At 39.0% G+C, this 144179-nt stretch overlaps 1 protein-coding gene across 3 annotated transcripts; it reads right to left on the bottom strand.

Moving 5' to 3' along the window:
- Positions 1 to 6767: 6767 nt before the first annotated feature.
- Positions 6768 to 112555, bottom strand: FLRT2 (fibronectin leucine rich transmembrane protein 2). Of its 3 annotated transcripts, none has more exons than XM_012518603.4 (2): positions 110915 to 112555; positions 6768 to 19121 (listed from the first exon to the last, which is right to left on the bottom strand). In XM_012518603.4, exon 2 carries the CDS (start codon positions 18770 to 18772, stop codon positions 16790 to 16792), a length of 1983 nt encoding a protein of 660 aa, XP_012374057.1. In that variant the 5' UTR covers positions 18773 to 19121; positions 110915 to 112555; the 3' UTR covers positions 6768 to 16789. The 3 variants fall into 3 exon arrangements, with proteins under 3 accessions (XP_012374057.1, XP_012374056.1, XP_004476064.1); XM_012518602.4 differs by lacking the exon at positions 110915 to 112555 and adding an exon at positions 108262 to 108346 and having other exon boundaries at positions 12340 to 19121; XM_004476007.5 differs by lacking the exon at positions 110915 to 112555 and adding an exon at positions 107539 to 108332 and having other exon boundaries at positions 12340 to 19121.
- Between the last annotated feature and the right edge of the window lie 31624 nt (positions 112556 to 144179).

A 144179-nucleotide genomic window follows, 5' to 3' on the forward strand; every position in this document is an offset into this window, starting at 1 on the left:
TAAACAACACTTTGCCTACTAGGATAAAAATGTAAGAAATTGAAATGTTCCGAGTTATTTGAAGCAGAAACAGATTGAATCCAGATATTTGGTGTGCACAAAATCAGTGAAAGGAATGGAGGAGGAGAATTTTACTCTTGAACTCTTGAGTTCAAGGTTATACTGCTGTAACCTTAATTCAGAGATCAGGTCTTTTATGCAATCATATCTTGCCACTATCAAAGCTAATAGCTAGTTACAGGGACATTGATGATGACAACCCAAACTTACTGCTTCTGGTACCCAAATCCAAACATTAATAGGAAGATAGCCTCCACTGCACTTCTGCCTTGAACAGTCTGCACACGTGTATGTGATTGGCAGTACCTATTTCACATATAGAACCCCAGACACAAAGAAGCCTGGCAAGCATGGTTGCTTCATTTCCAGCTTCCTGCCATAAATGGAAGGTATACAGAAGGAGTTTGGAAAAAATACTGAATACCAATCAGCCATATCTAGGACGTTGCCTAAAGGTGAATACTCAGAGCTTGCCACAGCACTAAACATTTTGTTCTCTTCATTTATCCTTGAAGACTGCTGTGTTTTAAAAAGCCCTCTCTATTGTTAGTTTCGCTGTAGTCGGTTTTAGCATACTGAATACATTGGAAGAGGGATTAGAATAATTACCATCCACATTATGGAGAAATGCTCTGGATGTGGTATATGCTTTATATGCATTTAAACTTATTTAAAGCTTATACCAAATTGAGAAAGAAACTATGGTTATAGGTTAAGCAACTTGCCCAAGGTCACATGACAAGTAGAAAGCCAGGTCGCGATTGTCACACAGGCATCTCAGCTGTGCTGAAGACTAGCCTAAGGCAGGTTACGCACTTCAGAAATGTTTGCTTATACCAATTCTCTCAAGCCACCCGTTAGAGTGAATAGGAGGTGGTTTATAATGATGTGTTTGCCAGGTTGCTGAGCAGTTTGCCATGCTCTAGTCAAGGGGATTAAACTTTTCTGCAGAGTTCCTAGATTCTAATAAAAATATTGAGCCAGATCAGAGAGAATCTGTGGGAAGCTGCCTCTATCCAGCAAATGCATATAGGCATGGTAATATTGACAAGGCACGTTTATTAAAAAGTAGGAAACATGGTGGCAAATAGATCCATAATGGCAGAGACCTCACTGAGAGAACTTAGTCTTTACTGTTATTATTAATGATAATTAATAATATTAATGATAATTTGCTTCAGAAGGAAAATGATTCTAAATATAGTCAGGAGTTGGTTGGGTCATTATTCCCTTGAGTGCCTTGTGTTCCTTATAAAATAGACAGTTTGGGGAAGAAAATGTTCAAGTTGGTCATTTCCAGATTTCCTTGCTTTTATCTGAAGAATGGTATGGCTCACCCAAGCTCACAGCAGAGTCAACATTAATTGCTTGTTAATAATAATAAATATGAGAAAAACTACTTGTGAAGCAGGATGGTACAGTGAGGGAGAGCTGCTGATCTGGAATCCAAACTCGTTTTTCAAAATTTAACTCTCTCACTCATTGTCATATCTTTACCAGTCCTTTCTGGGGGTTTCAGTTTTCCCACATGTAAAATGGGCGATGCACTTCATGATAACAAAAGAGTCTATAAATATACATTTCTCTTATCAGATATTCTAATACTAGCAAAAACACAGGAGAAATTTCAGCAGCTATCCAACAGGTCTTACAACAAAATGGCATTGCTACCATTGTTTGTACTCATCAAATCGTAAGTAGCAGAAAGTGGAAACGGAAGTCTCAGAATTACTCATAGGGTCCCTTATTCATTCTGCATTTTAGAAAATAAATGTGGCACCTTCAATGCCTGGTGGTCTTTAATGCTCATCCTCTTTATGTCCATGTGGGTAATGCTTTCAAGAAAAGCTGCTTAGTATAAAACCATAAACCACTTCAGAAAAATAATCCAATTCCCTTTACACCTGTCAAGCTTTTGTAGACTTAGCAAGAAGGCACACTTATAAACAACTTGCCTTCTGGTTAAATGAATTGTCAAGGATTGTTACAACCAGAAGAAGGAAGCAGGGCACAAGAGAATGAGTCACCCATTTTCCCAGCTTCCAGCCAATGACTGAGAAAATTGGTGAGGGCCTACAAGTATGGTTCAAATAATTGGATCATGAAAGAAAATTGCTACAGCATAGGGACTGCCTGCTCTGAAAATTCTTTTGGTTTTACGTTAGCTTTTAAGTATCCATAGGACACACTTGATCTAACACACCAATCAGTTTGATTTTCCATTTTACTCACTTATTTTTATTTCCATATTAATTTGGTAAAGTTGATTTCACTTGATTTCATTCAAAGAATTGAATGGTAGTTAATTTTTGTTTGATTTTTTGCATTTTGTGTTTTTTTCATTTTTATTTTTAAGGTATATTAAAAATAAACTTGACAATAGTCAAAGAAGTGGAAAGGTGAAATATTTATAAAATAAAATAAATTGGCCACCATCATGTAGCAAAGTAAGTACATTCATGTACACCGTTCAAATTCCAAGAATTAAAAGAGTCAGAGATTAGAATACCTCATTTTAATTAAATAAGTGGGGTAACCCTGTGGGCTGTCTTAGACCTACCTACAAGTGTAATCATATCTCTGGCAAATTTAGGGCAGCCTTGAGCAGAATTGTGAAATAGGTGTGACAGGTTGGATTCCCAGGGAAGCAGACTCAGACAGAGATTAACATTCAAGAGGTTTATTAGGGAGGGTCTTGCAATCCACATCTGTGAAAGGGAAGCAGAACAGGGCAAAGGGAGAAGCAAAGCCATGATAAAATACCACAGGAAGCCTAAACTGACCCTCTGTCATGTTCTGAAGATGGTATGACCTTTCAGAGATGTTCCAAGTTGGCATAAAAGATGTAGACCTTCACACTCTATGTCCATTAGTATTTGGGGAGTGTGGCCTGGGGAAGAGGAAGGAATCTTAGTGAAGAGTTCTTTCTTTAGGTTCAACAATATCTAAGGGGGCTGGAGGCAGACAGCTTTCTACCAACAGGACTTCCAGGTATGCCCATATGCAGGAACTATCTCCAAATTTGGAGTCCTTTAACTAGTGTTGACTTATCTTAGTGGCCTATGCTCCAAACACTTCCTTTTCTCCTTTCTCTATCCAAGCTCAAATCCTTTCTCCCATCCTCTACTGGAAATTGTTCTTTTTTGGATAAATAGCATATTCCCAGCTCCCATCACAGTGAGTACACATGCCACCAATAAAAATCTAAGCAGCATGCATACATTTGATAAAGATGCCTGAGATCAAAGGAAAGAGGATAATGGTGGATATTTCAAATACGTGGAGAATGACAGAGCAAACAATAAGGACAATGGGGAATTTAATTTCCTTAATTTCCTTGATTAATTGACACTATTAGACAGGTACATACCCCTGACACTGCTGTTGGGAGATTGCGTCATTTAAAAATTGTCAAAATGTGTGCCCCACCAGGAATTCCAGAGACTTCCAGAGAAGTTCAAAAGGAAACTAATATGTTTTAAATTCTACATTAAGTCAAGCAATAGGTGAGCATGCCCAATGCACAGCAGTAATGTTAGCAAACCCACGCTCAAAGCTTTGTCACTCCTGGTCACAAGAGATGGCACTCCTCATCTTTTGAGGATCATATGGAAGAGAAGACTGTAAGAGCTTTGCTCTTGTTACTGTGAGCAGTGGAAAGCATTTCGTTCTATCAAGAGTGAGGGAAAAGGAAAAGAAAAAGGTAGAAATGGCAGGAAAAGAGTGAGAAAGAATTAACATAACTGACTGCTATGTACTAGGCACTCTGCTAGTAATTTTAAATGAATTCTCACAGCAACACTTTCATAGGTATTTTAATTATACCATTTTAAAGATATGAAACCAAATATTAAAGGGTAAAGTTATTTGACCAGGAAACACAGTTGGTAAATGAAAGAGCCAAAATTTGAACTCCAAAGCCTATGCTGTTGGCACTGTGGTGTATGTCATGGAGAGTCTTGAAGAACTTAGTGACGCCAGTTGAATGTTCTTATACTTGAAAGGTTACTATTTAAATTTTGATAACTTCTTTGCTTAGGTGTGAATTTCTTCGTATTTCCTAAATTGACCTGATTATTTTAACTCATATACTCATGCCACAAATGGCATGAATGCTTAAAATGTGTTCATTAACATGTCTACAAAACATGTTTCCTATTTTCCCTAAAAATAGCATGGCACTATGTCACACCACAATTTACTCATCCATACTTCGATCACTGATCTGTAAAACCTAAGTTCTTTTCTGCTTTTAAATTTGTTTCTTGTTGTTTGGTTTCGTTTTGTCCATTAAAATGTTGGTAATTTTGGATAAATGTTCACATTTTTCTTTCTCTTTTCCTTCCTTCTGCTTGTTGTTACTGCTTTATAAAACAGAATTGCTTGATAGTTAATTAATTCATTATTGAAAGCTATCTTTATTAAAATAAACTTTCAAAATCTGTTTTCTTGAAAATTTGTCTTCCTCATTATGGAAAATTAGTAGAGATTAATAAGAATGTTACTTTTTCACAGTGACTCCAGTTTTGATTTGTCTGTAAACATTATTTGTAATATTCATGAATGGCCAGGTATAATTTTAACATTTCAATAAAAATGCCATTAAATAATTTAATATTTACTTTGATAAATTCCTTTTAATATGTTACTTTAATCCTCTCTAGAGATAACAGTATCTAACATTAAGAAAATAATTATTTTACTAATTTGGTTATATTTTATTAAATTCCCTTTACAGAATTAATGAACCTTTAAAAATTTCATACCAAAACTAATGATTGAGAAACAGAAATAACACGTATAAAAGAGGTCTCCAGATAATGATAATTCAACTTGTGTTCCAAAGATCAACTTCCAACTACACAATTAAAAGCCTTTCATTGGAAATAGCAATCATTAGACTATTATAAATTATTGGAAAGTCTGCATTATATAACCATCTTTAATAAAACATTTCATTATTATATTCAGGTATTTGATATAAGCAAATAAAGCTAATTTATAGCCTGGGTTAACTAGGCAAATGCCTTAAAGATTAAACATTTTGAAACTAACGACACATTTTTGTATGTTCAGTAGCGATTATATAAATGTATGGAGGTTTCTAGAAAGAAGTGTTCTGTAATCGTTCTAAAAACTTATCCTCAAATTTTGTAGACCACAATTGTTAATTTTTTCTGAGTCCGGAGATCAGAAGTGGCAGTAAGTGTTAAAATCTGTTCCATACCATTCAAAATAAACCACGGTTATCATTTAGTATTTTACTGAGTATAATTCTCACATTTCCTTCTCTGTTGATTATTTAAAGTTTAATAGCTATTATATAAAAGGCCTGCAAAGATAGAAGATACACTCAATATTTTAAAAAACAATCTTGCTGTATAATACTTTCATTGTAGAGAAATCTATGTTTGATCATTTTTATTGAAATAAAGGGTTTTATAAATGTTTACTAGACATAGTAAAATAGCTTGAACTTCCCTGTTTTAAGGAAAAGATAACTGAATCATTAAGTATCCAATTTGAATTCTACTTACTTCTCTTTCTGTTTGGAATTTTTCAGCTGTAAATGGGTTTAACGAACACCAGTCACTGCATCGAACACTTGACATAAGTTATCTTAAGTCCTTAAAAGTATTGGTAACCTATTTTACGTATATGGAAACTGAGGCTCAGAAACATTAATATCACACAGGTGCAGAGTGCAGTTCTTTGTAACTGTACAACTCATGACTTTAACCATTTTGCATGCTGCTTCCCAAATATACCAACTTTACTGTTTCTGTAACTAATGGAGAACATATCGGTCTTTAAAATAAAGTCAGTGAAACTGCATTTTTGAAATGCTCTCTGTATCTGTCTCCATGCATGTCACTCTGAATTTTACAAGTGCATAGGTCATAAATCAACCCAATTAAGTAAAGCTAAACTTCATGGAAAATTAGCAAGGGTGAAACAAAATTTAAAGTAAAAAAGGAAAACAACTTAATGCTATCAACCAGGAAACTCATGGTTTCTATTAGAAGAAGAACCCAGGGAGATGAATGGTCTCATCCAGCATCCAAAGGAGACTGAACTATGAAGCCCAGGGTTTTGACATCACCTCCATATATTTTCAGAAAGGAGCTGTGATTTGATTTATTGAGCACTTGGTATGTGTCAGGCACTATGCTAACAGCATGGGACGAAACGTTTTATTTAATCCCCGTAATCACCCTATGAGGTGAGTATTGGTATATGTACCCTGGGTATATATGAGGCAGCTGAAGCTTAAACAGGTCCAAAGCACAAGGCTAGTGAGGATTGGAATAGGGATATGCATCCACCTCTACAATGCTTTGAACTCAGAATTAAAGGAAATCATCCTGCTTTAATAATTTAGCTTCCTATCTAGTAGACTGTAGTCCCAAAGATGTTGCTGTTCTCAACATCGTATATGGTGGGGTCCATTACAAAGTAACTCAATTCTTAGTTTCTCCATATCTCAGAAACCCTAGTGGAGCATATTGCATTTCAGTTAGTAAGGACTGGTTTGAAAAATATTTAACAATAAAAATAGTAATGGGCCAACCTATCAAAACAGACACTGGCCCAAACACAACAAAAATTGTTTCTAGATCATAGGAACACTGATATAGATTTATACCTACTGAATAACTTCCCTAGAATCAATTGAACTATGTAGTCAAGGACTAGAAGAGAAGGTATTTGTTTCAGCATACAAATATCTGATCTGTTACCTTTATTGAGCAAAGAAAGAAGGAAAATATTGGTAATATAGACCCAGTAAGTGAGCTGCTGTGAGATTACTTTAACTAAATAAACAGAAGTGTACAGAAATTTTTAAAAAAACAAACAACACACAACTCAGCTGAAAGGATACATGCCTCTTAATTACAATCAGATTACGAAGTTAAGATTAGTATTGATTGCAAAGAGTAGCTGTGTAACAGCTGGCAGACTATCACATCTACATTATAGAGCCTCTAAAATAGTCTCCCATTTGGTTGCTACTGACCTACAATCTGTCAACCTAGATGGAATATAGATGCCATAGTTGTTGATAGACTAGAATGAAATAAAATTGTCATTTAAAATGATGTATTTTGGAAATAGAAATTTATTCCCTTAATTTTTAAAATGTTTTCATTTCCCAATGTCTTCTGAGCACTCATTCTCCGGACACATTTAATGCTTTTTCCTGAATTAATTTTCAGCAATAACCACAATTAAATGATGTTAGACCATTACAAAGAAGTCTATTCTTTTTCCACTCAACAGTGTTGCTTGATGTTCCCACTCACCATGAGACAAAGGATCTTGTACTGTTCTGGGTTATCCTATAACACCTCACTTCCCCAACTTATCCAGAAAAAGATAAGAAAGTAAAATTCCTTCAGATCTGTACTGATAATGAGTATAAAGTTATGTAAAATTTTGTATGCTAATTATCTTTAAGTAGATGATCCCTACAATTAATTCTGATCATAATATTTGGGAAGTTTTGTTTTTGCACTTGGTCAAATAAAGTTGGAAATATGTCACCATGTGTTTATGAATTGTTTACAAAAAAAAAATAACGTAGTGCTTGATGTCATTTATTTGGTGTTTTTTCTGCACCAGACAATATGTGAGCTGCTCTACATGCCTTCAATTCTGACAATCATCATATGTGTTGACATTATTGCCCCATTAAAAAAGAAAAGAAACTGATCACAGTAAAGTTTAAGTTATTGCCAGGCCAATTGGCAGGTTAGTGGCACAGGCAGGTTTTTAAACAAGTCAGTCTGATTTCAAGTCTGACTCCTTAATAACTATCACTGTAGACTAATTCCTAATTTATCAGCATGCCATTTACAGGCTAGATGTTGTATTCTCATGGAAATAATCAAGATAATACAATCTGAATCTTTAAATGACCTATGCCATATTTCTGTGTTTTTGATACAGGATATGACAGAATGAATAATTCTTTTTCCTTCTGCTATTGCTGATGATAGAAACAAACATAATAATCTACTTCTGCTTTTTCCAAGTGAAGAATCCATTTTGACTAGCAAGGAGTCAAAATGTTTGACTTTGTGTCTACCAGTACTCTGTGGATGTTTCACGATGGTGATATTTTGTTGCAAGGCAAGTGTGGAACCTATCTCCTGATATGCTTTACTACAGGCTGCCTCAGAGTTTTGAGGTTGTCTGTAAAATATTTTTAAAAAAGATGTTCTTCCTGTGAAATGCATATTGTGGCTTTATAGTCAGATTTATGTCTCATTATTCAGAATTCTACAACTCTTGCTAAGGTTTTTTTTTAAAGGCTTTGACTTAAAGAAACTGACAGGGTGGTTGCTGTGTGTGGGACTTGATCCCACAGGGAGCCTGATATAACTGCAGAGACCTGTGCAGTACAATCACTTTCTCCACAAGCGTCTTCTGTGCAGCATCTGCCAGGGGCTGAGCACCGTACTCAGCAGGGGAAGAAGTTCAACAATTAATAGAATATGTTCTCTGTCTTCAGGGGACCCAGAGTATAAGCATGAAACAGACCCATGAAAAATTGTGATGTACAGCACTATAAATAAAAGTATTTTCAAGTTCTACTAATTAATTGCAAATAATTGGCAACTGGAATTCAAGAAGCATTCCATGAAGGCATTTGAGTTGCATCTTGAAGGATGACGAACACCTTACCATACTAAGGTGACAGGGAACTTTCCTATGGTGAAATACCTTGGGTAAGAGTATAGCAGGATGAAGGATCCTGACATCTCTGGGAGAAAGAAGGCAAGTTTGTTGTTTTTTAAAAACTTATGTCTGATCACAGATAATGAATGAGGAGGCAATATCGGTAAGCAATGCCAGCAACATTTGGTCCCATGTATAAGTAACACAAGGAGTTTGAATTCTATCTTGTAAGTAATGGTAACAGAGTTACTGGAAAGCAAGTAAGTGTCATTATCAGAAATTCTTAATGGATTATCCTCTGGTTCTGTGTAGGAGAGACTAACGTGAGAAAACATGAGAAGAAATATCTGAACTCTATCAGGGTCATGGTAATAGGATGAATAAACAGATTTGAGGAAGCACATAGGTGCTGGAACTGTCAAGATAGCTGGTTGATGATTTAAATGTAGGGGTGGGTAGTAAAACCCTCAAAGAAAGGGACAAAGAGGCAGGAAGAGCCAAGGCCAGGTGTTGGACACCAGCAGCTCCCAGGAAAGTTTCGATGATGCAAAGTTTAATTCTCCTGGAAAAGTTTTATTCAGCTCCAAAATGTACCAGGCCTCAATAAATATTTGCTGAATGAAAACAAAACAAAACCAACAAAGGCCCTACATCTAGGGAGCTTGGCAGACTCTCTAGGCCAGCAGGTTTAGAAAAAGATTGACCCAATATTGAAGTTTCTTACGTCATTGAAATGATTAGTATCCTCCTGAGAGTATACTGAAATTTTCATCTAGTTTAGACTTCATAGGAAGAAAACTGACAATCGGGATGATCAGTTGCTGTATGTGCTAAAATGGCATCTGGTTTGAGGTATATCGTTAAAAATTCTTTAACTTTGAGTACACTTCATGAAAAAAAGCTTGTTTAGTATCACTTAAAGGCATGCATTCTTTACTTACACCCCCCAAAACGGAGGTTATAAACTCAAAAGCCAGTTTGCTAATGCCCTCGTAGATTTTGACATGTATGCATCTTCATGGGCTCTATAAAATACTTATAGCAACTTCTCAAGTATGAAACAAATGCAAAACTAAAAATAACCTGACTTAAGTCCTTTAAATAGTCTGTCAGCTCACCCTGTGGGTGTAAACACATCCTGATTCCATCTAAATCTTTCAAATCAGCTTAATATACAGTCATCAGATAATCACAAAAACAGAATTTTTATAGAAAATAAGAATGGATGACCAAAGGATTTTTTAAAATATATACATATTTTGAGGTTTTTAAAATGTTCATTTGACTTATAACAAAGAGCAATTAAAATATGCATCTATTGGGAGAGATTACAGTGTCTTCATCATCAAAAGACACTAAACATTGACTAAGAATTTGTCCTGAAGGCTGGTCAGGCTTAAGGCTAGTTGATTTATTAAGAGACAGAACAGATAAGGGCCCTTAGAGTTAAATTCTGACTCTGCCATTTTCATATTTTGGGGATCATGGACTAATCACTTATTTAACTTCTCTTGAGGCTGAGTTTTAAAATCTGAAGGGAAAAAAAGAGAGAATGTACCTTATAGGATTATTTCAAAGACAAAATGATATTATGCATATCAAAGCATTTTGAACAGGGCCTTACAAATAGATCAATGCTCAATAAATGTTAAGTGCCATTATTCATGTTTGAGACTGATTTCCATTCTGTTGCTCAGTGGAGATTTAAGAGGTCATATGTGTAATTACCAAATACAATTCTCAAACTTTCACTTACTTGGAATACATTTGAAAATTTAAGTCAAATTGAGTACTGATTTTACTAATGCAGTAACACTTAATATAATCTATTAAAATCCAAGATGATCCAATATTATAAGGTGGATGCATCAACCTTACCAACAGGTAAGTAATTTCTCTTTAGTGACCTTAGATAACCTGCTTAGTGTAACTAAACTATATAAAATTATTGCATGGGCTCTGGGACAATGGAATATATGGGAAAAAGTTTAGTGTACAATTTATGAGCTCCTTAACAGCAGAGTCTTATTTTGCTCTGACTCCCCAGTAGATTCTAACATGTTACTCTGTAGAAAATAAATGAAGAGTAAATGCACTGGATGAATATTTATTTAGGGACCTAGTGGGATAGAGGATATCCTTGAATTGACTAAGACTCCATTTTAGTCTTCTGTGAGGTCTCTGAACTTAGCCCAATGCTTGAAATATAGAAGGGGCTTAATAAATCATTTTAAATGAATGATAATCCTTGACAAAGAGTCTGATCTCCAAAGGGCAAGGTTTGTAACTCTTGGCAAAAGGAACCAAGAATAGCATGGACATTATTTTCCATAAAATCCCCAAATGTAATATGAATCACCTGTTACTCCTACATTTCATGGTTAATTTTCCAGCAGATTCTAAAAATAATCAATAGTATTTAAACTGAAATGTCATAATTTTGTTTCCTGATTTAATCTTTGTTGACTGCATTACTGGTGAAGTGACCAAGAAGGTTAAAGAAAGAGGTTCTACTGTAGACTTATTGTCATTCTAGCAATGGAAGGACTTTTATCAATGATGTGGAGGCAGTGGCCAATGGAGGTTCTGAGGGGACGGAAAGGGAAAAATAGGAGTAATATTGGAAGCATTTTCAGGACATTGGAATTGTCCTGAATGATGTTGCAATGACAGACACAGGCCATTATATATCTTGTCATAATTTACAACATGGGGCAGGAGAGAGTTCAAACTATAATGGAAACTATAATCCACACTTACGTGGTCACCCATTATAACAAATGTACCACACTAATGAAGGATGTTGTTAATGTGGGAAAGTGTGGGAGGGGTAGGGAATGGAGCATATGGGAATGCCCTACATTTTTTATGTAACATTTATGTAATCTAAGTATCTTGGAAAAAAAAAATTAAAGTTTAGTTTTCATAAAAAAATGTTAAGGTATCAAAACAAAACAAACAAACAAAACAACAACAATAACAAAAACTCCCACAAAGTATGCTACATACACAGGAATAAAAGCAGTCATTACAAACTGTCAAAAAATACAGATAAAAAGGAAATCATCTGTGACTAATCCAGAGTCAAACTTTAGCATATGAACAGGAACATTTTCATGAGTAGAAATTAGGACCCTTGAAACTATGAATGGATTAGGTATAAACAATTCTGAAGTAGAAAAATATCAAAAGAATGCTTAAGGAAATTTGATATTTAAAGTCAAAAGTGTATATTTTGAAATGGGGAAAAGACAATTGTGATTGGATAACTACATTGGTATTTGTCCATTATCCAAACAACATAGTTTTCCTAAATCCAAAACTTTGCTCTGTGTATATGTGCATATTTAAAAGATACTTATAGGAGGACATGCAAGTTAGTCAGGAAATGGCAAAGAACATGATGACTGCAGATGAGCCCTACATACAAAAAGTGTCAAGTGGACTTAACAGATGTCTTCATGGTAGAAGAAAATGAAAATCTTACTACCTCCTTCACTCATGCCATCTTCCTGATTCATTGTATCCTTCCTTTGTCCTTTGTATTAAGAACACAAACTGTATCCCGATGAACTTACTCAGATAAACACAATGTAGTTTTCTTTTAAAATAAGCCTTTACTTAATATATCAGCAAGGTACGGTATAGCGGAGAAAGTTGTGACATGGTAGTTTTCGGAGGATGTGTGACGCAGAATCTTCCAGCCCCTTGCAGTCCCTTTTAGGAGGAAAAACACTAAATGCAAGGCAGAAGCAAATCATCATGGTTCAAACAATGACAAGACATCAGGATTAACTTTCAGTGAATATACACTGGGCCTTTGGGAGGGACACAGTGACAGAGTGCTGATGCCTTCACCTTGCCTCAAAATGGCTATACATCTTACACACCACAGATACCTTTCCAAATGCCCATTTGTGTGTGTGATACTAGTTTTAAAAAAGGCCTGCTGCAATTGTCTTTTTGTTCCCCTTCTGGAGGGTGAACTGTTAAGGAAAAAAAAAAAGAAAAAACAATCGACAAAAAAATCTGATTTAGTGGCAATATTAAATGTGAACCCCAAAATCACTAACAAGCATCCCTTGTAGTCAGCAATGATCTTTCTACCCTGCCAAAGAAATTAGGTAGGGATGTATAGCTACAGGTTTCTAACATTAGTGTTTTGACTTAAGAAATAAAAGCATCAAGCATAAGACTTAGTAGTTTTTGCTTTGTGTACGGATCATTTTTTTCTCCTTTTGGACACTTAAACCTGCTTTGCTTTCCTATGTAGCTGGAAAGGTTAGTTGTGAATAAAACTGTTGTCATGTTCTAAAGCAAAACTATAATTCCTCCTTGTAATATGTTAGAGAATAAATGTTATAAACAAAGAATTTCATGAAAATTAACCACTTCACTGTCAAAAGCTGCAATGGACACTGCCCCCCAGGCTGGCTGATTAAGTGAATCAGGTGTTTCCTGTGGATTGCAACAACATTGCCTTGTGTTTTAATGGATGTTGGCTCTCCCACCATGAAAAGGTTGCCCTCCTCAATGGGGAAGGACATTCTAACTCCTGTGAAATAACCAAGACTGTTATGATCTACCTGCCCCAGTAGGAAATGAGCCTGTATGTTAGTTTCTTCATTAATACGTTTGACCAGACCGGTCACATTACACTTTTTATTTTTAACCTCGGGGAAAAGATCAAACATATTTTCAGCAAACATCCAGGTAATTATAAATTGCATTGTTTTTGGGAGAATGTTTTCCACTGGTAGAGCTATCATCATAAATGTCAGGAAAATAGGCAGGGGAACACAGTCCTTGTGTCTGCCTGTGATTGTCCTGTGTAATGAGCTGTTAACGCATCTGACAGTGTTTGGAGGGAACCCAGGGTCTCTCCATGATCAAATGTATCTCCCCACACAGACAGGCAATAACAATAACCCTGAGTATGAATAACAACTGTTATTAATATCTTTCTGATCATGGTTATGTCTTTTCCAATTTCCTCAGTGCAGCGATAGTTGTCTAGCTCTAAAAGTGAAGGAATACTGTTTGAAATCACTTCACCTGTTCAGACAGCATGAAGCTCTCTATAAGCCAGTGACTATGGCTTTATTCCATGGTGTCAGCCTGCAGTTCAACCTTGACTTAACAGATTACCTCAAACTTGCCTAATAATGATAGCAAGAGAAGCCCACACACAGTGCAGACGTGTCAACAAACCCATCACCTCAACTAAAAATGCCAAAGACCAATTCCCCACTGATGGTCTGACAGCAGCCTTCATGAGTCACGTATAAGACATTACAGATTCCATAATGTGCTTTCTATCCTGGTGTAGGTGAGAGTCCAGGTATGTTAATATAATGGGGGAGACTGATGTTAATTTGAGCAGTGTCTGTGTCATGTTGTGCACAAGATAAAGGCTGTAACCAGAGCAGATCTCTTTGGGAACACTGTCTAGCAAAGGAACCCTTGCAGATCATTTTAACCATTTCACATGACTAGGTTTCCATTGCATCACTTAAGCTCCAAATATGTCAATGAACCCTGCAAGACATTAAAGGAAACTATCTGTCCTTGGTCTTCTTGGCCCAAAGCAAAAGTTTTAGCAGCCAAAAATCCCACTGGGGGTTAAATACACAAAACAAATAAATGAGAACAATTTTTTTGTGGGAAATGAAAAAAAAGCTCTCAAAAGTCAAAGTACCATCCTTTGATCATGTAGTTTTATCTATGCAGTCAAGGGGAAGAGGACAGTGGAAGGAAATTATCCAGCTAAATACACAAAACCCCATGTCGTTCTGAATGTTGGATCACTTACTTTTTTACACTGATCACCTTCACAGATTGTCTCATCCCTTCACTGTGTGGACCGTGCTTTTAAAAAGCAGCAGCCAAAACCCTCTAGCTAATAGACTAAAATAGAAACTAGAGTTACTTTAGAATTAATTGAAATTAAGTCGTGACTAATTTCAGCTTGACTGACTGCACAGTTTCAATTCTTGTGTCTACAACATTACAGCATCAGTTATATTTTCTGCTGATCATGAAGGATAAGGGGAGTAAAACATATACGTTGGGGGTGGTACATTATTAAGGAAAATAAAGCTCTTACTATAAAGAAAAACTTGCATAGCATTTTATACCTATACTCTTAAAAAGAAGACACATCACAGTTTTATTTTGTTTATAAAAAAATGAGGGGATAGAGAGAAAGCAAGAAGACTGTGACATTTAATTCATAGGTACGTAAAATAACAGCCAGAAGAAAAGAAAATATGCAGCGCAGAATGAAATGTCTAAATTTGGTTTTAAAAAAAAGTATTCAAGGATGCATCTTGTAGATAATGCATATGATCTATAGCCCTTCTACATCTAAGGGATGAAAAGGAGTAAATTATACACGTTTTCTTAAAATGGATGTTGCTTCAGAAATTTCTAGAATTAAGCATGAATATTCCTCTCTTCTCTGTAACCTCTACTCTATGCCCAGCTCTGTCCTGCCAAGATCAGGGAAACAAAGCCTTCACTCTCAGGCGTGTCCATTTTTCACCTGTTGTCCTATTAATATAAGATCAGCTATCCCTTCACAATTCCCAAGCATGAGGAACATCCAAGATTAAAAAGAAACAAACGGATTTTCAAAAGAGGAACTAGAGCAATGTCAGTTCAAGGTGGAAACTCAGTATTGCTTTAAAAAATGCATTATTTCAGCCAGGTTTGATGTGTCCTTACAGAATTATTATTAGCAGTGAAAATTAGTATGAAATTCAAAATGTATAAGTGCATATGGGTATTCAGTAAAACCAAAATCCATAATTTTCTTTGAAATATTGAACAGGAGAGCAAAAAACATATATAGCATAGACAACTAATGATGGAAAATGCTGTATGATTGGAAGACAAGAATTTGAAAGAGATACAAAGGTATTAATTCAAGCTATTTCAACATGATACTAACAGAATCACCTGATATCGTATGACAAACCACTGTTTAGCTGGCCTGGTCTAAATGATATCAATATGTTTTAAATAGCAAGTTGTTTTTAGCAAATTCCAAATACTGATTGCTTATTGGTCTAAATATCATATTGACATAGCAAATGAATCTACCCAAATAATTTTCATTATCAAAAATAATTCCATTCAATATAATTCTTCCCATTATTTTATTAGCCTCTTCTAAAAAAGTATTCTAGAATATAGCTCTGTTGAATTAGATTCAACCTGACATATGAGTTGAATAGTAACACTTTTAAAGGGATTTTTCTTACTAGGACATCATATCTGTTCCTGCGTATGATGAAAATCAGACGCAAGTTTCTAACTCTGTTACCACACAGGGACAGGGAAGCATAAGGAGTGATTTTTAAGTTCCCAACCAGAAAAGCAACCTCCAGGTTTAAAGGTCTTTTAAAATCACATCTCATCTTCTTGATTCTTCCAAATTGGGTTAATTTATTTATAGGAACTGTTTGCCTTGTGATACTTTCTGTATTTCCTGCACTGGGTCAAGTCAGGGTACTATCACTTTTCTTATATTTGGGAATTTTTTTCCTATCCTCCTAGAGCAGGCATAGATGTAGCATGAAGATATCTAGGCCATTTCTTGCTTTACTTATATTACTTATTCTACCCCATGAATCCATTTTAATCTGCCTTTTTATCTGACCACCGTCTTTAGGAAAGGAATTTAATCTGACGGCTTTGACAGTTAATGTGCATCATAAGGAAGAATCACTCCATCTTTTGCCTTAGTGTTGGGTTCTCTGTGTACAACCCTGTACAGTACTTCAGCAACTACATTTTTGTTTTTTTTTTTAAGATTTAAAAAGCAAAGAGTTACAAAACTGTTTGTAATTAACTTGAAATAGAAAAGATAGCACTTTTTTTTAAATCCCATTATATAGTACACCGTATAAATTACAGAGTATTCAAATGCACAACTGCATCTGCGTAACATTTATCAAATGTAATTTGCGTGTCTTTATGTGCACACACATGTGTGTTCTCAAGAGTGTCACTGTCTGCCTTTCCAATGCTGGAGCTCTGGCTGTCACGTCGGGCAGTGTTCCAGGTCTGACACACTACTGTTGCAGTATCGCATGTTGTTGGGGATATGGCAGTCTGTGTAATTAATGCCCCCATTTGGGGTGTAAATGGGCTGCAGTCTGAAATCTCCTTTAAGGAGCTGATCGTTATTTAAGGAGACGATCTGAAAACTGGTTTCTGTCATCTCCAAGATGGAGTTGTCTTTCTTGGTGCCTGCCTCGCAATAGTCGTCTTTCCGCCGGCCCCGGTTATATTTCCACTTCTGGGAGGTGTAGCGCCCCTTTTTGTGCATGTGCCAGCAAAAGATGCTGAGCAAGACCACGAGCACAAATATCACTGCGCCCCCAATCAAGCCAGCCAGCAGAAAAGGGGAACCCATGCTGTGGGACGTGGTCTGCTCGTGGCTGGAAGCAGTGTTGCTGCCATTGTTCAAATAGGAGGCAAGGGTGGTGGCCTCAGAACAAATGGTATCTTCTACGGCTCGGTAGTTAAAAGCATCCAGAGGCACTAAACAAATCCGATAGGTGGATTTGGGCTCTAAATTCACCAGGCTCAGATGCTGCTTCTCACCACTCACTATGCGTTCCTGAACAATGCCCCCTACTAAACTGTGGCCCATTTTCACCCAAGTGAGTTTGTATGCCATCACCGTAAAGAGAGAGAGCCAGGTGACTTGAATGGAAGTGTCATTCACAAAATGGATAGAGAGTTGGATCCGTTCGGAAAGAGGTGGGGTCACTCTCTCTCTGCCATCCCAGTCGGGTATAGTGGGGAGATTCAGTGTGGTGGGAGTTACAGGCGTATAGCTTCTGCTAGGGGTTGGAACTGAGAGCATGGGGATCTGAGTTGTTGCAGAAACTGGACTTGGGGCTGGGGCGAAGAGAGGAAGGCCAGGCGTAGTGGTAGGACATGACAAAAGATTCATATTCAACTCTCTGACAGCCATCCCCCGGACTTGTTCGGGACCCTGGCACATGAAACCCCTCACGTTGAGAGATGAAGGGATGTATTTGAGCCATTCCGTGACCCACTTAATACTGCAGTCACAAAACCAAGGATTATTCCGAGCAGTGAGCTGCTTCAGGTTGGAGAGGTTATCAAAGACCCCTTGAGTCAACATTCGCAGTTGGTTGTTGGATATATCAAGCCTTTCCAGCTTGCGCAGATTTGAGAAGGCTGTCAAAGGTATGTGGTTTATCTGGTTGTCCTGCAAATAGAGCCTGATCAGATGCGTACCTGGAAGGTCAGGAGGGGGGCGAGAGAGTGAATTTCGCACAATGGAAAATTCCTTGAGCTTGGTGAGATGACTGAAGGTGCCCTCAGTGATGCCCTTGTTGGTCAGGAGATTCCCATCCACAATCAGACGCTCCAAGCTGGTGAGATTCTGAAAGGCCATGTCTGATATGACAGCGATGCGATTCTCATCCACTCTCAGCTCTTGCAGGTCCATGGGAAGGCCAACAGGCACACTGCTAAGGTGATTTTTGGACAAAAACAACAATTTGAGGCTGATTGCCTCCCGGAAGGCCCCATCTTCCACTCCTACTGTGGATATTGAGTTGTCATCCAAGTGTAGTTCTTCTAGCTTCAAGAGTTGGGCAAGGGCAGCCCGAGAAATGGTCTGAATATTGTTTTCCTGCAAATGGAGAACTCTGACATTCTTGGGAAGGTTCATGGGAAATTCATCCAGTTGGTTGCCATACAGGTAGACTGTGTGCACCGACTGTACGTTGTGAAGTTCTGCAGGAAATCCAGCATTATTAATTTGGTTGTTGTGGAGGTAGAGTACGGTTACACCCTCCGGGATCCCAAGAGGCACTGAGGTCAAGCTTCGCTCGTTACAGTAGACAAAGTTCCTGTCACAGCGGCACACATTAGGGCATGCCAGGAGTTTTGACACCTGTGAATAGAGCCCCAGGGAAATGATAAGCCAAGATTTCAGGAAAAAAGCCCCATGGGTGGGCCACCTTGTGGTCTGTAGGCCCATTTCTGAAGTAAAGAAATAAAATACAACGTGGCAGGGGAAAAAAACAAAAGCAAAATGAGGGGACCAAGTTCTGTATAAGTCCAGAGCTCCAGCTACAAGAGAAGTCCTGAAACAATCTAGTAAAGTAATCTTCACGTTGTCTCTGGTCTTGTCAGCCTGTGCTGCCCTCTTTGCTGTTGTCCTCCATGTGCAAAAAATTTCAATATAAAGAATTTTCCACACAGTCAACAGGTGATTCCAAGTTATCAGTGATCAATAGGCCTAACTGGGCAGGCAGAACTCCCTTCTCTTGTAAAGCAAATCAACTTTGATCAGCTTGTGAACTTCTTGGTTTAGTTCAATTAACAATCTGTTGAAGGAAAGAAAGAAAAGAGTCAGTTGTGGATAGTAATGTAAGATGTGCTGATCTTTTCAAAAACAACATGATTAGGACAAAATGATTAAGAGTCAGGGGTTGGCATTGTGATAATTTAAATAAGAATAATTTTCTTGAAAAGATACTCAAGAGAGCCTCCATGTTGCTCAAATGTGACCATACTCTAAGCCAAACTCAGCATGTAAATGCATAACCTTCCCCCCAGCATGGGACAAGACTCCCAGGGATGAGCCTCCCTGGCACCGAGGGATTACTACCAAGTACCAGCTAATGATGTAACTAGAAAAAGACCTTGAATAAAAGGGTCAACTTAGACCAGCACAGCCTACATGTAATACCAGGTGTTAAAAAAATGCTTTTTGATCTTGAATAAAAGGGGGAAATGGAAAGGACAAAAGAGTTTATATGGCTTTGAGTCTCCAAAAAAGAGTTGGGAGGTCATCAGGGGGGTAATGCTTACACACACCTCAGCAGGGTCCCAGAGACAGCCAAAGTAGATACAACCCCAGGTACTAGTTCTCTTAAGGGCTACAGAGAACCACAGGTTCTATGGTTATGGCAGATGGCTCTGGAGTCCAGTGCCATGTCAGTTGGCCTTACTTTGGAGTTTGCGTTCATGAGCATGGTGGAGTTGAACTCAGATGTGACCTTTCTACACATGCCTCTTCTGTCACTTTTACTGGACCTGTGGTTAGTGCTGGGGTTGGAGTATACTCAGGAGACCTGAATCTCTGGACTATCCATGTGACAGCCAAGCCCTGAGCCTCAGCAGACTTGCAACTCCTATCCTCTGGATTATTGGACTTAACCTGGCCAGCTAACAGGGAGGTGAAGAAGGTCAACCACAACACCAGGGAGCCAAAAGTGCCTGCAACTGCAAGCAGGAGAATTGCATCCATCATCCATGTGGAATCTAAGCCCCCTCTTGATATAAAGGTGGAGTGGACATAACCATCCCAGGATCCACAGGAAGGAGAAATAGAGTATGGATTAGAGTGGACTTACTGATATTCTATTCTGGAACTATTGTGATTAGTAATGGAAGAAACTGTAGCATTGATGTGGAGAAAGTGGCCACAGTAGCTGGGTAGGGAGAGGGAAGAAGAGATATGATATGGCGGCATTTTTCCAGGACTTGGAGTTGTCCTGGGTGGTACTGCAGGGACAGATGCTGGACACTGTATGTCCTGCCATGGCCCACTGGGTGGACTGGGGAAGAGTGTAAACTACAATGTAAACCACTATCCATGTGGTGCAGCAGTGCTCCAAAATGTATTCACCAAATGCAATGAATATGCCACGATGATGAAAGAGGTTGTTCATGTGAGAGGAGTGGGGTGAGGGGGGTGGGGGGTATATGGGGACCTCTTATATTTTTTTAATGTAACATTTGAAAAAATAAAGAGAAAAAAATTAAATTAAATTAAAAAAAAAAAAAAGAAAAGATACTCAAGAAATGACAGACTGAAGACTCTTCAAAAGAACACCATATTGTCACCTCTGGACTATCAATACTCTTACTTTGAATTTTATATCCCAATCAGCATCTTCTCTTAAGCATCAATTTGCATATCCAGAAGTCACTGCATCCTACAATGCTGATCATCTCCAAATCCTACTGGTCATCACCTGATTTCAAGATGGTAATAGTGACTGAACAACTAATAAAATGCCAAGGAATAATGTGAAACTCTTTACAGTTATAAATAAGCAACTGCAAAATGAATCTATCCTTTAGATTTGGCATTATCACGAGGAACATAATATACAACAGGCTTCTCTTGTCATCTTCCCCCCAGCTTGTCTCCCATCCTCCTGTCTTCCTCCAAAACAACTTTCACTAGAGTTCCCAAGTAGAATTACCCAACTCTAGCCTACAACACATCTCCACTTATCCCCTCTTTTGGGACTTCAAGGTCAGATGAAATGTACTATGTGATATCTTTAAGGGTTGCCAAGCTTGTGACTGGGAATGAATGATTTTTCAACAACCCTAGCTTCCTCCCATCTGTGAGTGTTTTCCTCTTCTTACAGGACTTCTAGCAAATTATGAAATGATAGAACACGTGGGCAGGGTAGTAAAAGCAATCCACATATAGCAATCATGCCTTCTTGCTCCAGAATGTGTTGCATCTCTTTTTAGATTGGAGAGGTAAATAAGTTAATTGAAAGGTGCCAGATTTGATTCCCCTACAAAACAAGCTAACATGACAGGACACGGCAAGCTGTGAGTCTCTTAATTCTCACCAAAACACAGAAATTGAAATAACTTACATCTAAACGCACAGAGGAAATATTCGAAATTGTTCCCTTAGCTATCTTTAGAAACCTAATTTTGAAAAAAGCCAAAAACACTGTAAATGTTATTTAAGTGTCAAGGACATTGTGAATTTGTTCTACAATTTACAAAATTAAGTAAGCTATTTAAAAATGCCTCTGATACTCAGGAATGGTAAAATTCATTTTCTATTGTTCAAAACTTCAGGGAAAAATTCTTCTTCCAGCCAAAAAGCAGATGGATGTGATACTTGATTAAAGAACAACCATTACGTAAAACAAAAAAACAAACAACTTCTAAATATGTTTTGCCACTGAATAGGATCTGTCCTCTACAGAAGAAATCCCTCTATATGTTTAGAGAATGGTTTATAGTGCAACTAAGGACAGTACAGGAAAAAATGAGTTTTATGCTACTGTTAGGTCAGATTTCAAATGTTCCAATATTCCCTAATATCTTGCTGCCAAATGTGTTCCTTGGCCCAGCAGCATTAGTCTGAAATTGAGAACTTGTTAGAAATGCAGAGCCTCAGGCCACATGAAAGTATGAGAAGCACTGCCCTAAACACAATGACATCTCATTTAATCATTTACAGGTTTTAAATTATTATATGTAAAATAGATGCAAGAATAAGTCAAGTGACACTTTGAGAAGAGTAAAGACATAGGGTATGCTAATCTCTTTTGCCCCTGGGAGATAATCCCAAATGGCACCTTACTGAGTAAATGACATCTTAATAGTTTAGGAGCAGTAAAATGACTAGATACTTCATTTGGCCTCAACGGATCTTTGAAAATGTTTGAATGATAACCACTGACATCTAGTGGGAGCTTAAAGGGTTATTCATAATCAGAGGAGCTTGCTTTTATAAAGCACCACAAATTACGAACAAAAAAATATTTGCTTGGTGCCATTAGCATTTACTCTTTAGAAGGGGTAAGGCAAGGAGACTAAAAGAACAGCATTTAATATGCTTTTGAATATTCCACAGGAATCCTCAAAGTGTGATAGTAGCAGAATATATGAGCAGAACGTGATAACGGGAAAAACAGCTGTTTCAGGGTCTCTAAAGTTCCCCTGTTCAAAGGAATAGAATCTTCATGGCTGTGTACATTAACAAATTTATAGGGCCAAAAGACTAGCAAAGCAATACTTGAAGATGACAGAATTTACTTATAATGTTCACCAAGTATCAACCTGAAAGCAGTAATATCTGGGAGCCACAAAATACTGGGGAATGGACTTGAAGACTATTATTATGCATATAAACTGGAAATTTTCCACTTCCTAAACTGTGTCCTCTTCAGAGAAAAAGCCCCATCAGCCAACCCTTTTCCGAAGGCTTTGCTCTCTTGCAGCCATGTCTTATCCCAGTGGTTCTTTTATAATTAAGTAGGATGATGTGGCCCTTAAAAAAAGCCCCTAATAGGATTACATGGGGAAAACTGTCCCTGTTTATACACCTTAAGAGAGGAAAAGTACCATCCAGATCTCATTGTGTTGCTGGGCTCTGACAAGTTCAAGTTTGAATTAAAACAGGCTCTCTAAGCTTCCTACGAGATTCTCGGGAATACTACAAAATAACAGTGTACAGCAGATTTGTTCTGATCCTTGGATTGACAACAGCCTACAGGTCAGCCACCATATACTATCTTTCTTCACATTAATGCAAGTGTAAAATTATAAGCACCTAGGTTATTATAATCTTTATGTTTTTTATATTTAAGTGGGTCACTTTTCCTCTGTATCTTCAGTTGTGGTTCCTACTGAATACCAGGAATATTCTCCTTTTAGATTTTAAGCTTAGGACCATATTTATGGAGGAAGGCAGTATAGTCTAATGGTTAAAAGCCTAAGTCCTGAGTTCTCATTCCATCTCTGGCACCTGATCTTGGGTAAATCACTTTGCCTACTTAAGACTTGGTCTCCTCATGTGAAAAATTAACATAATAATGGTTTCTAACTCAGGACACTGTTGAAAGGATTAAATAAGATAATGCAGGTGAAAAGCTTAATATGGTGTCTGAAACACAGCAAGAATATAAAATATATAAACTATTTTTTCTATGTTATTTGTATTACTAATGGTGTTCAAAGAGGTGAGCTCTAATATGTTGAGCAATATAAAATTACCTTTGTCTGGTCAAGTTCATACCCTTTCATCTACAACAGGGTTTCTCAACACTAGCACTATAGATCATTTGGGCAGCATAATTCTGCATTGTGGGGGAGCTATCACATCATCCAAAAATGTCTCCATGCATAGCTGAATATCTACTGAGGGCAACATCACCTCCAGTTGAGAACCACTAACTTGCACCTTCTTGTAAGTACCTAAGAAATTTGGAATTACATTTCCAGTTTTTCTAGCAATTGAAGGTACATATCTATAAAGTTAACTTTAAAAGGTTTCCTATTTTAGGCACTGGAAGTGTGAAAATGCAGCTGGTTTTTGTTGCTGTTTTTCCATAAATGTATTCAAGTATTTACTGGGCCCTAGAATATGGGCACAACCCCTTTTCAAAGTTGATGTGGTTTTGGTCTCAGGAAACTCAGTTTAGTGAAAGGAGAGAAATGAGTAAGTAGGGAATCAACAGTTCTGCATAAAGTTGTGGGGAATTAACCCAGTCCCTGGGGTATCAGGAAAGGCATTCAAGGGGAAGTCATGTCTATCTAAATATCTTCAGGGTAAAAGAAGGTTCCATCCAGGGAAGAGAGTCAAGAAGTTCTTGTTGACCACTGGATGGAGACCAGCATAGCACTTTTTCCTGACTCTCCGTCTTCCTCTCACTGAGGATAGTTATGTTTCCAGAAGATAATAAGTAAATCCATATTCCAAAATCATTAGTCATTTTCATTCACAAGTCCCTAAATGCTGGGGATAAAAAGACTTTCCATTGTAGGATGAATTTCAAAAATTGAGAGCAAAGGTTTTTTTTTTTTTTTCCTGTTTGACTCCTCCACTGAATATGTTTCCCCTCCAGGAAACTAGAGATTATGAAGAAAGGCTTAATGGAAGGTGTTAGGTAAAAGCAGAAATTTTCATTTAAAGTAGAAAACACGGTTTCAAAACCCTGAGTGTAAATCAACATGCAACAAATGCTCTTTGGAGACAGCAAGAACTTGGCCTTGCCAGTCTCTAAAAGATTACTGTAACCAGCAGCAGTTATTCCAGGCTGCTTCACTTTAACTCTTCTTGTAGGAACTGAGACTCGAAGTACATAAATCATGTAACAGCTTTCTGCAAAGTGTTTCTTTCCTAGTGCTAAGAAGTTGCTTTAAAAAAAAAAATTTAATTCCAAGATCCCGTGTTCCAAAAGCACTTAATAAACTATGACCATAAAAACCATAGTACAGAAAATAGGAATTGTCAATAAGCACTGCCAATTGCATACTATAACGACACTAGGACAAACCTAATAAAATCTTAATAACTTCAACATTGGGTGGATGTGACAAGACAGCACAGTGCATGAAGTGATACAAACAAGAAGACAAAACTGAAGAGAAATTATGTTAGAAAAGTTTCCCAGGGTCACTTTGGATTTAGAGCTTCTGAAATTAGGTAACTTCTGGTTAAAATAAGGCACATGCAGGCGCAGAATCCATAGACCTAGTCACTACAAAGGTCTTTGTCACAATGTTCAAGCACTAAAGTAACTTATGTATCTTGTGCACATACCACATTTTTGAATATAGGTTATAAATACCGTTCATAGGACAATAGAATTCTTTAGTTAGCTAGCCAAGATGTGGGGATTAGCAAAGGAATTTGGGGGAAAATATATTAATAGTTACCCCTAACTTGAAACCATTTTACCATCTCATTCACTGAATATCAACCAAGCCCTTTTAAGTTCCTTGTTAAGACAAAGAGAAAGAGGGGGAGAGAGAAAGGAGAGAAGGCAGAAAGGAGGGAAGGAAAGAAGGTAAACACTTCATTTAAACAATAGATAATTTCTTGGATCCAGTCGGTGTAGAATTGAAAACATTAAAATTAGACCAAAAAAAAAAGAGAAAAAGAAAAAAAAACTACTCCACTGGCAAGCACATTTCAAGAGTTCTTCTCACACAGTTTCTAATGTAGATTGGTTCAAATAATAGGTATGAGTTTAGAACAAGAAGCACTGTTCAAACTCGAATGCATAAACTTTGAGAACATATTCTTTACTACCACATCTTGCTTTAAATCTACCACAGAGCTTCCATGAACACCCCTTGATCCTGGAAAAGTATGTGCATAACCTGAGACTGTAAGGATGGGCCTTAAGGGTGTGTCATTCCAATGATGACCAGAAACTAGTAGAGCATTATTTTAGGGGGAAAAAATGAGTTGATAGAGTACCAAAAGGATTAATAGAAAAGTTTATGGTCCATAAAGGATGGATCACCAAAAGGGTACATCTATATTTTTCAGTTCAATTCAAAGGAAGGTAGTTCATCCATTTATACATTCATTCATTTGCTCAAACAGATTCTGAGCACCTCATGTTTTAGGCACAGAAAATAACAAACTTCTTAGGTTCTTACCTTAGGGAGGGATTTTCCCCATCATTTGGTCAAGTAGCTCCTAAACCCTGAACATCACTGGAAAAAACTATGGTGAGCTTATGAAAAGTGAAGATTTCTGGGTTGCATCCCTGGAGTTTGTGGTTGAATAGGTCTATAATGGAGCCTGGAGATGCATGTTCTGTGTAGGTGGGTTTGATGATCAGCCACTTTAGAAAACATTTCCACCCAACCAATCACTATTAAGAATTGTTTTCATCAAGATAAAGTGGATCATAAAAAATGTGAGCAGTGACTTGGCAGAAAAAAGTGGAGTAAGGAGTCAGAATTTGGTTCTTACCTCAGCTCACGTATAACATGATGATGAGCACCTTGTTTAACCTGAGCCTCACTTTCTTCATCTGAAAATGGGGATAATTAATGCTAATGGAATTGCTAGGAAGATTTGATATGATGCATATGAAAGGACTGTGGTTCAAGAGAGGGAGAGAGAAGATGCAACGAGGAAGAGTTGGGCTCTGCTGCAGATGTCCTGAACAGCTCTCTCTCTTCTCAGCTGTGTTACATTGGACAAACTGTTTTCACCTTTCTGTGCTCCATATTTAACTTACATGTAAAATGGAGAAAATAATAGTATGCATCTATCAGGAGTGCTGTAGATTAGAATATTACCTAACACATGGAAAACTCAATGTGTGTTGCCCATTCTTATTATTAGCATTTATAATAACCAAAAACAAACACACTCTCCACAACAGGGAACCTTGTCCCTAATTTAATAGAGAGTTGGTTCTGTAACTTTCCCTTATGTTAGATACATCTTCTCCTCTGTTAACCTGGAAAGTGTGTGGAGACATATAGTATGTCTCTGATATCTTCTCTTTCCCTGCATAAAGGTCCCATTCCTTTCTCTTGACTCAGAATCTTAACAAGGCAGAACACACTCTGTATTAGTCAGCCAAAGGCATGCTGCCGCAAAATACCAGAAATTGGTCGACTTTTATAAAGGGTATTTATTTGGGGTAAGAGTTTACAGATACCAGTCCATAAATCATTCGTTACTTCCCTCACCAAAGTCTATTTGGAGCAAGATGGCTGATGACATCTGCGAGGTTTCAGGCTTCCTAGGTTCCTATATTCCTGGGGCTTGCTTTTCTCTGGGTTCAAGGTTCCTTCCTTCCTGGTGCTGGCTTCTCTTTCCTCTGCGTGCTGACTTCCCAGATCTTCAGCAACAAACTCTAACATCAGAAATCCCCAGCTCTGCTCTTCGTCATGCCTTTTACACCCACCAAGGGGTGGGGATGCAACACCCTAATCAAAACTCAATCATGCCCAGGTACAGATCAGATTACAAGCATAATCCAATAGTTCTTTCTGGAATTCATCAAATATATCAAACTGCTATACCTTCCAATTGGAAATGCCTCTTTTGATATGTATGTATTGCCCAAAAAGGAAAAGAGAATTCACAATTTGCTCTAACAAGCACAAAGCACAGCCCAGCAAAAATTGGGGGATGCCCACTAGATGCCCAATACTGAGTTGGTTACTAGAAAGATAAATATGACACAGCCCTTGTGTTTAGGTAAAAGTTCATGTCCAATCAAATAAGTCTTTGTATAAAGCTCTTTACAATTCCAAATGCTTTTAATATGTTTTCTTTCATTTAATCTCAGAATAACCTATAGGAGATATGGGTATCAATCTCAAAGGGGGAGTAAATAATCTTCCTTAAGACTTTCCTAAATCTTCCACATAGCTGATAGTGGATAAACAGAGGTAGTATTTGAACACAAGCCTTCTGACTAAATTTTTGAGTAAGAAAATACTAGCCCCTGATTTGGTTTTAATGATAATAATCCTGCCTGATATCCCTTTCTTTTCAAAAAATGAAATAAAATAAAGCCTCTCCCCACTGATAAAAGATCACAAAACTAGTAGCAGTCCTGAATTTGAACTGGGTAACACTGCCAAACGGGGTTGGTCCATAGGTAAAGGATAATTAGCCAATGAGCCCATTATTCACTCTTCTCTTATGACGCAGGGTACGGTGATGGACAGCTGATGGACAGCATCAGGACACCAAGCCCGGGGGTGTTTAAACAACCTGTTGGCTACTGGCAAAATGAAACAAAGACTGTCACTGGAGTCCCATGTTTGCTGCTTCCATGCACTATGGCTTGGGAAGATCTTTATGTGGGCCACTCTTTGAGGAGAGGTATTGGTAGGGTGAGACTAATCTCCAACTTCTCAACCTTATATTTGCCTACCCCTGAGTAACAGGACAGAGTAGGTCTACCAGAAATAAGAAATCATTAACCTAAAGTGAGACTTGTTCCTGTCTAGCAATCCTATTTCACTTCTCTGGAAAACTCACTAACTTTCCTCAAAGATGATGTTAATCTTTACTCTCCTCAGATCTCAACCTTCTCCCCTCACTCTCAGTAGACACCCTGACTTTTATCTGATGATAAAATAGACACTAGACAAGATTATCCACATCTTCCTGCTAACAAACATATGAATCCCTCAGCATCTTCACATACTCTCTTTCCTAACTTTTCTGATAAAAGGCCCATCACATAACCTCTTCCTTGGAGTTCTTATTCTAGAACTTCAATTCTCTGTCTTCTCCTTCCCTGTGATGCAATCTCTCTCTCTCTCAAACTGGATCTGTTTTTAAATATTTTCCACTTAAAAAAAAAATCCCTTGACCCCATATTCTCCCTCATGTTATTGCTGCATGTTTATCCTCCCTTTTCAAACAAATTTATAAAAGGATTGTCCATCATCACTATCTCCATTTTCTTACCTCCTCTCCTCCCTTCCTATCACACTCCCTAGTGGTTTCTGCCCTCAGGGTCACACAAGCAACTCTCACAGATGTTACCAATTAGCTCCAGCTTCCTAAATCCAAAAATCCAAAGGATTTTGGTTTGTCTTCCTATTACCAGATCTCACAGCACCATTTCAACTTGATTTACCTACTCTTCTTGAAACACTCTCTTTCCTTGGTTGCTATGACATCATAGTCTTCTGATTTTCTTCCCATTCCTCCTGCTACTTCTTATCAGTTCATTTTGCAGGCTCTACTTCCTCAATCTAGCCATTCTGTGTGAATCTAGTAAACTTGAGTCTGGGCACTCTCTTCTTTAACTTCTGTAGTCTCTCCACAGGAGATAGCATCAAGCCCTGAGCTCGAATTATATGCAGATAAATCTCAAACTCAAATCTCCACCCTCGACTCTTTCATGAATTCCTTCCTGTACTTCCAAACATGCACTTAATGTATTCACTTTGGTGTTTAAAGAGCACTTCCAACTTAGCATTTACTGTTTCAGATATTTCTTAAGAAATTTACATGAAACAATCAATTTAATTCTCACAATAAAGCAATATATTTTATGGTTTAATTATCCTACCCCCCCCAACCCCGAAATAGAGGCTCCAAAATAAAGTCAATCAGAAGATAAGTGAGAGCACTGGGATTTGAATCCAGGCAGTGGGCTGCAGAATCTTGCTTTTAACTGCTCTCCTGCCTCCTTATAAGCTCCATGAAGGCAGAGGCTATGTAGGATTTTGCTCACCATTGTTTCTCCAGAGCTTAGAGCAGCACAGGGAAAGCATTCAGGAAGTCTTTATAGAAACACATGAACACATCAAAGAACCTTAGCTCACTACTTTCTCTGAAGAGGTAGTCTCTAAAAATTCTTTGACAGCTTCAACTTGAGGTTCCATAAGGAATAACTGAGTTGATATTTCAGAGCAGGTTTCAAGGGTTTTAAGTTACATTGGCATATCCTGAGAGGTAGATGGGTGGATAGCTTCTCAAAATAAAGAAATCAAATGACCTTGATAAAAGGCAGGCAATAGCCACCTAGAAAATAACTGCAAACATTACAGTCCGATAACTATTTCACAAAAATAAGATCAAATTCTATGCTCTTTTTGATGTAAAAAGAGTTAATACTGGGCCATTATTCCTGGCTTGATGAGAGGCATGTCTGAGCCAACAGAATATCTAAGACTTCAGTTGTACAATGGTTTTGAACCAAGTGCAGGTGAGTCTTTATGGTTTACAAAAGGACTATGCTTTTGATCATATGATATTGATAGCTTCCAAATATTTACATCAATTCCAGGTGACCTTTCAACTCAGCTTTAATTACATACCACTTTACCATTCTACATAGTTAGAATCAACATAAAATAGGCCACTATCTTTGGAGAGTTATAAAAAAGATTGTGAAAAATAAGTCATTGAATCTGAAAATATAAACATGGCCTATTTTCCCATCAAAATATTGCACCACATATGTAATACACATAATGAAACAGAAAATCTTGTGTCTCCTTCACAAGGATAATAAAGATTCCAGTTGGTGATACTGGTTAGGTGCATGAAATGAAATTACATAGTGTATATTTCCAGGTGAGTTATCTGGTTTGGAGTCTAAAAAACGAAAAATTCATTGCTTAAGTCTATTTTGGTATCATAGAGCTGGCTCTGAATGTAAATGGTATAAAATTTCCTCACTGAGTAAAGAGCGTTTACAATGTACCTTCTCATCTTCAGAACACCTGTCATACTGAGATGTCAGGCTACGTTCAGGGGACTATTTCTGGATTTGGGGAACAAGAAGGGGCAAGAAATAGAAGAAAGATTACTTCCTATTCCTGACCCTCTCCTTTTCTCAAGGATATTCCCTCCCTCACCCCCGAAAATGACTAGATACGGGTGAAGAGAACATCAAAGCATTTCCAAAACTTAAAACCCTAGATGAGCCACATCATGATCACATTCAGTGTAGTCACACATTGCAGATAAGGGATAATCCAAAGGAAAATATTAAACATGCAGAGCAGATTTAAAAAGCTATATTTTAAAAATCTACACTGGTGGCCCTTGATTTGAAAGATTTTTTGGATTTGTTCTCCAAACACAGAAGAATTTCAACATATGAGCAGATCGCTTTATGGGATTACACACAGAGAACTCGCCCACCCTTATGATGGACACTGAATTTGAAAAGCAACCCAAATTTAAAAAGCTTCTATTTTTAAATACATACGCTGTCAATTGAAAGTGCTCTTAAAAAATATTGGAACATGACAACCTTTATTTTCCCTTCTTTAAAGAAAACAAGCTACATTCTGACTCCATCCATGCCAACCAGGCCCATGTACATAAAACTGCCACCAGAGGGAGGCAACACAACTGGTCCCAGTGACACACACACACTGACACAATTCATTTGAAAAGAAAAAAAAAACAAAACAGTTGTAATCCATTTTTATCTCTGTCTTAGCCACTTGATGGTAATCAAGAAGTGAGTTTGAACTTGGGCAGAATCTTCACTGGAAAAAGAAACACCTCAAGTATAAGAGCGTAATGTAAAGTTTGGTATGATAAAGCAGATTTAAAATACCAAGAGTGACTAGGGGTCCATTATATGCTTGAATTCAAATTGGACTACTCATTCCTCCCTTAGCTATACTTTCACACTTGATTGAAATGCAAGTCCTTACTCTTGGGCATATCACTATTGGTCTAACAAGGTTTATCTTAAAAAGTATTGCACCTCAATGACAGGTCTGCTTTCTGAGACAAAACATGCATGAAAAAGGTCAAGGAAAAAGACACGTGAGTTGGCAACAGCATATGTGATATAATTACAGAATGGGTCTCTCGGTTTCCTCAAAAATCTTTCCATACTAGTTCCCTGATGCTTAATATTTTGTAATTATAGATAAATTTATTTGGATAAGAATGCCATCTTCTCTAGAACTGCAAATATTTTTTGGTCTTTCTAGAGGGTCAAATCAAGGGAAGAGCATTGGATCTTTTCCTAAAAACAATATTTCACATTCACTCAGCAAACCATTGTTGCGCGGCTACTTTGTGATGCAGAAGTGGATAAGATAAAGTTCTTAAAAAGAGGGAGATGATAGTTTTAAAAGCAAGATAGGAAAAAAAAAACCTCAATCAAATAAAAACTAAAAACCTGAGGTTTGAAACGATAAACTGTTATCAATGCTAAGAAGAAGAAAAAATTGAGATAGAGAATAATGAGGAATTGCAGAGGTAGATTTAGATACGGAGGTCATGGACGGCATTCTGGAGAAGCTGATGTTCAAACCCAAAGAATGAGGAGTTGTTATGGGTGGGGGGGAGGGACAGAGGGAGCCTTGTGGAGGAGAGGGCATAAGGAAGGCTCAGGCCCTAGTAAAAGCAGGAAGAAAGGTAGGGCGGAATGAAGAGCCTGACCTCTCCCAGGAACTGAAAGGCCAGTATGGCTGGTTCGTTTTGTGTGGAATGGGGAGAGCACAGGGAGCAGAAACAGGGTCAAGATTCTTATACACACAACTGAAGATCTTCCGAGGCAATGGAAAGGCACAGAAGGATCAAATTAAAGAAATTTGGAGGTAAATATACGGGAGCGGGGGAAAGTGGTGGTGAGAGAAGTTAGGGATCAAAAGAGACTATCAGTACCTGTACAGCAAAGAACTGAAAGAAGTTGTTGGGGAGGAGAGAGGATGAAGTAGAACAGGAAATCATATCAAGAAATAAAGAGCATGGGTAAGTAAAGCAAGCTCTGAACTTCAACCTTTCAGAATTTTACCTTCAAATCCTGTTTCAAAGAGCCTTCCAAACACTTCCACACATCTGTTTCAGCTGCCTCCAATTCTCTTTGGAAATAGATGGAAGTATAAATAATAAATAAGAGAAATACAGCTCTGACTAAAACACGCTCTTTGATGACAAAGTGAGGTCCCCATGCTGGGTAAAGACAACCATGTAACTAATGAGAAGGGGCCTCTCCCTTCTCTCCTGAGCACTGAAGCTTGCTGCCCTGTTTAGCATAATGTCCCTTCCACTGGGAAAGGAGCAGACCGCCTGCTATTCCTTAGGAAGTAAATTGGTCCCTACCTATAAATTATTCTATGTGGTGAAGAAAAGCATTGGCTTTTTTTTTTCTTTGTCTAAAGCTATGTGAGCAGCTTGGCAAACAACCAGAGATAATTTGAAAAAGTGGCTTTTAGTGACCCGAGTGACACCCGCGTTGCTTGGGCAGTCCACGGTTTGTGAGGCTGCTTGAGGTCTGGCTGGGCTCCATCACTCATGAGGAGTGGAGCTGCCTCACCTTGTCTAGAGGGTGGGGCTCCCACTCCAGTTCACCACAGGTGAGGGCAGGCCCCACTCGAGGGGTGCAGGAGCCTGCTCATTCCCTGCTTCTCCCTGCCATCTGCTCACACACATCTAGAATCAAATCTCCAGAGAAGGGGCTTAGTTGGTCTTTTGGAGGACTCCCAGGTACAAAACTGTGGGTATGTAGCATCAGGGCTTAATGAAGCACATTCCCCGATGCAGCAGCCACCTCCATTCATTACCTTCGGATGTGGCTAGGCTCTGACCCTGGGTATTTTCTCATAATGTTCTTTCCCAGAATATTCTTTCCCCTGACTCTCTTGCCTGCTCTTCAGAGTATGGGAATAATCTCAAAACTTAAACCTCTTGACCAACCGGAATGGAAGTCAGAACCACCCTGAGACCTGCGCCCAGGTCTTTAAAAGGGCCCATGTTCCTCCTATCAGGGCAAGGGATGCAAAGGGCCAAGGGGGCGTGATTGTCTGAAGCTTGCACCTGCCCCTTCACGGCTGATCTGAGGACCCAGATTCCAGAATTCCCTGTGCCAACCCCCCTCCCAGGGCCTGGGTGGCCTCTTTGTGGGGTCTGTCCTCTTGAGATTACAACACCTCTAGGCTTGTTTAGCAGTGCTGGGAGAGTGCAGAGCTGGCACGTCTGTGCAAAGCCCCCTGGGGTGTAGGATCCCACCTGGGCAGGAAAAGAAAAGACTTGGAACTAGTTTTCCCTGCACTGCCACTTTCCATGCAGAACTGAAGTTTGAGATTTCTAAATTCAAACCTGCCTGGCCTGCCCAGACATTCCTAAAGCCAGATTGGTCACAGTACAAGAACTGAGCACATTTTAGCAAGCTGTTAATCTAATTTATAACTTTGGAAATTTAGCTCAATGATTGGCCTCTCTTTATATACTTGCCCAGGGCACTGAAAATGTTTGGTGTTGATGGTTGTGGCACCTTACATGATGAAGGGCTCTGCCTCCACAGAGAGAGAATGCATGCCTAGTTAGCGAGTAATGGAAATAGCGCAGGGAATTTTATCCCCTAAGCATGTCTTCAGGGTGGAAGAAGTATAAAAACTTTAAGAAAGTTTGTATTAATAACTCACAGGTCTGCTGAATTGTTAACTTCACAAGCTTAACAAAAAAGCTAAAAAAATAATAATAATTCCACTTATCCATTCTTCATCCTTTCATTTATCCGTACATCCAGGATTCATTTACATGATGCCCACTAAATGGCAGGTGTTGAGGATACACGTGACTTCAATACTTCCTAGCACAGCAGGATAGAAGACATGCCATCACTAATGACAGGTGATTAAAAACAGCCTGCCTTCACCCAGCTCTCCGATCAGAACTGTTTGTAAAATGATGGCAAGTCTTCCTTCTAGTCATTTTCTTCAAACTTAATCTCAGCTGCCAGGCCTTGCCGTAAACACGTCTCATTCTTGGAGCCGGAAACTTACTTTTCCCACGTGCTATGGTCACACCCCGAAGAGTTCCAAGAATTTAATCACCCCCTACTTCTCAGACCAATGAATAATGGACTTCATATCTTCAATGACAATCCATTTTTAAAAAACTGCTAAGTAGTTATTAAGAAAAGTAATATAGCCTGAACTCTAATTGCTTTCTCAGACTCTAAAAACATTGATGTACTTCAGTACATTGCTGGATTCCCTGCATCAATAGCTCCCAAAGCTAAGTGTCTATCTCAGGAGAGAAACATCCATCAGAGAAGGGAACGTTACTTCCAAGTCAAAAATTGCTCATTCTCACATTCTAATGAGTCAATACCATTCTAGCATAGTGCTCTGGTGTCTGGGGTTGAAGGAGAATGCAATCATCAGAAATATGAAAGATCATGCTTTCCCCATGGAGATGATATCATCCTATGGTGGTAAAATTGGTTCTTGGGGGCAAAATTATCTTAGATATGACTACGCTTTTTAGCCCTACAAATGGTCATAGTACATAAATGGTCATCCAGCATGCTCTAGTATTAAAATGTCAGGATATGGTGGCAATGATTAGGGAAAAAATGTCTAAAAAGGCTACTAAAGAGGGGGTGATAATGAAGAAAAGAAAGGTTGCCAAATCCTGCTATAAACAAGCATGGAAGTAACAACAACAACAACAACAAACATGCTGAGTGCCATGTGAAACTTTTTGAAATGTGCTACACTACTCACTTGAGAAGGCTCCAATCATTTACTTTTTATGGTAACCCGCAGATGTAAGAACTGTATTAAATCCATTTCAGTGATGAGGACACTAAAGAGACAGTGTTCAAACAACTCTCCCAAGATTATAAAGCTTAGAAGTGTTAGCTGGGATACACATAGCAGAAATTTTCTTTCCAAAATTCTGCTTTAACAATATCCTGGAGAAGAGTATACTCTCCTTCCCTCATGAAACATGCAGTTACTCATGGCATACTAGGCATTCTTCTAGAACTTCCACATATGCTTTTGAGCTCTACACTTACCGTAAGTCCCAAAGCATTTTAGGTCAGGTATACTTTTTATTATAATTACATATCATGCTACATATTTTGTAAAGCAATAAAATAGGGGTGCAAAAAGGGAGTTATACTTTCTATAATAACCTAGTTGAATGGATTGGAAAAATTCAGTAATAAAAAGTCAACTAATAGTGCTGATAAATTAGGAATGTGTCTAGGAGGGGCAGGGTAAGAATCTGAAAGGTTTTACCCTCAGATTATCCCCCAAGTGCCCCAAATTGTTCATTTCAGTATAAAGAAACCAAACTGAAAATTAGAATTGATTCATTATGGAAGTGATTTAAATAAGAAAACAATATTAATTCAATCAGTGCTTCCCTATGCAGACAACAAAAGACCTAGGCTCGACATCAAATAATTGGCAAATTAATGACCATTTAAATGTTTTTTTGCTTCTAAGTCATTATTAAATACTTTTATGATTTCTTAATTTAACTGAAGTAATTATCCAATTTATGTCTGATATTAGAGAGCTTGTAGACCATATACATTTTCAAATGCATATCATGGTTCTACCAACCCTGAAACCTAGAAAATCTGTGCCTTATTAGTGAGACAAAACTTAGCAAATGGCAAGAATCAGCCAATAGAGAGTGCTATCACTGCTCCCACGCACACCCCCAAAATTGTGTTCCCCATCTTCAATGATATTTGTGAGTTACTTGAAGCAAAATGGAGCTGAGAGAAAACACAGTTCTGGGCTCCCTAAGTGGTATTTCCTGATAATAGAAAGAAGAGAGCAAGAGAGAGTGAGGTTTTAATAGAATCAGAGGGAAAAGCCTGGGAATATCAAAGTTAAAAATGAAAAAGGTTCAGCTAAGTTCTGCCATACCCACATACTTCAGACCACCTGAAATATTTATCAGGAGCACAGCAGCAGGCCCCGAATTCTTAATGGAATGTTCCCTGTAACCTGTGATGATTCTGAACAATCCATGTCAAAGAGTCACATCTGCGCTAACCAGCAATGACAGCCAAACTAGGCTGGGAGGGCCACTGTTATCTTCCAATTTTCTTTCCTAATCCTCCATTCCACCCTCTGCACACACACACGGGGAAAGACTTATTTCTTCCTATTTTCTATACCCTCTTTGAAGGTATTTCTTTGGCAGGGCTCTGAACTGAAGCTATTTAGAGCAATTTGGTTTATCTACATCCTTGTATTCCCTCTACCATCAGTCCAATTTTAAAAACAGTAAGTACAAAAAATTTTTCAGTTTTAAAAACAATCTTTAGGTTTATTTATCTTGCTTCTAGTTTTTTTTTTTTTTTAATTGGTGGAGTATTTCAACTGTCTCTGAATTTCTTCACCCACAACAACTTGTGAAAACAAATGTTGCCCACAGCAGTCATTAATCCTGAAAGTGTGACCTACAGTGAACAATAATGTTCGAGGTTTGAATGAGATTGTGAAAGGTCAAATAAGATGCTGGGTAAATAAAAAGTACACATTAGAGAATATTACTAGGCAACATATAAACACGTGAAAAACACACAAAATAAGGTTTATATAAAAGACCTGGGTAAGAATTAGAAAATCATGATTTTACAGGAATGTTTGAACCCTGGGCATCATATTTCTCGTTATGGAAGGAGATGGTTTTGATTATATCTAAATTCCTTTTCAACTTTAAAATATGTGCCCATTTTTTCCACCAAACCCCTCCCCCCAATACCTAAAAGAATCCACAATAATAGTATTAAAAATGAATAAAATGTAGAGGGATTAATTTAGATAGGATGGCTTCTTGATGTTACTAATTTAAGGAAATGATATTGAAGAAAGCAGTAAACATAGATTTTAATTAAATCTGTATGTTTTAACACACCAAAACTGTCTCATCAAGTCACTAGTTTTGTTACCCAGAAATATGTACAATTTTAATACTTGACTTTATCTCCATTTCTAATCCAGGAATTACCTGCTATGATCTGAAAAAAAGAAAAGAAGAGAGAAGAGAGGAGGGGAGACAGAAAATAGAGTGAACCCCTTCATCTTTTATCAGTTTTCTACTTGTCCTTATCAGAAAGCCTTACTCATCAATGAGCAATAAAGCATGACCATTCTTTATATGCTTGTTTTGAGCTTATCAGTTATTCAGTCAATTCCATTATTCAAGTAAAGTTAGATGACACAAGTCATTTTTCCCCTTAATAATCAATGTATAGAACTTGAATTATCTCTCTATTGCTTCAAACTTCCTCTACCTTATAGTACGAGTAAAAGGAACTCTCTTTACTGTTCTATGTAGCCTACTTCAGTGCAAGTTCAGCAGGGAGTGGGTACACAGTGAGGGGCTCTGTCCTAAGTAGCTTCAGGGAATTTGGAAATAAACCAGATCAAAGCCTTCTCTGCATGTAACTTAGGAAAGTGGAAGACAAGAAAGACAGATAAATGAATAATTTAAGGCAGAAGGTCATAAATGTCATATATAAGTGGTGACAAAATTATATCCTGGCACAAGAAAAGCAAGGGCTTATTCAACTGGGAATATCTGAAAATCTTGGAAGGGAAGTAGCATTTGAAATGAGCTTCATTTGCACCTTCCATTATCCCCAAGTTATAAAGTAGGCAACTGTCTCCAGAGGCCTCCCATACTGCAGCCCTCCTACCTCCCACCCCTGCAAAAACAAACACACACACACACAAACTGGGAACAGAGGTGATTATTACTCTGGGGTTATGACAGATTTTCTTCTGAAATATCTCTACCAATTGGTCATTAGTTTCATTTTAAACAGGAATGAAGGGTTCCCACACAGAACTCACATGTATCAAAAGATACGTTACCCATTAGCAACATTCTAGTAACTTGGTTCATAATAAATTGCCAGATCTATTCAGCTACAGGGCAAATAAAGTCACTGATCCTATGGCAAAATTACACCTGCCCTTTTCATTTCCCTCTTCATAATAATTGGAACTTTTGCCAAATCATAATTCTCTGGACTGAGTGTAGAAAACCCCATTAAGTGAATCTCGCTTAGAAAACTCTAACTTGGCTTTGAACAAACTCCGACGAAGACAAAGAGAGCATAAAACATATCAATCCAGATTTCTCTAATTTGTTCTCTGAGCTACAGGGTGCTTTAATGAAATTGGAAGTACCATCTCACCTTGCAATCAAGAAGTTGGGTAGAGAGAAAAGCCAGGAGTTAGTTATCAGGGATGATTCTGCAAAGGCAACTCCAAGTTGGAGGCAAGGGACTATCCTAAGACTATTTTAGCAAGATGGTTACCAGGGAAAACTGGAATAAATGTATCACCATTTCCAAAGACAGATTTGTTGGAAGGAGAGCACAAAGAAAATATGCATTTTTGTGCAATATTCAAAATATTCAATATTTTTATATCTGCACTTACAGAGTATATGTGTGTGTGTGTGCAAATTTATTTATATCCACAAAATTCCTGAACATATACATTACTGCCCTTTACTTTAAATAGGATCTAATTACATAAATTTTATTCACACGTTTAGATGTAGTTAGAAAAGCAAGTGTATATTGTGAAGAGGACCTATCCTCCATACAGAACAAGATGCACTATTTGTGGTCAGCACTCCATACTACTCTATCTTCAGGAGAGACCATGTGTACAGTCCAGTACATTCTCTATGTCTGGCTCAAGGAACAATCTCATATTTCTGAGTACTGAATGCTAGAAACAGAGCAATCCTTCTGCTAGTACTGTTTGCTAGGCGATCTTTCTGGAAGTACTGAATGCTAGAAACAGGGCAATCTTTCTGCTAGTACTGTTTCTTAGCCAGCCACAACTCTGCTGCTTTACCAATTATAATGAAAATTATTAAAGCGCTATTAATAACATTTGCATAGAAGGTCCATTTTACAAAGCACTTTCACATACATCTTTTTTCAAGCCCCACAACATGTCTATGAGGCAAGCATTGCCATTGGTCACATCTTATGCATGTATGAAACAGAGGCTCTGAGTTTCAGGGTTGTGTTGGTATCAGGCAGCAGAGTTGAAGTTTAAATCCAGGTGTTCTGACTCCAAGGCTGTGTTCTTTCCTTTGGAGTGGGAAGGTCTTTAAGGTTTTTGTCCCCAGGCTGTTAATCCACTGCAGCTCCCATTCAGCAGCTATTAGGGCAGCCTGCTGCCTTCCATAATCCCCAGGCCTGCATTCTCCCCAGGAACCTTGTGATGCTAGGCAGAATTTCGGTCCAGGCAGCCTGGCTGTGCTCCAGAACCTCTTCATTGGGATCAGACTGTGTCATTTGAAATTCAGACTGGCTCAGAAACAATGCTGACAAAATGGCTCAACAATAGACTGTAAGCCTATGAAAAAGTGGATCCAGCTCCAAGAGGCTTGGGCAGCCTCTTACACACTGTGCTCCCTGCTCCCCTTCAATCTCAACCCACACTCCCTTTAGCCAGTTAGCCTCTGCCCCTGATTCCTTGCTCTCTTCCTGTGCCTTAGCACCTGCCTGGCCATCCAGCTGAATCTTCTCCTTTCTGAGGTTAACCTTGTGCTCTTCATCCATCTCCTCTTCCCATCATCCTGCCTACCACAGGTCATGGGCATTGTTTATTTGATTGCATATTTTGTTCTTTATGAAATGGGGGTAATATCTATCTTTCAGACCTGATAAAAGGCTAAATGAGTCATTTAACAAGCATCTACTCAACACATAGTGTGAATAAGATACTGTACTCAGCATGACGAATAAGGCAACATCTTGACTTCAAACTAGGTCTTCTCTGACAAAGACCATCAGTATTTCACTCTTCAAAAAAAATCTTTCCCAGCACTGGAAGTCCATCAAGCACCCATCCCATCTCCTTGCATTCATGTAAATTATACTGTCTCTATTTATTGTCCTCCAACTCACTGTCTCCTAATAACCCAGTGTACACTATCCAGAAATACTTTTTTAACTATTCTCTGAAAGTTCAAAAATAATTTCATCATGCAAAACCTAATGACTGTTCAGTTTTCCTTCACCTTGACCTCACTTCAAGGACTGATACTCCTGACATCTTTTCCTTTCTCTGACCTTGCCCCTCCCCTCTACCATGAGCTTCTCTGATGTCCTGTCATGGTCTTCCTCCTATCATTTTTATCACACCAGTCTTCTTTCTAAGCCCTAAATATGCACAGTCTTACAAGTTTTGTCCCCAAGCCCTTCCTACTTTTACATAATTAAAGGTTATAGCTTTAATTCTATACAATTAGATCTCGAATATTTCTTCAACCTGATTCCAACATCTGATCAGAAATTCAATTCTAACATTTTCAAAACCACTGGACAGTCACAGCTATCCACGTGTCTGAAACTTCACATAAAATCTCTTAAGCTCTTCTGACATCTCCATTTATATATGTTATGTATGTATTTTTGTGCAATATACACACATTTTTGTATCTGCACATACAGAGTATATGCATTTGTATCTGTACTTACAGAGTATATGCATGTGACATTAGCACTGACATCTTCTCAATTACCAACAGTGACTATTTCTTCCTAACCTACCAGCCCAAATGAGACATTAGGTCAATTCGTCCTTGACAACTTCACTCATGTGCTTCTCCCTTTTCAAATACTTACCACTACCCCATAAATGAGCTAAACTCCACCTGCCTCTTACTTATCTCCTTGTCTCCAGTTCCTATTTTCTTTTTTTTTTAAGCTAAGGAATGACTTTTTTTTTTAAGATTTATTTTATTTATTTCTCTCCCCTTCCCCTCCCCACCCCCCTGCCCCAGTTGTCTGTTCTCTGTGTCCATTTGCTGCGTATTCTTCTTTTATCTGCTTCTGTTGTTGTCAGTGGCACGGGAATCTGTGTTTCTTTTTGTTGCATCATCTTGCTGTGTCAGCTCTTCATGTGTGTGGCACCATTCCTGGGCAGGCTGCACTTTCTTTTGTGCTGGACACAGATGGGGCTCCCCTACACAGGGGACATCCCTGCGTGGCATGGCACTCCTTGAGTGCATCAGCACTGTGCATGGGCCAGCTCCACATGGGTCAAGGCGGCCCGGGGTTTGAACCGCAGACCTCCCATGTGGTAGACAGACGCCTGATCCACTGGGCCAAGTCCGCTTCCCCAGTTTCTATTTTCTAATTGCCCTTAATTACTCTCACATGAATTTCTGAAAGCATCATCTTCATCACAGTTTTTTCCTATTCTATTTCTATTGCCTGTGAGGATAAATTTTTATTCTTCATTTGAGCTTTTCCATAGCTGGATACAATCTTTCTTTTGATTTGGACCTTGGATTTAAATCCCAGATCTACCATTTAGTAGCTGTGTGGCCTTGGGGAAATTACTTAACCTTCCTATGATGTTGTTTCCTCATCTATAAAGCAAACATAAGAGTTTGTTCATTGACTGTGGATAAAGGAAGGAAGGAGGAAACAAGGAAGGGAGGAAGGGAAGAAGGGAGGGAGGGAGGGAGAAAGAGAAGGAGTGAAGAAGGAAGAAAAAGAATGAATGGTTAAGATGCAACTTGAGAAATTCATTTAGTTGTGCATGGCACCATTAAACCAACTAAATTTTTCTTCAACCTTACAATCAGTCCAGTGTGTTACCTAGAGAAACTTGCAAGCTTTACTGTTGAACCAGTGTTCAATTCCTACACGTTCTAATGAGTAGCTATGTGACACTGTGAAAGCAACTTAATTTCACTGAGTCACAATCTTCCTAGGGGTCTAAGGGGCTAATGGTATCTATTTTACAGGGATACTTTAATGATTACTAATAGCAACAGGAGTGTCTACAGTAGGCACCTAGTAGATGTTAGTTATCAAGACTGCTCTTGAGAATGTCTTAGGGAAGTAGATACTCTCTGACACAGGAAAATATTTTTAGTCCATTGAGTAAAGAGTGTTTCATAGGGTCCAAAATTATTTGCTATCTTAAGAAAACAATTCCTTTATTTCATCCTCATGCATAGGTGAAATAAATATAGCATATCTGACTGAAATCTTCACTCAATACTGATTTTTTTTAAGATTTATTTTATTTATTTCTCTCCCCTTCCCCCCCCCCCACCCCTCATTGTCTGCTCTCTGTGTCCATTCACTGTGTGTTGTTCTGTGTCCACTTGCATTCTTGTCAGGTGGCACCAGGAATTTTTATCTCTTTTTGCTGTGTCATCTTGCTCTCTGTGTGGGCAGCACCACTCCTGGGTGGGTTGTGCTTTCCATGCGGAGCAGCTCTCCTTGCGAGGCACACTCCTTGCACCCCTATGTGGGGGACACTCCTGTGTGGCATGGCACTCCTTGTGCATGGCAGCACTGTATTTGGGCCAGTTCACCACATGGGCCAGGAGGCCCTGGGTTTGAACCCTGGACCTCCTATATGGTAGGCAGATGCTCTATCAGTTGTGCCACATCTGCTTCCCACAACACTGATTTTTAAGGCGAGGCAGTCTGAATAGCAGAAAGGTGAAACTTTGAATTCCAGACACTGGGTCTCTGTCTTAGTTTTGTCACTAACTAGATGTGTGGCCTTGAGGAAAGTTACTTCACTTCTCTGGGTTTCAGTAATAAAACCATAACAGAAGAAGATGGTTCATAAAAGCCCAATGCCACTTTTGGCCTGAAAATCCCATGAATCCTAGGGATAGAGTGCCATAGGTTGGGCCCAAATGGCAAATAGCTCTGTGATCTGAGAAGCTTCTCATGGTATCTGAAGGTCACTATCAGAAGCCAAAACCTGGGATGAGTCAAGTGAATTCTAAGCATTGATGAAGAAGACAGAGAAGACCTGGTTTCTAAATATGCTCCCAGTACCTGGCTGCTACTGAGTACAACAAGCGCACTGCAACCTAAGATCATTTGCAGATCTAAAAAATTTTAGAATCCAAGTATCATTCCATTAATCTGTTAAGAACACTGTCCACATTCCAGCATTAATATAATGCAGCTTAAAAAACTTGTGTCCAAACACTTCTTCAGCCATTAATGAGCTATGGCAAATATTCAGCAAATCATTTAATTCTTCTAAAACAAAATTTCTTTACAAAATTGTTTTCAAGACTAAATGAGACCAGTTATATGCAGCCTGGACATAGAAAATGCTTAATAAATGGCAATCATGATTTCCATCATTAGATTTAGGCCATGTCTATATAAAGTGACAAGATGAACAGTTTGAATGAAAGAACTAAAGCGAAAAAAGCCAATAAGATGAGGAAAGTAAGAGTTTATTGCCAATTGCACACAATTATATTTATGACTGTAAATAAGTCAATTTTCCTCTGCAATCCCACTTTGCTCAAACATACAATCAGTATATAATTTTAAGTCAACACATGTTATTGCACAATTTACTAACCCCATTAAATTTCTGCAGAAGAAGAAACAATTAAATGGTAGAGTAACACGGTATCCTTGAGAGCTAACTGGACTTCTCACAAATTGCTTAAACACCATGAATATCTTAAAGTTGGCTGCATTTTGTTATTTCTAGCATCAAACTTTTTAAAAAGATAATTGGCAGGAGGTTTTAAAATAAAAACCTCACAGCTTTCCTGAGGTTAGCTGGAATAGCAACTGGCAAAACATAGAAAATAAAAAAAGAAATGAGGCTTATGATGCCACCTCTATAATGTCTTTTTGCATAAACAAATCAAAGATTTCCAAGTGGCTCATCTCAATTACTCACATATTTCTCTTGGTTAATAAGGGAATAAGTACCAAGTATGTAAATATAAATGTAGCTCATGCCTACATGACTAATATTTAAATCTCTTCATATTTCTCTCACGTCCTGAAATATTTTTCCTCATTTTCCAACTCCTTGAACTACATTTTTTCTTACTATATTTTATTTAACTTTTTCATATGATATTTCGATTAAAAGAATCTTTTGAGCTCAAAATCACCAAAGTAGTTGTACCTTTGGAGCAAAACTTTATGTCGAATTTAATTTGATCCAAACTTGGATAACAAATTATATTCTCTTCGTTATTTTTTTCATATCAACACAATAAAAAATAATAAAGGCATAGCTTAAAATAGTAAAGAGAGAAGAAATTGTTTCTGTCATTCAAAGATCCTCATTTCACCCTGACTTTCACTATCATGAACCTCTATCATTTTTAAATGTTTGCTTGCTTTCTGAGAATCAAATTGTTAAAGCTGTATGCTAGCTTGGAATTCTCATTACCATCTAGAGTGTGCTTAAAATCAGTTGAGAGTCAACACATCATGAAACAAGGCACAGCTAGCATGTTTTGATCTATGCAGTTGCATGGTAACTGTTTGCCTATGAAACATCTGAATTCTCTCAGGTACCATGATGCTAGGCAAAAAGAGTTTAAACAGTGAAAATCTTTTTTAAAAGGAAGTCTTTAAGAGGATGATGGGTTCAGTTACTTTAGAATTCTTAAATCTGAAATTCTTTTATCTACTTGCACACTGGGGGAATTCAGAGAATATATTCTGACATTGAAATACACTTTCCACATTAAAAAAAAAAAGATCACAAAAACCATCTGTCTTGTGTTAGCTGGCAATCTCTGATTTGGTCCACAAGTCTGAAAGGCATAAGCATGAACACACAGCAAACAAATGTGCCAGAGCTTCTCAACAAAGTAAACAAAAAGTACATGAAGAGCCACGTGGCTGACTGCTTTAATATTTACAGAAATGTTTGGCTCATTTTAAGTTTCTTTGTGAAGCTGAGGGCTAGTGCTTATTTAATTGACCCCACCTAAATCCATGAGGACAGGTTATATGACAATCTCCAGACCTGGAATCAAAGATAACGTGTGAAAACAAACATCTGCAAAGGTTGAGATGAGCTCATTTCCTGGCCCACCGGGCGAGACGCAGTCCCCTTGCCCTATGCCGGGAGACAACTGTTTGTTTGTTGGACACTAGCATTTGAAAAGGCCCTTCCTGGATGGGCAAAAAGTGAACTGTAATTTCCTGAGCAATGAAGCCATATATCTGACCAAATCGCATGAAAATGAGCCCAACCCCACATGTGCAGCCATCTCAAAGACCTCTGACCTTCCCTGGGGACTTGAGCTTGAAATCAAGCAGCAGATGAAGAAGCATGCTCAGCTGAACCATTCTAAACCCTCTCTGTGGAACCAACAAAATACATAACAAAGACAGGAAAATAGATCAAACTAGAACAGAAATGCCCTACTTTTCCCACCAGGTCTAATACTTGATATTTAGAACTTATGCCCCTACAGAAATAGCTATGGGTCTTACTTTGGCCCTTCTGTATTAGTACTTCAAAGAAAATTTTGAATAGGAATCCTCTTGATGTCACTGAACATGGTAGTCAATTACACTTGGGATAATTTGAGATGATGAATGTACAACATTATGATTATACTAAAAGCCATTGATTATACACTTTGGATAGATCATATGGTATGTGAATATATCTCAATAAAACTGCTCAATAAATAAGCAAATAATTGTGCAAGAATAGCCAGAAATAGCAGCTATGTACAGCAGGGGAAAGACAGAGATTGAGGGTTGAGGAATTTTCTTGTTTGTCTGTTTTGTGTTTATTATTATTATTGAAATAATGAAAACGCTTTAATGATTGAAGTGATGAACACACAATTATATGATTATACAAAATACCATTGATTGTACACACTGGATAAATTGTACCCTTTATCAATATATATCATTAAAATTGATTTGTTCAAAAAAACCAACATTGATACAACTGATGAACACATATTGAAGCATCGCTCCTAACCATGGTCTATAGCTTACATTATGTTTTAACAAATATACCACACTAATGAAAAATGTTGTTAATGGGCGAGAGTGTGGGAGGGGGAAAGGGTGAGATATATGGGAGTCCCCTATATTTTCGATGTAATATTTTTATAATCTAAAGCTCCTTTAAAAATAAAAATCACTAAAAAAAAAAAAGCAGGGCATTAGTTTCTAAGCTCTTTTCAGTTAGTCTTGAAAAGGTGCTTTCTTCCATATCTTTGAAAGAGACCCATGTTTTCACAAAATTATGTGCATATACCCATGTGTAACTAAACACATAATCATATTTATTCACAAATGTGTGCATATTAACAATTGAGCACCTGTCCACATATCTTGCTGAGCATTTTTTAATCTCATCACTAATACAAAAATTCTGTAGGCCATTATTATCAACCCATTTTAGATATTAAAAAAAGATAAATATTCAGAAATTGAATTGGGGGAAGGATTTAGAATTCCCAGTGCCAGAACATAAAAGTATTGTGTATGTTTATCAACCAAAAATGACTGAGATGGGAACAACTCCTAAAGTCCTAACTTTTTTTCAGAGTTCAGGCAAGAAAGTTCCCATTAAATAACAAATGCTTGCTAAGAGTCAATTAAGGTTACAGAAATTTGAAGTGTGAGGTGAGGGTGAGGTGGAAGGCTAAGCGGGTGAATTTTAAATTGCAGCAGGTCAGGCTAAGCCTCACCTAGGGGACATTTGAGTATAGATCTGCAGGGGTAAAGGAGCTAGGCACACAGATAACTTGGGCAAGCTGTTTAGTGCAGCTCTGCTCACATGCACATCGCCACATTCAAAGACACACATGCATACACGTTCCAGATAAAGCATAAAACCCCAGACTGCCCTGCCCCCCCCACCCCCCGGGCTTTGTGATCACAACCTGCAATTCTCAACTCCCTTAACTAAGGGCAAACCTGAAATACAAAGATCTGCTCAAGATCCTGGTGCTCACTTACAGTCACTTAATTACAACCTGCATTTCCAATCTCCTGCTTTGGCTTTGCTTCCTTGGACAGACTGGTTCTTTCCCTTTGGATCAAGCCCTTGCCTGGTCCAGAACAGAGGATGTGGAACTTCCTCTCACATCATTCCTTTGCTGTCCTCACCTTTATTTAATGCTATTTAGTATATATTTAGCAGTCAGCAAAGCCCCACTTAAGGGCTCATCAATATTGAGAGATTCCCTTCAATCAAGATGCATCCTATTTTAAAACACATTCTTCTCTGCAGAAAAGTCCTGGGAGCCCAAAGGTAGAAAGCCACACAGATGGGGGGCAGGCAGTGTGGCTGGTGTGTGGGGAGACGCCCCAATCCCCCTGTGTACCTCCAACACTGCAGGGAGGGAGCCGGCTCTTTTCAACCAGCCCGCTGCGTCGCCCTGTCCTCAACCACCGAAAGAGGCTCATCTTCGTGAGGCGAAGATCCATCTCATTCCATTTTTCACATGGCTAGTGAGTTACCTGGATCTAACAAACTCAGTTTGAATTTTCTATGGAAAGCTAGATTGAGGCCCATGATCAGAAGTCCATAGTTTGAGTGGACTTCAAAATCTCATTACTATTGGAAATAAAAATTTTAGCTCTGGTAAGAGTTCATTGTGCTCATTCACTGACTTCCAGTATCATTAATAGTTTGCTTAATATTATGTAAATAATATTTAAATAATGCTTAATATATACTAAATACCATTAAATAATATTCTTAAAAACAAATTTGGGGACAAATTAGTCATACATACTTACGGCTTGAATATTCTAAATAAGGAGACAAATGACGGGATCAGTAGTATCAATGCATGAGAATGTTAAAAATACATATTTTAAAATATCAGATACTAAATACCTTTAATGCTCAGAACCAGGGATAAAATAACTTCAATTTGAGATAACCAAAACAAAACCAAAAACAGAACACCAAGGGCCATTTAAACAATGCTCAATAACCAAAAGAGGCAGTGAAAGATTAGCAATTATTTAAAGAGTTTAGGATCTGTAAAACATCATTACTTGGTTCCCAGGTAGATCATAAATACCCAACCAATATTCCTTGGTTCTTATCTCAGAAAGTCTATGACATATTTAAAATCCTACTGATACTTACTGATTTTGGTTCAACATATTTTCAATTTGACAGAATCAACAGAGTTTCAATATTATTTAAGGAGGAACCATATAAAATATTTGACAAGCCTTAAATTAACCAACTAGCCATGCAGCCAGGAAATGAGGCATGGAAAAGAGTTTGAACACTATGAAAAAGAAGCAGTGGTTAACTTCATGGTATTTAAGAGCAACAGAGAGCAGAGCAGAGATATCACAGAAAAATCTTTTAATCTTAAGAAGAGTCTAATAACTCATTGATTAATCATCTGAAAGACATGCTCAAAGAAATAAAGTTAACCTGAGATATAAAGTAGATATCAAACAGACACTCAGTTAAATAACCTTTGCTCTTTTATTCTAAAGTTAACCTAAATGTGGTGCAATTGACAGGGAATCTCTCTCCACATCAGGGGTCTCCAGGTTCAAATCCTGGTAAATCCTAGAGCAGAGAAAATGAGAAGAGAAGACAACAGAGACAGCAAAAACAGCAGGGTGGAAGGAGGGGAAGGGGGAAAAATAAATAAATAAAATAAATCTTAAAAAAAATAAAGTTAACCTAAATATTCTTAAAGGAACATACTATAACCCAGTGGCAACAAGTCTGCATAAGAGGAAAACAAAATATTACCTATAGAAAGATGTGAATTGAAGTATAGATGAAGTATAGATGAAGGTGTATTTTCTAGATTTTTCCATCTACTGATATGGAAATATTTATGTAATGAAAATAAGGAAAGCCCTGTGATCAGGCACCTGACAATGTAGTTCGTTTTTCTCCACTTTTGAATACCCCATAGGCAGTTTTTGATTGAGCAAGTAATGTCCATACGTCTTTCACAGGCTAGACCCTATTTATTGTTAGAGTTGATGCATCTTTATCACCAAAAGTAAAGGGGGTACCAATTTTTCTTAACTGATAAAGAAGGGAAGGGAGGGCAGAGGTCTACATTTACTGTGTAGTCCCACAATTTGTAGCCAACTGCTATAAATTTGGGACAGAAACCAGGGATCTGATTATTGAGATGAAAAGAACAGGAAAAGGAAAAGCTACCTCCTTGGTTTTCTAGACACATTTCCTTCTTTTTCTATTTTCTCTTCAATAATCACAAAGTATACTTATTAGCATGAAGAAACAGGAATGCCATCTTTATCCAATGGAATGCTCTACAACACAATCTCATGAAAGATTTTTTGTTTTCTTTATGTCACATCTATTTTAATGACCCATTCAGACAAGGTGAAATCAACTACTTATATAAAGAAACATTTAATTTGACACTTCTTAAATCAACTTGTTATTGCCTTTGTTATTTCCATTACGTGGAATGAGTCATTCATTTCTTGACTGTTATGTGTATTTAAAACAGTAACACGGAGGCATATTAAAATTATATAGCATTCTAAGTCAGCACAATGCTCCTTCATTCCCCACATCCATAAGAGTCACGGCTTAGCTCACGAAACATTTATTAAGCAATAAAAATGCTATATATTCACCAGACAATACTCCACCTCATCTATAAATTAAGTAGCCATGTACTCCTGTCAATCAATGAATTAAGAGCAATTAAGAAGAATCATGCAGTTGCCTACTACCCTGGATATATAAAGGTTTTTTTTTTCTACTCTCAGCTAACTATTTAATGCACTAATTGGCAAAAACACCTCATGACTCTTTTGCAGGCCTGAGGCAATGGTATTCCTGATCACATCACTTAAATTCTCTTTCAAGAGCTTAATAAGAACCTTATCTGTAACTTCCCCAAGTAAGGGACAGATTTCTGGTCTGACCCCTGCCTGTGCATCTCCAGAATCCAAGCTCTTGTCCTCACTGCAGACCTCCTAATCTGGAGAACGAATTCTCAGGGGACAATGCACTTCCAACACACCTATGCTGGAAAAGGACGAAATGTATTCTCAGGTTCTGCGAAAGGAATAGACAACAACATCAAGACACCACTAATGTGTCCTTTTATTCAGGTTACCTAACATGTTTTTTTACCCAAATGTTCAGGGCCTAGAAAGCCTAAGGGGATGTCGACTCCTAAGAAAAGTGAAACGAGCCCGTAGCTGGCTGGGGAAAGAGCCCTGTGTTGCTACCTCCTTGCTTTCTTACGGTATTGGTATTGACAACTGACAGATGGGCCATTTCACCTTGAAAATTAACTCCAAAGAATATAGTTTATTCCAAAAATCATATCTACTTTTCGATGGATTGGATGTTTTAGAATTCATTTCAAAGCATTCTGCAGTTAACATCACAAGCATGTTCCAAAGTCAAAGGGAAGACAAAGAGATGGTAGAACAATGATTCTCACTTTCATAAAAGGGAAAAAGAAGAAAGGCAAATGATTCAATGACTTGTTCAAGGCCACTTGGCAATTCAGAGGAAACTGTGATTACAAGTCTGACTCAGTGAAAGTGCGCCTATTGCCTATACCGACCACATGCTCAATAAGGGAAGGAAGGTGAGCAATTCAGAAAATGCTTACTGTGGCTCTTCATGTATGATGCTATGCTTCTGCTCTTTCCTTCACAATACGTAGAAACCCCTACACCATTTTTAAATGACTACCTCCACAAAGAGTATAAGAAAATGTTTAACAATGAATTTGGCCTACAATCTGAATGAACAAGCAAAAATTAGTGATTCACTTCCTAAGGGCTCAAGCTCTATTTTGAGAAGGAAGGAAAGGGTCAAGAAGGATTAAGACTTGTAGACATGTAGTATAAACAGGGAGAGGCAATACAGGATAGGAGATAAGAGGCAGAAATTGAGTGTGAAAACATTTAAAACATGGCTTTGAGTGAACTTACTGGTATTCTACTATAGAACTATTGTGACTAGTAATGGAAGAAACTGTAGCACTGACCTGGAGAAAGTAGCCCAGGTAGTTGCTGAGGGCAGGGAGAGGGAAGCAGAGATGAGATGTGGAGGCATATTCGGGACTTGGAGTTGTCCCTAAACGATATTGCAGGGACAGATGCTGGATATTATCTATCCTGCCATAATCTACTGAATGGAATGGGACACTGTGTAAACTACAATGTAAACTACAATCCATGTGGTGCAGCAGTGCTCCAAAATGTATTCATCAAATGCAATGAAGTACCATAATGTTGAGGGAGATTGTTGATGTGGGAGGAGTGGGGGGAGGGGGTGAGCGGTGGGGTATGTGGGAACATCTTACATTTTTTAATGTAACATTATTTGTGATTTATGTATCTTAAAAGAAAAAGATGATTTATTTTTTAAAAATATATTAAAAACAAAACAAAAGAAAACTGGTGACAGTTCTTCCCCCCTAGGGGACATTTGGCAATGTCTGGAGGCATTGTGAATAGTCAAGACTGGGAGATGCAACTGGCATCTAGTGGGTAGATACCATGGGTACTGGTAAGCCTCCTACAATACACAGGATAGCCCCACAACAAAGACTTACCTAGTTCAAAATACCAAGAGTTCTAGTGATATGACCTTGCGCTTCTGGGAGCCCAGGTCTTCTTATCTGTATACTATTAAGAGTAATACAGTGGTAGCTACCTTGAAGGGTTCCTGTGAGGACTGCAAGGGATCATTCAAGCAACACACTTCATCCAGTTACTGGAATATACCTTAATGAATCGCAAGTTTTTTTATTATTATTAATAATAATCCTGTCAATATCTTTCCCTCATCAGCACACAAAGCAAGAAAAGGAGAATATGAGAGGCCACAAGAATAAGCACTCTTTTTTAAGTTTACAAGAATATCAAGAAAATAAAATTCGGTCCTCAAAGTTCTAGAGTCCTTGGTTCGGTTCTAGAATATTTTAATCCACCACCACCAATAAGAGAGGAAACTCAAATGAAAGCAAACCCCAAGAAGACCCCTTCATCACCCACCATGCCAGTGGGCCAGATAGCTCACTAAAAGGGTGATTAAGACAACACAGCATTGAGGGGGGTGTTTAATCAAGAGAAATGTATGCTAAAGGGGGGTGTTAAAAATTATCAAAATTTTATGTCATTTTTGAAATATGACGTCTTTTATTCCAAGGTTGAGTTCTTATTTCAGATCTTACGGGCTGCAATTCCACTCTTTTGAACTGTCGCCTGTGACCACATCTAAAGAGAAAGTTTGCATCTGTCTGCTGAACCTGGGTAACAGCAAAGTGTTTACTTAAAAAAAAATCCAGCTCTTAAATTAGTCCAAGTAGTTGGAATCTGGAGAGCAAACAAGTTCCAGTTAAAATGACCTAAGAATCGAATATGTTTTTCTGCTTTATGTGATGAAGACGGCCAGAAACCACAAGATTATACATCAAGTGTGCAAACAAAACAAATTGGGAGAATCTCAGACAGCTGAAGTAGCTCTTCTGCAGGAATTTCTTAGGAACTACTGGCACATTGGTGTCTGTTGCCAGTGCCAATTAGAGTGACCAAGATGAGCTCTGCCTTTTTTTCCCCTTCATTCCTCAGCCAAGTACAAAGTAGTTGACAAAGGAGTTTCAAGGCTAAAATTTACTTGTGCCCAATTCCTGAAATGCTGAAAGAATATATAAACTTGTTTTTTTCAATATCAGTTTGAAAAATAAAGTAAAAGTGTTCTTCCCCCTTTGTTAGTAAAAATTAGCACATATCATGAAACAGATTACAACTCCCTTACTTATGATATAACCAAGGGCCAAATATCAAGTAACATATGGGTTATGTAAAATAATGCAGGGTTTCCTAAAACCAAATCTGACAAAACTGATCGACAAAGAAAATGAAATCCAAAACTCATTTTTAACATTCACATGCTACCTAGGAATTTCTTTGGCTTACCTAACATCCATGAGAATTAGCTAACATTCCTGTCTCAACCTTTGAAATATGTGAAAGGTTTTGAATATGAATTTCATTCTCCCCACTTTGAAAAATGACCCTGTTGTGCAAATGAAGAGATCATTACCAAATTTATTCCACAACTGCCATGGCCAAGAGAATTTGCCTACTGGTGTTCTAACTTCGACTGTTCAAAAAAAGAAAGTTAAACAAGGTGATTTTTTCTTTTTTTTTTTTTACTTTGATTATATATAATTAAGAAAACACTATATTTTCAATACCTAAACTACGAAGAATTGGCGCAGAAACAGAGGTGAGTTAGGTTAGGATTACAAAGCTCCAATTTTGAGTATAATTTCTCACACCAGTGTATCAGTGCGGTAAATGAGTAGACAAAAGCTCAATGTCCACAGTCAGCCTCCTGGGATCGAACCCAGGCTATGCTGTTCATTGGCTGTGTGACTTTCGGGAAAGTTACTTAACCTCTCTGTGTCTCATTTTCCACATCTGTAAAATGGGGATAAAATAATTACATATAAAGGTTGCTCCATGTGTGTGTATTTTTTAAGCATATAGAATGATGTTCAGCAGATATTAATTGATACCAAAACATTTGTTGGCATTAACACCAACTGCCATTAAAGTGGAGGTGTCTCGACTCCTGAAAAACAGTGTGAAGAGATAAAATGCAATTGCCTATCTTTAGATTCTTGGCTCTTCACTTAGATACTGGGACAGTTTCCAGGACTAGGAGAAATCCAAGGGACTCTTGTAGTTCTAAATCTCTCTTCACCTAATCCCTTGGGATTTAGATATATATTTAAATATGTAGAAAATAAATTCATCAGTCCTCATTCTTGAAATACCTGTTTTTGCAGAATCAAGAACTCTTAACTTTCATTATATTAATAATTATACCACATGATGATAAAATATTCTGCCTGCATATGCACTTGCATGTATATATAATGCCCCCCCCCCGCCAATAAATGAAATGATCCTTTCTGCATACTGAGATTACAAGTGGTGGTTATTTTACTCTTTACATTCCTCTGGGGTTTCCAAATTATCTGCAGTAAGCTTGCCTTATATTTGTGATAAGAAATAAAAAACACTGCATTGTAAAAATCTGGGTACTTTTGGAATTCTTTAACACCATGGAACCCCCTTTCAATAGAGCTGCCAGGAAAAGCAATGCAATAGTGTAAATACTTCCCTGAAAAATGAAAGTTTAGGATGAATCAAATCTGAAAGAGATTAGGAACAGGAATAAAACATTTGAGCAAACAATCCTGTTTCTCCAACCCAGAGGGCGGACCGTCAACTCAGTCAATCCTGAGGAGAGATGGTTTTGGCAGGCTTAGGGACTTGAGGTTTAATGAGGGTCGATGACAGATGACCTGACAAGCATTACCTCCCTTCATCTCACTCCCACCCTCACTTTAGGGAGCTATTTTGACCACCGGTTTACAAATAAGGGAACCAGGGCTCAAGGTTCCGTGGTCAGTCAGGGGCAGTTTTAGAATGCCAGCCTGTGCTAAATTGAGTATCTTTCACCAAGCCCCGGAGGGCCTCCCTGCCTCTCGCCTTTCCTCACCACTCTTAAATCTTTATTCACTGCTCCTACCAACTCTACTTCAGCCTCGCCCCCCTTCCCGTGCTCCTGGTTGCTGCTCCATTTGCAGTGAGAAGTAAGCACAAAAGCCTCCTATAGCTCCACAGAAAAGGCCTGGCTAAGGTAGGGCCAGCGTTGCCTGAACCCACCAGTATTTTCGCAGATGTGCAGCTGCAGACATGGACACCAACTCTGCAAGATTCATAAAGCAGCTTTCAGCGCCACTTAGAATCCTGTGTGCGCGGGCATCTGCGGCGGCGGCCAGCTCCTGCACAGTAAGTAATTCTCTGCTCAGCGCAGGCAGGGCTGCTGTGGGAGCAGAAAAGCGGGCACTGGAGCCTGGAGAAGAATGCCTGGCCTCTGGGGCTCCGGGGAGCATATTGTCTTGTACAGGAAGGGGAGCAAGAGCTGCAGAATGTCTAAGGAAGAACCTTCAAGCCTGACTGTACCGAGTCACCCCAATCTAGGCACTCCACGTCTACCGAATTAAGACACAGCACAGAAAGGCCTTTCACGGCTCTAACTGGCCCCTGCATTTTTCTCATTTATACCTTCCAACATCTTTTCCGTGTAATTTCTTCTGCTAATTATTTAAACAAGGAAATTAGTGCAGGGCCCTGAGTCCACACTAGGCAGCTTTGCACATGCACATCCCATTCATAAAAGGCATTACCTAGTCCTCTGCAAATATTAATCAACTCGTGAGTGTTCCGAGTCAAGTAGCTAATGTGCCCTAGTTCACCAGTGGTTAAATAGGGAGGTTAAGGTATTAGAGCAATTTAATCGTGGAGCTGGAAAGATTTCCACATGCCGAATCCCCAGTATCCATCAGTTAGTTACCAGGCCTTCAGAGCCTCAAAATTCACTGGGGAGCCAGTGGGTGGGGAAGTCCATTTTCCCTGAGGGATAAATAAATAAATCCTATTGCAGGAATAAAGACAGTCCAGTGCACCACAGGTGCCAATCAATAAAAAAAACTAACACCAATCATCACCTATTCTTAAATTCTCCATATAGCCACTGTCAGATTCTGATTAGCCTAAGAGAGGCCCATTTTCTCTCCCATCTCCCTGATTTTAAGGAGGTTCCCGCGTTTGCTCTCTCCAGGGCATTACAATCAGCATGTAGCACTCATTTCCTTCCACCCCTCCTATTGTCAAAGGAAGTTACATTTCCTTCCGTGCACAATGCCTTGAAGAAATATCCTTTAAGCCGACCAGGAGCTCTGACCCTGACTTCATCCTTAGGTGTCCCGGGATGTGCTTGGAGCTTCACTCCATGGCATCGGATTCCGGGAGTACTCGAGTTCTCTGGGTTTCAAGCAACTGTGGCCAAACTGGGCATGTTCTACTGCCAAATTCACTGCTGTAACCCAGGACAGAACTTGAATTCTGTCCTTTGAATTCTGTGCTTCTTTAATTTCTGATTTAACAAAATGGATGAACTTTATGTACTCTTTCTTGTTACCTGCGCTTCTTTAAGCATTATGAGTTAGCATGAAACATTCTGGTAGACATCAGGCATAAAGAAACATCCCTTCAGTACTTACTGTTATAGCAATAGAGGTTTGGGGAGGCACGGTCTAACCTTCTCAACTGATCCCTCCCAGTGATTTTCAGCATCCTACAGAGATTATTTTTCAATGATTTTCTGCCCACAGCTTCTAGAGCCCTAAGCCTTCACAAGGACAATTTCATTTCTCACATGGGAGTTTTCCCTAGGTTTTTTGCTTTCAGATGGCTTTCTGTTTTAGAGAAAAAGGGGAGAGAAAACATAGCTTTAATCTCCAAAGTTGTGTAGTGAAACAGTGGGGTAGAAAATAATAGAAATATACAGTTTAAAATTAATCTAACGTACACTGATCCTATAATACGATGTCCTTTTTCATGACCATTATTTAAGTGCTCTCAAAATCAGTTGCTTTCATTCTGAGTCAATATCCAAAAAAGACTTTACTAAGCACTTCCTTTACAGGGAAAAATCTATACATGATTATCTTGTGTAATACAGCAACGTTATAAGATAAGACTAATTATTATCCCCATTATATATATGATAATATAAAAAGCAGTGATGATTTACTGAGTGCCCAACTATGTGCCATGTACCTTATTTAATATGACTTTATATAATACTTACATAGAAAAGCATTATAAATTAATCCCATTTTACAGATAAACAAACTGAGCACAGAGAGGTTAAATATTTAACTAAGGTAAGTGTTTTTAAATTCTCAGATTTAGACCAGACTGGCCTATTTCTACACTTGTTAAACTACTTGGCTATAATGCCTCAAGCAAACAATAAGTACAAATGAAAATCAAAGAACGGGGTTGAAAAAGTTCTTGAAGAGTTAGTGAACAAATGATTTTTACCTCTTAAGTTCCCAACTCAATCTTTCCATCTCTTTCACAGATCTTCTCAAAATTACCATGATTAACTCCTACAGATTCACACATACCACAATCATAAGACCAAATTACACATGTATCAAAATAATGTTCATCTGGAAGGCTAAAAAATGCAACATAGGACTATATAGCACAGTAAAACCAATGTGAAATATGAATATGGGTAAAATTACATACATAATACCATTTTTCTTTGAAACTGAACAAATGTTAATACTACAAATGTTAATGGCAGACAAAAATTTATGCTAAGTGAAAGAAATCAGACACAAAGTACCACATTTTGAATGATTCCATTTATATAAAATGCAAATATAAATCATTTATAAAGATGAAATTAGGACTGGGGAAGGATAGAGGGATTAAGAAGTGAGTGCTGAAGGGTGGAATTTTTCTTTTGGAGGAATGAAATTGTTCTAAAATTTTTTTGTGGTGATGAATGAACAATATTGTGATTATACTAAAAGCCACCAATTATATACTTTGGATAGATTGTATATTATGTGAATATATTTCAGTAAAACTGCTTACTAAATAAATAAATATGCAAGAATAGCCAGAAATAGCAGCTATATACAGCAGGGGAAGCATAGAGAGCTTGAAAGGTGATGAATTTTCTTGTTGGTCTGTTTTCTGTTTATTACTATTATTACTGAAATAACGAAAATGTTACTAATAATGACCGAAGTGATAAATGCACAACTACGTGATTATACCAAGTGCCACTGACTGTGTACTTTGAGTGGATTGTATGCTTTGTTCATATGTATCAATAAAATTGATCTGTTTAAAGGGGGGGGTAATGCTCATCTGAATATTGAGTAGAATGATATCAAAAATCTACCTGGCAAGTGGATGTAGCTCAAGTGGTTGAGTGCCTGCTTCCCATGTTTGAGGTCCCGGGTTCATTCCCCCATACCTCCTAAAAATAAAAATCCCATCTGTTTTGCCTTGTCACCAGCCTGTAGATCTAAGAGCAGGAAAAAATATTCCTTATGCATTGTATATCACAAAGGGTATGGAGTGGTAGCTAATATTAAGTATCTTCCATTGTTAGAAGTATTCCTCCTTATAAATATTCCATCATTTAAACATCATAGGAACAGCCAGAAAGGTTCCTTACGTGCAATTAAGAGATAAGAAAACTGAGACTCAGAAACACAGTCATTAAATAAGTAAGATTAGTTCTTCCTGATTCCAAAGCCCATGATCTTTCCATTAACAGACTGCAGCCCATTCTCCCCACAGGATATAAAAAAGAGTCAGAAAATATCCACAAATCCCGCAAAAGAAAATCTTGCTCCTTACTGTACAGAGACATATAAATTAATGTCAAATTGCACCCATACTTGCAGGTGCAGCCTGTTCCTCTACCACCACTGAAATGACAATCCCAGATGAAATGAAATGACATAAAATCACATTTGTTGACCTTCCTATTGGTAAGAGGGAATGTTATGAAGAAATAGCACTGTGAAATGACTCAAAATATTAAGAGTGTTTTTCATGCAAGTGAAATGAAGTAAAGAACTTTGGGGCACCATTTTTTAACCCCCATAAATCAACACACACTTTAATGAAATCCATTCCTATGCATTTAAAAATAATTAATGCTGTTGAACAAACTTCATAAGAACTTATGACATATGTAATGGCATCATTTTATAGGGGGCATTTAACCTTTGATCCCAGAAGAAAATGGAAGTCTTCATCTTGGAATCAATCTCCAGTGCTAACAGTACTGCACTTGTGGATATGAATGTCCAAGAAGACTGGCTTTAAACCACAGGAAGGGGAACAACTATATCATTCCATGAAGTGGAGATCTGATAGTTTTCTAGACTGTTGAACTAACCGCCAATGGCTTTTTTTTTCTTTTCTTTGATCACTAAAACATAGAGGGTGGTATGCTCCAAGGGTGACATTCTATAAGCAGCCATGAGAAGTCCCCCACTTGTCATTCAAAGGATTGCTTGCTCTGTTCTTGAAGCCTAGAACACTCAGCCCCAGACCATCTCCAAACAAATGGGAAGCTAATTTGCATAAGCCTCATTTCCTTTTTATTCATCCTCTGCCCAAGTCTAGATCAAGATATTTTGATATCGGCAGTGGACTTGGCCCAGTGGTTAGGGCATCCATCTACCATATGGGAGGTCCACGGTTGAAACCCCGGGCCTCCTTGAAGGTGTGGAGCTGGCCCATGCACAGTGCTGATGCGCGCAAGGAGTGCCCTGACACACAGGGGTGTCCCCCGCGTAGGGGAGCCCCACGCGGAAGGAGTGCGCCCCCGTAAGGAGAGCCGCCCAGCGTGAAAGAAAGTGCAGCCTGCCCAGGAATAGCGCCACACACACGGAAAGCTGACACAACAAGATGATGCAACAAAAAGAAACAGATTCCTGTGCCTCGAACAAAGAAGACAACGCAGCAAATAGACACAGAGAACAAACAACCGGGGTGGGGGGGAAGGGAAGAGAAATGAATAAATAAATAAATCTTAAAAAAAAAAAGATATTTTGATGTCATCCACTGTGGGAGTCACAGAAATTGAAAGGGCATCCATAGTCAACAATTAGAAGAGATGAGTTTCAGAGTCAAGTTTATATATGGGATTAACGTCTGAAACAAGAGAGAGCCTGTTGTAAAACAGAGTATATGGAAAACAAACAACAACTACAAAAAACAAAACAAAACAAAACAAAAAACACCCAGCTAAGGTATAAATAGGGAAGAGACCAGAGCCCTCATTTATGGAATGCTTATGATCCACAGCAGGTGTTTTACAAGCATTGTTTCATATTTAAAGGGCCCTGAAAGTTAGGGCTTTCTTTTCCTTAATCCCTGATTTACAAGTTAAAAACTCAAAGGAAAAGAAAGGCAGAAAGGCAAGTCTGTTGTTTCAATGTCAAACATCCTCTAAGCAACCAAATCAGGATTCAAACACGGTGCTGCCTGGCTCTGAACCACTTCGCCTTACCTGCCACCCCACGTGTCCTCTCTTTGCTCATCAGTTGTGTCCTGACCGCTCACTTAATAGGAATGTGTCCTAATAAGTGTAAACCAAGGCTGCGGTGATGCACTATGCTTCTGAATGTTTTGCTCTCCTTGAACACTGGCCAGACTGAGACAAATGATTCACTTAAACTAAACTCTACTTAGGTTTATGAACCAGATTTTTTAGGTAAGTGTGGCTATTATTTTCTGAATAAATTAGCTCAACATACACACATACATAGAACACGCATTTCTCTCACAAACATGATCCTCTTAGAAGGTAAAAAGCAAAACTGCTTCTGAAAACTGCAAAAACCCTGCAATGCCAACAGCACCTTCTCTGGCTCATTAATTCTGGCCTAAATTTGCTACTGTCAGGCAAATCAGGCACACTGTCCAGCAGACACCCACCTGCTATTAGGCTGAATGTGCCTGGCATCTTGACATTCTATTGATTCCAATCCAAAGCTTATGTAAAAAAGGCAGCTCTGAATCCAAAAGGAATTTCAGCCACAAATACTTTGGGAGAAATCCAAACAACTAAAAACAGAAAGAATGACAAGATGCAAATCTGAGTGAAAAAACTGAGACAACCCAGATCATAGTGTGGCAAATGTTCAAGGACAAATCCACAAATGGGCCATGTGTCCCCTTTCGACAACTACCTATTTTAGGAAATCTCAATACTTTATGCACTGAATGACCCCCTCACCTACATCTTACAATTAGACTCTTGGTGTATACATTCACAAAACAGTATTCACTGTTATTCCAGTAGATTTGTATTTAAAGAGGACACTGTCCATTTTGGCCTCTGAACTCCTATGGATATTCAGTAGAAACTTGCCATACCATAAACACAATCCTGATCATGACAAAGCATTTCAGTTATTTACCTCTTTTTTTAAAATCTTTTATTATCTTTTTTTTAAAGATACATAGATCACAGAAATGTTACATTAAAAAGTATAAGAGATTCCCATATATCCTACTCCCCATCCCCCCCACTCTTCTCACATCAACAACCTTTTTCATCAGTGTGGCACATTCATTGCTTTTGATGAATACATTTTGGAAACTGCTACACAGCATGGATTATAGTTGACACTGTAGTTTACACTCTCTCCCAGTCCATTCAGTAGGTTATGGCAGGATACATAATGTCCTGCATCTGTCCCTGCAATATCATCAGGACAACTCTAAGTCCCGAAATGCCCCCATATCATACCTCTTCTCTTTCCCTGTCCTCAGCGACTCCTGTGGCCACTGTCTCCACATCAATGATACAGTTTCTTCCATTGCTAGAGTCACAATAATTCTATAGTAAAATACCAGTAAGTCCACTCTAAGCACCAGCTGGTAATGCAACTAGAAAAAGACCTTGAATAAAAGGGGGAAATGGTAAAGACAAATGAGTTTATATGGCTAAGAGACTTCAAAATGAGTTGGGAGGTCACCAGAGGGGTCACGCTTATGCACGGCTCAGCAGGATCTCAGAGACAGTCAAAGTAGATACAACCCCAGTTACTGGCGCTCCTGAGGGCTATGGAGACACCCAGGTCCTATGGTCATGGCAGATGGCTCTGGAGTTCAGTGCCTTGCCAGTGGACCCTACTTTGGAATTTGTGCTTCTAAGAGTGATGGAGTTGGACTCAGATGTGACCTTTCCACACATGCCTCTTCTATCACTTTTACTGAACCTGTGGTTGGCTCTGGGGTTGGTGTATGCTCAGGAGACTTGAATCTCTGGAATGTCCATGTGCCAGCTGGGCCCTGAGCCTCAGCAAAGTGCAACACCTACTCTCCAGTTCATTGAATTTACTCAGGTCACCTAATAGGAAGGTGAGGATGGTCACCAGGGAACCGAGAGAGTCTACAACTGCAAGCAGGAGATTCCCATGCATCAACCATGTGGAATCTAAGCCCCCTCTCAATTTAGAGGTGGAGTAGACATTGCCATCCCAGGTCCTCAGGATGGAGGAATAAAATGTCTAGCTCTTACTATGAAGCAGAGACTAAAGTGCTTAAGAATAACAAATTCTTTTTCTCAAAACAACTGTATGGGAAGCAGATGTGGCTCAAGCTGTTGGGTATCTGCCTACAACATGAGAGGTCCTGAGTTAATTTCCCGACGCCTCCTAAAGAAGATAAGCAAGAACACAAGCTGACACAATGGGCTGGCACAGCAAGGCGGGGCATCAGGACGATGCAATGAGGAGACACAACGAGGAAACACAATGAGAGACACAACAAACAGGAGTGGAGGAGGCTCAAGCAGTTGAGAACCTCCCTCCCACATGGGAGGTCCAGGGTTTGGTTCCTGGTGCCTCCTAAAAAGAAAACAAACAGACATAGAGAGCACACAACAAACAGACAGAGGGCATGAGGCAAGCGCAAACAACTGGGAGGGGGAATAAATAAATCTTTAAAAAAAAAAAAGCAATTCTATGAGCTAAAAGTTTTATTTCCATTTTACAGACAAGGAAAACCAAGGCTCTAAGAGGTAAAGTAATTTGTTCCAGGTAGCTGGAAAGTGAGCTACTAGGAAAGGAAAGAACACCAGAATTCATTTATAAATTCCCTGACCCTCTTACACCCACCAAATAGGCAAAGCTTAAAAGGAATGGTTATAGGTCCAACTCCAAATCCTGGGCACCAGTGACTTTCGTGGCAGCTGCCTGTCACAGTAAACTGCATAAAAAGGTTGGCTCTAGAGGGGTTCCTAGCCAGCCAGGTCCCAGGAGACTTGGTACAGATTTGAAACCAGACCAGTTCTTTGTTTTAGGCAAAAGAATGAACATGTTTCAAAATAAAAATCAACATATGAAAAGAAATGGCAATCTCATTGACAACATGGATTTCAGCTGGTCCCCACTCCTGCAGCTTCAGAGGCAGTTTTGGGGGGAAGAGGAGCATGAGATCCACAGGGCCAGGTGGATGGAGGACCTGTTTCACAGAGGAGAGAAGAAAAGGAGTGGCAATGCCAAAGCTGACTTCTATCAGGGCTGGAGTGGCAGAGCAGAAGGATGTGTTTCTGCTGCTCAGATATCTCCCAGGTAAGCCAGACGTTTCCAGGTTTTTGATTCCCACTCTGGGTTTGAATAGCAGGGTTGGCCATTCAGGTGTAAATTAAACTCAGTTTAACCCTCCCACAACCAGGCGCCAGCAGGGTTTCACCCTCCAGTAAAGCTGTGACTTAGTGCCTTTTGATAATTTGAATCAAAACTCCTTTTGCAAAAGAATGTCTCTTAAGCAATCCATATAAACCAAATATGTAAAATAACCAATAAGTTCCTTAAAGTGGGTTGTTACATTTCTAAAGAGCCATTCCTCCTCACACCACTAAAGCCTCTCTGTTCTTTGCTCACATCAAAGGCTGGATCTGCCCAGGGGTCAGGTCTGTGCATCTTTTCCTCAAGTTTGCCTCTGATTTACAAGGTGACCTCAGACAGTCAGGTAGCCATCCATTCTTGGTTTATCATCTTCTGCTTACCATTGTTACTGCTGCCATCATTATTTTAAACGATTATAGACATATAAAGATGTTCTCATGTGATAATAATGTTTGCAGTATGCTTTTACACTGACTTGTTAAAATAGCAAAATACCGTGCCTCTGATTTTTGTTCTGGCACAAGGCACAAAAGCTGCTGCAGTAGATTTGTTTAACAGCTTTCTGAATGGTTATGCATAAAAATGAAAGGAAAAAAAAAAGTGACAATATGTTTTTTAAAGCAACAAACAAAAGTATCCTTTTGTATGTAGATGACAACAAAAAGTACCCTTGGAAGGCACCTGAAAAACATCTAACACCCTTTCCTCTTCAACTCAGTTTGACAAACTCTCTAAGGCTAGTGCTTGCCATACCCTGTACTGACTAAAGGAGATGGTCTGTCCTTGACCCGCTCAACTCAAGTCCAATTGGCAGTAGGGACTTAAAACACACGTGCGGAAGGTAAGGCCTGTGTTGGAAGGGCAACAAATAGCCTGGGAGTGAGTATACTGCCTAGAAAGCAGAATATCGAAGGGGAGTGCAGCTGCAGGGAGTTAATAAAAATCCATGCATTTCTCCCTTTAAAGACAGCAGTCACAGGCTTCTCACTAGAATCCTCCTCTTCATGCATCTGTTCAACGCTCTTCATTGTCAACAGAAGTTCTGCAACAGCATCCCAGGAGAAAATGGATTCATACGTCATTTAAAATGAATCATTTCACTTCCTCTCCTCCATTTTTAAATATATTGACAAAGTACAAAATTGCATTTTAAAAAATCGATTCAGCTTTGTAGTTTTCTACTCCAACAGCAAAAGTAGCCATCAGATTTAAAAGATTCAATAGCCTTTGAATATTATTTAAATGAGGTCACCCACAACGGAATTCCGCAGGACTCGGATTCACAAACCCAAAATGAAAAGTACAAGTGGCACTGCATCACAAATCACTTTTCATTTATTTTGAGATCTGTATTTCCATTTTATTTTTAACAAGAGCTTCACAGTTCACTGAAAAATGTCCTGAACTATATTTAGAGCAGTAACAGTATTTAAGATCAGGAGCACATGTGGGCAGACTGGCTTTTCACTTTCTCTAAACAGAAATACAAATCATCTGTGCATTTTGTGAATTTCATGTGATGAATTCAGATCTGCCACCAAAATTTCTGTTCCTCCTGGACCACAATATGTCAATATTCTCGGGGATACATCTGGAAGACCTATAAGGTGTGTCTACGATGCCCTATCTCCCATGCAATAAAATATGTCCACCATCAAGCAAGCAATTAGTTTTAACATGGAGCGCTACAAATCTGAAATGAGTTTGTAAACAAAAAGAACAAATGGCTATTACCCACCCCCAAAAGGTACAACCAGTTTGTACTGTCACTGGATTAGAGATCCAGAAATTGAAAAACACTGTATTTTATTCCCTTGCAATATTATTAGAGAACAACAATATTCTGGGTATGTTTCAAAGAAAGAAGGTTTTGAAAGTTTTTAATAACATATAAAATTCCAAGCTTGCAAGCACCAAACATGAAACAACAGTAATGTTTTAGAACTTTATTATAAACATGTCATTTTTTACTTTTTGGAGAGAGCAAATAATTTTAAACAAATTATAGCATTTCTGCCTGTACCAAAATATACAAATAGAGAAAAAAACATAACAGTGAAATACTTGGATAATCATGGAGATGAAAATACACAGCCCTTGTCTTGAAAGAAAATAGTTTTGTGTGATCTCTTAACTTTAAAAAAGATAATTAAAACATTAAATTAAATTTAAAAAAAGAAAAGAAAGAGAACCCATATAACTAAAATAGCACCAAATCTGCAGGAAACTGAATAACTAAGGGTTTGGGCATGAGTTTCTGAGCTGCCTCTGACGTGGGATTTCAAATGGAGCAGAGGCCACAAGCAAAGGAAGATCATTTTATCTCGTCTGGTCACTGGTGAACTCAACAGTAGCTAACTAGTCAAAGGAAAAGCAGCCTACAACTAAACACGTCTTTGACTAATCTGTTAGAAGAATAAGCATCTTTTCCAGTTCTGGACTATGCCCTCACAAATGTTTTAACGGGAAGAGGGAATTAAGGTTTACTGAACTCTTTAAGAGCTGTACCCCTCCCAGGCATTTTGCTAGCACTTAACATTTATTACTTGCTTTAATCTTCTCAACAGCCCAGCCAAGTAGATAGTATTATCATTGCTTTACAGATGAACAATTTGACACTCAGAAGTGAAGTACTTGACAAGAGTATTACAGCTAGAAGGGGACTGGCAGGGCTAGGAGTCAAAACCAGGTCCATTTTCTCTTCTTTCTATGACACTAAACACTGATTCTCCACAGCTCTTAAGGCCAGGCTTTAAATTGCTGCTACACATTCCTAAGTCATTAACCAGTTCTGCTTCTGGGAAGAAGTACAGTCCAGAGTGGGGATTTTTCTTTACCTGCTCTAATAAAATGTTGGTTTGGGACCAGAGGGATCCAAATGGTTCATCTCGCATTGCCCCCCTTAGCTATTCTTTGCAAGGGATTAGCTGAATTGCTGATCTCAATGTAGACAGCTATTTTATTTCCCCAGGTCCAACTTATCTTGTACTTACTAGAAAGGCAAGTAAATTTAGGGACCCTTTTTTTCTTTTTTCAGCTGCTGAGCTCTTTGATCTTTTCTAAACAACGTTTGATGGGGAGGAGAGAAGAGACACTGGGAGATATTTTTTGAATGTGAAGAACTATTTAAATAAGAATTAATCAAATCATCATCAGCTCAGGGAAGTGGGGTATGGGGTACTATTCCCTATCCCCATGTCTCCCAAAAAGAACCCAGACATAGCAGATGGACACGTTCAATATTTACCTGCAATGAAAGAGTGAACCACTTTTAGACATATGAATTGTATTGGATGATCTAAGTCAGGGATTCATAATCTTAGTGATATCCTAAAAGTCCAAGAGCAAGGGCTGGGAATACACAATCTTCATGCTAATCATAATAAGAGCTGGTCCTTTCAGCTGAACTATTTCTGTGGCAATCATGACCACCTATTACAGGCTCTATTCTTAGGACTAGTTCATAGCAAATCACATTTGACAATTTATTAAATGAAAACCAAAGGGAAAATAATTATCTATGGCCACAAGCTCTTTTCTGCCCAATTTCTAAAAAGGGTGGGTGGTACCCAAAGATCCACTGAAGTAGAAATAAATCCTGGTTTTGGTGGCACTGACCTGGTTTGCTCTTGAACAATAGCCAATGCCTAGTAAGTCCTAGATGTTTTTTTTTCCTCAAAGGAGACTTGAGAGATGAAATTCAACTACAGCGGAAAACATTCTATTTGAAAGAATAATTATTTGAGAAGACAACAACTTGGCTAACAGTGAGATCTTAGATTCCTTATAACACTCACATCAAAATGAAGTTTTATAATTTAGGAGAAGGTAGTTGTATCCACATGAGAGAATGCTGGAACAAAATTCCACATGAAATAATGGCTTAATAGGAGCCATGAAGCTAAACAATCTTTCACTGTTTAAAAAAAAACAACGAAATATTTCTTTAAAGAACGAAAATGAATGCTGTGCTGGCAAAATATAGCAGAATTGGAAGGAAGCAAATGAAAGAATAAAAAAAGGCAACTCTGAATTTCTTGGTAACACAATGGTTCTCATAAGGATTCAGTACATAACGTGAGGGGCAGCAGCAAAAGACCCATGAACCCTTGTTATCTCTCAGGATCCTTTTTCACTCCTTGCCTTTATCACCTGTGAAAGAACCAAGGGACTGGTCTGTATTTCCATAATATGAAGTGTTGCTAAATAAAATTCGATACATATATGGCATGGGACATGTATACTAAAAAAAAAAAAAAATCACTGTTCATAAGTAATTAAACTAACTGGGCATCGTGCATTTTAATTTACTAAATCTGGAAACCCTAATAACAGAACAATTAAACAGTCATGAGACAAACACTGAATGAGCTATTTAAGTGGTTAATGCTGCAACTCCGTGGTCCTTAATCACATCTGCTTTATGCTTTCCTGGGAAGCTCTTTGAAGACTCAAACTCCCGGGACCTCCCTCAGAGATAGATCTCTTGTGTGTGAAGCATCTCCAGGTTTACAAGCCCTCAGGTGAGTTTGGATGCATATCCATTTGAGAACCAATGCTTTAACCCAGACTAAAAAAAAGAAATAAGGGAGACACAATAAGCCAGATTTCCCCGATGCAAATCATTCCGTTAGACCATTAGAAATGGTTCAGAAATCTTAAATCTTAAGACAGTGTTTACTTGGAAATGTCAAAAGGAGATAATGTAAATCCAAATATTGGTTGAGAAAATAGTGTCGTGGACCATTTTTTCATTACACAGAAGAGGACGTTAAGGAAAAATCATTCTCCCTAAATCAGTAACCCAGGAGCACAACCAAGAATAGAACTGTGACACCTGATGCCAGAATTCACCCCATGCTGTCATTTCTAAACAATTCTTCTCACATCCTGTTTCTTGAACAGCTGAAAGAGTTGGCACACCCAGCAGAAGGAGGGAAGACATTTTTCTACCCTTAGCTAAAGTGCAAACTCCTTCATTATGAAGTAACTAATTGCAATGCAAGAGAAGATAAATCCACATCTGAATCAGGAATTACCTCAAGAGATGTAAACTGCTTCATTTTTTCAGCAAATGCTAACACATTAAAAGTGAATGAAGGAAAATCCAATTGCACTGAATATAACACTTTTTCTTTTTTTGCTTTGAAGGAGATATTTTGTGTGTGTGGTGATCCCTTCTCCTAACAGAAGAATTTCTTCTCCTGTGCTGGATATTAAAAATAACTTCCCACCCCGCTTTCCCATTTACAATTACTAAGAATTTCCCTCTCATAGAGACTATAGTTGGCAATTTGGGGATGGTAAATGACTATGGTGGCCAAATATCCAAAACAATGGCTTAGCTGAGGAAAACTGTGGCTAATCAGTGATAAGAATCACCAAGAACTGGAAAGCATAAACCGAAGCTGGGGTGAGAGTATGCAGTAGGAATTCAGAATAGTAGAAAGTAAAGCACTGTATTGAGAATTATTCAGACCCATGTTCAAATCCAAGTTTTACTTTGAATGGCCATGTGAACTTTGGTGGGTTACTCAAACCCTATGAGCTCCTTCTTCATCTGTAAAATGTAGGGTTGCTGAAAGGATTAAATAAATTAATTATGAAGGACCGATCACAGAACATGATAGTAGGGAAGGATGAAAATGAGAAGCAAAAACATGCATCCCTGTGGGCTCAGTGAGTTAGTCACCAAGTACTTGCCAGTACTTAGGCACGATCTTACTATGTTGCCTAGCTATGTGCACAACAGATCAGCTATAAAAGAATATCAAGATCTACTGTCTGCATATAATTGCCTTTTAAGTAATTAAAATCAATGCACACTTAATAATAATTCCTGCTGTGAATATGGGGCCTGGTTAATTGGTGTAGATAATATAAGAAGTTATAAAACACACTGCCTCCCCCCATTCCCCATGACTTGGTTGAGGAGACAACACATACCTCCTTGGAAAGTTAATGAAAATAACAGTTCGATAACAACAAAGTACAAAGGCCAGGTCCTGATGATTAGCCAGAAAAGTGGTATAACTGATAATGCCTAGGAGTTCAGAGGAAAAAGGAACCATCTTGAGTTAAAAGAGTTGGGGAATTCTTCATAGAAGATAAGCAACCTGATATCGGCCTTAAAAGAGGAGTAGGATTTAGATAAGCAGAGAAGAGGAAATCCTAGTTTCATGATATGTGCACTGTCACAGAAGGAGAAAACACAAGGTGAAGTGATAAGCTTAGACACATATGGACATCTGCCATATTGTATGTAGCACTGAATGCCAGCACAAGAGTTGGATCAAGGTTCTTTAGGCCCCTGTTTCTCAACATTTGTCTCGCCACTACACAACTGTCATATAACAGTGATCATTCTTAAGGTCTACCAAAACGCTGTAACAGCATAGATAAGGTCAGTTTTAGACGATATCAAAATCAAAATGTGGGTAACACTGCACTAACTAGTTCCCCCAAATGCAAAGACTCACACATGCACACTTACATTTCTATTTCACTGATTACTAAACAACTGTGCCTCTTGACACATGGTTTACAATGCTGTCATAGGAAATTAGAGCCTCAAAGAGCTTTGGCAAGCTGGATCAAGAGACACGTGATAAGGAAAAAAGACGCTGTGTTCTTCAGACATCAAATGCACAAGGAGTTAGAGAAAGAATCCTCTATTGCTCTGCCCTAGTGTTGACCCAACCCAGTCCACCTTATTATGATTCCTCCCACCCACCACAGTCAGAGAGTCAAGGAAATAATTCAACACTGGATGCAAGATAATTACATTTTTTCTCTTTTTTGGAGTCAATCTTTATTATAGCCTTTGGGTATGCCAGTAGAAGGGAAGAAGCTAGTAATTAGACAAACTATTTTTCTTTTTTTTCCTTTCTTATAAGGACATCAATCACTCTGTACAATGGGTTGCACTCTTTTGTCATTTATGAACTGTTAAATGAAAATGTCATATCATACAGTACACTATTTGGCCACCGAATAATTCATCCATACCCTTATATTTATTGTTTATTAAAGTTACAAAAGCTATTATGTAATACTGTTTTAATTTCCATTTGAAAGAAATTCTACAATATGTAGATGTTATAGCAGACTCCACGCTAACATCCTGGTGACTGTTAAAGTGATAAACTCTCCTATAGAAACATATTAGCAGATACCATCCTAAGATGAAGTAAAGTATATATATTTTAAACCATTTCAAACTTGACCAAAATAGATGATGAGAAGACTTGGGTTCCAAAATTTTAGACTGTCACCAGGGCTCAAGATACGCTATCACCCAAATACAATATCAACAAGAACCCATACAATGACATTTCTTAAAAGGGAGGTTTTACAGACTCTTGAAACAACAAATGCTTTAAAAATCTTAACTCTTCATGCAGTGCAGTGAAAAGAAAAGTGTAATGGAATATATTAAGCAAACAGAGCTGTTTTCAAAGAAATGAGAATTAAAGGGAAAACAAAAACATAAAGAACACTTTAAAACAATGCATCTCACTCTGTTTCTTCATTAAGTGTACAGCATGAAAGCATAACCTATGCCGTGTTTTGTTTTGTTTTTTAAAGGTGATCTCTAAATGTTAATTAATTTACCTTCTACCAATACTATGTTCGGGTTGAGGTAGGAAGTAAAACTATGAATTCTAATATCTAAAATGAAAAAGGAGTTGAATTCTTATATTTTCAATTTTTCTATCTATTTACTGTGCTATTTACAATACCCTCACATAGATTCTAGTCTGGGGTTGGAATTTGAAACTTATAAAAACCTTAGCCTTTCACCTTTAAGACTCAGTATAAACTTGTCGAAGACACAAAAGAACATCGTAAAAGAGCCAAGATATAATTTATATGTCACAATGGCAACTCTACCTTCATGGATGACTGCTGTCAATACAGGCAGCTAGAGAATGGGAAGGCACAGACGTAGTTTTATTTGGTGTGAAAGCCTGCCACTTTCTGCTCTTGATTTTTTCTTAAGGTTGAAAGCTGATATGCCCATTTCGAGAAGGACTGTTTTAAAGAATGCTGTAGTACTGTAGTAGATGGAATGGACATATCAAACATCTTATAAAAATACCACTAAGGCTCACTGGCACATTTAATTAACATGTTAATTATCAGGATCCTCAAATTCAATCTGGCCAAAACTTTTAAAAGAAAACAGCTTGGTAATGACTGCATCGTCATCATTGTTATTGCTAATGCAGAATCCCTCCAAAGCACAGAAAAAAAAGAATGCCTTACCAACATAATTTCAGAATTAGTATTCTGCCATTGTCTCATGGTCGATTAGCAATAATAATGTATTTTTTAATAGCTTCGATAAAACCAAAACCAATAGTGATAGCCAAAGGGCTCAGGGACAAAATATACAAATAAAAGACCTCATCTGAAATTCTTAATACACACTCCTTACTGTGACTCTGCAGATTTTATTAGAACTCTAAAGCACACTTAGAATGTCCTCATTCCTAATGGTTCTCTGGCTCTAACGTTTATCTCCGAGGGCCGAGCTGAAAGCGTCCAGGGCAGCGTTTGATGCACAGAATGATCCCTTGCTGCTCATTCGTGCTGTCCCTGCCCAGCCTTGCTTCCAGAGTCAACGCAGAGGATTCCACTTCGGTTTCTGTCCCTTGTTTTGTTCCTGGTACAGTTTCCTGGCCAGCTGCAGGAGCCAGAGCAGCTCAGATTTCCCTTTCCCTCCATCCCAGGCTGAAAAAAGAAAACCTGGACTGACAGTTTTCCTTAACAATAGCTGTTCAGCTGCCAAGGGCGTGGGGTAATGAAAGGGCTTCTTTGGGCAGACGCATTTCCTCTTTTCTCTCTTGGGAACATCCAAGTTCAGTGGTCAAGGGCAGTATGGTAATCACCGCTAGTGGCTGAAGTAATCTCTTTCATCGCATAGCCCTCATTAGTTTCTTACAGTGGCTAAAAGATCCACCCTTATATAGATCTTTTTGGTGAAGGGTTGAAATTGCTATTAAAATGTTACTATTTACCATGAAAGAATTTACTGATGAATTGGTACCATAGTTGGAATTTCTAAGATAAAAAAATAGCCTGACCTGAAAACCCTTGAAGAACAGATTAGAGAAAGGGCGAGATGGAACAAAGGCAATGCAAGGAGAGGAAACTAATATAATACATGCCAGACCCTTTTCATACTATATTCATTAAACTCCGAAGTTAGGAACAGTTTCTCCATTTTATGGATGATGAACCTGGGGTTCAAAAAAGTTAAGTAGCTGAAAAAAGAAAGGGAAACACCCCAAGAAGGGAAGGAGAAAGCAGCCAAGCTTGGGCTCCTCCCTGCGGTGTCATTAACTGGGGATGGCAGGATCTAGACACTGGCTATCTGGGGAAGTTCATGGAAACAAAGAGGCAAAGACAGAAAAGGGCAGGTAAACAGGATGTGAAGCAAAAGTACCAACTTTCTCATGCCATTTGGTCCAAAGTTGGTCCAAGCTGCCTGCATGTAAGCACATTTAAAAATAATCATCCCCATCTGCATGATGTAATGGAAGGAAAATTAAATTCATTCTGAAACATAACTAGCAATCAGCATTGTCTTGGTACGCACATCCCACACATGCATCTTGTTGTTTATAATAAGGCTGTTTCTTCTCCTTTCAATAAAACTTTCGATTGTCCAAGCAGGGCAAAAATACTCTCTCCATTCAGTGAGAAACTGAGACACTTGCTTAGGGCAGTACAAGATCAAAACCACGTGCCCTGCTTCAAAGTCCCCTGTTCTTCCACAGGCACCCACTTTCCCACAAGTCAGCAAAATAGTTCTATGAACAGGGGCAGTACCAACAGTTCCTCCACTACCTCTTCTAGCTTTATCCACCTTAGGAAACAAAGAAAGGGCAAATTCTCAAGGACCCTACTGCAAGGAGAACAGTGATGGCCCAAATAAGTGCTAAGATACTTGCTGGTGGTACTGTGCAGGCCTGCTGTAACTCACCTGCTCACAGTCCATACCAAAAGTGAACCAAGTTAAATGTTCCCTGGGATCTCTAGGGGGAAAAAAAAGTGTCACTTGTAAGTCACTTCCTCTGTGCCAGGTCCTGTACAGTACACTTTAGAGAGATAAACTAATTCAATCCTCATAACAGCACTTTGTAAAAGCACTATCTGACCATGCACCCAAATGAGTAAGCAGCAGAAATGAGGTTTGAACCAAGGAGGTCTGGCTCTGGAATCCATGTTCTTATAGTCACTATAACGTGGTTAAGAGTTCAAATACACTACACACACACAGACAGAATGTGTTTTCCTAGAAAGCTCCATCTTGGTCTAACACAGCTGAACAGGCACGGTGTGGAAGGAAGCTCAGAGGTTTCTAACACCTTTGAAGTTTCTGCTAAGTGCAGGCATGGGGTGTGGCCCAGGGATACCTATGTTAGAGATACCGAGCAGGTGCTCTGGGGGAGGACGGCAAGTGAGGCAGTTGACCAGGAATGACTTCAACTCCTCTGATAAAGCATAACTTCATTTCACTGCTCCCAATTTATGCATGTGTTTGTCCCACCCTTTGTCAACCTCAGCCACTTTGAAAAAATTGTCACTGAGCACAGGCATCCACACATTTTTCATTTAAGGAAGTCCTAACAGAGACAGCCTTCCCCTGATTCTTGAGGATTGCAGTTGGATCATGAGAAATTTTGTGTGACCTATAAAACCCAGTTTCATTACTTTGTAATCACAACACAAATATTAATACTGTTTGAAATTTCTAAACTGTATTGCTCTTCATCTGGCAGAAATGGATAGTTTTTCATCATGACTAACTCGCAAATGACCAAACTAAAAAATACTTACGCTTGCTTCGTTCCAGGGAAGTTGATACATAGAAGGGATATGTTCCTTTATTCCATGCCAAAGATTTGATAGTATCCAATATTGATTAATATTTTTCAACCACCAGATGACATCTTCTTTCCTTGCAACTAGGCCAAGAATATAAACCCTGTGTATTCTACCATACACAATTAGATCACATACTAAACAATTCTAAATACACAACAGCAGAAATTCCATTTTACACAGAAACACACACACACTCTCTCACACACACATGCACCCTTTCTTTCTCTCTCATACATGCACACAATCACAGGTTTGACAACTGACTTTTGAAAGAAGACTGGTACACAGCATTGTCTTATGAGCTGAAAAGTCAAAATTTCCTTGGTCCCTTTAAGAAATCATTTTATTCTTTAAGAAGAGCCTCAAATCTCAATACTTTGTTGAAAGTTTTTTCTCAATGAAATTCTCCCTTGCAAATCTCCACAATGAGACTCAACAATCATCTGGTGAATGCCATTTTCCCTGATCCATGCATAGTGGCTCATCAGGGTACCTCAGGCCCTAAGACTTTGATTTGTCTAGACACTAGTTTCTGTTGACTCATGTTCATTCCTTAAGGCCCTTAATCAGAATGAATTAGGTGAGGTACCAGCATGAAAGTGGTTTTCTATCCTGAATATCCTACTTTGTCCTCCAGTCCCGAATGTATGAATCATTAGGATAATTCATGAGAAAATGATTGCTACATAGTAGCATTTGCAAATTTCTCTAAATCTGTCATTTTCCTATACTGGCTTCTGCAGTCAGCCTGGCCTAGGTTTGGCAGAGGGTGGAAGACCTATCATTCTCATTCTAATGATGAGAGGGCCTTTTATAAAGGTGGTATGTTTTATTTATTCTTCCTTTTTTATGGATTGAATTATCTCTCCCATAAAGACATGGAGACATGTTCAAGTTCTAGCCCCCAGGTCCCGTGAATGTGAACTCATTAGTAAATAGGATCTTGGAAGGCGTGAAGATGTTATTAGTCAAGGTCAGATCAGACTGAACCAAGGTGGGCTTTAATCCAATATGACTGCAGGCCACTAAAGTAGAGGAAATCTGAACATAGAAGGAACAGGAGACAGGTGGGCATGGGACAGAGGCAGAGACTGAGCTTTGTTGGCCAGCAAGCCATCACCAGAATGCTACAGACTTCAAGGAAAACACAACCCTGATGATACCGTGATTTTGAACCTCTAACCTCCAAAACTGTGTGACAATAAATTCCTGTTACTTAAGGCAACTGATGTGTGGTATTTATTAAGCAGCTCTAGCAAACTAAGACAATCACCTATTGGAAGCACTCCTCAGACAATGAAATTTGTGTCTAGAGGACTAGAAAAACAATGCCTTTTCTCCCTTAAGGTATGGTCTGTTGAGAAGCATTTCATAATTAATTCCATTATAGGTTCTAAACCTTCCAAAGGCCCGATGGATTCAATTGGTAAGAATACATCAGTGTCACATCAGGCACATTTTCCTTCATGACTTACAGGAGCTATTTCAATATAAGATTATTATTTTATGCTATTTCCAAGTGCCTTTAAACCCTGACAACTCCAAGTATCAACTTTTTTTAAAAAGCTAACAACCTGCATTTTAAACCCAATAACCTGAGCACAAGAACTCTTGAAAAATACCTCTCAATGCATGTTCAAGTATTTACTTCCTAAAATAAACTGAAAAATTTTAAAACAACAAAAATATATAGTCACTAAATATGTGTGTAATGGAGGTGATAATTCACTATTATCCAATTAATAGTAATCAGGTTCCAGATGACACATAATACTCTGAATAGTGACATCAAGGTCATTATTTTTACACCCAGCCCATTAAAATAACAACTGCAGAATCCATTTCTCTCACATCCACATTTTAAATTAAAATGAGTGTGACAGATTTCTTATGAGAAATGTAACAGCACATGAGTGACGTTATGACGAAAGCTATTTTTATGATTCCATACATACTAAGGTTATGAATATCACCCTTCCTGGGCAAAGATAACGCAAGACACTCTAAATTACATGCACTGTAGCCATTTGGGTCAGCAAGATCTTCATTATCCTCATCCAGAAAAACAAAACAAAACAATTTTTAAAGTGAGGCATTCCATTTCCTTTCCTAAGATCCCTGAAAGGAATGGGGATGACAAAAATAGAAGTCTAGTTTTAAAATAAAACTGAAACATGGCTCTGTACCTTGACTGTTCTATATAGTATCTTATAAATTCTGTACCTAAGACTGGCAGAATACTAACTCGCTGTCACTCCTATTTTACTGTCATAAAAATGGTAAGACAGAGCCAAGATAAAATCAGTGATTGCAAATAAATGTCTTACTGCCCCAAAATGACCAGTGTACATTCATGGTTTCCTTTCAAATATCATATAAATTAGGTGAAACCCATTGTTTGTTTGAATTTTCATCAATATTGAGGAAGCTAGAGTTAAAAATCCTAGGCATTCTACTGAATTACAAAATTGAATTTGCTGCTTTTTGCCAGGATTGCACTTGAGAACTAATTCATGACTACATAGCCAATATGAGAGGGTAATTTATCAAAAACGGAAGGAAATAAATTAAAATTGGGGCTCATTCATACAAACTTAAGGATAAGGCACATAAAACATGGTCCAATTAAAGGACTACCTCCATAGAATCAGAATAATAATCACCAGTAGCACTTGCATGTGAATAGTTCTTTTCAGTTTACAAATCACTTTTAGATATAGTCTCACATCCGATCCTACAAAAACTCCATGAGATCAGCACCATTATAATCCCCATCACACAAATGGAGACACTGATTTGCAGAGAGGATGTAGAGCTGCACAGTTTAAGAACTATTACATTAAATTACGTATCATTTGTTTCAATCATGATAGGTATAGCACATTTTCCTGTAATGGTGTTACCATGTCTATAAAAGACATAGAAAACAGTACAAATGGCAGAATTTCACTTTCAAATACTTTCTTTTACCGTATTTAAGTGTCTGATGACACACGGAGAAAACCAGCCCTTCCTGCCAAAGCCAAATTATTTTAAAGTAGATCCTCCATACATACATTTGGATTGGTCATGTTTGGCCCAAGGGAGATGTGATGACTTAGGCTCTTAATGACCTAAATATAGTTCTAACCTAGGTTGTGAGTGGTGGTTTTTGCCTGTTTAATTTTTTATTATCCTATACTTCTCTAAGAAAATTCATTTGTACCAAAATAAGGAACAGCAGTGTTCCTTTTGACATTCCTGAATTCCTACTCACTTATAATTTAAAAATTGCTAAAGCTTCTAAACCTATTCTTCCAAGTCAAGTAATATATAGTCATTGGCTAAATGAATTCATGAGATATGAAAAAATGCCACTGGGCTTCAGTAATTTCCGTGGACAGGCAGAGAAGAGCGGTAGCCAAACACCACTTTGGTCTTCTGTCATGAAAACAGAGCCACTGAAGAGTGAGCACCACCACCCTTCCCCCACTTTCTTTGATTAGACTGCCCAATGTCGGCAGCAGGATCAATGCCCTGACTGTGAGCTGTCCACTCAAGTCTCAAACGTAGTACAATTCTGTAAGACTCTTTTCCTTCTAGGACTTTCACATGTCTCAAACACCATCTCCTTTGAACTCTAGTGTCTTTATTGAGATTTACAGTCAACTATCATCTGCTTCTTTATGCACAAGTTCAGACACTTCTGCCAATGAGGCAATGAACACACTTCACATTTTTTTGGAAGAGAAGTCCATCTTATCCAGTTAGGTTTTTCTTTCTCGAGATCATACCAAGTACTGGGATTTGGAGATACCAGAGGATCTGAACCGTGTCAGTCATGAAAGGAGGGAGAGGCAGTTTCAATGCATCTGGCAATTTGTTAAAATAGCATAGACTTTGGAGTTAGACACATTTGGTCCTAATCCAATCTCACCACTTCCTGGCTGTGTGACACCGGTTGACAAGAGTAACCTTTCTGACATAACCTGGCATAATCATGATAATGCATACTTCCTACATTTTTTATAATGACTCTCGATCTCTAGCTGTTTTAAAAAAATTTAGGGTACATTTATTTAGTTTTCATCTTTATATTTAACACTGTGGAAACCATCACTGAAAAGCAACATCCAGTCCCTAGTCCACACAGCTTCTCAATTGCCTCTGGGTCCCTGGGACTCAAATGCTTTGTCTCTTCTTGCAGGGTTCTGTTACAATCCATTGATTTTTCCTCACAGTATAAAATTTCCTTTGCTTAATTTCATTGGGCTATTTCCCCTGGGTCATTCTGCCCAATTATGTTCCTTGTTGTTTATACTGTTCAACCATTAATAGATTTCATTTTGAGGGACATGATGTAATCATAGGATGGTATTCTTTCCCGTTATTGAACAGTTTTTGACTGCAGAGTGGCCAAAAGAACAGGAAAATAATTGATACCCATGAGCATCATCTTTAAGGTAGTTATGAAGTAAGTTAGAAATCATGAGTCTGGAGAACAAAAGAAAGAAATTTGGTGGGACAGGGAAGAATCGGGTACCAGCCCCAAATAGCCAACAATGATATACCCAGCTGCTCTATCTGACACATATCATCTCATCTGATCCTCAGAATGAACCCAAGAGTTGGTATTTTTAACTTCACAGAGAAGAAGAATGAGTTTCCACAAAATCAGGCACAAGCTGGCACAGTATGGACGCAAACTTGGGTCTTCTTCCTAGCCACACTGCTTCCACTGGAAATCCTGGGAGCATACAAGGAAATGTTTAAACATTAGGTAACACACCCAAGTACCTTTGGTTTGAATTTCAGAAATATCTATGATATGTGAAAATGAACTGTCCTTTTGGAAACCAAAATGAGTCAGAGGGACTCAAATAGTTGACCAGTTGTATGTTGACCTTTTAGAAGCAGAGTGATGCACTTCCTCCAGTGATCATGCTTCTCCAGTGCTTCAGGAGCTTCCAACCCTCCCATTTCAGGAACTACTTGCCTTTAGTCCAAGGTTTTACCCCCATGGTTGTAAAATGCAAACTTTCAGAAGCATAACATTAAGCACTGGTGCCAGTTATATGCATTTTGGCAACAATGAGTTTCCAACTTATCTTGAAAGCAGTTTTAGGATAAGAGAGCTTGAGGACAGAAAAGGAATATGGTGACAGAAATATCACACAAAACTGAGGATGGAAACATCCAGAATTTTGGGGGCATTAAAGCCAAACAACACCAACATAATACAAAGACAACAACAGCAACAAAAACAATTTCATAATTTTGGCAAAGAGCGGGCAAGTCTATAGTACACTAATGAATTTTTAAGGCTACATCATTTACTGTGCATTTTTAAATTAGAGCAACTTTCCATTCTGTTTGGACGGGTTTCTGGTATGCCTCTATTTTATTTTCCTCCATCCTAATCATTGCACCCTAGGCAGTCATTCTGCAACTTTACTGATTGTCAACAGTATCATCTGCTGTACAATGGAGAGAGTATTTCCATGCAGGCATAAGCTGTGCATCAGGAGGCCTTGCCATCTACCTGCCAGGATTCTGTGTACATTCTAGTATATTTCCAGGACTTGTTCTGTACAATTCATAATCTAACAGATGGCGTCATTAAGCAAGTGTCCTGGGTTGCCAGTCTTTCTGAAAATGAGGGCAAAGAAATGCAGAATAAAATTAAGTTGACTAGAATAATACACATCGTACTCCTTCCAGTATGATGACAATGGCTGACAAATTCCAGTGGATATAATCTCACAGAACATGCACAGTAACGTTTTACAACAACATAAACTGAGATGGTAAGATACCTTGATAAATAGCTACTTCCTCACTCCAGGCTCTGTTCTCTTCTCTCCAGATACATGCACAGCTCCCATTACCATCAAACAGCCAGGAGAGAATTACACACAGCTCAAGAGATAGCTTCTGAAATTGTGAGGAAATGTTAAAAAGCTCTAATCAAATCATGGGGCAGGGGAACACAAGTATGTGGTACAGAAGATATTATCATTTTCTGAGGAAATGAAATATACACCATGCAACAGAAAGGAAATGGGAAAAAATTCTCAGCATTCCATGTACTGACACTGAGTCATTGACAAGGTAAAATTATCAAATATTGGTGCAATTCTGGGCTTACATTTTTCCTGTTTGGGAAATTATGATAATGTGACAAGGTTATCATTATAATTAGGAAAGTAATTAAAGTAACGGAGTAATTGCTCCTCTCCATTTTTTCTTAGTAAAGAAAATATAATTGCAGAAAATAGGAGAGAAAAAAGATTCTTCATATCTATGTTTTTAATTTCCCACAAACATCACAGAGCCCAAATCATGTGAACATACCACACTGGCACACAGCAACTTGACTTTAAATTCTCTTCTTACAACACTTTTTTTTAACTACTAGAAATTCCTTGTCACATAGTAAGGATTCTATATTGAAGTCAGTCCTATTTTTGTGTGATATCATTTCTAAATCTGACAGATTAATACGTTTTTCACCTTGATACTTCCTGATTCCAGACTTACTTTCAGTTAATTGTGAGGTTCACACCATCTCACCTATAGTTGAAATGCAGAGCACAAAAATGTTTCCCCAATGTGGATATAATCCACAAAAAATAAATTTTTTAAAAATATATAAATAAATGTACAGATCTCTGAAGTTATGACTGGAGAGAATACTTTAAAGTGAAGAAATGAGGAAGCAGCATGAGGAAATCTATTTAAATTCCAGGAGTGGGAGTAAGGGGTCTTGTTGAGAACTTCCAGGAAGTCAGCATCTTTGTTCAAATTCAAAGGGCTTTCTGAGACATATAAAAAGCCTCACATGTCTTTCATGAAGTGAGAATGATGGACTGCTGCTCAGGCCAGAGTGAGATTCTGTGGTCAAAGATCTCACCTCTAGCCTGAGACCTACCCTCAGGGTAGAAGAGGGTAACACTGAGTGGAGTAAGAATAGTGAGTTTCAACAACACCTCTGAAGGGAAACTGAGGCATGTGTTTCTGTACAAGTGATACTAATCCTTTGAGGCTCTGTTTCCTTATCTGAAAAATAATGATCCTATTAATCTAACTTGCTGAGCTTATATGAAAAAAGTGTAAAGGACTTTATAAACAACAACAAAAATAGATATGTACATATGTGTTATATGTACAGGTGTGTGTATCTCTTATCTATCTATACATATAATTCTTACTAGGAGTAATTATGGTTTAGCTTCCTGACTCTCTTCTGGACAGGGAAAACACTGCATTCAAAGAATATCTAATGCTTGGAAACACAAGACCTCCCTTTTGTTTTAGTATCAATTTAGCTCCAAAGTGATTCCTTACTCTGCCTTGTGCACCTTTTTCTGTTTGTCTAATCCCTGTCCCACAATCAAGGATCAGTTTCCTCCTGCAGTCTTCCCAGAGTCACAGAGGAGAAATGAGCCCTATTTCTACTCTGCTCCTGCACCTCTGTGAACACATCACCACGATAACTTAGGGGACTTGTTCCCACGTCTGTCTAGCACCAGACCATGGACAACTTGAGAACAGGAGCGGTGTTCTCAGCACCCTCCCAGTCCAGATGCTGAGCGCATGCTCAAAAAGTATACGAGACAGGGAAACGGACTTTGGCCCAGTGGTTAGGGCGTCCGTCTACCATATGGGAGGTCCGCGGTTCAAACCCCGGGCCTCCTTGACCCATGTGGAGCTGGCCATGCGCAGCGCTGATGCGCGCAAGGAGTGCCGTGCCACGCAAGGGTGTCCCCCGCGTGGGGGAGCCCCACGCGCAAGGAGTGCGCCCGTGAGGAAAGCCGCCCAGCGTGAAAATAAAGAGCAGCCTGCTCAGGAATGGCGCCGCCCACACTTCCCGTGCCGCTGATGACAACAGAAGCGGACAAAGAAACAAGACGCAGCAAATAGACACCAAGAACAGACAACCAGGGGAGGGGGGGAAATTAATTAAATAAATAAATCTTTAAAAAAAAAAAAAGTATACGAGACAGTTCTTTCATGGATTATAACAAATGTACAATACTAATACATAATGATGATAATTTAGGGGGTGTATGGAAACAATATACCAAGTATATGCTCTGGACCAGGTTACCCATCTTTCACAATCTGTAACAAATGCCCCATAACATTGTAAGGTGCTGGGAAGCGGACTTGGCCCAATGGATAGGGCGTCCGCCTACCACATGGGAGGTCCACGGTTCAAACCCCGGGCCTCCTTGACCCGTGTGGAGCTGGCCCACACACAGCGCTGATTAGCGCAAGGAGTGCCCTGCCATGCAGGGGTGCCCCCGCGTAAGGGAGCCCCACATGCAAGGAGTGCGCCACATAAGGAGAGCCGTCCAGCGCAAAAGAAAGTGCAGCCTGCCCAGGAATGGCGCCGCACACACGGAGAACTGACGCAGCAAAGATGACACAACAAAGAGACACAGATTCCCAGTGCCGTTGACAACAACAGAAGTGGACAAAGAAGAACACACAGCAAAATGAACACAAAGAACAGACAACTGGGAGGAGGGGAGGGGGAGGGAGAGAAATAAATTTTTAAAAACATAAAAAATAAAATAAAAAAACATTAAAAAAAACATTGTAAGGTGCTGGTGGAGGGGTGATGTATGGGAATTCTGCACAATATACAGGATTGTTTTTGGAAGCTCACAACTCCTCTAATTAAAAAAAAAAGTACATGTTGGGTGAATAACGTATTATCAATCATGAATAACTATGCTAACTTTTTGTGTGTATGCATGTATATGTGTGTGTCCATATCTGCACATGCATATCATATCTTTATATGAATATTTATTGGTCCATACAAATATATTTTACACACGAAGGTTTCTTTGCTGAAGATACTAAAGCCTTAGGAAGCCACTTGCCATCCAGTACTCATTACCCTGCACACATTACCCAGTACAGGGAAGGCTCTGCAAATAATTACATTATTTCCCAAAGGTTAATGTCTACTCCCACAATAGCAGTATCACAGCAATCTCTCTAAGGAAACAGTGTATCCAATATGCATAAAACAAAAGCATCCCCCCCGAACAAAATGTTGATCTAGAAACGAATCATGTAGGGGAAACTCCCCGGTGAATAAATACCTCGATGCTGCCATGGCTGCACTTCATCTGAGCAATTGCTTCTTCCCCCTCTCTTTTGTGATGGGATTTTAAACTGAAAGCATGAGGTAGCAAGGAGCACTGTAATTAAAGCTTCAAACAGAAAATGATTGAAGAAACACTGAAAGAGACTTCTCTTTCAAAGTGCATTTCAATTCTCCCCATGTCTCTGGAAGAAAAATGCTTCTGACAGTCTATATTTTACCACTGTTTCATTTAATAATGCATATTGACATTTATCCAGGAACATCAGCCATTGCCTTACTTTTCATTTTAAATCAGTTAAGCACCTGATCATTCCCATAACTTCGATTCTTTTATCTCCCCTCTGTCCTGCCCAGCTTATTTTCTCCGTTTATTCTTATTTATTTATTTATTTATTTATTTAAATTCATTTTTAAATGCAGGGGTAAATGGTGCAGGTGGAAAACACAAATTCCCTGGTAAGCCTGCATTTAATTCAGGGGGCAAATGAGAACCTTTTGCCTCTTGTTCCACTTAAAAATGACAATGCCACATTTGACACAGCCCTAATTAAATTATATATATATATACACACACCTAATTATACATACAATACTATATATATTCTATTGAGAATATGTGAAGTCTTTTTTATCCTTACAACCCTTGGTTAGAACATCAGAAGAGATGCTCTTCTATGGAAGTCTTTTCTTCCTTTAGTTCCTGAAAAAGGCCTCAGGTTGAGTATTTCTTAAATCGCCATTTTCCTCCTTATGTGAACCTATTGCTATAAGCAAAATGATTGCGAGGAATGTTGTTGTTTTGTTTTTATATACACGCATACCTTTCCCTGTGCATATAAATTATGTTTACACAAGACGATTAAAAGGGTGCAACAGTATTATGCCTAAGAACCCAAAGTACATGCCTTAATTAAAATGGGACACAGACATAAAGTGAGCACGTGCTGTTGGAAAAATGACACCAAAAGATTTACTCGATGCAGGATTCCCACAAACCCTCAATTTGCAAAGAATGGAAAGTCTGTGAAGCACAATAAAGCGAAGCACAATGAGGTATGCCTGTATTCTGCCTGGGTCTATGTATGGGCATCGCCCAGTCTAAGTTCTTTTTTGGAAATCTAGTACCCTACTCATAATGCCTCATATTCACAGTGTAACTCAGGGAGGAAGTGATGCAAGCAGATTAAGTCATTAATTCGTTCAATACTCTGGTAGGAGCTGCAGAAGTATTACAAGATGAATATAATATGAACCTTGCTCTCAAGGCATTTGCAAACTAGTAATGTGGCTACCTACTGAAAAATGCTTTAAAAAGAGCACTAGAAATAAGCCAAGGTTTTAAACTTCCAATTCAGGAAAAGGACCTGTGTTTTCTGAGTTTATCACATAGGAGAAAGCAGGCAGAGTTCACAAAGTCATTTACACAGCTCAATTACAAATAGTACAGAGCTAGTCAAGCATTATTTGTAATGAATAGTAATAGCTCATACCTACTATCCATATACTGCATGCCATATATTTTTTGGAGCATATTTTATGTATTAACTCATTTAATACTCACAGCTTTACAAGGTAGATATTATTATCCTCTCCATGTTCTGGCAAAGAAAACTCAAGACAGAGAGAGACAAGTAACTTGTCTAAGGTAACAAAGGCAGCCAATACATGGAAGAGAAGAGACTTGAACCCAGGAGTCTTGTTCCATGTCTAGCTTAACACTTACTTCAATTTTCTCTAGGCAGGGGTGCCCTCCTGCAGAGTGGAGCATATGCAACTTTAGGTTTAAAATGGCTTCTATCCCAGGAACATGTGCAGTCCCCAGACCAAAGCTAAAACATCATGTTTTCATCTTCAAAGCGAAAACATTTTTAGTGTAAGAACTTAACCACTAACTTCTTGAAGTTAACAGAGCACAACTTGTAGGTGAAATTTAAGGAGAGAAAGCAGTATATATGGGCTGTAAGAGTCTATCAAGAGGCAAGCTAAATATCTAGTACAATGAAATTTCTGTCCTATGTATATACCCCTGCTTTCTCTCAGAATGGTGAACACTGCAGATAAGCTCCATAAGGTTCTCTAGTATAACAAACTCTTTTTCTCAGATGCTTTTTTTGTCCAGACAGCACTGCTTATTAGAGCTGCATTGATTTAACTTAAGATTATTTTAAGAGTAAGCAGATATTCCCCACAATTTTATGTCAGTACAAAATGTCTATATTCATAAGACTAAACTAACCAATTTAATCATAAATTTCTTAATTATATGCCTTCTGTCCAAACTGTAATAACACCTCATTGCCAGAAAATAGAACTTGTGTTCATCTTGATGTTTATTTCTTCTTCACATTTCTAGTTTTTGGTAGTCTGCTTTCTTCCTATTTTCTTCTCTCCTTATTAGATTCATTCAGAGATTTTATACAGGGGGAGGAGGTTCTATTACTGCTCTCTAGCATCTTCTAGAACTCAGGGCATAGTCTGACCCACTGACTAACTCATCTCTGAAAGTAGAGCATGATTGTTAAGGCCGCTAACCTTCTGAGGTTCCTTCAGTCAGATTAGAATCTACCATGAAATGGGAGGTAGAGAGCTAACCGTCGACACCTTGCCACATTAGATTCTACCCTTCTCCCTTCCAATAAAGAAACCTTTTACACAAGGAGTAAAATCAAATTTTGAACTCGCCTACCAAGTCTCTAAGGACCAAAATTACATTATCGGAATGATGCTTCTCTCCATTAGACAGGCATTATTAGATGATGTTATAGGTCTTTAATCCGCCTCAATGTGTTCTGTGGGGTGTGAGCCATACCTGAAGAGTGAGGGTATGCACTGTGACGTGTGACAGCAGGCCATCTCTGTGTAGGACAGTAAGCCACCCTGCTCCACAGAGAACAGGGACCTCAGAATCAGACCTTCGACAGCCATGCTGCAGTGGTATTGACCCATCCTCTTAATGAAGCTGAAATACTCCCTTTATTGAAATTCATAGCAGCCACTCTCTATTTTTACATTCAGTAAGGAATAGCTAAATAGGGGTAATCTTTCTTTGGCTTAAGTTTAAAAAAATCACACTACTATTCTCAGCTAAGCCCATGAAATAAAATTTACAAACAATGAATCAAATGGAAATATCACAACTTTAAGGGAAGGGATTCTCAGCCCTGTCAGGTGAGTTGAATTCCCAACTTTAACTGGAGCAGTAGATTTCAGTTCAGGAAAGGACTGGAGGATTCAGTCCTGTATGCAAATCACAGAGAAGTTATAAGAGAGGTCTGAGAGGAACTCAGGGTAATCTGTGGGCCACTGGCAATCTTAAAAAAAATCTTGTGCATCTTGGATTATATTTCCTAGGTGTACTAATGTGTCAAGAAATGAGGCACATGATCCTTTCACTATATAGGAATGGTAATGGCAGCCTTGGGTAGATCACGGTCAAATGCTTATCTTCTACAATGTTTTTTCCCAAGATGACAGTTTGTTAAATCCCTTAGAATCCCTTAGCAAGACAACGAAACTAGCACTTAGTATTTTCGAGTATATGGTTCTTCAATAAATATTAGTTGACTGTTGGCTCAATCATGAATCTATTTTACTTACATCTATGGGATGCCATGCAGAGCATAACGAAGCCCTCCAACAAGTTAAGCTCTCAAAACAATGACAAAAATGTTTTTCTCTGTCTTCCACATGCGAATGAAAGTGAAGAGAATCTTTGCTTTGTATTCCCAATGAGATTTTCTTTGTAATTTAAACCTTCAAAACCACAAGCATCTATCTTACCCTGTAAGCTGATGAATCCATTCTGTGATAAGTCGTTTGGAAAACTGTCTAGAACACTCAGGGAGAGCTGACTTTTAATGGACCCCATCACTTATCTGTTATGTTACTTCTTCAATGGCACAGAAAGTCTCTATCTTTCCCTACAAAATTACAATTCAGGACAACCATAAAAATTTTTATAATCACCTGTTATAGGTAGACTGAAATCTTGCTTCCTTTCTCCTCCTTTACTCAATCGTTTCTTCCCTCCTCCTCCCCCCTCCTTCATTCCTTCTTTCCACGTTATGGGATCACTGCTGGGATCCAAAAGTCCTAGCTCCCAAAGGGTTCAACCAGGAAAAGACCCTTACTTGAACCCAGTCACAGAGCCCCACTGAGATAGAGAGAGCTCATGGATCTGTGGGGGCAGGCATTTCAAATTTGGCTGCTACTAAATGCCTGAAGCCTCTTATCATCACCTCATGTTCTGATTCCATGTTTCTTGGCCAATAAACCCTTATCACCACAGTATCCATTGAATCCCTTTGCTTTGCTTTGAATGCTGCAAAGGAGAGTCATATGTGCATTTCATAACACTGCCTGAGGAAGATACCCTGAATCAAAAGATAAAGACCAACAGGTGGAAGGTGGCTGTTCATTAAGTATTCTCTGCCTTATTCATTGCATCTATGGAGCCTGGAAGTCTTTAAGTCACTAAAACCCCAGAGTTAAGTTTTTGGTTTTTTTTTTTTAAGATCTATTTTATTGATTGATTTGTCCCCTCCCCCTCATTGTTTGCACTTGCTGTGCCTATTTGTCTTCTTTATTAGTTTCTTTAGGAGGCACGGGAACTGAACCCAGGACCTCCAATAACGGAGGGAGGTGCCTAATCAGTTAAGCCACCTCCATTCCCTGCTCTTTTGTGCCTCTCATTATGTTTTTTCCTGCTTATGTCTCCTGTTGCACCAGCTTGTTGTGTCAACTTGACGTGCCTGCCTGTTGTATCAGCTCACTGTTTTGCTTGTCTTCTTTAAGAGGCACTGGGAACCTTTGCTCCCTGCTTTGTTGAGTCTCTCATTATGTTTTTCTTCTTGTGTCTCTTGCTGCATCATCCTGTTTTGTCAGCTTGCCATGCCTGCACGTCATGCCAGTTCGCTGTCTTCTTTAGGAGGCATCAGGAACAGAAATACGGACCACCCATGTGGTAGGCAGGAGCTCAGTCATTAACCCCATAGTTAAGTTTCAATGTGAGAGTCATATGCTGAGGACTGTGTCAAAAATACCATTACCTCTGCAGTCTTCTAAAACCTGGAGGTTGGAATGGTACATTTTCCAGAGATGTAATGCAGTGGAGGAAGCAGATCTATGAGCCACAAGACCCATAAGTTACAGCAGCCAGAACTCCAGAAGGATGTCAGAGACAGCTCCCTTGTCTCAAAGCTTCCACAATCAGCCCTCCAAATACTACAGTAAACCAAAGGTGTCCATGTCTTACCTGTCTGCACCAAGAAACCCCATGCTATGTCAGAATCGTCTACAGTATCATCCTCTAACATTTGGTCTTACACAGACCTTTCTTGTCTCCAAAGAGGCCTGTGGGACATTCCAGTCTTAGTTGTAATTCTTTTGCTCTTAGGGGGTTTAAAGGGGCAAGAATAAAGCTGTTGGGTCAGGAAATCAGAGAGATGTTAATGTTGATGGCTTTCTGAAAACATCAGTGATACTTTCCTTACTTTTTATATATGCTTAAAGATATGTTGAAATACCTACTGCTATTAATTGGGCACTGAACTGTACTGTGCTAAATGCTTCACATGGATTAACTCATTTAATCACCAAAGTTACTCATTGCAGTGGGGTTGGTGGGGGTGGAGTTATTATTACTATCCCCACTTCTCAGATGAGACAAATGAGGATTATAGAGGTTCAGCACTTTGCCAAGGTGAAAGAGTTGCAAACAGTGAAGGCATGAAGGCAGACTAAATCCACAGCCAAGCTCCTAACCATTCATGCCAGCTTCCTAGTCACGAGAATTATAGAAGTGCTGGAACTGCATTGCCTAGTACAGATGAAGAAACTGAGGCCCAAAAAAGGTTGTGATTAGACATAAGTCAAAGGCTTTTTAAAAACAGCACAAAAATTTGAACTCATGTCTCCTGCCCACTAGCCTATTGATATTCTTGACTCTATCACATTGCTTGTACCATTCAATTCACAGCATCAGTAGTTGATGAGATGCCAATTTGGTATGTAGCTACAAAAAACACAAAGGGACATGATCTTCAGCATTTTATTTTCCTCTGTGGGAATCCATGAAATAAGAATAAATTACTATGTCCTACATGCTATAGGAAATACGAAAGTAAAATGAGATAAACAAAATGAAAACATAAAAAAATATGAGTTATGGAAATGGGAAGAATTATGAAAAAGAAATGCCCACCTTCAAGTTTCTAATTACATAATTGCACTCTCTATCCCCAGCAAAAGACAAATTGTAGAGGTAGCTTCAGTTACCTCATTAGGTTCCATTACAAACTTAAATAAAATAAATATTTTAGGTATTTCATGGTAGAACACTTATATATTTTTACCCATCCACGCTGGCCTGCATTCATCTATCATTTTACCCAAGAACATAGGACACAGGGATAATCAGCCAAAGACATATAATGCCAACATTCTACTATGCAAGGTACTTTGCATAACTTATTTCATTCAATATTTTTGAGAACCCTATAAAGTCAGTACTACTTTTTACATTTAAAAAAAGGAGGCTTAATAAATTTTATAATTTGCCCAGGGTTCACACCTAATTGCAAACACTGAACAACTGTGCTGTGTTAGAGATTCTATCTAGCTGGGGTCATGTCTGCTGTGCCAAGGACTACAAGGTAGTCCTTTCACTCCCATCGCCTACTATTAAATAGGACAAGCTGAGGTGACACCAGAGCCTCTACTGCTACCATTTGGCCTCAGAAGAGTCAAATCCTAGAGTGACATGAAAGGAGCAAACATTTCATTTTTTATGATTTTGCTATAAATGCCTAATCAGAAATGGAGATTCTATAAGGTTATTTCTTCCAGGGGCCCTTCTTAAGTTCGTTCCCCCCACCACTGTTTCCTAATCTTTCCAATCTGGTCTATTCCATACATCACTTCAATTCTGATCAAATGGCCCCATTTACCATATTTCAAAACTACAATCCCTCCATCAATAACATGCTTTTAATTTTGAAGAGAGAAACACAGAGGATTTGAAGTTTAACTCCCTTCATCTTGCTTCTTGTTAGGAGTTCTTGCAAAAAGGTCAGGTCAGAAATCAAACCCAAACTATCAGTTAAATGAAATTAGGGATTTCTGTCTATATTTCATGATTTATAAATCTCTGTCCCACAAGGATAAAGCATAATCTGAATGCTCATTTTCTCTAGGAACCTATTTGCTATATATTTTCCCAGAAATTCCATTAATGATTTAGCGATAGAAAACCATGGAACTGGAGGGAGTGCTGAAAAGCCAGCTTATTTGCCTGCCTATCAGAAGACCAAATTTAAACTAAGCCACCAGGATTATTGTTTCTTGCTATTTTAAAGACTGCTAATGAAGGAAATGCTACAATTTTCCCATGCAACCCCATCCAGATTTCTAAAGCATGTTATACAAGCAGCTCAATCCTCCTTCCACAGAAAGAAAAACATAGTCAAGTATAAGCTGTAATATCTTTTTTGGGGGCGGGGGGGGAGATTGCATTCTACAGAGCCCTCTTGATCTTCTACCATGTTTCCAGATTTTGGATGAACTTTTAATATGAAATCTAGGTACAGGCTAAAACAACACTAACTTTTCTATCCAAACACCCAGAAACTGGAAGCTAAAAATGTAATACTGCATGATTGTGGGCTTTCATATGAAAAACACCTTCTCAACTTTGGATGACACTAGCATTTTGGAGAAAAAGAAAAAAAATAGTCACCCCCCAATTATAATTACATTGATCATTCATGCTAAATGAAGAAAAGTTCTTCATATTACATCATATTTTCCACTGTGGTCTGTAATGAATTTCTTTTTCTTAGTTTGTCTTTTTTGCTTCCCTCTTTGTAATGGCTCTCATTTTGTTGTTTACCTGTTTTCTAATAGACGTTCCCTAGGGTTCTGTAGAGTAAATGTTCATTTTTAGAAGCTCTTGAGAATTTCACCTAGTGGAAACATTCATAGCCTTGTCCCCATAGAATATATTATGAATACACCATTTTCCCATGACGAGCTGGAATTCACTAGAAAAATTCTTTTTTTTTAAAGCCAGACTCCTCTCCATGAACCTGTTTTCAAGAGTATTTTCTGAGTAATTCTTTTCTAATAATCCATGATAGACCACTGGAAAGATTTCTTTTTTATCCTTCAGAAAGAGAAGTGATTTCAAGAGTTCTTCAAAAGCGAGGGTCTTAATTGAGAGAGTGATAACCATTTCGAGTGTATTGTATCCTCCTTTGGACCCCAGAAATAAATATTGTTATGGAGAAGCCAGGCAAGATGCACTGAAGGCCCAGAGAAAGATCCTTCAGGGAAACAGTAACACAGTGTTACAGAACTGCCTCATCCATGCAGGGGAAAAAAAAAAAAACACTATTTATAAGTCACGGTATTCATCTAATTTCAAGTTGGCAGGCAAGGGGGAAGGGAACTAATGCTTACTTATACTTGATGTGTGCCAGACATCACAAAATCTATTCATCACAGTCATCCGATGAGTATTATTTTTCTCTATTGAAAGATTGAGGAAGGAGGCACAAAGAAGAGGAAACATGTTCAAGATATCCTAGTGGGCAGAAAGAGACCAGAATTCAAATCCAGGTCTGTCTGATTCCAAATCCATGGTCTTTCCACTACCCCACCACCTCACATCTTTATCCAGCTCCCTTTTAAAAAGAATCCCAATTATAGAGATAATAAAAGACATGTGATCATTGTATTTTTTTGAAACAAAGATGTCTTCAAAGACTCCATCAAGCCGGGGTCTACAGTTTCACAACATCACAAGCATCCCTTTCAGTATAATCTACCGCACCACTAATTTTGGCTATCAAGCCTCAGTTATAAGAATCCAATTCAACATAATCAAGTTCTAATGCCTCTGATTATTCCTATTTGCTTTTGCCTAGTGGCCTGGAAAGAGTACAGGTTTTACAAATATAAACAGAGGGCTGATGATGCTGTTGGAATGTTCTACCTTCCTGTTTTCAAAGCAAGAGACTGCAGCGCTTTGAAAAAGTTTTCCATGGAAAGAACAAAGGAAGCTTCTTCCATTAGATAATTTTAAAATTCATATACACCAAGGCGATCTGAGCAAGTTTTGTTAACATTCATTTGCTCAATATTTAAAATCTGATGGGAAATAGTATGTAAGGAGGTAGACTTATACCTTTACTGTACGTAAGCTTCACAGAGGCAGGTTGGAGCCAGATAATTCAGTTCAGCTACTCAAACATTTATATGGCATGGCATGGCTGTTGCCCTAGTTGAACTCTGAGAGTAGAAACAAAGGTTTTAGTGAAACTTTCAGCACAATAAACCTTCTACAAAGATAAAAGGATACAGACCAAATTTAGTTCAAAAGAGTGGAAGATTAACGTTCTTTGGGAATATTAGGGAAAGCTTTAGAGAGAAGGGCCTTGAGTGTCAAACGCAGGAGTTTAGACTTGATCCTATAAATAATGAGAGGAAACATCATCAGCCCAGAAATGAGGAAGAGCAACCTGACCATGGTGTGTAGATCAAGGAAAGGAAAGAAGGAAGAGGGAGACATATAATAAGGGCTTTTCTATCATGGCCACAGTGGACCCAAAATAAAAGGGCAATAAGGAAAGACTTTAAAAGAAAATGCATAAAACTATCGATGGAACAGATGAAGATGATTGAAAGGAGTCATCAAAGACAACTCTAAGAAGTGGTTCTAGGCATTATCTCTCACTTAATAAAGAAATGTGAGTTGAGGAGTGTGACTGTTGAGAATGATTAGAATGATGTATTCTGAAACATATTGACATTGAGTCCCAGCCAAAAATCCAAGGGCGTTCAGTGCTCCAGTGAGGAAGCACAAGTGACACTATGCCATAGGCTGATCTTACAAAAGCCTGTGGCTCAGCCAAACCAGACAGTCATTTCCAGTAGTAGGTGACACTGACATATTCAGGTTTCTTTCCCATGACCTGATCATTTCTCAGTAGGAAACTGAGGGTAGCAAATGTTTTGGTTCTACTCAATTTAGCGAGATTTTTACTGTCATAGACAGAAGCACTGAATAATTCATTGGAGGACCAAAGAGAGCAGGTGTTTTTACATGGTCTTGAAAGTGGTTGGCCAAGGAGTCATTCCACAAACTGCTATCACACCTGAGTAGGTACCAAAAACAAGCCCATTTACAAGTGCATCTAGAATCATCCAAGTCAGAAAAACAGCCCTTTTAATTTTCTGTTGCCCCATTGGAAGTTCCCGTGTGACAAATAATGGGCTTATGCAGACAAAAACAAAGAGAGAAAATGAGAGAAACACAGTAGCCACAGCCTAGATGGCTAAGGAAAAAAGGAAAGTGAAGGAATTAAGAAAATGATCACTTAATTTAGATGGTATTAATCATATTCCATAATCATGGAACTAGCATGAACAAATAATACAAGCACCTTAATTACAATCACAGAATTAAAAAAAAAACACTTTTGCACATGCGGAGATGAGGGCATCAGCAGGACATGCAAAAAGAAGGGATGGTCAAAACTCAAGTTCAGCAGGGGGAAGACCTGCAGGTACATATTTTGCTTATTTTCAAATTATTAATATCAACAAAGAATAAGCCTTTTCCAGACCAGCTCTTGGCCACTTTTTCACTAATATAAATCAATGGCCTGAGCAATCACATAGATTTAGAAGATGAGAGAATCTAACCTATTTATAACACAGTCAATTCTCCATTATTCCCAGGCTCTCCCAAAGGGTACTCGATTTTTGCTATTATCTGTCCTTTGGCCATTCCATTGTCCATTATCTTCTCCACAGGGAAAAAGAGGTGAATCTCAAATCAATCCATTTAACTATTTATTAGTACTGGTAAGAGGGTAAAGGAAAAGAAAGGCCAGTGTTTTCTACAATAAATATAGACCTTACCCATTGGGCATTTATCCAAAGGTTTTCATTAGTTCTGAAAATGTGCTAAGAGTTTTCTTGCTTTATTGTCAACTTAGTGATCTTACACTATTCACATTTTAAGAAATACATTGTGACATCTAAGAATCATTTTCAATCAAAATAGCCAAGACCAAATAATGACTTCTAAAAGAGTTATCTACTAGAAAAGTCAAATATGGAAAGCAGGATCTCTGGTTAACAGCTCATCATTAATCCCCACTGGCCAGTGAACCACCATCTCTGAATGTGATATTTAAACTTTGTAAAAATTAATTTAGAGTTGATTTTGAAAGTTATCCACTGCTCATCTTTTCTACAGAGGCAGTTAAAAATAACCAGAAAATATCATAAGCAACCTCAGGGAACCTTCTTCTTCAGTTTCCCAATGTCCCTATTTGTAAAATGGGGTTGTTGGCAATATTTATCAGCAGAATGTACTAAATGGAGTTTTTGTGAAGATTTAAATGTGCTAATATACATGAATTGCATAAGCAGCATGCTAAATAAGCCTTATCCATAATATACATTATTATTATTTTTTATCATCATCCATCTCCTAGATGAGAATGTGGCCTTGCTGGTGCTCAGTATGATTTAAGAATCAGGAGAGCACATTAGGTCTAAACATTGTCATACCTTCCCGATAAAAGAACATCTGGGCTGGTGTTGTAAGAACCTTGTACAAAGGATTGGTCCTTATCAAAAATCATCTCAGGAGTTAGCTCACCTGTTTCCTGCAGGCCTAGAAAGTGCCAGTAAAAACATGGACAGTCCAAAGAGAAACAAAGGTCAGGGCAGAACCATACCAAAATACACTCCACTTTCTACTCCTCTTCGTGGTCACTGAAATTTTTGCTAAAAACAGGGGGTAGGGGTTGAGGGGAGGATGATGGAATATGTCTCTATTCACACACACACCATGTATGTGCATGGTTTCTCTTTTGAGCCATATTCCCCAAGGAAAGTAGCAAACATGGTTAAAACTGTGTTTTGGCCAAAAAAGGAGGATTTAAAGACCAGTTTCTGTAGCCATCATGATCATATCAAACTATGTAGGTTTAGAATAGACTATAACTTTCACATAATCTTTGCTGTATTAAATGTGCAAATCATAAAAATAAATGAATGCCTGCTTTATGGAGACTGAGATGGTTAAATCCATGTATCAAAGTGGCAAGATTATGGTGTCCAGCTATGCAGTCAAGTAAGCACTGGCCTGATTGTTACTGTGAAGGTATTTTGAGGATTTAAATAATTAGTCAGTTGATTGCATCTAAGGCTGATTACATCTACAATAAACAAAGGAGATTGCCTTCAGTAATAGGAGGAGTCTTACCCACTCAGTGGAAGGCCTTAGAGGGAGAACTGATGATTTCAGCAAAAAAAGAAGGAATCTATTTCTACTTCAGCCAGTCAGCTTTTCCTAGGGAATTCATCAAAACCTTCATTGGAGTTCTCAATTTTTAGTCTGCTCTATGGAATTCAGACTTGCCAATCCCCACAGTCACATGAGCCAATTCCTATAATAAATGTCATAATATTTAAATACAGCTAGCTAGATAGAACCTGTCAGTTCTGTTTTTCTGGAGAACCCTGACTAATATAGAGACAGGGCAATTAAGAAGTTGTGATTTTTAGTCTTCTTTGAGCTCTCTGGAGGACACTGGCTTCTTAGATATCTCCATCAGGAAAATAAATAAAAAGAAACAAAACAATAATAAAAGAGATCAAATGCACAAATTTGTTGAAGTCCTGTGCTTTGCTCTTCAAGCCAAGCAAGATGCACAAGAATAATGCTATGAATTAAAACTCACTTTGTGGAACACCACATTTGTGTGGACATCTACTTAACTGATGGTTTTACTTGGTGCCAAAAAAAGATAAAATTATCAATTGAAATGAGTTCTTCTTTGAACAGATCTATCCAGTGTGGCATCTGAACTGCCTCATGCATGGTTTCAAGAGCTGGATGCAGATCAGGGTTGGGTTAACCTGCAGGTATCTGCCTGACAAACATACTCTAAGTAAGGAAGAAAGGTAGTCGTTACATTAGTTTTTTCCACTGGGCAACCAATCCATGGGAATGAAAAAGCACTTCTCAGGAAGATTTTGAAGATATTCCTCTCTTCCAGGATTGGCCAGCACAGTCATGAATTTATTCATTCAATTACACGTATGCTGAACTTCTGCCCGTTATAACTAAAATACAGAATGAATAAGCCAACGTTCTCGGAGTCTAATGCGAGAGATAGACATGAAAACAAAATAAAATACAACACGAACAGGGAGCTAAAACAGGTACAAACAAAATGCTACAGAAGCCCAGGGAAAAAGGGAAAGTGACATTTGTGCGGGTCTAAAATGAAAAGATGTTACCAAATGGAGGTAGCATTCTATGGAAAGAGAAAACAGCACGGGAAAGGTTAAATATCTAGAGGGCCATGCTTACCACTTCTGGGACACAGACCCAGGGGATGAGAGCTGGGGCACGATGCCTGAGCTATGGTTTGAGATACAGATTCTCATAGATCGCACAGGTCACAATAAGTTTGTATGGACTTTATCCAAAAGGACAGGGAATCCAATAAATAGGTGACTAATGAAATGCTATACGAGTTGTGGGTTTTTTAAGGAAATTAACTCTGGGGACATCAAGAACAATATAGTACGATGGTTTAGGGAGAATGGTATGGGGAGACCTGACAAGAGACTGCAGCATCCAAGATTGAAGCCAGCTCTGATATCGGATCCCTCTGAAGATTCTTTCCTAAAAGAGTTGGGTTAAATGAGCAAGATTTCCTATGTGGCAAAATACACACTCAAAAATACTATCAGAAATTCCAAGACTATCAATGAAGCAATTAAAAAACAACTGAAACTCTGAGTCAGGAAAAAAACCTCTAAATCAGCGATCTCAAATCTGGGACCTTTTCAAAGAATTCATATCCCCAGGCTTCATCCCAAGCTTAATAAATAAGAATCCTCAGGCACAGGAACCTGTATTTTTAACCAGTTCCCCCAGTGAATGCAGATGGGTGAGTCAAATTTGTGAAAGGCTGACTCTAGGCCTGCACATCAAATTCCTCTGGGAACAGGGATGAGGTCTTGTTTGACAGCATATCCCAAATGCTGCATATAAAACTTAGCATTGTGCCTGGTACAAGGTAAGGACACAACTTTCAGTCAATTCCCCTGTTACAAGCTCATGACTCAAACAGATGTCTACCTTGCATTCCTTTGGGACTCAGAGATTATTAGAATTGAGTTTTAAATTCCACTGCTGTCAGCACTACAGGACTTGTTCCTTACCTATTCGGGGGGAAAAAAAACACATTGACCAGAGAATTTTAATCTCCTTTGCATGTCTTAAAGTAGCAAACAAGTTCTTATTGTTTCATGTTAGACTGAATGTTGGCTCAGAAACTACTTACTAAGATGTTAACGTTTACAAAATACACTGGAGTGCCTGCCTCACTCCGTTCCAATATGACAAAACTTAAGTATTTATATTACACATTATGTGATCTTAACAGGAAAAGCCTCTTTGTTTCTGGAATTAGAGGTGTGGGGCATGCCTGACATCTTCTTAAGTATAATTTCTCTTCATTGATAAATTTACAGAGTCATAGTATTTGTTTGGAAAAGGAATCAAACAGCAACTGCTAAGCAGAATGCAGAAATTATACTATGTATACATGCAATTACAATGATAAATGAAAATAGCTCATGTTGTGTCTATAGTGCACTCTATTTGCTCAAAAATATCAGCCATAGAAGCAGTAAGAAGCTCCTTCACTTAAATTAGTAGAAAATTACTGAGGAAAACCTTCTGAAAGAAATATTTCCACACCGAACTGATAATCCAACTGCAGCATCTGAATCCTAACATCTACCATTATACAAGCAAGGTAAAAATTATTCTGTAAGTACAAAATAAGCTTTTATAAGCATAACAATAATTTACATGTTAATTTCTAAAGTAAAATATTTTCATGATTTTGCCAAAAGTCATGTCTGACATGAACTAAGTAAAGCAAGTGTTTAAAATTCATTCTGATAAAAATCCTTGTATGTTGGTAAGGACATAACCACAGCTGAATTCTCACCAGTTTGACGTGTAGCGTAGACAAAGGTCTTGTTCCAAGCTAGAGCCATCAGTCAGTTGTGGAAAGGTAAATGACAGTGAGAAGGGATGCATGGAGACACACTCCTTAATTGCCAAAGGCTGTGCTTTCAATGAACCAAAAGAATTCTAGTAGTTAGGCAGGACTCAGCTGATGCCATATTCTGATTGCCCAAACTGAGGCAATTCGTTTCTGTACTCTGCTTCCTTCCTTGCAACCCCATCACGCCACTACTTTACCCTGCATATCACTAGTTGTGAGATAATTTTGCCACTGGGTGAAGTGCTTATTTCCTGCACTCTCATTTACATGGATAAGTAAGAAAATTTTATTTTGCAGAAGATGCTATATCACATTACTGTTAATGAAATAGTTCAAGGGGTCAAAACCCTTCCTTGGGTTTCCAAATGAATGGCAAAATATTGTAGAAGGTGAGAATAACATAAAGGAATCTGAGCATTTCAGAGAGAGAAGGGTCTGAAGTCTGCATTTATTAAGCCTCTATTATGTGCCAGGACAGTTAGATATTTTACAAAATTATGTCACTCAATTCTCAGAAGAATAGCTCTGTGAGTTGAAACCACTTTCCCCATTTTATACTTGAGTAGACAGATTTTAAAATGTGGCAGGTGAAAATATTAACAAGTGGCAGATCCAGCATTATAAGCCAAGGCTATCTCTTCAAGTGCAAAGCTCTTTTCACTAATGCCATTACAATTCCTGGCATACTTAACAATGATGACTGCACTATCTTCAATTATGGATAAAACTACAGAGCAATTAGATTTTGTGGCTCCATTTCCCCTATCAACTTGGATGACCTCAGGTGGAAGGATACTGTATTACCAGTCTTTGTCTCTTTGGCCGCACTCTATGTCTGGTAAGTGCTAAAATCACCTGCTGATTGAATGAATCTGTTCTTTTCATCACCTTGTGTATGTATGCCTTCTGTCCCTACAAGAATATATTGTTCATGGTTACCAGGCCATTCATGTGAAAATATCACAAAATTATTTTATTTACAGACTCCATAGCACCTGTTTGGAAAAGAACACAGCCAGTTAAAAATAATTTGGATTGTCTTATGTCTCTATTACATTAATAACATGGCATAAATTAGCACTACCTAACTTTAGGGTATAACTTAATGATACCCCATAGTAACTAAGCCTTAGAATTGTCTGTGCCTTTCAAAAGACACAAACACTAACTCACTTCAACTGACATACCTACAGATTCTGCTCATATTTTTATTAGTAGAACTCTTTACAGAAGTAGCAAACATTTTCTTTCTTCAGATATTATGATTACATTATTCAGCACTGCCAGAAAAAAAGGCACTTCGATTAATTTTTCCAAACTATGAAAGTAATTTTTCATGTTAAAATACAGTTCTATGGCCAGGTACTTTACAATGTAAACTCCTTCCTGTGCTTCAATAGACTGCTATGTGAATCTGTTTTGGACCCCTGTGTTTGAAATACCACAAAGAAATTCATGTGTAATAGACTAAGCATTAAGATGGCTCTGTTTCATGGATTCTGAGGCAAACTGTAGCATTCCTCATCTTCATACATCAATAAAGATTCTATTTCCAAACATAAAGACATTTACTGTTTTGAAAACAAGTTTGCCTTAATATTAAGGAAGAGTACTGTAATTAAAAATCTCAGTAACATTTGCTGATTGTATATGAACGTCAAATACAATAAGACCTTCTCTCCCAGGCACTATATATGTGGATTTTAAAGTTTGACAGATTTGGTTTCAAATCTCAGGTCTGTACCTAACTAGCTATGTGAGCGTGAGAAAGTTACTCAACTAACATGGGGCCTTAAGCACAAACCTCAAAGGGTAACTTGAGCAATAATGCCTCCCAAGCTTTTATCACATTATCTGGCACATGGCATTTGCTCAATAAAAGGTAAACTCCCAAAAGGGCTGAGGGAAACAAGTATTCCCACAATACTCCTCTCATTATTAAGAGCACCAAAAACCTTCTTTAGGTTACATCTAACAGGCATATTTCAGTTCCTAAAAAAAACAAATAAATACAGTTTTATGGCCAGGTACTTTACAATGTACTTCTAAAATACAAAACTTAAAAAAAAAAAGTAGAAGAAGAAATAAAGTGTCAAAACTCTGACATTTAGCAACTTAGGAACTGAAAAGAACATTGTTAAATACAGATTCTTGTACATTCAAATCACTGATGGAAATATTCATTCTGAGTAAACATCATAATCCAATCATACATTTTATAAATACACACTACATATATGCATGTTTTCTTCAAACTTCAACTAAGCAACCTTAAAGCAATTAAGAATTAACCTTTCAAAGTCCTAAATATATACAAATTAGGAAAATGAAATAAACATACTCTTTGGAAGAATACTTAAAATAAAAAGGACTCAGATACAACAACTGCAAAAACATAAGTTAAAATGAACGGCTTGGCAAGGATTTTGTGACACTAACATCAAAACAAAGCCAAGCTTTGGGGTATGTATCTGAGCTGTAATATGTGTCTGAGTTGTAATAAATCAGGTTCTTTCCATTAATTGATATTGGGCTCAAGAGGTTTGTCAAACTACTGAAAAGACAGACTTTTGTCCTCACTAGCTTGCCATACATTGCAAAACAAAAGTGTCAAATATCATATATCCTATTAATGACTGTGTTTTTACAAAAGGTAACTTGAATGGCTAAGGTATAGACACAATCAAAAGGGAAACAACCTTCATTTCAGGGAATGTTAATTGCTTCTTCCAAAATGTTCCCTCAATGGAATCCACTTGTGTTAAATTCAGTTGCTAACATCAAGACAAGCTGTCAAGGAAAGAAAGTTTGGCCCTTGCACCCAACTGACCTTAACTACCCTCTATCTTTGAAAAGTATACTTGCATCAAAATAAAGCAAAGTCACAAAAAGAGGTAAGCTGTGAGCAGATGTGGCTCAACCCCTTGGGTGCCTGCCTACCACATGGTAGGTCCCCGTTTCCGTCTGGTCTCAGTGCCTCTTTAAAAAAAGACGAGCAGACACCCCCTCCTGTGGCAAAAAGCAGAGGCCACAAGCCAGCAGACACTGTACTCCACAGAGAGTGGATGTGGATCTGGCTATTGGGTACTCCACTCATGTGGGAGGTCCCAGGTTTGGTTCTTAGTGCCTCCTGGAGAAGGCGAGCAAACAATGAGCAGATAGATGAGAGAAAAGTCGGGGGAGGGGGGGGTGGTTAAGAAAAATAAAAACAAATCTTTAAAAAGAAAGAGAGAGATAACCCACCATTGAATGAATGGAAGAAATGATGGATGGGGTTAACAGACATTTTACTGATTGATATCCAGTGATAGTAGCCACAAGAAAGAGAGCATCCTGAAGGGTAGGGCACTGGGTCTTGGTTACCATTTTATTTATACAAAACCTAGCACCGTCTTAGCACAAGACAGTCTCACAGTGATAAATGTTATCAATTTGAATAATGCCTCTTTATGGGAATATAACACTGTATTGTTATCAAGGTATTTTCACACACATTAATCTTCTTTGACCCTGCGACAACCCTGGTGAACTCTGCAGAGAGGAAATTAAGTCTCCAGGAGATTAAGTAATTCGTACAAGGTCGTAAATGTAGAAAGCAGTGTGCTGACATGAAAATGCAGGTTTTCTTTCATAAATACATCTTTTCTTTTCTACAAAACAACTTTTTCCTGTTGCTCAATCCCCACCATAATTAAGATCCCAATTGCCTACATCATAAAATTATACTCATTCAGAACAGGAGAACTTTTAATCTAATGCAGTTTTGAAGAGACAGTGAAAGGCTGTTACTTAAATCTAAATATTTATGATCATAATAGTTTTTACTGTTCTAATTTAAAAACATCCAACTCTGATGCTCTTGGGTGGGATCACCAAGAATGAAACTTCTAAATGTATCTATACAATAAATGTAGTATTTTTCTTTTTCTCTAGAGCCCAATGATTTGAAGAAGAAACACGTGTATAACCTTACGCAGCCCTTAACTCCTTTATGGTTCCAGTTATCTAATGGAAGGGCAGGAGGGTAGGGCTTTCTCGTACTACATTACAGGAATAAAAGAAATCCTGTATGTAAGAACCTGGAAAATGTAACTCCTGGGTATGAAAGTCCTCTCATCTCTCTTTATCCAATATGTTTTATGAATATTACAATGCCTCACATTATTTTCTCTTCCTAGGTATGTAAGTTCCAAGCTCAGGAGCAAAGTGAGAGAGGTAAATATTGTAGAGGCTTTTCTGACAACGGATTTTTTACAAAAGTGACACTCGTAAGCAGCTGAAGCTAAGAGTGACACCAGCATGTGAACCTATTTCAGGATTGGCACAAGCCTAATGTTTTCCATTCAGCGATGTCACCTCAGTTGACTTCAATGGGCAGACTATCTGTGAACCAATTTTGAGAGCCACTGTTCTTTCCTCCCTGTTGAAGGTGGTTTTAGTGTTCCGAGATCTAATAGCATCTATGAATTTCAGGACCTGACATTTTTCAGTGGGTTTACACTCCAAAGCCTAATTTAGGTTCTTAAAGGCTCAGATGCGAGATACTTTTATCTGTGCCTTGAAAGCTCTAATAAAGAGGCCGAAATATAATGCATGACCTGTGAACTGAGGGGAACAGAAGACCTTTATCCAAGTTTCTTGCACATTCTCTTAAAAACAACCTGGGAAGAAAGTGAGAAAAACCACTCAGTTCTAATGAGCACTTAATGGTTAGCACCAAAGACTTATTTTGTGAATGCCTCAAAAAAGCGGCGGAGGTCTTTAACCACTCACTTGCCAGAAAAAAGTATACCCTTATTAAATATCAGCAGAATAACTGACCAGTGTTTCAGAACCATGAATGTGGCCTTTTGACTCCCCAAAGTAGACAAGGATATTTTCTTTGACCTTCCCTTATTACGGATTCGTAACAAGGACATTGCTTTGTTCGGACGTCTCCGGACACATGGTGCTGCACACTTCTGCAAAAACATATCCCACATTAAATTAAGTTAGAGGTGGTATTTGAAAAATAAATAAATAACGGAGTTCCAATTCACTGCAAATGGTGCAGCAGGCCTGTAAGTGGGAAGCCTGCAAGAGAAGGGCTTCTTTTAGAAAGATGTTTTACAGGACTTTTTCTGCATCATTAACTCTTCTGGAATCCTGAACATAACATGGTGAATTTCCCTAAAAAATGTAGCTACTGTTTAATTTTGAATCACTTCAAAGGGCCACAGTAGAAGGAATCAAAGAAAACCAGAGAGACCAGTAGATGTGAAAATCACCAAGGAAAAAGCCATGAAGGTTCTAACAGATTTTGACCATCTATTGAAAATAACGATGATTATTTTGCTAATACACTGTTTTACTGTTCCTTGCCACTGAAGTAAGCCTCTGTATTCCTCCAAACACAGGATATTTTTATTACAATATTTGTGTCATAGCTCTTTAAAAAGGAACACATTTAAAACATTGAAAAGAATCTCTGTCTTAAAATGGTTCTTTTAAAATGGTGGGTATGTGTGTGCGTTGCCTTAAAAAGACACTTAATTGGAGGTCATTTATGGCTGAAAGAAGTAAAAAAAAAATTATGATAGTTCCACTCCATCCTCAACATGTTGTTTTAGAAGAGAAATATAAATTTGCCAGAGCGAAGCAATTTGAAAGGTGGGGCTAGGTAAGAAAGTTGGCTCAGGTATTATAATGGTTGTTTTACAGGAATAACAATAATTGGTCTAAAAAATGTCTTTTGCGTAAAATCTGCCCAAGGGAAAAGAAAGAAAACCTCCTAAAAATTCCATATCTCTAAATACCAGCACATCAAAAAAACCATCTGGAAAACGTCAAATAATGGTATTTGCCTACCTAAGAAATTCAGTAAAGTTTGTCTTCAATTACCGTTTAGAATAATCAACTAAAACTAAAATTTCTATTTCAAAATGCTCGGCAAACAAAGCTGGATTAGGAATCAGATTTTAAAAGTCTTCTTAAAAGAGACCATCTGTTTATAGACACCCTCCTCCCACCGCACCTTGTCCTTGATCTGTACCATAAGTTCACAGGAGAAGCACAGCTGAATTTAAAGACATACACACAGTGCTACTCTGAAGTCTAGTTACCACATATATGTTCTGAGTGTGTCTCAAGTTTCCCTTGTTATGTAAGCACTTAGGGGCAATAAAATTTCACTTATATTCTGCAGCATTGTGAGTCTCAAAACATTAGTCTACCTGACTGTGCAATCCTTTTATTGGAAGTGGATAGCACTGGTGTTTTATTTATGTTTATCACACTGTCAATGCTATATGGAATAACTATTTAATAACCTATTAGCCCATAACATTTTTATTGCAGTTGTTAAATATCATTACCCATACTGAACTCTGTATTAGAAAAGTTGAGTTTGAAAACTTAAATATTCAGAAAGAACTAAAGAGCTGTGGAGCCCTTCCCCCGCCCTTCCCCCAAATAATCTGTAGACTCTTATGAGAAGGAAGAAAAACAATGAGCATTCTCTTCTCGCAGATAGAGGTCACTAATGGACTAAGTTTGAATCACTGTGGCAGAAACCACAAAGTTATTAAAGTAATCTAGTGAAAAATGAACTTGAATTGAAATTAAAGATATCAAAAGATGATACCCAGAAAAGTCTGACCTGAATAAAAATATGACCTTTATCTAATCTTCTAAATAATGAGAAAAAAACAAAAGCAGCTCGACATCCTTTCTGTTTTTAAACTTTGGACGTGCTGGGTGCTGCAAAAGCAGCAATTCTCCTTTGTAAAATGGAAAGCTAGAAAGTCAAAATAGATCAGGTGTTCACTCTGGTTCTCTACAGAATAAGGCTTCTGGACTTATACAACTTGAGCCTTTCCTGAAACCACAGCTTCAAACTGGAAAGATATAAGGTTGCTTTAGGGAGATATCCCTAAATCCTAAATCAAACTCTCCAGCAGGCCAGAATATACATGTAACAGGCGTCAGAGGAGGTTCAAATTAGATCCAGGCGGTCAAAGTCAAACTTGAATAAGATCTCATCATCTGAAACCTAGCATACAGGAAAAACCAGGTCTGGCTTGGGGAGCAGAGGACAGCACAGCATGATGCCATTTGGGAATCTACTTTCTTCTGTTAAAAGCATCCCCTGGAATTTCTAAAACTGCTATGAAACTACTGAAGTGTTAAAACATGGGCATTTAAAAAAAATAGCATTCCTTCCATGTCAGGTTTATGGTAGTTTCTTTATATATATATATATATATTTTTGGTGCCTACTGGCAGGGACAGAATAATGTTTGAAATTTCATCTTTCAATCTCTTCCAGTTAGATATTTGCAACTCAACATGACAGTATGATGTTGCACTGTCATTTGTGATTGTTAAAATCCTTAAGTGGTTTAACCCAACTTTATTTAGAGCTTTTGAGGAGGGGAGGATGAAAGATGTATTTTCAGGAAAAAGAACGTTGCGGGGAAATAAGCAACTTTTCATGGTAGGTGTGTTACCCAAAGATTGAATTTTTTCCTAATATGGTGGCCTGCAGATCATATGTATCTGGCGCATGCTGCTTAGTGATTAAAAAAAAAAAATTCAGTTCTAACACTTCAGATACTGACCTAAAATTTTACATTCATACTGGGAACCACCAAATATATCCCTGGGCAAATGCCAACCTGAATCTTATTTACTTCAAAATGTTTTGGGTATCATTTAATTGCAGATTGAAGTAAGGTCACATCGGTTAAGTCCACAGACAATATCGGTTCTGATACAGCAGCTAGCCTTCATATTAGCTTTGAGCCAGGGAAGTTAGACATAATAAATGTAGCAATAGCCCTGTGAGCAAGCCGGACATGCCCCAAAGCCCCCTAAAACCCTCTGCCATTAAAGAGCCTCCCAGCTGAATAGGAAGCAATAGCTCCTATTTGGAAGAGACTTTGCATAGCAAATGCAGCGAGTAAGGAAATCGAATCAGCATTTTGCACTCCTGCACAAGCATTTACACGGATTTGTGTCTTACGCTTGATTATTTTACTGTAAGCTTTACAGGAGATTCCATTCGCTCAAAATTAACGAAAAACTCTTTGGAGACTGATTGCCATTCACAAGAGATGGCATGATGAGTTTCCAGGTGAATAAATAATGATGATAATAAAGATGAGCAGTAAAGTCAAAATGCGATTGGGGAAAACCGGGCTCTGGGGAGTTGGGGTTGTAATCTTTTTGCTCTCGGGGTGAGAAGCAGCAGCAATTTTCCCAGTTAGTCTAAGTAAGGCTGCTGTTCTGGATAAGTGACCGTCTTCTCTAGGCTGCCCCCGCCTCATCGTGAACCCGCGGCCACTCACACCCTTGGCCCCATGGTGCCATATGCTACCGAGGAAAAACCTGCCTCTCTGCACGCCCCTCATCCCCCAAACACACACACACACACGCACACACAGGAACATTCATTGCATTTGCACGTCACCAATGGCTAACACTTTGCTTCTCAACCCTCAGTGAAAATGTGACTTCTAAAGTTCCTATTTTATGACGCCAGAAGGTGAATGAAGGGAGAGAGGACTTCAGGGATGTCAGAAGAGGGAAGGATAATTTTTCCCCTTTGCTTGCATTTTTCACCCCACTGATTTGCTCTCCTATCCTGGCTAAACGGAATTTAAGCAAATTGGAGTGATTCAAATCATTTTTAAGAGACGCTAAATAGGGGAGAGAGAGTGACGGATTGTGAAGGGGTGATCAGAGAAATTCATGCATCATTTTCCTGGACTGAAATATAGGAAAAGCCCCCGAATCCACATTCCAAATTCTAAAGAGCTACACGTTGAAGCGCCAGCTGGGGGCCGAGTATTCTCATCCATTGCCGGGATGCTGCCCGCCCGGCACAGAGAAGCGCCAGGAGCCCCTCTAACAGGCATACACCAGGTCTCGGTGCCCAACCCGGGGATCTTGAACTTCTCCTCCCTCTCACTTTCAGCCCAGAGCTGGCCAGCGCCAGGAAAGGGAAAGGGAGTAAGCAGGAGACCCACGGAGGGGCCTGGAGGGAGGAGATTGGGAGCGCGCGTTACCTGCGAAGATTCTCGAGGTATCCTTCCAGCCCAGGTGGTAATTCCACTCAGCGCCGCGCCCTTCCCCAGATCCAAACTTTTGCTGGGTCCTCTGGGTGGCGTTAACGGAGGCGGTGGCGGCTGGGGCAGGGCCCTGTGGCCCGCAGCAACGGGGCGCAGGGGTACGAAGGCCGGAGCCTCAGAGCGGCGCGCGCCTCCCGGCAGCCGGCTGGTGCCCCGGCGCCCTGCTCGCTCTCGCCTTCCTCCCCTACGGAGACGCGGCATCGTCTTCCCCCGTCCTCCGCCACCTCCGCCTCCAGGGCTCGGGCATGCCACTTTCTCTCGGCTCCCGCCGCCTCGGCCCCCGCCTCCTCTCCTCCCCTGCCTCCGCCTCTCCGCCTCGGCCCAGCCCACAAGCCCCGAAAGGACGAGGGTGAGCGGGGAAGGGGACTGAACGCGGCCCGGCTATGCCGGGGCTCCTCAGAGGCAGTGGTGGAGGACCCCAAGTAGCGGCCTGAAACTCGGACTCGCCGGCCTCCGCCGCGTGTGTGCGGACCTCGCGGAGCCCAGCGTGCGGCGCTGCGCGGGGGCGGGCGCGGGGCTCGCTCCAAGTCCTGCGCCTGGCCCGGCGCGCGTCCCGAAGCGGCTCCGACCACACTGCTACCTCAATCCGAGACGGCCCGGCTAATGTAGGCGACGCGGTCCCCACCCCCACCCCTCCTGACACCCCCGGGAGATGTTTACAGTAATGAATTCGCGGGATCGCCTCCGCCGCTCCCGCGCTCCTCCTCTCCTTCGGTCCCTCGCGCTCTGGCGCGGCTCCCCTCCCGGAGCTCTCTTTCCCTCCCTCCCTTTCTCCCTCCCTTTCTCCCTCCCGGAGTCCCTCCCACATTTCTGGTTTAAAGAATGCTTGGGAGGCGCCGCTGCAACCCAAAGCTTTCCTAGAGGCAAAGTCAGACTCGGTTTTTAACCCTGTCCTCCCTGAAGAGTTGCAGTGCTCCGGCACTAACACCCTGACCCTGAACGCCTTTCCCTCCTCTTGGGGGTAATGACACCATCGGAGCGCCGCGGATTGATTGCCCTCACTGCCTGTCCAGTGCGGGCCTTGCAATTGGGAGGATCTATTACTTAGACACTGAGAAAAGATGGAAACGTGTGATTAGGGAGTACAAATGTTAGAAGCCTCTCGGCCAAGATGGCGTTATTTCAAATGCGGGCAACCTTGGTGATGGGTCCCGAAACCTATCACTAGTTCCCTGATTCCCCGGCCTTCCGACATTAACTTCAATTGGGAGGATAACCTGAAGTTTAACACGATTATTTTAAACACCCCATTTTCTCCCTGGCTGCTGGAAAAAGTGTTGTTTAATTTCCCCATAGACTTAGGGAGCAGGCTCCACAGCTAAAGAAGCCTCATTTGTAAACAGGCAACGTTTCTACTTCGCAATTTCTTTGCAAAGGTTAAAGAAATGTTGTAAGAAAACCAGGTGCATCTCTTTTTTAACAATAAATTAAACATTCTGGTTTTCTCCTCTCCTTTTATTGCCACTTCTGCCTCCCCTAAGTTGTTGTCATGTTTTAACAAGTCCAGAGAGAGGCCGCATCTGAACAGAAGAGGGAGAGCGAGCCCGCGCCAAGCGCTGGACTGCGCGGGTGGCGCCGTCAATGGGGCCACGCGCGAAGCCACCGGCGAGCTTGCACGTAGCCCAGGATTAAGTCCCCAGGGATCCGCTCAGCTATTTCGGCAGAAGAGGCCGGCAGGGGTGCGCCCGCGCCAGACTCGCGAAGATTTCCGGACGCGCCCCGGGCGCGACCGCACTCCGGGTACTCAAAGCTTGAGTCACTTGGCACCACTTCCCGATTGTTTTTATTTCCTTCACATCCCTGTTGTGTCTACCACCTTCTGGAGTTTGAGCGCCTACTTCGTGTTGAAATGACTTGGAGAAACGCCCGATTTGTCTCCCAAGCACAGGCCACGCACGGATCCACCCAGACGCAAGCTCGCGCCCAGACTACACTGGTACTTGCGTACCAACACGCTCACACACATGAACACCGGAGCACACACGCACACACGTCCCCCCAGGTTTGTGTGCGGGGGTCGCTGCTCCTGTTGCATAGTGTAAAGATGGCTAGAAAAATGCTTTGACTTACAAATACATAGTTCGCCTACTCCCCAGACTCAGTTGTGATTGATAAATATCCCCGGAGGGGACGCAGTTGGGGGGAAGGGGCTCTATAATAGAAGGGTGGCAGACAGTGAGTGAGTGCCATCTTGCTGGGAGGTTCCAGGAGCAAAGCGCCAGCGCCGACAGCACGGTGGTCTCAGCTTCAACCAGCAACCGCGGTGCGCCAGAGACTCGAGCGCTCCGGGAGTTCCCCGGGGTGCCAGGTGTGGATTCAACCGCCCCAGTGAACCTCTTCCCCTCTAGCTCCCACACCCACGATAGCGCCCCAACCTCAACTCGACAACCTTGATCTTCGCTCTGATTACAGATGAGAGGTGACCGCGCCGGAACTGGAAGCGCTGGGGCGCTCCCTGGACTGGTCAGCGAGGCGGAGGGATCTTTCCTTGCTGGCCCCGAGGACGCAGTGACAGCTGGCGAGGCCCTGATTCCGCCACCGTCGCGGTCGCTTTGCCCTGCACCCCACGTCTGGGGGCGTCATCAGTTCCCTCCCCGCATCCCACGCACGCGGTACAAGGAACGCGATTCCTGTTCAACCTTCTGCGCCTTGGCGCCCCTGCCGCCCACACCCGCACTTCAGGAAGGCGCGCTGGCCCAAGCTTAGTGCGACAGCCCTGGAAGGGCCAGCAGGGCTGGAGAGCCACTTGGTTTGGGGAAACGCAAACCCCGGAACTCAAGTAAAACGAATCAACACAATCTTTTTAAAGGCTAATAGATGCCGGATTGCACGCAGAGGGCGGGCTGGTGGCTTTAGACGCAACCGCTTGAGAATAGCGCTGGTGATATTAACAGCAGATGGGCCTGAGTAGGGGAAGGGAGGGCGGGAGGTAGTTACTCGTGGAAATGAGCAGAATCAATCTGGGAAAGTGAGAAGCTAGACTCCTGCAAGTTTGGGGACTGAGAAACCCGAATTAGGATCGCTGTTCCTATCAGGGAAACAAATGTTCGTTTTTACCCAAACCTCAGTTACAAAACTCCTTAGAGGAAGTCAATTAGATCTGCAGATAGATCTCCCTAAAATTGGGAGATAGCTAAGCAATCTATTCTCTCACCGAATGAAAGATAAAACCTAGAGCACCCAACTCGGATAACCAAACCTGTCTGGTTCCAAAAGAAAAAGGGGGGGGAAAGTCTCTTCCCACAGAGGCCGCGTGGTGCCCGCGTAGCGGCAGCCTAGGCGGTTACTGAGAAACTTCAACTGGCACCTTTACCTGGGCCGCTTCTCCTGGCAGTCAGTCGGCTCATCCGAATCCCACCGGGTCCGGGAGGTGGAAAGGGAAAAAGCTGGCGCGGCAGCAGCGGGGCTCCCGGGGCATGGTATTGTTTTAGGGGTCGCCGCCGAGATCCCTCCTGCCCATCGTTGAGAACAGCCGCCCTGGTTCCGGGGTTCAGTGATCGCGGCGGCGGCGGCGGAGCTGCAACCTGCGGGTTGCTCGACACCCGGGGACGCAGAGCGAGAGCGCGCCGGGGCGGGAGAAGCGCCTTAGCGCCGAGATCGCGACGGCAGATGTTACCTCCGGGAGCCCTTTCCTCCACGGTGACAATGGAAGATGCCAAACTCACAAGTGACGGCGACAGGTTTCGAAAGTACAACTGCCAGGTACCGAGCCCGAGACCGTGTGCTGCTTTCTTCCTCCCCCTCCTTTCCCTCCTACCGGGGAGGGAACTAACTTAACCCTATGTACGCTCTACTCGCGGGAATCGGCTGGGAAACCGCAGGCGGCGGCTCGCGCGGCTAGAGCTGTTCACGTGCGCTTTCCAGTGGGTGTGCTGCTGTCCGGGGGCACTCGCGTGGCAGGACGCCAGTGGCGGACTTCCAGCGCCAGGAGCAGCGATGGGCAGGAGCCCGAGCGTTTCATCCGGCCCAGACCCAGCCCTCGCAATCTATTCTTTGCCTGCAGTTACCGGATTGACTCTAGTTGCCAGCGAAGTTGGGGTTTTTTATTCCTTTACTCTCCCCTCCCCCATCTTATTTCCTTTCCTAGCGGTGCTTTGAAGATTTGGAACTCAGCTCATTCGAACTCTACCTTTTAACTGTATTGCGTGTACAAGACAAACTGGAGGGGGCACCCACGCCAAATTTAAACTACCCACCCCGAGCCGGTGTAAACCAAGTGATCACAAATTCAAATGACTAAGACTAAAACGCCTGGGGTGGAGGGTTAAGACGTGGCAGGGGGAAGTCGAGAGAGTTTGGGAAGTGAATGGGGAAATGAGGGTGAAAGAGACACAATCACAGTCTTAGAATGGGATAAACAGGAGAAAAAAGCAAAAATGACGATACAGAAAACAAAGAAAACAAAACAAAAACCTGAGTCAACATTTAAAGCAGCAGGTCAATTTTAAGTGCCTGGGTTTTGATTGGCGACATCTTCCCAGCTCTTTCGGAAATAAGCGGTAAAATAGAGAATACACGGTAAAATAGAGAATACACAAGTCTCCGCCTCAGCCCCTCAGACGTTTTGCACTTTTTTAACAGCTTCGACTAAATGCTTGGACTCCCAAGAAGTAAACCGGCGGCTAGTCACTTCGCAGACGTGGAATGAAAGCTGAGACAGGAAAAGACTGAGGGCAGAGTGCCTCTGCTGTCACCGTCATGCCCAAATGAGCTGAAACGTCCCGCCCTGGGCGCAAACTCAAATCCACACACTCGGACACTTTCAATACACTCCTTCTTTGCCCGACTCCATTCCGGACTAAAGAAAGAAAAAAAGAATTAGTCTTTGTAATCATTCGGAGTGTAACACGTGGCTTTTGCGGATACTTGGTTATTTTTAAAAGAGAAAGGATGTTCTTCACGGTGACATGTTCTACTTTCTCTCTGCAAGGAATCGGTAATCGCCATTTCGAACGCATCTCAGAGCGATACCAATCCATTCAATCAGTGGCAACTCTGATTCCAGCCCTGCCTGCGCAGCATTCCGTTGTAAATCCTTCTAGTTTGCCAAGGTGGCAGCAAAGCATAGGGATAGCTCCTCACGCTGCAGAATCAGCACCAAAAACCGCATTTTAGGACAAAAGTCTACCTGCTTTTAAGTATCCGTCTTCGTGTGTAAGTGTGCATAAGTATACACGCGAGGTTTTTCCTTTGAAAACTTAATCTCAGATAGCTATAATTATTTTGTCTTGAAGAACGTATTTTTTTAAGGCAAAACTACTTTCTGATATCTACAGTTGGAAAATGAACCAGACCAAAAAGTGGGGGGAGGGGAAAGGTGGGGAATTTATATTTTGGATCGTTGCTGTTTCCAAATTATACAAAAACAATGTTATGTGTGCGTGCTCTGAATTAAAGGCTACTGGTGCAATTATTTTAATCAAGGAAATCAATTTAAAAAGTAAAATTCACATGAACTAGTACACCTAATAGGTGAACAGAATCACTGTAACAGAAATTTCTTACCCACATGATTCAGCTTAAGAAATGTGTGATGGGTGAGGTCAGAGGAAACAAAAGGATAGTGAAGTGCAGTTCAGGGGCTCCAAAGTGCAATAATTTTGGAGACTCATGTGACTGTGATAATTACCTGAGATGCTCTCTCTAGCACAGAAGAATACAATGTGGGCCAAAGAGAAACATCCCAAATATCAGACCCTCAGCTACATATTTTAAAGCTACTTCAACTCCTCCATGTTTTATCATCCCCAAACAAGTCATTCTCCAAAACCGGTTGCCTCTTTTCTGTAATGCCCCCTCCTTTTCCAATCTTATCTCCAAGTCTGGCTCAGGCTCCAATTTCCCTGTAACACGATGACATCCATGACCACCTGTCTCCCTTTCATGTTTTTCTACCAGTAAAATGCTCATTTCATTCTCCCTTAAAGTAATGTTACATCCAAATATTTAGCTCTTGACTAGATCTGAGGCCCAAAGGCTTGTGTTGCTTTCATTTTTCTATACTTATAGTGGCCAATACAATACTTTGCACACATGCTTGCTGACTTCATAAAAAAGCCCCTGCGGCAGGTAGAGAGACATTTTTTTTCCTCTAAGGTGAGGGCCACTGTAAGGAAATCCGTAGCTAGGACACACTGGAGAGGCAGCATCCCCGCCCCCCTCCCCACCATTCCATGAGTATAAAATGCTCCTAAGTGATTACACCCTCTGTGAGTGTGTCTGGATTCATGTGAATCTATGACATAGCAATGCATACTCTTTTGATTTTGAAAAACCACCTTCCAGCATGGCATGGCACATTCATTCATCCACGAAACATTTGTAGAAAACACAAAACATGTAGAAGTCACTCGATGAATAGACTCAGTCCATGCCCTTTCAAACCTCTCAGTGTAGTAGAGACAGACTGACAAATTATTTTTACAGTAATTAGGTAAATGTAACAAAGGTATGTACAAATTACTTTAGAGTTAAAACAGATTCTCTCTGTAGAGGGAAGACCTCATTGAGGTAATGGCAAAGCTCTTTTGACAATGTGCTGATTTTATAGGGGGACGTTGTGGCATTACTGTTTTATCTAGACTTCTGTATACAGCAGCCCCTACTGTCTGCGTCCCCATGTCTCACAGAAAGCCCTTTCTGGGCAAGCATCAGAAGATCCCTGTGGAAGTAACTGCTTATATAGCCATTCCCGAAGTCCTATTATGTTGTTTTTGGGGTTTTTTTTGCCTTTACGTGCTGGTTACAAGATGATTATGTGTGAACAAAACAGAAGGTACATACTGAAAGGAAACAAAAGCATGCTAAACCATGGAGATTTCCTCTTACATAAACCTGCCATTTGTTAAGCAGTCACTCTCTGTTCCAAAGGGAAGCTATCAAAAACTTGAGGCAAACATTCTGCAATAATACTGGGGGAATAAATGAGGGAAACATCCTTTTGAAAATGGTATAGGAATGATATACAGAAGTAAGCTGTCGTAAGAAGAGATGAAAGATTTACCCAGGGACCTATTCAATCCTAGATGCAACCATTGTAGAAAATGTTACTGAGCATTCTATTTAACTATAGTTCTGATGAGGAGGGAAGTGACACTTTAATCTGGGAAAACACACTTAATTGACTGTGTATATTAGATACTGAATTAGAATTGATGTATATTTACTCCCACTGCCTATGGACATATTAGAGAAATAAAACTGCATTCTTTAAAAGGCTAGAGCTTGTTTCAAGACAAACTCTTACATGAATAAATAGCCTATCAGTCAGGATTTGTGTAAGTGCAAGAATTCTGAACTTGAATTTGGAAGATTTTACTTCAAGGCTCCACCACTTTATCCGAGAAATTGCCTAACTGCTCTGAGCCTTGTTTCCCTTCTGTCAAATTAGGAAAGTAACACCAAAATTATTTCCCAGGGTAGATATATAAAGATCAAATAAGATGAGACCTTTCAAAGTTCTTAATAAGAATAAGCTTTCATTATTTATATAATTATTCTGTTTTGCAGAACATAATTTAATATGAGATCTATTTCCCTCTATATGACCTTAAACCATGGATTCTCTTTCTTACTTTTCTGGTAATCTTGTTCCATATAAAAATACACAGCTGCTTAGATCTTGTAAAATCACTCTGCTCAATACCTTCAGGTTCTACTCTTTGCAATAAACTTTTTGACTTAACCAAGAAATAAACTTCCTCAATGTAGGGAATTCCTAGCTTAGCTTCTCACCATATTATTTCAAGAATTCATGTAAATTGTTCTTGGCAAATTTTCTTCCATGCATACTCTTTTTATCTCATTGAAGTCATTGCAAAGTTTTTCAAATGATTCTTTTGTTTTGGTTTCTTTTAGCTTTCAGATTGTTTTAGGGCCTATGTTTACTGGATTGTGTGGAAATGTGGCAAATGTAAGACCATGGATTACTTTTTGGAAAGAGAGCTAAGAGTTCGTAGGAAGTCAAGTAGTTGACTTTTAAACACCTCTATTTGGGGAAATGAATGTGGCTCAATCAATTGAGCTCCTGTCTACCATATAGGAGGTCTGGGGTTTGATGCCCAGGGTGAGGGCAAGCTGGCCCATGCTGCAGGCTGGCCCACTCGATGAGCTGGCACACGTGGATTGCCAGCCCACGTGGGAATGTGGCCTGTGCAGGAATGCCAACCTGTGCAGGAAGACGGCGCAACAAGAGACACAGAGGAGAGAAAAGAAGACATAGCAGAATAGGGAACTGAGGTGGCACAAGAGAGTAATCACCTCTCTCCCATTCCAGAAGGTCCCAGGATCAGTTCCCAGAGCCACCTAATGAGAATAAAAGCAGACACAGAAGAACACACAGCAAATGGACACAAAAAGCAGACAACGGGGAACGTGGGGGAGAGGGGGAGGAATAATTTAAATAAATCTTAAAAAAAACAACAACAACCTCTATTTGTAGGACCTTTTTTTCCCTTCAAGCATTTCTCCATGAACAATGCTTTGACATGGGATCACCTCAAAAACATTTGGCTTAATGAAAGAAGTCAGACACAAGAGACCACATATTTTATGAATTAATTTATATGAAATATCCAGAAAAAGCAAAGCTATGAAGACAGAAAATAGTTCAGTGGTTGCCTAGGAGTGGGGATGGGACTGGGGAGTAAGAGGGGAAGGAGTGGAAGAAGTGGAGGGGAGGGGTCAGGGGTTAACAATGAAAGTGCATGAGTGATCATATTAGAGTCAAGAGAGTGTTCTAAACCTGATTCGTGGTGGTGATTGCATAACTTGGTGAAATTATAAAAAAACAAATTGTTGAGTCTCACAGATGGAAAGTGTAAATTATATGATATGTACAAGATGCCTCAATAGTTATTTTTTTAAAGCTAAGGGGAAGATTCAAGGTCTTTATATTTAATCTTGGTAAAATTCTTGTCAGGTTCCCTTACTTTAGCAATGAATGGGACTTGAGTTATCTTAAAGGTGATTAAAAAAAACGATTATTAGAAATAGCAAGTTAATATGCAAGTCTAACCAATTCTTCCCACAGTTCTCTACTTCTTCAAAATTGCAGGTGATTTCCAAACTGATTAAATACACCTATGTGATTCATAAATTTCGTATGTAAAATAAATAAAATACCTAGTGACTTGCCCTTTCCATTTCATCCTCTGAAACAAAAATGTAACACTTCTGAAAGTACTACGAATGAACAAAATAAAACACATTTTCTGCTTTTTATGCTCAACAGACTCCACTGCCAAAAGAGTCTTCTATTTTTACAGTCCATGGTACATTTGTTTACAATGACTCAAGATAACATGATGTTTTATTTTTCAAATTTTTTTTCAATAATAGAATTATAAACTATTTTAACATCTCCACAGAACAGTTTAATTCCTTCATATATTCATCAGTCAGGAATCTTATTTTTGATTCTGTTTAGCTAGGGCAAATATCATTTGTGAGGATGTCAAATTTTTATTTTTTCTGGCAAAACAAGACGCATAAGACAGATGGGTTAAGAAGAAAGTCAGACATAGTATCAGTTGTCAAAGGGGAGAAAAAGACAACATCTTGTCCATCAAGGAGCTCAGATCAAGCATCTTTCTTTTCACAAAGGATGACAGCTCCAGAGCTATGAGCAATCAGAAAATAAATAAGCAAAATATCACCAAAGGTGTTTCTCCATGATTCCTACTATAATGCCTGGACAGATAAGCATACCATTTTACTTGGATGATTATCTGAAAAAAAATAACCAGAACAGAAAAAGAAAAAGAAAAAAAAGAAGAAAATTCAGTATGGGAATGCCATGTCTATCACATTTGGGTGAACTGTCATCATGTTTTACTGGATGCTGCTGATAAAAATGTCTAGGAAGAATAGCCTACATCTACCTTCAACAATATAAAAGGATCCAGACAAAAGAGTCAAAATTCTCACATTAGAAGCTTAAGGACAGCTGATACAGCTACTTTCTGTTGAAAATGGACTCTGGTTGGTATTCTGCCTTCAGTTTTCTCAAACAGGAGTTTGTCCACCAGATCTAGTAAAATCAAGCTTATAAGCTCTTTAATGGACTCCTTATAGCCAGGAAGACCTTGTTTTTCAGGCCTCAGGAAACTGTTGATAGAATGAAGGGGGTTAGAACTGAGACTAGATCTACTCAGCCTGTGAGTCATCCATCACCCATCCACAGCAGTGTCCGCACCCGGAAGAGAGATGAGGGCAAGCACATTTAATGAGGTGTGAGCCCTGAATGGCGAGAAAAACAAAATTCTGTCGGTTTTGAGATGAACTTCTTGAACTGCTGCAAGGAAAAATATTTTATCATGGATATAAATTACATGTTTTATTTTTTTCACATTACTCCCAGGTTGTAGGAAAGAGTGGAGACTAGATTTGAAGATACTGAGAAAATCTCCTCATTGGCAAGATTCTTTGCTAATGGACCTGTTTAAATAATAGGACATGCTTACATATTAAGGCATGTTACAGTCTACTTGGAATAAAATCAGGATGAGTTATAGTATCAAATGTTCCTAACTAGCTGGGTCTCTAGAAAAGTCAATTTCTGGATGCTCCAGATGTCTCAGTCTGTCACAAAGGGACGACCACTTCTGGAATACTTGCTTTACATTGTTTTGAAAGCCTCGAATGAAATGATAAATGTAAAAGTATGAAAGGGAAAAGCATTTCCCAAAGCAGAGGTGTCATTCTTATTTAAAAATGAGAATTTCTCATCTTTAACCCCTTCATTTACTTGAGGATGAATTTCCAGCCCTTTAGGAAATAACCAGTCTCTGGTTTACATTTTGAATGCTATGGGGTGATAACGAGCTGATCTTTAGACAAGAAAAGCACAAAATTCTAAGCTTGGGCTGTAGTTTGAAGAGTCTCATTAATCATGCTCCATTGTGTTATAGGTTCTGTAAACATTGCAAAAGCATAAAGTACAGACCTTCTCTTTGTGACATCTTTTCAACCTAACTCCAGGAAGCCTTTGAGCTTTACTTAAATGACTGGATTTCATTTCAGTCATTAGTTAACCCCTCCTAGTGGGTGACTATGAATCCCACCAGGCAGGAGTAAGGGGATATGTATTCAAACAGTACAAACATGCTTTGTCCCCTTCACATAACCATTAAAAACAGTAGGGGGGCTTTCCTTTCTCAGGATAAGTCAAGTAGTATATGTGACTCACATAATATTCCACATTTATCTGCCCTTGCAAACTAATGCTATAAAGTTATTGTTAGAAGAAAAAATTCTGCCATCCAACCTCTTGATATTTTGGGTGTGATTAAAAGGCAAATGTAATTTCTGACTGACTCATAAACTATTGACAAAATCTTTTATGTAGGACTTATCTCTTTTGAGAGAAATAAGAAACCAAATCACCTTCAGTACTGTTGATCAGACTGCGTTTGGTGTTCGTCTAGGACTCATCTATACAAAGTTCCCCCTACTATTTAGACTGCACTTAGGTTTTAAAGTCTCTAACATTCTCTGGTTGGTATTTTATTATTTATTTATTTACAAATATTCTAATCATAGTTTTCTTTCTGAATATATTTCAGACCTTCATTTGTTGCAATGTGGTTATTTTTAGTTGAATTGTTATGTTCCCAACAGAATTAATGCAAATAAGACCATTTATACAACTGTGTGTATAATTTGTACAGAGACATAAATGTATATTTTATATTATTAATTTTGCCTTCTACTTGAAGAAGAGAATATTAAGTCCTTTCCAAGTTGTTTGGGAGACCCAGACATACCCAATTGAATGTAATCACATATTACTTGGCTGTTTTTCTTGCCTTCGACCTTTCCATTCATTTTCTCCCCAGGTAAAACCATGTCTATGATGGTTAGAGATTGGTCCAATAATGCAAATGTTGGAATTAATGTAATAGGCAATCTATCTTCCTTCCTGTGGGTTACATGGAATACTTAACCTGTCTCACATAAGGATGTCATTCATACATGTGGTAAGAGGATATGGTTGGATCTGAGACAACCCATAATCACCTATACATAAAGAAGTCAAGATATAGTATATGCTGATGACAGGTCACAATAAATATAATGTGCTTATGGGAAATGAAGCATGTATTCACTATGCCTATAGCAGTGACCTTCTTTAGATTCATCAGCAATCTTACCTCTCCTTCTTTTACCTTAGAAAAAATTTACCTCTTTCATTCTAGTAAATACCCATCATATCTCTGTAGATAGTAAGATTCAAACTAGGCATGTATTAATAATTAAAATAATTAATAAAAATCACCTCTAAATAATTGCAGCAGGTAACTCTGATTTATTAATAACAGCATAATATGGATGTTATAAAGTCAGCATGCATATAATAATGTCCCTAACAGTGAGAATTACAGCTATGACATTATTTCCTGGTCTTTAATATCATAATCCTATAAACGTGTCTAGAAAGTACATCTTTATCTCTCATAGATATGTCACATTGTTTAATTACATTTTGCCGTCTCCATACACGCAAAAAGAAATCTATACTTCATATTCTTTCTACCCCTCTTGTACCTTGGTCTATCTCTCTCTCACTTTGTACTTTTCCTAATTAAATCTCATCTGCATTTTGATAGATTTTTAAAATTTTAAGTATGTGAATGGTACCCACATTGTATTTCCTACTTCATTAAATAATTTTGACTTTCTACTATGGATGGGCACTGGATTTGGTGCTGAAACAGTATGGTAAACGCAGCACAGTATCTCCTTTGAATTAGATTATTGCAGAGGATTCTACAGGATAATCTTAAGATTATGATACAACCTATTACCTGTGAAATGAATAATCTCTTTTATAAAACACAACAGTTAGGAAGTTACTATTTGTTTGAACACCATTGAATTCTGAAAATAAAAGGTGCTAGAAACGGGCAAAGATTACAAGACAGTAATATGTAATACTTTGAAATGCTTAACGAAGAGTCACATACAAGCTGCAGAGAGAGAGGAAATATTTAAAGAAATATGGAAATATTTAAAGAAAGAATGTGACTCACAGGAAGAGAGCCAATCTGAAAAGTCAGAGAAACATAGGGAAGAAACCAATGAAGTGAAATAACTGTTTGGGGAGCAGATGGTATAATAGCTCATCCTTAAGAGATAAGATGAGTGAAGAATCTGCTTTTATCCTTAAAAACTTAAGTTCTATTTTTAATTTTCATTTCTTTCCTCTCGTGAGTGCTTTCATCCCTTATTTATCTTTAATCAAGATTGAATTTTTACCAGTTTCCAAGGGAATCTCACTGCTATTGCCTTGAAGACCTAGTATTCTCCTGCCATTTTTTTCTTACCCAACCCCCTCCATTTTTCTTCCATCCTTTGTAGTCTGCAGATGAAAATGGAGTCAGTTAGGTTGAGCTATAATGTGATGTTAAAATAATTTGGCAACTCCTAATTACAAGTTTCTGCAAGACATTTGGGAGATATTATATACTATGAGTAAAGGAAATCCCTTCACCCCTCCCTTTTGGCATGCCTCTCTTGGGCCATAATGGACCATCATGGGAATAGATGTAGCTTTTAAAATTCTTGGCAAATATATCTTTGAACTTCAAACTTTCATTGGTTTTAGCACCCAAAATCCAGACATCCAACCTGTCCCCCATGCTCCTGCCATTCCACCAATCCCCATTTTCTGAAATTGTGGTGTCAGGGTCTTCAGAGTCTAAAAATTTCTGGCAAGGAAACCACCACCAAACAAGAGACATTTCCTTTTCATGTACACTGAGTCATGTCAATGTTCCTTAGATCTCAAGAACTCTCTCCAGGAACTGTCTAAATGCCCCCATTTTAAAAGGAGAATATTGATACAAATGTCAAAAACCAATGTCAGGAGGGTTGATGCCATCCCCAATTTTTAATTCCAGTGGGACAAGCCGTGAGCACATCCAGATGTAAGCAGATAAGGTTTCATTTAACTTGCCTAGTAAAGAATGTGAAGGCATACAGCTGAAGGCTGTTTATTTAGGGCTTGGAAAAAAACAAAACAAAACACACACATATATATATAGTGTGTGTGTGTATATATATACTTATATATATATATAGGATTACATTTCCAAAGGGAAAAGAGTCATCATCCAGAAAGTAAAATGCATAGCTTCTCTATTCCAAAAAGCAGATGCTAGGGCTCACTATATTTTTTCCCTCAACTTCAAAACATTTTCCTAGTTATACTATCACTTTGAAAAAGTACACAGGCAAACAAAACGTCCTTAAACTCTTTCCTTTAAGAATATGGCTCACTTTAATAAAATACGATACAGGTTTAAAAAGATAGAAAGAAAGAAAATGTGCTAGCTATCTACTCAGTATATTGTTAGAATGAGACCCTGTCTATCCAGGACTAACTCCAATGCCTCTGTGGATGATTCACTGTATTCAGAGGGTAAGGGATAGAATAATTTCAAAATATGGTTGTCAAGAATATTATATATATTTGTTTCAAAAATCCTGAAGATTCATTCTTATTGTTTAATTGTCTTAGGTTTTAGCTATGAAAAAGTAATGAGGGTTATTGTGGTTTAATCCTAATTTAATTTTCTAATAGCTAAATGTCTCCAAATTACCATATTTCTTTATTAGGTTCACTAAAACCAATGGAAGGTGATATTTATAATTAATTGTAAAAACTGATTGTTTTGACTGAAACAAATCCGGAGTAGGCGATGAAGATTGTAACTCTTCAAAATTTCATAGCTGTAGTACCTAGCTTACATTTTAGATCACTCAAAATAAAAAAATCAATGATTTAAAACACCCATTTAAAAAGTCATCTGTGGGTATGAAACTACTCAAGTCATCTGGACACTGTGCAGGGATTCAGTGTTTAAAATATGCTTATTAATCTGTATTATATAGTCTGGAATTTGTCACATAGCAAAAATTACCCACCCACCACATGTCAACTTTGCTAATTATACCCATCCGTGAATGGAAACACATTCCTAGTAACCTTGAACCCCATTGCTCAAAAACTGTCAGAAGGCGTAGTCTGCTTGCTTCCTGGACAATGCATGTGCCCAAACCCAAATATTATGCCTTCAGAGGTATCTATGAAAACTCCAAAAGGAAAGTTGGAATTATTCATCCTCTTCATTGTTCAAGTCTCTCAGAAGCAAGCTATCTGTTGCTATCATATATCTTCTAACTATTCACTAGAAAACACTAACTTTAGGTCAGCAGACAAGAACTGAGAAATCATTACATTTGTGGCTGACAGTGCTGGGGCTGCAAAGCTGAATAGGAAGCTCTCGTAGCTGTGATGTTTAGAGCTTTTTCTTGAAACTGCAAAAGAGAATATCAAATTGCTTTAGTTGACAAGAACTGTATGTGCATATCAGAGATAAAACCCATCAATTATTGTCCAACTCCAGGTTATTGGTTTCTATTTGTTCTATATATGATCATTTTTAACAGGTACCTGCCAATTTCATTAGCTAGCTGAAGCTTGTCAAACTGACAAACTGTTTTTGTAGTGCTTCTCTTTTGATTCCAAGGCAAAATATGATTTCAAAATTTGTTGTTCCTGTGTTTTGCACCTCACTGGGAGTTTATGGGACAAACCATTAAGTTAACATCTGAAGCTGAAAGAAGTTATGGTCTCTTAATTAAATAACAAGAACCTCTAAGGTTCAGCAAGGGTAATTGCCAAGGAGAGAGGAAAATTGCTGGCTCTACTTGCCATAGATTAATCTTTCTCTTAGGGTTTTCCCACTTTTAGTTATGGCTGCCACCCACTTCCCAAAATCCAACCTGGCCCTCAGATATAAACTTCAACATTTTTTTGTTACCTTTTTCATTAATTTTATTTAAAAATATCCAAAATTTGTAAATATTCTATACCCACTAAGCAACAAATCCCTTTTACCTTACTGTCCATGTGTGAACAAAATTCCTTCCTTAGATTTTCTACTGGCAAAGCTGAATTACTTTGGAAAGTTCCCCAAATCTTTATTGAATATTAAAAGAGAACAAATGGGAAGTAAATGCAGACAATAAAAGAAAGAGAAGAGTATTTCCTCTGATAAAGTAGGCATATGTGCCTGTCATATCTAGCTTCCCTTAGTAGCTGCTACCTCTATCATTTTCAACTAGTTAATTAGCTCCAGAAGCTGTCCTGGGTAGTGATGTCAGTGGGAAGAAGGGAGGGATGGAGAAGGGATTCTGGGCATTACTAAGAGCAACTCTGCTTTTATCTGTTCTGTTTGTTTACATTTCTAGGTATGGTTTCTTCAGAATAAAATTTTCAGGAGGGAAATATTTTTAAAACTACTCCACAAGCTATCTTGAGCTAGCTATCTTCTGGTCCATATGTGAAAAACATATGGCACGAGTACTGCTCATTATTTTCCTTGCTTCCCTGGAAGGTATCACTAGACTCATGTAATCTCTTATTGATCCTGGATAAGACTCAGACTCCTTCTCTACCCAGCATTTCAGGCAGCTACCATAATTGATCAGTACCGACACACAAGTTTAAACCAAAACATCATCCCACTTCTAGAACATTCTCAGAGTTCCTTACTTCCTAGCTCCAGGCCTAATTTAATATACACAAGGACTGTTGGGGAAATCAAGGACACACTCAGAGATCATCTTCCAGGCTCCACCTATCTCTCTTTCTTGTTTGTCTGTGTGCAGGGGGTTGCTCTATTTCCATTTGTGCTTGTTTGCATAAAGGAGTTTGGTTTATGTTTCCATTTATCAAGAGACTACAGACAATGGGGGATCTTAATTAAATCTCAGTCAGCCCAAGCTACTTACCATGGTGTGAAGGTTGCTCATAGGCAGAGATCCCTCCCCCTGGAGTGTGTAATAGCTCATCTCTTAGTTGGTGCAGGTGTCACTTATCTCCAGTACAAGGACAGGTGTGCAGAACTTCCAACCATTGACACTGAACCAAGCAGTTGACTTCCCCGGGGGGACTGGCCAAGGTGGGGCCTTTACTCCTGTTCTTTGGACACTTTATTCTGTGCAAGCAATAAAGCAGGAATTTGCTCGGTATCTATGTTGTGCCTGAGCCTGTGTTTCCACAACGCACCATATAGCAACTTGCTCCACAGGTTTGTGGCACAGCAAGCAGGGTGCACAGGGAAGTATGGAGTGGGTGTTGATGTTTTTTGATGGTATATTTGAAAAAAATGAAGCTTGCATGCCTTCTGTTATATCCATATAGAGTAATGATACTCATGACTCTGTGGGCAAAACTGAAGGGTCATCCACATCCTACTAGCTTGGGAGGAGGTACTGACCCATGGCTGAGTTAAAGGGCATGCTGTCTTCATCCTTTGGGAGAAGGATGGCAGTAAATGGAATTTTGAAAATTCCTCTATGAATGCCAGGGAGGTGGCTAGCTGGTTCCATGCTGAGATCAATGAGTTTGAGCTTCCATCACATGGTATACACTCACCTGGCTCATGGACGTTTATATCTGATCTCATTCTACCAGCACCTAAGCAACCCAGAATGACCTTGAGGTTTGTGTAAGGATTAGAAAGAGGTCCCCTCAATGGGGCAACAAGCTGGTTCTTTTCTTCACCATAGGTCTCACTCTGGGAGATGCAATTGAGTGGTTTTATCATCCTCTTCCTCCTGGGGTCTTCCCTTGCTGAGCTATGTTCTTAGGACTACTTGGGCAGGGGTCCCGAAGGGCACTGTATACGAGACCTACAACTGAGAACTTTTTGAAAAATATAAATTAGGAGGGCCATGGACTTGACAGAGACAATCTTCTCCTGCCCAGCCTCCTCCCTATAATCTGTGGATATGGGCAGTAAAGGAGGAGGAGGATCCTGCAGATCTTCCACCTTCCCTTTCAGCCCTGACTGAGGAGCCTGGTTCCTGGGAAGGTCTTCTTTACCCAGAGTTGACTAGATTGAAAATGGTTTAAGTGTAGGACCAAGGGCCCTAACCACCCCCAGGGACTGAATGCCATATGACTCTGTGAGCGTACAATTTGGGGGCAGCAAATATACCTCTATGTTGCTTTTGGGTACAGGCATCTGGGTCACTATCATTCTAGGAGACACAGAAGGGAGTGGGCAATGTATACCACTGGGAGGTTTCAGGAATTCCACATGGATATGGAACTGAGAGATTGTAGCTACACGGTTCTTGGTCCCTTTGGCTCTTTGATCATCCCTATGATCATGCTTCCTGCCAGGGAATGTATTATGGGAATGGATATTCTGTACCACTGCCCATACCAGTGGTGACTGCAAGGATACACACCCTCATCCCATCAAATTCTGGCCCCTAGTTGTCCTCCACTCCACTATCTCTGCCTCTAAAGGCCCAGTGTGGCCAGTGAAAAAGGTGAGTAGAGCATTGTGGCTACCTATAGGCTATTGATGCTTGAAAGAAGTGACCCCTTTGGCACCCACATTGTGACTGTCATGGGAGTCATTATGACCTCCACTGGCATTTGGTATGTGGTCCTTAACCAGGCAAATGTCCCTTTTTTACCATCTCACTACAGGAGGAGTAACAGGACCAATTTGTTTTCATGTGGCAAGACCTATAGTACATCTTCCTTGTATGGCCACAGGGGTATTTAAACTCACCCACTATTTGCCACCATTGGGTGGGTCAGAATTTGAGTAAGCTGCCCCTGTCCAAAAGACTCCAAGTGTTCCATTATATGGACAGCATTATGTTGGTTGGGACAGAGCTAGGAGCAAACTGCACAGGGATTGCATGCTTTGCTAACTAGTCTCTGATAGTATAGCTGGGTCATAAATCCTGACAAGACACAAAGCCCAGCCCAGTCCCTTACCTTTTAGGGCAGCATATGGACCAGAACTCAGCACCAGACATCTGACCCAGTTCAGGGCAATTTACTATCCCTAATGTCACCATAGTCTAAAAAGGAGGCCCAGCAGTTGATTGGGCAATTTGCATACTGGTTCCAGAATATTCTGCATCTTACTATTCTCCTGGCACCACTGTTTTGGGTAGCATGAAAAGCAGGTTGTTTCTACTGGGGAAGAGGAGGAATAGACCATGCAAGAGGTTGTTTCAGCTGCCCTGCCTCTAGGACTTTTAGGGCCTGGATCTCCATTGTAGTTACAAGTTCCTGCCACTTGGTCACACATCAACTGGTCCCCATGGCAGAAGGAGGGAGCAACAAGAATTTGCAGACTCCTGGGTTATGGGACCAAGAAGTTACTAGATGCTGCTCAGTGTTTCTCCCCCTTCTAGAGGTAACTTTTAGCTTTGTTGGAAACAGAAAGGATTAGCGAGAGCTTTCAGGTTCTTCTTGAAGCCAGAAATTCCCATCCCGACCTGGGTCCTGGGTAATCATAACACTTACTTTTATAGTACCAAGCAACAGAGTATCATCAAATAGAAACGGTACATTCAAGATCACATTTACCCAACCGTAAGAAGTGACACACTTGTATGAGTGGAGATGGAGGGCCCCATCAATAATTATCCCATTGTAACACCAGAGGAGGACCATTCCCTTCCTGTATTGGCATCCTGGGGACTATGACCCAAGGGTGCCCCACCAGAGTCTCAGTACTGGCTCCCTGTTGGATTGGCTGAGTTCAAGACATTTGGTGCTCATGGGGCAGTGACTCCTGTTTCCCTTACCTCTGGAAGACTGTATGATACCACTGACACTTGAAAAAAATGCCCAATGGACTAAACTGTGAGCATTTCTCTTATCCTTGGAGCACTTATACCAAAATACCTCCATGTTTCTGCACTGACTCATGGGCTGTTGCCAATGGCCTAGCCATCTGGTCAGATTTATGGTGGGGAATATGATTGGAGAATCAAAGTTTTCCTGGTGTGGGGAAGAGACCTTTGGAAACAACTGGTGGCACACAAAGGCACCATCTTTGTAACTGATATTGATGAGAATGGCAAGGGTCTGTATCATGATCAGCATCATTGGAATGCACAATCTACTCAATGACCAGCCCAGACTCATGGAATGAGATGGACTTTCCACATCACTCACCACCTACAGGCAGCCATCATTGTGGAAAACTTTAATGGTCTGAAAAAGGAGCTTCAGCATCTACATCCTGACAGTTCTCTTGATGGACTGTTCACCTTACTCAGGTCCCCTGAAAACTGAACTCAGCAATTCCCCAGAAGGGAAACAGCTGAATCCCACTTCCTAGCACAGGGAGGGATTAAGAGTTTGAGCTTTGTTGAGGGTCTGCTCTTACACCCATCAATGTGAGGATTGGCTCTGAAAGGGGTCCAAAGATACACCAATTGGAACTCTTCATTCCAGTTCCTGTCAGGGGGTCATCCCACTTTTTACCCCATTATACCCTCATCACAATTCCCAGGGTGGTGTGAAGTTAGGGCTGGCAGGTGGAAGGGTGAGATGATGGAAGCAGAATCAGACGTGCATATGCAGTGACAGTCCAGTGGGTGGGATCTGCTGGGCTTGACACACACATACTGGAGGTTAGTAGGGTACTCCTACCCCTGCTTGGGCTACCAGTTCCTGACAACTCTTGTCTATCAGGAGGGAGCCAGAAGATATGGGTAAGGTACTTAAATTAATGGGAAAGGGGTGAGGTTATAGCTCAAGGCAACAGAGAGACTGGATGACTTTAGAGGGAAAAGATATATTACTACAGGTAGGATGAGAAAAGTGTCTCTCATGGGAAGTAGTGACATGACTACCCTGCTGGGACTGTTTGCCACTCCCCACTCCTGTTTCCACAGATTTGGCACAATGCTAACCTGGAAGGAAAACACCTTCATCCAGCTGACCAGGGCTATTGCAGAGGCACAGAGATGGCCCAATACTGGATCTGCTATCTGACCCCTTGCTTTCTCTACTCTTTGCTGAGTCCAGATTGTCATTCAAGGAGTTGACTTCCCCTGCCTCACATATGTATTAACATCAAAAGATAATGGCACAGTGTTTGGCTTTCCAACCTTCTTCCCATACCCCTGGACACCGGTTTGGATAAAATGAAACTGGTAAATGACACAGTCATCCTTCCCAGAGATGACCAGTGACTCTCTGGGAGTGAGCTGTATCCCTCCATGGTTCTTCTTCCCTTGTGGAGGAAACAAAATCTCCACTGGTTGGGTTACTCCCTTCATAGGTCATTGGACAGATGGGAAAATGAACCCAAGATTTCAGATTGTCCTCGTGAGACAAGCACATTATTTGCAAAGTATACAAACAGATTGTATATGGGACCTCTTTAGTTGGCTCCTGGAGGTGGGACAGGGTTCAGGGGCATGCATATGGTCATTACTCCAGACAGGTCTTATCACCCTGCTTGGAATAATGGTATGCATAAGAATCATGAAAACTCTCTTGTAACTGTTAGTGTTCTCAAACTTTTACTGTCAACATTGTTGAAAGCTATGGGCCAAGAGACCTAACCTCTTTCTTAATGTCTGAGGTGGGAGGTGGACTTATGCTTTGAAAGTTAATATGGAAGAGTATAGGCTAGGTCTGGTCAATAAGCTGAGGGGTGGACGGTCGAGGAAATCAAGGACACATTCAGTGGCCTTCTCCTAACCTTTGCCTAGCCCTTTCTTTTTCTTCTCTTGTTTGTTTGTGTCTAGGATTTTGTCATGTGTCCACTCTTCTTTGTTTGTATGCATGTGTTTGAAATGTTTCCACTTGTGCTTGTTTGAATGCAAGTGTTTAGTATGTTTCTATTTTGCAAGAAACTGCAGGCAGCCTGTTTAGTCTTTTTTACTCCTTTTTTCTTTTCTTTTCTTTATTTTTAAGGGTATATTTTGAAGCTACGTAGATCACAAAAAATGTTATATTAAAAAATATTAGAGGTTCCCATATACTCCACACTCCACCCCCTCATACTCCTCCCACAGCAACAACCTCTTTCATCACTGTGACACATGCATTGCATTTGGTGAACACATTTTGAAGTACTCTATATCACATGGATAATAGTTTACATTGTAGTTTACACTCTCCTCCAGTACATTCAATGGGTTATGGCAGCATATATAATGCCCAGCATCTGTCACTGCAATATCATTTAGGACAACTCCAAGTTCCAAAATGCAGCCACATCACATCTCTTAATCAGCCCCAGCTGCTTGCTTATTGGAAGAGCCCTCTACCTCTGGAGTATATAAAAGCTCAGTACTCAGTCAGTGCAGGTATCCCCCATCTCCAATGTGAAGTGCAGAGCTGCAGAGCAGTTGGCCTCCCCCAGGGAGCAGCCACAATTGTCCTTATCTCCAGTCCAGAGGGAGGTGTGCAGATCTGCCATTGGCCAACATGATTCAAACAATTGACTCCACAGGAGACGTGGCTAAGTGAGATCTTTTCTCCTGCTCTTTTGGATCTTCTGTGCTGTGCAAGCAATAAAATGGTCATTTGCTGGGAGCTTCTGTTGTTCCTGATTGTCATGATGCACTCTACAGGAATTCATTCCAAAAGGACATCTTGATCTGTGGAGTTTTCTCTGCTCCGTCCCAAGGGCCAGAAGCCTGAAAGTAATTTCTGTCTTCACAGTAGCTCTTAAAGTAATCTGCTATCCATTATTTTTCTTACAAATATAACCTACATTTCTTATGAAGTATTTTTTGGAACATAACCCCTCTTGTAAATCCCATGAAGAAAATTCCTTAGGCAAATATACTTTTAGGAAAATGCTACATACTGTATAGCCCCTTCTAAAGAGTCACAATATGAAATGGCTGGGGAAAGATTCTGCAAAGTGCAGTATTAGAGATCCTTGCCTGGTCTATGTTAACCAGGCCTTTCCCAAATGTATTTGATCACAGAAAACTTCTTTCCCATGGCACTTTTTAACAAGTCCTGGAATACACTTTGGTAATTGCTCCAATAGCTTGACTGATTTCTTTACTCAAAATTGTTCTACCTTCATCTAGTTTTTCGCCACCAGAATTATCTTTCTATAAATCTATATCTACTTTATATGGTTGATTATATCATCCCTTTGTTTTAAAACTCTCGATCACTTCACATTGCCAATAGAACAAATCCAAGCTCCTGACCATCACGTTCAAAGCTTATTGTTCTTTTTCATTTCATTTTATCACTGCTGTATCTCAAATGCTGAAAGCAGTGCTTACCACATAGTACACACTTTATGAATGAATCCATGCCATGCTTCTCCTTAGTTCCATGTCTTCCTAGTTGTCATTCAGCAAGCTTTGGCATTTAGTCTCACTTTTATGTTTTTCTGATTTGAAATTCCCCTCAGAGTGGAATATCTTTCTCTTTATCTCTGCCAACCAACAGGTTTTATTTAAAGTCAGCTCAAAAGTCAATACAGGTATGGAGTACTTCCCTTACCTCCCAACATCCTTAAAGAAACTTTTAAGTAAAATAAAATGCCCACTTGCATTGGGGCATTGCCAGGAGGGAATTTCCAGGAGACAAAATATTTGACCTGCAGGAGCTTTCTGAGAAAATAAAACAATGCAATGTATTCTACAGAATTGCAGGTAAGTAATACCTGGTAATAAACCAGTTTTGGTGCAATAGGAATAGTTTATCAGAATGAACAAACATGCCATACTAATCAATATATATCTGCTCCCCACTTTGTAAGACCCTTGTTAAAAGAAAAACTTCTCAACAACATAAAAATTAGGACCTCACCACTTTATTGAATGATTCATGAATCAGGCAGCATCCCATCCAGAGAGAAGGGAACTCCAAAGAGTGATAGAAAGGGCAGGGTTTATATAGGTATGCTTATTGGAGCTTATACAACCAACAAGAAATTTAACAATATAAGTGACTCCATTGGCTGTATCAAGATGTTATCCTTATTTGACTAATGGCAAACAAGAGGGGCCAGAACACACAAGTTAAAATGGAGCTGGTGGAATGTGAATGGTTGGCCTTAGGTCTGGGGGTCTAGGAAAGCCAAGTGATTACAGGAAACTGCAACTAAGTAAAGTTTCAGTTTTGTCACAGGGCTTAGCATGAATGAATCCATCTTGGGCTTATGTGTATTATTTGATACCCCTTACATAAATTTGAAACTTAACTGTCAGCCAATGAGAACATGTTGTCATTTGTTTCTGCATTTGCCCTATAATAGGTCCCTCTTCAACCAGCCTTTCATCTCCAACCTCCATTGAGTAGAGCTCCTTTCCTCCTGTGGTGTGGATACTACCCAGTTTATGAATTGTCAAGAGATCACATAAACTTATGTAAATGATATCTTGTCTAACATTGTATTTTAACAAAACTAATCAATGAGTGTATTCCCATTACACTCTAAATATTCCTCTCTGTCTGTCTCATTCCACCTACATAGACTGAAACCTCTTTAAAGACCTAGTCCAGGATTTCTCAACCTTGGCACTATTGACATTTTGGACTGCATTTGTTGTGGGGGTTGTTACATGCATTTACAGGATGTTTGGCAGCATTACTGGCCTCTACCCACAGGATGCCAGTAACACCATCCTAGTTGTGGCAATCAAAAATGTTGTCAAACATTGCAAATATCTTCTGGGGTGCAAAATTGCCGGTGGTTGAGAACCACTACTCTAAAGCATACCTTGACATCCATGGCTCTAGTTCAGTGCCCATTAAATATTTACTGAATTTAATGTAATTGAATTGTTTTTATTTGTCTCTTGAAGGTTTGACTGAAATTGGCAAGAAGGAGGAAAAAAAACAAGGAAAAAGAGAAGGAAATCATGGATTCTAAAATGTTGTCATTTTAGAAATTTTATGAGCATCATTATTGTGTTAGTTTGGAAATATACACCAGAAAGACTTGCTCTTAACTTTATTACATTCCTGTGGATATGAATCCATTTTAAATAATAGCTTTGGATGAGGTTTCTTCCATTAAGGTGTGGCCCAACTGAATCAGGATAGGTCTTAATCCTATTCCTGGGGGCCTTATAGAAAAGGTCACAGAGAGAGAATCTGGAAGCTGGAAATCAACAGAACTTGGAAAAGAAAGAAGACACTACCATGTGCATTATCGTGTGATGGAAAAGCCAAGAAACCCCAATGATTGTCCACCAGCCAGAAGTTCGGCCCGAGTAGGAAGCAAACCTTTTAGCGTCTGAAACCATAAGCCAATAAATCCTGTTATCCCAACCATTTTGTGATATTAGTTTAGGAAGATAGGAAGCTAAAACAATTATTTTCTAGCTTTAGATTTATCAAAGCCAAATTCGTGAAGATGCAGGACGATTCCTCCTTATTTAATGGTTGTCCAGAACTTTGAATTCTATTTGTCATTCTTAGGATTTTTTAAAATTCAAAAGTCATTTCTTGTTTTGTACTCTCACAAGTGTTCAGATTTGGTGAAGTGAATACACAATTGAGCCATTAAGACTTGTTAAGTGCATTGGTTTGTCTTTTTCTGTTTCTCTTTCATTAATGATACATAGAGATTTTTCTCCGGATTCTCTGTTTATCCTTTAGGAAAGAAAATCTCATACTTTTTTTCTTAAGAAGAGTTGTCTTGTAACATGAAGACTCATCAAAGTCATAATTACATTTCATTTGTCTGCATTGAACTGTCTGTCATCTGTTAGTATTTGGGTCTGGCACGAGTCTTTCTGCATTTGTACAACATTCTTTTTGGTTGCTTACCAATCTGCGATTATCTGTTCTTGAGTATAAGCTACTTTTCACATATCCTGCCTTTAATTTTCTTGGATACATATCAAGTCTGTTTCTAATCTAGCTGTTACCAATCCAAAGTAATGATGATGCTATATGTATTTTTATTTATAAAAGTTACTAAAAGAAACCATTGGCCATTAGCTTGATGTTTATCTGTACACTCTATCTGCAGCAGCAGTGTCTATGCTTTATTCAAAAATACTCAGCTGCCAGTTTAGATGGAGGGGATGAATTTAAACTTAAGAGTTCCAAAAATATCCAAATGTTAAGATATTTTCAGAACCTTATCTGAATGATCTGGACTTCTTGAATTTCAAATCTCAAATACTGAACTGGAAATTAGAGAGTAACCTCTTTCACCAGGCTTCCTACTCTTAAGAAAGCTAGTTAATTCAAGGACTATTGGTGCATGTAGGCAAATTCTACATTTTATATGCCAGGTCCCAATGAACCAATAGAGAAATTAGTGGGGCTTTTCATTTTTAATTAAAATACACAAATGCATTCTCACTTTGCTTTCTTTACCATGACATTATTTTGGATCAGGAACAGATCCTAATTTATAATCTACTGGAGAGCTTTCCATTTACAAAAGAGGGAATCCTGGTCAAGAAGTATTATGTAGTTTGTACTTTTAAAAGAAAGACAAAAATAAAATTTAAAAAGGTTTTAAAATGTTTTCTTCTCCTCCAAATTGATTCTGCAAGTTCAGGTTCCATTTTGGCAATTGGTGGAAGACAATTTTCCTTTGGTCTGATTTTGTCCCAGCAAATGTAATTTTAACCTATACATTAAAAAATAATGGCAAAAGACTCTCATAGAGTCAGTTTCCTCAGATTTTGTATTGGCCTTTAATTTCATTTCAAAATGTGATTAGAAATATTTCACCAGGCATCCTCTTGGCTTTTATATTGACAAAGATAAAGGCACTTACTGTAGTCACTTACCATTTACCTTCCATATTTGTCCTCCTTAAAAATATGTATTATCTCTGGCAGATTTTTCACTATCTTAAGAGTTAAAATGTAATATTAAGGTCTCAGGATTTTCATTTGTATTTTTTTAAATTGCTTAATTGCATTTCATCCAAGAATGCTTATAAGCTTGAAATGTCAACCCCTCTAGATCAATGTCTCTTTTAGAATGGTTGTGTTAACCGTCTATATCAGAATCATTTAGAATGCCTGTCAAAAATGCAGATTCCTGAGAGGGTTCACCCCAGATAACTGAATGAAAATTTCTGAGCTTAGATACCAGAAATCTGCCTTTTTATAGGATCTCTCCAGAGAGGTTGGGTATAAACTAATATCTGAGGTGATTCCTAGATTCCAAGTGGTGGCTTACTAGGTGGCTTATGTACACTCTTCTGGATACCTCTTCTTCTTTCACAATACACATCCAAATCTGCCAGCATATTCAAAACAAATCCAGTATCTGATTCCTTTGCCACCTCCACTCTAAAACTCTGATTCGATCCACCGTCATTTCTTGCTGAGATCATGGCCAGTGCCCATTAGCTGGTCTCCTTCTTCTACCTTTGCTCTACTCAATCTATCTCAACGCAGAAGCCAGGGAAAGAGTTCTTTTTAAAAGTGAGTCAAGGGCGGCGGACTTGGCCCAGTAGTTAGGCCGTCTGTCTACCACATGGGAGGTCCGTGGTTCAAACCCGGGGCCTCCTTGACCCATGTGGAGCTGGCCCATGCGGAGTGCTGATGCGGCCAAGGAGTGCTGATGCGCGCAAGGAGTTCCCTGCCATGCAGGGGTATCCCCCGGGAGCCCCATGCGCAAGGAGTGCACCCCATAAGGAGAGTTGCCCAGCACGAAAGAAAATGCAGCCTGCCCAGGAATGGCGCCGCACACACGGAGAGCTGACACAACAAGATGACGCAACCAAAAGAAACACAGATTCCCATGCCGCTGACAAAAACAGAAGCGGACAAAGAAGTCACAGCAAATAGACACAGAGAACAGACAACCGTGGGGAGGGGAGAGAAATAAATAAATAAATCTTTAAAAAATAAAATGAAATAAAAGTGAGTCAAGTCAAATCTTTCCGATGGTCTCCCAGTGCAGAGATTAAAGTCTTACCGATGGCCTTCAAGACTCTTTATGATCTAGAGGCCTTCTGCTTGAGCCCCTCATCTTCGGCTGCTTTCCCCTTGCTCACTCTCCACCAGTCATAATGATTCCTTGCTCTTCCTCAACTTGTCAGACTGGCTTCCTCTTCATGGTCACCAAGATTGATTGCTCTTCTCCCAGTTATCAACTGGATTCCTCCCTTACATTCTTTAGATCTCTGCTTAAAACTTTCAGCAAGGCTTTTCCAAACAATTCTAATTAAAATGGAATCACCCTCTTTTGGGTACTTCCTATCTCCTTTCCCCTTCCATGCTCCCAAATTGATCGCTATCAACCACGTTGGACATTTTGCTTATTTTATTTATTGTAGTCTTTCCTTCCTCTTTCTATAAGTTATGAGGGATAGAAATTTTTTGCACTTGTTCTGTTCTTTACTATATCCCCAGTTACCAGAATAGTTCCTGGAATAGAACAGAGACTCAGTAAACATTTTTTTGAATGAAATGAATAGGTTATCTCATCTTAACAACCCTGCATTAAAAGTGTTATCTCTACTGACAAATGAGGAAACCGAAGCCTATAAAACAGAAATAAACAACTCACTCAAAGCCTTGTGGCCTGTAAATAGCCAGGCAGAGATTTTCTCCAGTGTTCATCTGATGACAAAGCTTCCATATGTCCACGACCCCACAATGCTTCTTAAGGATTCTCAAAATTCAATTTCTCCATTTTCCCATAAGAAAATACTTTCAGCCAAGATTACCACATTATCAAAATGAAAGAAAGAATCTGGAACAGCATGTGACTCTAGCAGAGAGAATAAATGGCAAAGCCCCTCCCTGTTCTCTTGCCCTCTTTTGAAGCAGTTAAGCTCCCAATATCTCATCTTAGAGGTTCCTTGTTGTGTGATTCCAGGCACAGTCACTTGAATCTAAATCGAACTTTTAATTTTATTTTTTCTCTTGTTCTTTATGAGCAGAGATATGAGTTTCTCCATTTGTAACAAATATTTCTCCATTCGTACCAAATAACATTGTGAGTTCAAGCAAGGCATCTCTCTTGCTTTACTTCACTTTATTTTTCTCCCTTCATCCCTGATCCCTACCATCACCCCATAGACTTTGTAATGTGCTTGATATACGTCTTAAGTATCCTAATTAAAAAAAGATGAATGTGGTGTTGGGATTTGTGTGTGTGTGCATTTAATTTACATAAATGGTATTGTTTTTATAAATATCATTTTGTTTCCTGCTTTTTAAAATAAGCATTATATTTTTGAGATATATCTTTCTATTGCTTCTAACTAGCATATATTAGGCTATAGTATGCATAATTGACATTTCCCTAGTTAGGTCTCGGAACAATGCCATGAAGTACCTGTGGCTCATGGGATAAAAGCTCACTTTATTACAGCAGGTACTAGCAGTCTCTTCTGGAAAAGATAATGGAATTTATAAAGACACTAGGTGTAGCAGTTTGATATTATTGATGAATTCCAAAAAGAAATATTGGATTATGTTTGTAAACTGATCTTTCCTCTGGGCGTATTAGATTATATTGGATTCAGAGGTTTATTTGATTATGTAATCAGGTAAACCTCTTGTGTCAGTAGGGTGTTCAGATAAAAAACATGGCAAAGGACAGAGTTGGAGGGGTTTTTGATGGTGGAGTTTTGATGTTGGAGTTTGATGTTGAAGCCTTGAGCTGGAGGCCCAGGAAGAGAGGAACCCTACGCCTGGAAAAAAGCAAGCCCTGGGAAGAGAGGAACCCAGGAAGCCTGAACCATCGCAGACATCATCAGCCATCTTGCTCCAACACGTGAAAATTGACTTTGGTGAGGGAAGTAACTTATGCTTTATGGCCTGGTATCTGTAAGCTCCTACCCCAAATAAATACCCTTTAAAAAAACCAACAAATTTCTGGTGTTTTGCATCAGCAACCCTTTGGCTGACTAATACACTAGGTAACTGCATGGGCATGCTTATCTCTATGTATGTTTACCAACACTTACTAAGTTTTGCAATCTTAATGAATATAAAATAGTATCATTATGATATGTATTTCTCTAAGATACCAGGAGCAGAGGTGGCACAACTGACAGGGAACCTCTGTCCCCATCGGAGGTCTCTAGGATCAAATATCGGTGAATTTTAGCAGAGAAAAAATGAGAAGAGAAGACCACACAAACAGCAAAAACAGCAGGAAGTGGGGAGGGTGGGAATAAATAAATAAATAAATAAATAAATAAACCTTTCAAAAAATATATGTATTTCTCTGATTACTAGTGAATTTGAATCTCTCTTCTGAGAATTGTTATTTGAACTTTCTCTTCCATAAACTGACTTTTTTAAAAAAATAAAATTCCTATTTAGAAAATTGGGGTTTTATCTTTCTCTAAAATTTGGAGTTCTTTGTATATCAAGGACAGTAATGTGTTTATTTTAGACATTTCAAACATCTTTCTAAAGTCTCTTATCTGGCTTTTGAAATTGTCAATATTGTCTTCTAATGAGATAAAACTTGATTCTTCTTATGAAATCTTTCTCTTATTGTCTAAGTAACAAAGATATTCTTGATATTTTCTTTTTTAAATTTAGTGGTATTAGCTCTTAATTTTTTTCTATAATCTTTGTGGAGTATGCTTCTGCAATTTTAGTTAAGTAGAAAACTGATTTAATTTTTCTCTATAGAGTAAACTAGTTTTTCCCAAACCGGGAATCAAACAACTCATTTTATCTCCCTTTATGACATATTAAGTTCCTTTGCATCGGTAGGTTTATTTGGCTAGACATTCTGTTTTATTGATACGTTTGTTCCTGAACCCATGTAACATATTTTAGTATCTGGTAAAGTAATTCCACTTAACTTGTTTTTTCTTCTCTTTCAAAACCAACATAACTATTTAGGGACTTTTATTTTTCTATATTAACTTTAAAAGAAGTTTTATCAACTTTCTGAAGATATCAGTGGAATTGTTATTGTGATTGTTCTGAATTTTTAGAAAAATTTGAGAAGGATTGAAATCATTACCATGGTATATTGCCCTGTGCATATAAATGGTTTATCTTTCCATTATTCATATTTTCTTCTATGATTCTATCAGAGTCTCCTTTATTCTTGGTTAAACTGGTTCCCAAACTCTTACTGTTTTTGTGTTATTATGAAGCACATCTTATTTTCTAGTTGTTTATTATGAGAAATTACTAATTCTTGAAGGTGGGGAGGAGGTGGAATGTTAGAGAAGGGGGAAAAGCATTCCAGTCAGAACAAACAATTGAAAATTCATAGCTTGGTAGAGTAGAAGTTATACTGATAATACACAAAAGTTTCATTTAAATGGAGCTAAAGCTATATGAGGAGAGTTATTGGAGAATAGGGATAAGCCAACTGGTGAAATGACATGAGTTTTGGGTTTTAGAGATAGCACAGTATAGTGTAGTATGTACTGGTCGAAGGCACTGATCCTTGAGTCAGACTGCCTGGGTCCCTATCTCAGCTCAGCCATTTATTAGCTTGGTGACTCTGCACTCCTTATTGGTCAATGGGGATAATGGTAGTGAAAACCTCATTAATGTAGAGTGAGTATTAAATGATTTAAGACATGCAGCTCGAGGTATATAATAGCATTCAATAAATGCTAAATTTTATTGTTATTTTTGCTATTATTATTAGGAAATAGGAAATTATTAAAATTGTTGATGTGATTTACACAAGTCAGAAAGTGGGTTAGCAATATACCAGAGTGAAAGGTTCCTAGCATACAATTCTACTTTTAATATTTTGTGGAAATAAATAAATGCAAAATTAAAAAAAATAATTTGATAAATGGCTATTTTGTAGAATATTTTAAAAGAACTTCTAATATCGAAAGTATAGTGCTCTTAAAAAATGAACTGGCATTATATACTCAAATGATGTTTGTATATCCAAGCACAAAATTTACACAAAACACAACAGAAATATTTTAAAACTTCCCTCGTCTGACATGTAAGGATGATACAGGTATACTTTTAAAACTATATTCAAAGATGCCACTTTGAATTACACTGTGAAGGAAAGTCAATACTTAATCAAATGTTTAGTTAAAACCGTAGAAAAGATTTCATCTGCACCTCTAACAGTTGATGGCTTCTTAGAGACTCAGAACAGAACAATGAAGAATGATGAAAAGGAAGGGTTTCTTCATTCCCAATTACATGACCATACCATTAAATGAAATGAGAAATACTGTAATGTTAAAGGTCATTAATAGCAGTTATGGCATCTTTTTTTTTTTTCTTTTGACTAGAAAAATGTTCAAAAATTTACTGAGACAATGACTGCACAATTCTCTGACCAAAGTGAGAGCCACTGAAAGTACACTTAGGATAGACAAAACAAGACATGGGACTGTATATCACAGTGAACCATGTGGTGGAAGATGGACTGTGGTTAACAGTACAAATATGAGAGTGTTCTCTCATGAACTGTACAATACTAATGTACAATACTAATACATCATGTTAATAATAGGGGGTGTGTTTTAGTTTGTCAAAGGGCTGCTGATGCAAAGTACCAGAAATATGTTGGCTTTTATAAAGGTTTTTATTTAGGGTAAAATCTTACAGTTCCGAGGCCATTAAAAGTCCAAACCAAGGCTCCATCATAGGTGCTTTCTCACCAATGTCAGTCACTGTAGATGCCGACGTGCTGCCACACAGTGAAGCAAGATGGCCGCAGCCATCTGCTGGAGTTTCAGCCCTCCCCTCTGGGCTCGTCCTTTTCTCTGGAGCTGCTTGATGGGCCAAGCCTCTTGCGGTTCCTGATTAAGTGATGCTTTCTCTTACATGCAGGATCAAACACGGTGGCTTCCTTTTTCTGTATCTTCTTGAGTTAGTCTCTCTCTGTGTTTCCATTTGTATCAGACCCAGGGACAGGGCAGAGACTCACCCTGTGTCCAATCAAAGCCCTAAGTGATCTTATCAAGAAATCTAGTCATAGGTCCCTCAACTGAATTTAATGCAATCAAAGGACATCATACTCAGAGGAATAAATTAGTTTACAAACATAATATTTTGGGATTCATAAAATAATTTCAAACTGCCACAGGGTATATGGAAAAATATACCAAATGTATGCTTTGGATCACAGTTAGTGATAATAGTCTGATATTCTTACATAATATGTAACAAATGTTCCACAACAATGTAAGATGTTGGTGGAGGGGTGATGTATGGGAATTCTGCACATTATGCATGATTGTTTTGTAAGCTCACAATTTTTCTGATAAAAATATACATTAAAATAAAAAACCAAACCTCATGAGAGACCCTTAACCAGAAGCACCCAGCTAAGCCACTCTTAAACACCTAAACCATAGTAACTGTATGCTAATAAATGTTTATTGTGTTTTAAAAAAAAATGAAATGACAGTGGTAGTATATCAAGAAAATTTGGCCAACACAAACTAGCTATAGAACAGGGTTTTCTTCTTATACATTTCAAAAATGTAAATTCTTTTGGCTTTTCTAATGGGTACTGTAACTATGGACAGGATTAACTTACCTTTTACTCTCATAACACCCCACATTCACTTAAAACTTATTATTTCAGATTGAAGGATCATTAAAAAGGAAATATCTTTTGTTTTTTTTTAAGTCAGCATCACAGTACATCTCATTTTACACCATCCCCACTTCCTCTCACGCTCCACTTCCCTTTAATTTCTTTTGTGTTAGATCTGCCTTCTTTGCCAGCCTGTAACTTCTTTGAGGCCAAGGCAATATAGCTTAAAAACATTGGATTCTCCAGAATGACCAAGTCAGTTTGGTCACATGATAAGTCCCCAATTAAAAAAAAAAGTAGTACCTAGTGCCAAAGAAGTCTGAAATTGTGTTCAGTGAGACCATCTTGATGGAGAAGGCTTTAATTTGACTCAAGATCCAGGTAACCATGGAATACAATCTTCTCCTGGGAATCAGGAAATAGGTGGGCAAATGTGGGGGGTGGTTACTGCTAACTGGTTTGCAGATCCATCGGATAAGGCTTTGGGTTGTATAAACTAGATGAAACTATGGCTCACTAGACCTGACATTTCCCAGAAAGCCACAGAATATAAATTCTTCATTTGGTTTCGTCCTTAGGCTACTTGAATTCCAATTACCCCACTCCCATCTTCCAGCATGCACAAACAATGTTAATCCTTTCTTGTTGTTGTTATTCTTCCTAAATCACAGATAAAACTTTTTAAAAAGTTGTAGAAAATCTGAAAGGTTTGCTGTGAACATAAAAGTACACATTCTTACACAAAGCTGCAGCCCTTGAATTTCCTGTGGTGTTGATTCTAGGACCTCTATTCTTTGGTTAATAACACTAATTTGGTTAGTAACTTGGAAAGTAATAGGCAAAAATAATTCAGATAAAACAGCCACCTCCCTAAAATCTACCTTTTAATAGATTTGAATCTGAAAACAAGGCCAATGTTTTTATCCTATTATTTTTCATATTTTCACTTCCTTTGATACTTTCAACAGGAAATGTAAACCATGTGTACAAAAATACATATCAATCTAGCTTTTACATAAAATGGTTTCTCTTTTCTAATATTTATTTAAATTTTAACCTGTTAAATTGGTAGGAGCAAATGTTCTGAATTTTCTAAGCAGCACACCACAGTGTTTCAAGATGTATAGAATAAATTCTACTAATTACAGTTTTAAATATTTTCAGTTAGCAAATTCATATCCAGGGCTTTAAGGAATTTAATAGTTGGAATTTTAGAAATGATTCATTTCAAAAAATTTTTTGGAGAAATAAATATAGTGCATTTATAAATGTCTTTGTTACAAAGGGAAAAAACAGTCCTTTTGTATACTTTGGCTTTAGTATTTAGCAGTTGGCATGTAATTAATTAGTTATCAGGGATGGAATCACACAGCGAAGCAATTTCTTTTTCTCTTGATTATGGATTGTATTTTGATGGTGAAATTGTTCGTTGTGTTCTTCCTTGGTGACAGATTTTGTGTGAGTCGTGTCTCTGGTGGCTATTTTCTTCTGTCATCTGAACACAAAAGATGCAATCAAATCAGCATGGCCAATCAAAATGTAGCTTTCAATCACCTGCTTTTGTTTTGATTGATCCTGAGCTTAGTATATTTGAAAATTAAGAAAAAAAGACAGACCATAAAGTTGCTATAACTATTACTGTCAGCTCAATTTAAATTATGGCTTCATAGTTCTGAGCTTCACTAGATTTTTAATAGACCAAATAAGCTACAAGCATTAGACCCATTAAATACATTTGTTTTAAGAAAATGTCACTCAGCAAACACTGTTTTCAACAATTGACCTAAACTTAGTCATTTGACTCTGGCAGTGTACATGGTTATTTGTTGACACCCTTAGGCAAACACCTGACTTAATAACAAACATGTACGACACATTAACAAACACATGAGTAGGACAAATTTTTTATAGGTTATTATAAACATAATCTCCTTGTGCATTTAGCTGATGAATTTGTTAAAACTGTTTGTTTGCAAGGAAAAAAGATCTATTCGAGTTACCTTAAAAACAGTGATTTATAGACAGATTGGTATGTTTAGGAAGAAAGGCTTCTCTAGGGACTTTGTTTTATTATCACAGCTTTTGTATTCCTCTCCTGCTGCAGTTTCCTTCCCCTATAAACTGTCTTCCTCTACATTCACATGTTCCCTCCTATCTTTGTGGTCCCCATGTGGCCCTTCATTGTCATCCCTTGGCGATTCCCTGCTCTAACTCTATTCAATATCTCAATCTCTCAGCTTCCCCAAACCAAAAGCCCAATTTCTTGAATGAGACTACAGCGCTGAGAGAACAAGGCCATGGGTATCACTGCCTTTAGGAGGTGGTTTATCCTGGTTTAATAAATTAGGCCAAGGGAGGAGGATCACCATGTGGAACAAAACGTATCTTCCTTAACCAACTCTATGGTCGTGGGGTAGGTAAGAGATGTCCCTTTAGAAGAGGGGTCCTATGTGGGTGAGCTCTCTAAACTGTGCATGGAATAATTGATAGGTTGTTCAATCTGTTCCAACTAAGTTTGCCTTCATTTTGTAAACAAGTTCAAGGATATATTTTGCAAGTACAGCCAACAGATTTGCTGATGCATAAGACCTAGGTTGTAAGTAAAATACAATTATTTTGGCTTAGGAAAATGAGTTTTCATTACTTGAGATAAGAAAACTGTAAGAGGCATACATTTGTGGAGAAAGGGTTAGATTATTAAAAGCTGAGTTAGTGATATATACAATTTGCGTTATTTATTAAGCATCCAAGAGCAAATGTTTTGAAGGATGTTGGATAAATAGGTCTGAAGGTCCGGGAATAATTCCTTGTTCAGATGGTTGTTTGTTGGTGAGCTTGCTGGCAAACAACATGTAGCCAAAATGTCTGCTAAGCATACACGATGGCTATCACAAAAGGCACCTCCCTTCTTCCTAGCCAGCTTCCCGCCAGAGAAGCCCGGGCGCGCCAACTTCAAAACTACCTCATCCAATCAAGTAGCTGCTTCATATTATCCCAATCCCCTTAGCCCATCTGTAATTGACATGTCACCTCAAGCCCCCACCCCTGCCTATATAAGCTGTACCACTTCCCCAGTAAACCAGACCTGCGCCACGAGCCTGCGTCTCCAGGGTGGTTACTGTGTCTTTAACCTGGCTGTGTGATACCGGGGCCCCATCGTCACTCACAACCTGTTCGAGAATTTCGCCTCACCGAGGCGAAAGCCCTCTAGCTAACGGCCCCAGGGGCATGCCCACAGTTGTTGAGAAATGAGAAAAAGTGAGAAAAGGAGACCAAAAAATGGCTAGAAAGAAGAGAGAAAAGGTAGATGATCAAGGTATCTTGA

The sequence above is a fragment of the Dasypus novemcinctus genome, chromosome 3, assembly GCF_030445035.2.
Source record: "Dasypus novemcinctus isolate mDasNov1 chromosome 3, mDasNov1.1.hap2, whole genome shotgun sequence".
Taxonomy (NCBI): Eukaryota; Metazoa; Chordata; class Mammalia; order Cingulata; family Dasypodidae; genus Dasypus; species Dasypus novemcinctus.

Coding starts and splice junctions, on each gene's coding strand:
- FLRT2 (XM_012518603.4), bottom strand. CDS start 18,772: ATGGGCCTACAGACCACAAGGTGGCCCACCCATGGGGCTTTTTTCCTG.